General features: G+C 53.6%; 3 protein-coding genes across 3 annotated transcripts; all 3 read left to right on the forward strand.

The window, feature by feature from the left end:
- Positions 1 to 2,373: 2,373 nt before the first annotated feature.
- Positions 2,374 to 17,210, forward strand: LOC128043706 (mucin-3A-like). The gene is made up of 28 exons (XM_052636073.1): positions 2,374 to 2,570; positions 2,670 to 2,949; positions 3,208 to 3,576; positions 3,736 to 4,014; positions 4,249 to 4,617; positions 4,777 to 5,049; positions 5,290 to 5,658; positions 5,818 to 6,072; positions 6,331 to 6,783; positions 6,859 to 7,224; positions 7,372 to 8,265; positions 8,413 to 8,865; positions 9,454 to 9,822; positions 9,982 to 10,236; positions 10,495 to 10,863; positions 10,972 to 11,105; positions 11,462 to 11,688; positions 11,999 to 12,859; positions 12,961 to 13,062; positions 14,000 to 14,115; positions 14,230 to 14,288; positions 14,894 to 15,042; positions 15,432 to 15,497; positions 15,855 to 16,017; positions 16,187 to 16,363; positions 16,450 to 16,538; positions 16,836 to 16,913; positions 17,131 to 17,210. Exons 1-28 carry the CDS (start codon positions 2,374 to 2,376, stop codon positions 17,208 to 17,210), a joined length of 7,851 nt encoding a protein of 2,616 aa, XP_052492033.1.
- A 718-nt stretch (positions 17,211 to 17,928) lies between these two features.
- LOC128043711 (mucin-12-like) lies at positions 17,929 to 89,793 on the forward strand. Its single transcript, XM_052636084.1, has 13 exons — positions 17,929 to 17,944; positions 25,334 to 25,390; positions 25,481 to 25,594; positions 81,598 to 81,699; positions 82,166 to 82,293; positions 82,618 to 82,682; positions 85,403 to 85,554; positions 85,915 to 85,986; positions 86,091 to 86,253; positions 86,983 to 87,144; positions 87,777 to 87,856; positions 89,477 to 89,565; positions 89,752 to 89,793. The coding sequence occupies exons 1-13, from the start codon at positions 17,929 to 17,931 to the stop codon at positions 89,791 to 89,793; spliced, it is 1,242 nt and encodes a 413-aa protein (XP_052492044.1).
- Positions 89,794 to 117,556: 27,763 nt separating this feature from the next.
- On the forward strand, positions 117,557 to 119,821 carry TRIM56 (tripartite motif containing 56). Its single transcript, XM_052636240.1, has one exon. It carries the CDS (start codon positions 117,557 to 117,559, stop codon positions 119,819 to 119,821), a length of 2,265 nt encoding a protein of 754 aa, XP_052492200.1.
- The last annotated feature ends 23,914 nt before the right edge of the window (positions 119,822 to 143,735 follow it).

Consider the following 143,735-nt stretch of genomic DNA (forward strand, 5'->3'; position numbering starts at 1 on the left):
GCCGCCGCCGCCACCATCCCCACCACCGGCATCATCTCCTCCGGCCCCACCACCCACCGCACACACAGCACCTTCCCTGTCCAGGCAACCTCGGCCAGCACGCCGGCCGCCACCTCCATCTTCACCACTCCCCGCAGCACGGCGACTCCCTTCGGCTCCAGCACCATCCCCGCCACATCGCTAGGCGCCTCCTCCCCGGCCTCCGGCAGTACCAGGGCCAGTACCACTCCGGCCGAGGCGGCCAGCCCACCTGCCCCGAGCACCAGTGGGCCGCCCCCGCACCCCACCACCACGGCGACTCCTCCCAGTGACGCCTCTAGCCAGCCTGTCGCCACGGAGGTGCCCTCTCCGCCGTCCGTCACATCCTCCGCCACGCCCAGCAGCACACTCTATGCTCCCGCGTCCACCACCTCCACTCCCGTGGCCACCAACAGCCCGACCTCGTCCACGGGGGTGCCTCGCTCCCCTCCACCTGCCCCCATCACAGAGCCCGCCTCCGCCTCCACCCCGAACACCAGCCCTCTGCCCACCGACATGACCACACTCCCCACCACCCACACCACGGCCGGCCCCTCGCCCCCCGCCAGCACGCCCACCGGGTCCAGCACGCAGGTCGCCACTCCCAGGGACACCGCAGCCCCGGCCACCTCCCTCACGGCCACTCTGGCCTCTGCCGCCGCGGCACACACCACCGGGGCGGCTAGCACCCTCCGGGTGACCACACCCACGCCCACAGCACCGCCCAGCGCTCCGGTCCTCACCTCTTCCACCATCTACTCCAGCGGGAGCACCCTCACTTCCGCCTTCACCTCACCCCTCCCGGCCTCCGCCACGCTGCACACATCCACGACTCTCCCTCCCTCCTCGGTCAGGACGCGAGCCCCCAGCTCCACGCCCGCCACCACCGAGGCCACATCCACCGGGCCCGCGGCTCCATCCACCACCGCCACCTCCGCCGTGGACCTCGGCTCCACACGCGCCCTGGCCAGCCCCTCAGACACACCCACCCCCACCCCCACGGCCTCGGCCACGCCCACGCCCGCCGCCGCCGCCACCATCCCCACCACCGGCATCATCTCCTCCGGCCCCACCACCCACCGCACACACAGCACCTTCCCTGTCCAGGCAACCTCGGCCAGCACGCCGGCCGCCACCTCCATCTTCACCACTCCCCGCAGCACGGCGACTCCCTTCGGCTCCAGCACCATCCCCGCCACATCGCTAGGCGCCTCCTCCCCGGCCTCCGGCAGTACCAGGGCCAGTACCACTCCGGCCGAGGCGGCCAGCCCACCTGCCCCGAGCACCAGTGGGCCGCCCCCGCACCCCACCACCACGGCGACTCCTCCCAGTGACGCCTCTAGCCAGCCTGTCGCCACGGAGGTGCCCTCTCCGCCGTCCGTCACATCCTCCGCCACGCCCAGCAGCACACTCTATGCTCCCGCGTCCACCACCTCCACTCCCGTGGCCACCAACAGCCCGACCTCGTCCACGGGGGTGCCTCGCTCCCCTCCACCTGCCCCCAGCACCGAGCCCGCCTCCGCCTCCACCCCGAACACCAGCCCTCTGCCCACCGACATGACCACACTCCCCACCACCCACACCACGGCCGGCCCCTCGCCCCCCGCCAGCACGCCCACCGGGTCCAGCACGCAGGTCGCCACTCCCAGGGACACCGCAGCCCCGGCCACCTCCCTCACGGCCACTCTGGCCTCTGCCGCCGCGGCACACACCACCGGGGCGGCTAGCACCCTCCGGGTGACCACACCCACGCCCACAGCACCGCCCAGCGCTCCGGTCCTCACCTCTTCCACCATCTACTCCAGCGGGAGCACCCTCACTTCCGCCTTCACCTCACCCCTCCCGGCCTCCGCCACGCTGCACACATCCACGACTCTCCCTCCCTCCTCGGTCAGGACGCGAGCCCCCAGCTCCACGCCCGCCACCACCGAGGCCACATCCACCGGGCCCGCGGCTCCATCCACCACCGCCACCTCCGCCGTGGACCTCGGCTCCACACGCGCCCTGGCCAGCCCCTCAGACACACCCACCCCCACCCCCACGGCCTCGGCCACGCCCACGCCCGCCGCCGCCGCCACCATCCCCACCACCGGCATCATCTCCTCCGGCCCCACCACCCACCGCACACACAGCACCTTCCCTGTCCAGGCAACCTCGGCCAGCACGCCGGCCGCCACCTCCATCTTCACCACTCCCCGCAGCACGGCGACTCCCTTCGGCTCCAGCACCATCCCCGCCACATCGCTAGGCGCCTCCTCCCCGGCCTCCGGCAGTATCAGGGCCAGTACCACTCCGGCCGAGGCGGCCAGCCCACCTGCCCCGAGCACCAGTGGGCCGCCCCCGCACCCCACCACCATGGCGACTCCTCCCAGTGACGCCTCTAGCCAGCCTGTCGCCACGGAGGTGCCCTCTCCGCCGTCCGTCACATCCTCCGCCACGCCCAGCAGCACACTCTATGCTCCCGCGTCCACCACCTCCACTCCCGTGGCCACCAACAGCCCGACCTCGTCCACGGGGGTGCCTCGCTCCCCTACACCTGCCCCCAGCTCCGAGCCCGCCTCCGCCTCCACCCCGAACACCAGCCCTCTGCCCACCGACATGACCACACTCCCCACCACCCACACCACGGCCGGCCCCTCGCCCCCCGCCAGCACGCCCACCGGGTCCAGCACGCAGGTCGCCACTCCCAGGGACACCGCAGCCCCGGCCACCTCCCTCACGGCCACTCTGGCCTCTGCCGCCGCGGCACACACCACCGGGGCGGCTAGCACCCTCCGGGTGACCACACCCACGCCCACAGCACCGCCCAGCGCTCCGGTCCTCACCTCTTCCACCATCTACTCCAGCGGGAGCACCCTCACTTCCGCCTTCACCTCACCCCTCCCGGCCTCCGCCACGCTGCACACATCCACGACTCTCCCTCCCTCCTCGGTCAGGACGCGAGCCCCCAGCTCCACGCCCGCCACCACCGAGGCCACATCCACCGGGCCCGCGGCTCCATCCACCACCGCCACCTCCGCCGTGGACCTCGGCTCCACACGCGCCCTGGCCAGCCCCTCAGACACACCCACCCCCACCCCCACGGCCTCGGCCACGCCCACGCCCGCCGCCGCCGCCACCATCCCCACCACCGGCATCATCTCCTCCGGCCCCACCACCCACCGCACACACAGCACCTTCCCTGTCCAGGCAACCTCGGCCAGCACGCCGGCCACCACCTCCATCTTCACCACTCCCCGCAGCACGGCGACTCCCTTCGGCTCCAGCACCATCCCCGCCACATCGCTAGGCGCCTCCTCCCCGGCCTCCGGCAGTACCAGGGCCAGTACCACTCCGGCCGAGGCGGCCAGCCCACCTGCCCCGAGCACCAGTGGGCCGCCCCCGCACCCCACCACCACGGCGACTCCTCCCAGTGACGCCTCTAGCCAGCCTGTCGCCACGGAGGTGCCCTCTCCGCCGTCCGTCACATCCTCCGCCACGCCCAGCAGCACACTCTATGCTCCCGCGTCCACCACCTCCACTCCCGTGGCCACCAACAGCCCGACCTCGTCCACGGGGGTGCCTCGCTCCCCTCCACCTGCCCCCAGCACAGAGCCCGCCTCCGCCTCCACCCCGAACACCAGCCCTCTGCCCACCGACATGACCACACTCCCCACCACCCACACCACGGCCGGCCCCTCGCCCCCCGCCAGCACGCCCACCGGGTCCAGCACGCAGGTCGCCACTCCCAGGGACACCGCAGCCCCGGCCACCTCCCTCACGGCCACTCTGGCCTCTGCCGCCGCGGCACACACCACCGGGGCGGCTAGCACCCTCCGGGTGACCACACCCACGCCCACAGCACCGCCCAGCGCTCCGGTCCTCACCTCTTCCACCATCTACTCCAGCGGGAGCACCCTCACTTCCGCCTTCACCTCACCCCTCCCGGCCTCCGCCACGCTGCACACATCCACGACTCTCCCTCCCTCCTCGGTCAGGACGCGAGCCCCCAGCTCCACGCCCGCCACCACCGAGGCCACATCCACCGGGCCCGCGGCTCCATCCACCACCGCCACCTCCGCCGTGGACCTCGGCTCCACACGCGCCCTGGCCAGCCCCTCAGACACACCCACCCCCACCCCCACGGCCTCGGCCACGCCCACGCCCGCCGCCGCCGCCACCATCCCCACCACCGGCATCATCTCCTCCGGCCCCACCACCCACCGCACACACAGCACCTTCCCTGTCCAGGCAACCTCGGCCAGCACGCCGGCCGCCACCTCCATCTTCACCACTCCCCGCAGCACGGCGACTCCCTTCGGCTCCAGCACCATCCCCGCCACATCGCTAGGCGCCTCCTCCCCGGCCTCCGGCAGTACCAGGGCCAGTACCACTCCGGCCGAGGCGGCCAGCCCACCTGCCCCGAGCACCAGTGGGCCGCCCCCGCACCCCACCACCACAGCGACTCCTCCCAGTGACGCCTCTAGCCAGCCTGTCGCCACGGAGGTGCCCTCTCCGCTGTCCGTCACATCCTCCGCCACGCCCAGCAGCACACTCTATGCTCCCGCGTCCACCACCTCCACTCCCGTGGCCACCAACAGCCCGACCTCGTCCACGGGGGTGCCTCGCTCCCCTCCACCTGCCCCCAGCACAGAGCCTGCCTCCGCCTCCACCCCGAACACCAGCCCTCTGCCCACCGACATGACCACACCCCCCACCACCCACACCACGGCCGGCCCCTCGCCCCCCGCCAGCACGCCCACCGGGTCCAGCACGCAGGTCGCCACTCCCAGGGACACCGCAGCCCCGGCCACCTCCCTCACGGCCACTCTGGCCTCTGCCGCCGCGGCACACACCACCGGGGTGGCTAGCACCCTCCGGGTGACCACACCCACGCCCACAGCACCGCCCAGCGCTCCGGTCCTCACCTCTTCCACCATCTACTCCAGCGGGAGCACCCTCACTTCCGCCTTCACCTCACCCCTCCCGGCCTCCGCCACGCTGCACACATCCACGACTCTCCCTCCCTCCTCGGTCAGGACGCGAGCCCCCAGCTCCACGCCCGCCACCACCGAGGCCACATCCACCGGGCCCGCGGCTCCATCCACCACCGCCACCTCCGCCGTGGACCTCGGCTCCACACGCGCCCTGGCCAGCCCCTCAGACACACCCACCCCCACCCCCACGGCCTCGGCCACGCCCACGCCCGCCGCCGCCGCCACCATCCCCACCACCGGCATCATCTCCTCCGGCCCCACCACCCACCGCACACACAGCACCTTCCCTGTCCAGGCAACCTCGGCCAGCACGCCGGCCGCCACCTCCATCTTCACCACTCCCCGCAGCACGGCGACTCCCTTCGGCTCCAGCACCATCCCCGCCACATCGCTAGGCGCCTCCTCCCCGGCCTCCGGCAGTACCAGGGCCAGTACCACTCCGGCCGAGGCGGCCAGCCCACCTGCCCCGAGCACCAGTGGGCCGCCCCCGCACCCCACCACCACGGCGACTCCTCCCAGTGACGCCTCTAGCCAGCCTGTCGCCACGGAGGTGCCCTCTCCGCCGTCTGTCACATCCTCCGCCACGCCCAGCAGCACACTCTATGCTCCCGCGTCCACCACCTCCACTCCCGTGGCCACCAACAGCCCGACCTCGTCCATGGGGGTGCCTCGCTCCCCTCCACCTGCCCCCAGCACAGAGCCCGCCTCCGCCTCCACCCCGAACACCAGCCCTCTGCCCACCGACATGACCACACTCCCCACCACCCACACCACGGCCGGCCCCTCGCCCCCCGCCAGCACGCCCACCGGGTCCAGCACACAGGTCGCCACTCCCAGGGACACCGCAGCCCCGGCCACCTCCCTCACGGCCACTCTGGCCTCTGCCGCCGCGGCACACACCACCGGGGCGGCTAGCACCCTCCGGGTGACCACACCCACGCCCACAGCACCGCCCAGCGCTCCGGTCCTCACCTCTTCCACCATCTACTCCAGCGGGAGCACCCTCACTTCCGCCTTCACCTCACCCCTCCCGGCCTCCGCCACGCTGCACACATCCACGACTCTCCCTCCCTCCTCGGTCAGGACGCGAGCCCCCAGCTCCACGCCCGCCACCACCGAGGCCACATCCACCGGGCCCGCGGCTCCATCCACCACCGCCACCTCCGCCGTGGACCTCGGCTCCACACGCGCCCTGGCCAGCCCCTCAGACACACCCACCCCCACCCCCACGGCCTCGGCCACGCCCACGCCCGCCGCCGCCGCCACCATCCCCACCACCGGCATCATCTCCTCCGGCCCCACCACCCACCGCACACACAGAACCTTCCCTGTCCAGGCAACCTCGGCCAGCACGCCGGCCGCCACCTCCATCTTCACCACTCCCTGCAGCACGGCGACTCCCTTCGGCTCCAGCACCATCCCCGCCACATCGCTAGGCGCCTCCTCCCCGGCCTCCGGCAGTACCAGGGCCAGTACCACTCCGGCCGAGGCGGCCAGCCTACCTGCCCCGAGCACCAGTGGGCCGCCCCCGCACCCCACCACCACGGCGACTCCTCCCAGTGACGCCTCTAGCCAGCCTGTCGCCACGGAGGTGCCCTCTCCGCCGTCCGTCACATCCTCCGCCACGCCCAGCAGCACACTCTATGCTCCTGCGTCCACCACCTCCACTCCCGTGGCCACCAACAGCCCGACCTCGTCCACGGGGGTGCCTCGCTCCCCTCCACCTGCCCCCAGCACAGAGCCCGCCTCCGCCTCCACCCCGAACACCAGCCCTCTGCCCACCGACATGACCACACCCCCCACCACCCACACCACGGCCGGCCCCTCGCCCCCCGCCAGCACGCCCACCGGGTCCAGCACGCAGGTCGCCACTCCCAGGGACACCGCAGCCCCGGCCACCTCCCTCACGGCCACTCTGGCCTCTGCCGCCACGGCACACACCACCGGGGCGGCTAGCACCCTCCGGGTGACCACACCCACGCCCACAGCACCGCCCAGCGCTCCGGTCCTCACCTCTTCCACCATCTACTCCAGCGGGAGCACCCTCACTTCCGCCTTCACCTCACCCCTCCCGGCCTCCGCCACGCTGCACACATCCACGACTCTCCCTCCCTCCTCGGTCAGGACGCGAGCCCCCAGCTCCACGCCCGCCACCACCGAGGCCACATCCACCGGGCCCGCGGCCGCATCCACCACCGCCACCTCCGCCGTGGACCTCGGCTCCACACGCGCCCTGGCCAGCCCCTCAGACACACCCACCCCCACCCCCACGGCCTCGGCCACGCCCACGCCCGCCGCCGCCGCCACCATCCCCACCACCGGCATCATCTCCTCCGGCCCCACCACCCACCGCACACACAGCACCTTCCCTGTCCAGGCAACCTCGGCCAGCACGCCGGCCGCCACCTCCATCTTCACCACTCCCCGCAGCACGGCGACTCCCTTCGGCTCCAGCACCATCCCCGCCACATCGCTAGGCGCCTCCTCCCCGGCCTCCGGCAGTACCAGGGCCAGTACCACTCCGGCCGAGGCGGCCAGCCCACCTGCCCCGAGCACCAGTGGGCCGCCCCCGCACCCGACCACCACGGCGACTCCTCCCAGTGACGCCTCTAGCCAGCCTGTCGCCACGGAGGTGCCCTCTCCGTCGTCCGTCACATCCTCCGCCACGCCCAGCAGCACACTCTATGCTCCCGCGTCCACCACCTCCACTCCCGTGGCCACCAACAGCCCGACCTCGTCCACGGGGGTGCCTCGCTCCCCTCCACCTGCCCTCAGCACCGAGCCCGCCTCCGCCTCCACCCCGAACACCAGCCCTCTGCCCACCGACATGACCACACTCCCCACCACCCACACAACGGCCGGCCCCTCGCCCCCCGCCAGCACGCCCACCGGGTCCAGCACGCAGGTCGCCACTCCCAGGGACACCGCAGCCCCGGCCACCTCCCTCACGGCCACTCTGGCCTCTGCCGCCGCGGCACACACCACCGGGGCGGCTAGCACCCTCCGGGTGACCACACCCACGCCCACAGCACCGCCCAGCGCTCCGGTCCTCACCTCTTCCACCATCTACTCCAGCGGGAGCACCCTCACTTCCGCCTTCACCTCACCCCTCCCGGCCTCCGCCACGCTGCACACATCCACGACTCTCCCTCCCTCCTCGGTCAGTACGCGAGCCCCCAGCTCCACTCCCGCCACCACCGAGGCCACATCCACCGGGCCCGCGGCTCCATCCACCACCGCCACCTCCGCCGTGGACCTCGGCTCCACACGCGCCCTGGCCAGCCCCTCAGACACACCCACCCCCACCCCCACGGCCTCGGCCACGCCCACGCCCGCCGCCGCCGCCACCATCCCCACCACCGGCATCATCTCCTCCGGCCCCACCACCCACCGCACACACAGCACCTTCCCTGTCCAGGCAACCTCGGCCAGCACGCCGGCCGCCACCTCCATCTTCACCACTCCCCGCAGCACGGCGACTCCCTTCGGCTCCAGCACCATCCCCGCCACATCCCTAGGCGCCTCCTCCCCGGCCTCCGGCAGTACCAGGGCCAGTACCACTCCGGCCGAGGCGGCCAGCCCACCTGCCCCGAGCACCAGTGGGCCGCCCCCGCACCCCACCACCACGGCGACTCCTCCCAGTGACGCCTCTAGCCAGCCTGTCGCCACGGAGGTGCCCTCTCCGCCGTCCGTCACATCCTCCGCCACGCCCAGCAGCACACTCTATGCTCCCGCGTCCACCACCTCCACTCCCGTGGCCACCAACAGCCCGACCTCGTCCACGGGGGTGCCTCGCTCCCCTCCACCTGCCCCCAGCACCGAGCCCGCCTCCGCCTCCACCCCGAACACCAGCCCTCTGCCCACCGACATGACCACACCCCCCACCACCCACACCACGGCCGGCCCCTCGCCCCCCGCCAGCACGCCCACCGGGTCCAGCACGCAGGTCGCCACTCCCAGGGACACCGCAGCCCCGGCCACCTCCCTCACGGCCACTCTGGCCTCTGCCGCCGCGGCACACACCACCGGGGCGGCTAGCACCCTCCGGGTGACCACACCCACGCCCACAGCACCGCCCAGCGCTCCGGTCCTCACCTCTTCCACCATCTACTCCAGCGGGAGCACCCTCACTTCCGCCTTCACCTCACCCCTCCCGGCCTCCGCCACGCTGCACACATCCACGACTCTCCCTCCCTCCTCGGTCAGGACGCGAGCCCCCAGCTCCACGCCCGCCACCACCGAGGCCACATCCACCGGGCCCGCGGCTCCATCCACCACCGCCACCTCCGCCGTGGACCTCGGCTCCACACGCGCCCTGGCCAGCCCCTCAGACACACCCACCCCCACCCCCACGGCCTCGGCCACGCCCACGCCCGCCGCCGCCGCCACCATCCCCACCACCGGCATCATCTCCTCCGGCCCCACCACCCACCGCACACACAGCACCTTCCCTGTCCAGGCAACCTCGGCCAGCACGCCGGCCGCCACCTCCATCTTCACCACTCCCCGCAGCACGGCGACTCCCTTCGGCTCCAGCACCATCCCCGCCACATCGCTAGGCGCCTCCTCCCCGGCCTCCGGCAGTACCAGGGCCAGTACCACTCCGGCCGAGGCGGCCAGCCCACCTGCCTCGAGCACCAGTGGGCCGCCCCCGCACCCCACCACCACGGCGACTCCTCCCAGTGACGCCTCTAGCCAGCCTGTCGCCACGGAGGTGCCCTCTCCGCCGTCCGTCACATCCTCCGCCACGCCCAGCAGCACACTCTATGCTCCCGCGTCCACCACCTCCACTCCCGTGGCCACCAACAGCCCGACCTCGTCCACGGGGGTGCCTCGCTCCCCTCCACCTGCCCCCAGCACAGAGCCCGCCTCCGCCTCCACCCCGAACACCAGCCCTCTGCCCACCGACATGACCACACTCCCCACCACCCACACCACGGCCGGCCCCTCGCCCCCCGCCAGCACGCCCACCGGGTCCAGCACGCAGGTCGCCACTCCCAGGGACACCGCAGCCCCGGCCACCTCCCTCACGGCCACTCTGGCCTCTGCCGCCGCGGCACACACCACCGGGGCGGCTAGCACCCTCCGGGTGACCACACCCACGCCCACAGCACCGCCCAGCGCTCCGGTCCTCACCTCTTCCACCATCTACTCCAGCGGGAGCACCCTCACTTCCGCCTTCACCTCACCCCTCCCGGCCTCCGCCACGCTGCACACATCCACGACTCTCCCTCCCTCCTCGGTCAGGACGCGAGCCCCCAGCTCCACGCCCGCCACCACCGAGGCCACATCCACCGGGCCCGCGGCTCCATCCACCACCGCCACCTCCGCCGTGGACCTCGGCTCCACACGCGCCCTGGCCAGCCCCTCAGACACACCCACCCCCACCCCCACGGCCTCGGCCACGCCCACGCCCGCCGCCGCCGCCACCATCCCCACCACCGGCATCATCTCCTCCGGCCCCACCACCCACCGCACACACAGCACCTTCCCTGTCCAGGCAACCTCGGCCAGCACGCCGGCCGCCACCTCCTTCTTCACCACTCCCCGCAGCACGGCGACTCCCTTCGGCTCCAGCACCATCCCCGCCACATCGCTAGGCGCCTCCTCCCCGGCCTCCGGCAGTACCAGGGCCAGTACCACTCCGGCCGAGGCGGCCAGCCCACCTGCCCCGAGCACCAGTGGGCCGCCCCCGCACCCCACCACCACGGCGACTCCTCCCAGTGACGCCTCTAGCCAGCCTGTCGCCACGGAGGTGCCCTCTCCGCCGTCCGTCACATCCTCCGCCACGCCCAGCAGCACACTCTATGCTCCCGCGTCCACCACCTCCACTCCCGTGGCCACCAATAGCCCGACCTCGTCCACGGGGGTGCCTCGCTCCCCTCCACCTGCCCCCAGCACAGAGCCCGCCTCCGCCTCCACCCCGAACACCAGCCCTCTGCCCACTGACATGACCCCTAGCTCCAGTATTGTGCAGACATCCATGAATGTGCCTGCATCGTCTGACAGTGCAGAGGTGTCTACCCTGTTCCTAGCCAGCACCCAGTCCACAGTCATGGTTTCTGCTGGTTCCTCCGCCTCCAAGACCGACCTCAGCTTCACACTTTCCCTGTCTGTTACGTCCACCCCCACCAGAGATAATATCCCATCTTTCCCCACTACCCATAATACAGGAAGAACCTCTAATATCGTGACACCCTGGGCCACTAGGCCTAGTGAGATATCTGTGTTCCCTAATATCCAAAGTACAGCAACTCCCTTCCTCTCTACCAGCATTCCAGGTCCATCTTTAGGTCCTTCTTTCATGCGTAGCATCAGTGCCTGGACCCCTCAGGCAGAGAGCTTCACCTCAGATACAATTAGCATGTCTAGTTCAATGCAGGACATGGCTGAAACCACTTTGGCACCCATCACTGCTGATCTATACCTGTATCAGTCCAGTGCCTTGGGACTGTCCTCCACTGCAGCTTCTACACAAACAGCCAAGACGAGGGACACAACCCTGCTTGCTTCATCTGCTTTGAGAACCACAGCTACTCCTATCAGTACCGTTTCTGTAGAGTCTCTGACAACAGATATTCCTTCTATTTCTCCCATCACATCCTCAGCCACTCAAACAAGTACAGTCCATTTTCAGACATCTCCAGTCTCTACGCCAGTGACCAGTGGTACCTTGACAGCACCCAGCTCGCCTGTATCATTTCCATCTTTCACAACCACAGAACCAGTACCCACTGAAACCACAGCCCCCACCCCTCCGTTTACCCTACCCACGATCCCTGCTGCCCAGTCCACGTCCACCCCTCCATCTCTGACTGGGACATTTACCACCAGCAGGACTGAGGTCACCACTCCCACGCATACGTCTCCCCCTGCCACCTTGATCACAGCATCCTCTCGCACTCCCTCAACCCCAGAAGCTGCCAAGACTGGGACCACACAGATGGCAACAGCACCCACCTCCATAACAGCTCTCAGTACTTCAGGCGTCTCTCCCTCTTCAGCTTTCCCTATACTGATTACTTCTACTAATGCAATAAGTACCCCTTTTGGTACCATCATCTCCTCTTCAATACCTGCAATAATGTCGTCTTCCACTATTCCAAGTTCAGAGGTCTCTGTGACAAGTAGTTCTTTTTCTACCTCCTCTCATATGTCCAGTGCAGAAAACACAGGCCCTTCCTCTGTCACTGCTTTTCCCACCTTTTCATCGCCTGAAACGACAAAAACTTCTTCCACCATGACTTCCCTAATGACCTCTCCTACCCAGACGACTGCCATGCTGACTCTGTCTTCCCCCAGCCCGTGTCCAGAGTCCATATCAGTTACAATAGTGTCTGCCTCTCCCACGACACCATGTATCGAATTGGGTCCAAATGCTGAAGTTACCTCGATGCCCACTGTCCCGTTATCAGTTTTCACCTCTACTACTGAGATGGTCACCTCTCCCAATCCCACAACCACGACAACTCTGTTCCCTGATAAACTGGGTGCTTCTCCTCCCATGCTGGACACTAACCCCTCCAACAAGACTGCTGCTCCCAGTTCTATCAACATTGGAAGAATTCCCATCAACACGGTTTTCCCAAGCACACGAAGGCCTAATAGTGGGACCTGGATCAACTCCAACTTTGTAAATACTTGGCCTGTGCCTGGCTTCATTACCTTCCCACACACTGTGAAACGTAGAAGGAGATCTTCATCTTCCATGATGACTACACACAAGTTGACACCTCAAAGCCTACCGATCACCAGAGTTCCACGGATACCGGTGGACACCAGGACTCTCTCTACGCATACATCTCGCAGGACAACTTTGACCACGACTCAGATGGCCACACAGTCTAGGTTCATCAGCAGCCCAGGTTGGATCTCCTGCCTCTTTCTTAGCCCCTCTCATTCCCCTACTGAATTCCATGACCATGGTCAGTCCTGGCCTGAACTTCCCTTTTCACTCGCTACCCAGGCATTTGTGACAATGGTGGCACCTGGACGCAGGGCCACTGCTTCTGTCCCCGAACCTTCTATGGCTCGCACTGCGAGTTGGCTGCCAGAGAGATATATCTGGGTGAGTTGCTTTTTGCACTTTCTCTTGGGAGGTGTCACTTTAATGAGACCAACCATTTTGCCAGATCTCTTTATCCCTGTTTTCTCCCTCATGCTCTCTTCTACCCCATACCATACCTATCCTCCCCTCTTACCTCCAGGAGGTCACTGGGGCCACTCTCTTTCCTAGGATTTCCTCCCAGTGTGTGTTGCTAATTTCTGTTGTATCAAATTACCACAAACTCAGCAGATGAACCATGCAAATTTATTACTGTAGAATTTTGTAGATTAGAAGTCCAACCTGAGTCTTCCAGGGCTAAAATCAAGGTATTGGCTAGGGCTGGGTTCTTTCTGGTAGCCCTAGGGGAGAATCCATTTCTTTGCCCTTTCCACATTCTCCAGCCTCCTACATTTCTTCCTCAAGGCCCCCTGGCTACATCTTTGATGCCAGCCACATTGCATGTCTGTTCCTTTTTTCCATACTTAACATCATCCTCTGAGTGGTTCTCATTTCTTCTGAGTCCCTCTTCCCCTGCTAAGGATTCTTGTGATTACACTAGGCTCAATCAGATATTCCACGTTAATTTTCTCATATTAAAGCCAGCTGATTAGTACCCTTAATTCCTTCTGCCACTTTAGCTCCTCCTTGTCATGTAGCATAATATATTCCCAGGTTCTGGGGATTATACATAGACATCTTTGGGGCCACTATTCTTCTTCCCACTGGGGCAGACTAGAGAGAGACTACAGAACTGACTGTGGGACAACCCAACTTCCAGTATTTCTCACATCTCAGGACAACACATCCCAGAAATCCTACCTTCTCCCTTCTGCTATTCAGTCATTCCTCAGGGAACATGGAGAGGGGCAGTGGGAGCAGCTTCTGGGTTAAGGTGGTGGTGGTGACATCAGACAGGAACAGACATTGAAGTGACCAGAGCAGGGCATGTTGTGTACAGATATGGTGGACAGTGAAGTGGGCATGGAGGTGTCTGTCAACCAGGAGTTTTCCGCGGACCTCAAGGACAACAGTTCTAAGGTCTACAGGGATTTCGTGAACACATTCCGGGATCAGGTGAGGAGGAAGTGGGGGGAATTCAAAACTTAAATGACCTTGGAGTGGAGCTTGGGCCCGGGGGTGTCCTCTGGTTGGAGGTTCAGATGTGAGCCGGGATCCTTTGTATTTCAGATAAAGAAGATTTACCAAAACGTGCAGGGATTCAAGGAGGTGCAGATCCTTTCTCTGAGGTAGGACCCCTTTCTGGGGCTGTGGAGGCAGTGTCAAGTGTGTGTGGTGGTGGGTGGGGAGCACAAAGAAGGGCCAAAGAAGCCATCCCTTGCTTTCGGAATCATTCAATGTCATAAAGAGAGGGATGGACAGAGGAGGCAAGAAAACTACTCCATGAAGGGTGTTTGGGGATCACTTTCAGGATTCATTCCTCTGTAGGAGGGATGTCTCCCCTCTCCCTGAAGCAGCTGGATGCAGGGAGGTGGTGCCTGAGGCCTGGTGCCTGGTGTCGGGACCATGGCTGGTCTCTCTGGTTGGCAACTGGTCTGGTGGACGGGTCAGCAAGAGGGAGGCAGAGAGCCCAGAAGGGCCTGGTTTGATTACGGCTTGAGAGAACACAAAGAGAATGTCAATCATTCCTTGTTCCGCCTACCCAGGCTGCCCAAGGCAGAAGCTAGTAGCCCCTTCTGGACATAATCAGTCTGGAATCCCATCTCATTGCCTCTGCCCCTTCCTGCCAACACTCGCATAGCTGTGGCTGGTCTGGAAATGCCCTTCTACAGTTGTATGGTGGCTTGGGCCTGGGCACCTTTTAAGGCTCTCTGCACCCCACCCCCGCCCCCAGGAATGGCAGCATCGTGGTGGAATATCTAGTCCTGCTGGAGTTACCCTTCAGCCTCCAGGTGGAGGAGGAGTATGAGAAGGTGAAGGTGGCCTTGAAGGAGGAGCTCCAGAATGTCAGCCAGGATGGGAACAGCTGCCAGAATGACCAGGGTGAACAGAGGCTGGGGGCCTGGGGCTGAAGGGAGGGGTCAGGGTCACAGCCACCATCCCAGCCTGCTCCAACTCACACAGGGGCCTACGGGGGGAGGGGGCAGGTGTCAGCCCTGTGGTACCTCAGGCAAGACAGGAGAAGAGAGACAGGTCCACAGAAAGCCGGGTCAAGGGTGAGCCTAAGGAAGGGTTGTCAGAGTCTAGGAGCTGCGGGAGAGAGAGCTGTTCAAGGTCTCCGGGTGGCTGAGGACCCCTGGCTATTCAGGGGACATGAGGGAGGCCCAAGGAGCCTTCCTTCATGGCCCATCCAAACCTCCCCCGTACTGACAGAGCGCTCTCTGTCCCTTCCTGTGCCTCCCCCGGTTCCACCCGTGCCTGTGGCCCCCCAGTCCTGTGTTTCAAGCCTGACTCCATCAAGGTGAACAACAACACCAGGATGGAGCTGTCACCTGAAGGTGAGAGGTGGGGCAAAGGGCTGAGTGGCCCCAGGTGGCCGGGACCCCTCCCACAAGGGACATCTGTCCATTGAAATTCCCAGGGAGGAGGGGAGACCTTTCGGGGAGGCAAGTGGTACTGACCTGGCAGGGCTGCCTCTCAGGTCCATGTTAGTAGCTTCCACGTGGGGAAGGATCACCAGAGAAGGTGAGGAGAGTGTGAGGAGCCTCCCTGCACTCATCTAATTCCACGGTCTACCCGCTGACATGCCACCTGCGGAAATGCAGTCCTCTATCCATTTTGAGAATTACCATAGCCAGGCCCCAGAGTAGAATGGATGAGGTCTTTACGTCTGCAATCCCCTACCTACCCCCCAGCCATCTGTCGCCGCGCTGCTGCCGAAGGTTTTGAGGATTTCTACTTCCCTTTCCTGGAGAAGAACCAGCTCCGCTGTGTCACCAAATGCATAGCGGGTGTGGAAGGCGCCATTGACTGCCATCAGGGCCAATGCGTTCTGCAGAGGAGTGGTCCTTCTTGCCGGTGAGGCCCCGCCCACAGCCAGCTGGGACAATCATCAGGCCCCTCCGGTCCCGCCCACTCATCTCCTGGTGGAGCCCCGCCCACCTGCCAGGACCTGGCTTGTCTAAGGGTACTAATTGTCCTGGCGCGGGAGGTGGTGAGGGTGTTGACCTGGAACCCCCTCCTCCAGCTGCTTCTCCACGGACACGCACTGGTTCTGGGGCCCGCGCTGCGAGGTGGCCATCTCCTGGAAGGCGCTGGCCGGGGGCCTGGCGGGAGCCGGGGCCCTGCTTCTGCTGCTGGTGGTGGTGGCGCTGAGCGTGTTCGTCGTGCGCTCCCGGAGGAGGGATAGGCAAGGCCGAGGCAGGTGAGTGAGCTGGGGGTGGATGGGTGAGGGGAAAGGCTTCCCGGACCAGGTTACCCTGCTCTGACAACACGGTGGCCTTGTGGCAGGTCCAGGGACGATAGGAAGTTGTTCGAGACCTGGGATGAGAGTGCAAAACTGGCTTTTTCTAACTTTGCCTTCCAGCAGGACAGAAGAGGTGAGTCTTGTCTCCTGGAGAAGGTCGGGGCTGGAGGGTGCTTCCCTGGGAACCATTTTCGGCCTGGGCAGACCAGAGGACTTTTCTTGTCCAAGACAGGCGTCTAACTCCTGCCCTAGAGTTTGCTTCGCTGCTTCCATGCCCCACTCTAAGGCCCAGGTCCTCCACAGGCCCTCCCTGCAGGGCAGGCCCAGGGGCCCAGGAATGCCCTGAGGCCCTGCCTTCCTCACGATTTCTTCCCTCCCCCTTTTACTCTCCACCTCTTCCTCTTCTTCCCCGTTCTCTTTTCTTTCTCAGTTAAAGATAAAAATTTCTCTGTGGCCTTGGACACTGTGGACACCAATGCCAGGGTGCGGGGTCAGGGATGGATCGATGGTAAGGAGCTGTCGCAGGTCCAGCTCTCGCTGGCCTCCCTCCCAGGGCAGGGGGCTGGCTGGGACAGGAGGCAGTGACCTCCTAGCCAGGCCCCTGCAGTGTGGTTCCCTGTTCTCACTCCCCGTCTTGTGAATTCTGTGGCAGGTGCATATTCACAGACCTGAGGTGGTCTCGTCCTCACTGTGAGCCCCACTGCCCTTTCCACCTGCCCGGACAGCGGAGAGAACCATGCGCACCGCCTTTGGAGAGATGGCCGCGGGCTCGTGCGGCTCAGTCTCCTGGTTTCCTGGGGCATAACAGACCTCCGCCTACCCTCATCCTTCCCCCATCTTGGGTGAAACCCACCTGGAGACCCAGTTCAAATCCACGCTCTTCCACTGTGGGACGTTGGGCAAGTCAGTAACTTCTCTGAACTTTGGTTTTGTCACCTGTAAAATGCAAGTGGCCCACTGCTCCTGATACCTCCTGTTGGTTATAGTGAAACCAGATGTCTTGGGTCCGACCTCTGTCCTGATGCACCTTCCTGTGTCGGCCTTCATGCTCATATGGCTTCACTCACATCCCCAGTCCCCATGTCCTTCCCCGAGGCTCAGGCCTCTGCCTCTCCTTTTCCTGTGTGCATCCCTACTGCCAGCCAGGTCCCCCCCTCCCCCATACCTGTAAGCAGCCTGCAGCCTGTCCCAGCCTCTTCCCCTGTCCTTCTGTAACTCCCTGCTGTGCCCCTCCACCACTTCTTAACCCTCTCCCCTCTGAACCCACTTCTTCTTAAGTCCCTCCTCCCCCACACTCCTGCCCTGTGTCTCCCTGTTTCCATACTTTCCCCTTCCTCATCTTTTTACCCTCAACCCTAAATCCCCCTGCCCCCCACATCTGCATGCCCCACTCCTAAATCCTCCCATCTCCCCACCCTCCCTCCCTAGGTAGGTACAGATGCCCTCTGCATCTTAGGACCCCCAACTGGGGTTCCCTAGACCAGGTCCCCTGTTCTGAGTCCCCATCCTTCCTGTCACCCCTAATGGCCCTGGATCCCGGTGGGTGGGGGTGGCCAGTAGGTTCCCAGGTCCCTGAAGATGAGGGGACGAGGGGCCCTGAGGTGGGAAAGCTCCCTCTGCCCCTCCTCCCCATTCCCCTAACTCTCCCTCCTCTCCCGTAGTGCCCCCACTTCCTACCCCTCCCCCGCCTCCCCTCCCCCTTCCTCTCCCTGGCTCACCCCCATCTCTGCTGTAACCTGTGAAGCCAGGAGCCCGGCCTCCTTTGCAGGAAGACCTCACCTGGGAACAGGATGTCTGCAAGTCTCCAGTTCACCCAATTGATCATAATATAGCATTGTAGTTTAATATAGCATTTTCAAAGAAACTGCTGTATGTCTTTTTCTTTCTAATGCTGTGGTCTCTTCACTCAGTTGAGGAGCAAGGATATCAGAGGATATGTTTAGGGGCCTCAGAGTGCTGATTTCTCCCACTGGGGAAGGAAGGGGTCCGTGGCTGGCTCTCTGGGTCCATGACCATCCTCAAAGGGAACATCAAGATTGGAGGACCCATTTTTCCTCAAGGAGTGGGTGGGAGCAGGGGCTGGGAGTCTGTTGGGTTTGTTGTCTGTTCCCCCAGACGTTAAGAGCTCAGGGCTGGCTCAAGGAGGTGGGTGACTCTGGCTAGGTCAGTTTCCATTGGTTCTGATGGGTAAGCCTAGCTCCTCCTCCAGAGACCTGGAGACTCCATAAGACCATGGGGTCCGGGTGAGAGCTGCGAGGGTATTGCCCCAGCATTCTGAGGGGCAAGAGCCAGGGCAGGATGAACTCTGGGGGAGAAGGACAGGTAATGCTTGCTCTCTGCAGTTTCCAGGGACCTCACACCTCCACCCAACTCCCACACCCAGAGAACTCTCCGGACGGCAGGACATGACAGCAGGATACTGCCCTCCTCTGCCAGGCCAGGGCCTGAGGGCGTGGGATCCCCAGACCTCGGCTGTGGTCAGAGAAGGTTAGCGTTTCCTGAGCAGCTCACAGGAGCCACAGTCCAGCACAGCCTCAGGCCCCAACTCTCCGACCCCTCCCTGACCACTGATGCAATACTGCCTAGTTCTTTTGGTTTAGAGAGGAATGTGTTCTCTTTCTTTGCTCTGAGTGAGTGAGTGAAGTCGCTCAGTCGTGTCCGACTCTTTGCGACCCCATGGACTGTAGCCTACCAGGCTCCTTTGTCCATGGGATTTTCCAGGCAATAGTACTGGAGTGGATTGCCATCTCCTTCTCCATTCTTTGCTCTAATGCATGGTAATGTTTGTGGATGTTCTGTTGGCAGCTGCTAAAGAGATCTATTCTCTGTTTTCAGGATGCAGTATTCATTATATAAATCAACTGGACTTGGCCTATCATGTTATTTAGGCTCTTTTGATTCTGTCAGACCCTTTCTACATTTATTTCTCTTCTGATCCATTTGATTTTTTCCTGGGCTTAGAGAAATGAATTAGTTTTCTATTGCTCATATGCTTCTGTCTGTTCCTTCTTCTATTCTGTATAAGTATAGCTCTAAAAACATTAATGCTTTGCATATTGGTACATAGATAACTTTCTTATCATCATTGTGAATTGTACACCCTGCTATTAGAATGCATCTTTTGTGGTACCCAAAATGCCATCTGTAGAAGGAAAAAATTGATAAATAGGGCTTTTTCAAAATTAAAACCTTTGCTCTCTGACAGACACTGTTAAGAGAATGAAATAAACTACAAAATGGGAGAAAATATTCACAGATCATGTATCTGACAAGGAGCTTATATTCAGAATACATAAAAGCACTCTCAAAATTCAACCATAAGAAAATAAATAAAAAATGAGTAAGACTTGAACATATACTTCACCAAAGAGGATATATAGGTAATAAGTAAGAATATCAAAAGATGTTCAACATCATTAGTCATTAAGAAGTGCAAATTAAAACTGCAATGAAGCACCATTACACACCTATGAGAATGGCTAAAATCAAAAAGCACTGACAGTTGGTAAAGTGTTGATGGGGATGAGGAACAAAACTCCTATACATCGCTGCCAAGGCGCAAAACGCTACAGCCACACTCTGGAGAAGAGTTTGGCAGTTTCTTACCAAGTGTCATCTTAAAAAATATTCACCATCTAAATATCGAGAGTTATGTTTTATTCGGTGGGAATTTTTAGAGGAGACAGCATCTCAAGTAACCCTGAGAGAACTTCTCCGAGGAGGTTTAAGGGAGGAGCCAGGTTATATAGAAGTTTTGCAACAAAGGGAAGGTGGGTCTCAACAACAAAAGATTATTGTTAATTAAAGGAAGCCAGAGATCCCAAGTTAGGGAAGTTAGTGCTTTTCTAGGTATGGGAAGATGTGAGGGTCTGGGCTCCCTGGAATCATTCCTCTCATATCCATCTCAGCAATCCAGGGCCAGTAGCCTGTTTTTGTTTTGTTTTACATCCTGAGCTCCCTTGGGGCTCACTGGTAGGGATGGCTGCAGCCTGCGATGACTGCTAAGTCTCAGGTAGTTTTCTCCTTTCTGAGTGTCCTTAGGGCTCCAGGTTAGATATTTACAACTGGCCTTCCGTTTGCATTTCATGGGACATGAAGAAGTGAGCTTCAGGCTGGATAGTTACAACTGTTAGAATTTCCTGAGACAAGAGTTAAATGGGCTCCAGTTAAGGTATTTACAATCAGCCTCCTGTTTGCCCTCTGAAAAGGAAGTAACAACAGAAACTGGGTAAATAGCTAGCCGTTTTTTCTTGTAAACATCCTAAGGTAATAGTCATGGCAGGGACAACGAGGGGCAAAACGCTGTTTGAGTAAAGGATTAAGGAATCTCCACTTACCCCTTTTGGGGACAAGGCTCCTTGGAGGTCAAAAGTCAGGGGATATCTCATTACACGCCATTACACGCCTATGAGAATGGCGTAATGAGTCTTGCTCCTCCCAGAAGCTGTCACTTTGAGATCCATCTTGGCTGAGGGGTAGGTGCCCATCCAGGGTAAATCAGATGTGGCAAAATAAACCAGATAACTGACCCGAAGGAAGACAAAGACCCAGAAGAACTGACCTACATGAATGACTTAACTGCCTCTTTAGGGTTTCCTTGATAACTCAGTTGGTGAAGAATCCTCCTGCCATGCAGGAGACCTGGGTTCGATCCCTGGGTTGGGAGGATCCACTGGAGAAGGGATGGGCTACCCACTCTAGTATTCTGGCTTGGAGAAGTCCATGGACTGTATAGAGCCCCCAAACTCACAAAGGGTCGGATACAACTGAGCCGCTTTTACTTTCATACAGCGCTGCCCCTCACTGGGGGTAACGCCCACACCCTTTCTCTCTAGGTGCGCCTCTCTGCCTTTGGCTCCTATTCTAACTGAGCAAACTGTTTTTCCATGTGCTCTCCCACTTGTGCTATGTCTCAGGTAATGAACTTAGTACCTGCATTTACAGTTTCTGCCTCTGTGATAAATGCATTTTTCATTAGGGGCAAAGATTCAGGGAAACACAGCTTCTAGCCTCTGGCCCTTGCTAGTCTGGCGCCTGGGATTCCTGGTTTTCATCCAGGCTGAGAGTGAAAAGCGTAGTAGCTCCGTCATGTCCAACTCTTTGCGATTCCATGGACTGTAGCCCGCCAGGCTCCTCTGTCTGTGGGATTTCCCAGGCAAGAATACTGAAGTGGGTTGCCATTTCCTTCTTCAGGGGATCCTTCCAACCCAGGGACCGAACCCTGGTCTCCTGCGTTGCAAACAGATTCTTTACCATCTGAGCCACCGGGGAAGCCCCACCCAGGTTCAATTCCTGGGCAGGGAATTAAGATCTCGCTTCAGGCCATCACTCACTGCTGCCTCACCAAGATCAATATGGCAGGAAATATTCCATTTCTCACAGGTAATTTAAATATGCACTAACCATATGACCCCATCAATCCATCTCCTGGGTGTTTGCACGAGAGAAGTGAAATCTTCAGTTCTCAAAGAAATGCCACACACTGGAAACAATTCAAATGTCCATCCAGCAGTGAATGAATGAACTGTGGTATATCCATATTGTAGACTACACCAGCGATAAAATGAAAGATCTAATATTGACACAGCTTTCCAGGTGCTCTGTGGTAAAAAAATCTGCCCACCAAGCAAGAGATGTGGGTTCAATCCCTGGGTCAGGAAGATCCCCTGGAGAAGGAAATGGCAATCCACTCCAGTGGATTCTTGCCTGGGAAATTCTATGGACAGAGGAGCCTGGCAGGCTACAGTCCATGGGATCACAAAGAGTCAGACTTGATTAGCGATTAAACAATGAAATTTTAATATAAGAATTATAACCAGAATACATTTCAGTCCTTGGATTTTTTCCCTCTTTTCCTTTGTATTGCAACTATATCTGTGATCGACACACTGGATCTTTGCTTCCTTTCAAAACATTGTGCTCTAACTGCTCACACTCAGATTGCCAAAACTGTTAGCGCTGGGTGCCCTGGCAGATATGCCAAAGAAAAATAATAAACATTTATAGAAAGAAATGAAAGAATAAAAGAAGAAGAAGAAATCGATTAATATTATGACCTTTGCTTTCTTGTTTGCGTTTGTCTAGGAGACGTTTGGGCATCAAAAGTTTCTGAATCGATAGAAGAATCTGAAAAACAATGATATATGTATATGCATAACTGAATCACTTTGCTGTGCACCTGACACTAACACAGCATTGGAAATTGACTAGGCTGCAATCCAATTAAAGTGTTTTTTTTTTTAAGTTTCTGAATCACTTTGTCTGAGATGTTTCTTTTGAATACAATAGAGTTGAATTTTCCTTTGTGTGCCAATATTAAAGTCTTTTAAAAAAGTGTGTGAATGTGTAGTCGCTCAGTAGTGTCTGACTCTTTGCGACCCCACGGACTGTAGCCTGCCAGGCAAGAATACTGGAGTGAGTAGCCATTTCCTTCTCCAGGGGATCTTCCTGACCCAGGGATCGAACCTGGGTCTCCTACCTTGCAGGTGAATTTTTTTTACCATCTGAGCCACCGGGGAAGCAGCTAATCTAAATTCATTTACTTTTATTTATAGGACAGCTGTTTTCTTTCCTCACATTTTCCCCCCTCTATGCTTTATAACTTAAAAACACTTTTATTGTTTAGATTCTGCTTTCTTTTCTGTATGTTTCTTCTGACAATTTGGAATATTAGGCAATTTTATTGTGGTCACTATTGTAGAATATGGAACTTATATGTAATTCTGTTTCTTTAGGATTTAATTCCCCACTATGAGCAATAATGAGATCAATATATTGATACTTTTCTTCTTCTGGGTTCCCATCCTTCACTTCCTTTGCTTGTATATATTATATTCTCATTTTCTAATTTTTTTAATTCTTTTAGTATAGTTGATTTACAATGTTGGTTTAGATTCCAGTGTACTGGAAAATGATTCAGATATATATATATATATATATATTTTTTTTTTTTCTTTCTCACATTCTCTTTCATTATAGGCTATTACAAGGTACTGAATATAGTTCCCTGTGCCATGCAGTAGGACCGTGCTGTTTATCTTGTTACTTTTCTTAATATTTACCTTTGTATTGTTAGATACTTTTGGAAGTTTATTACTCATTAGTTTTAAATGATGTATATAAATCTCTGGCTGTAAAAGGTAAGGAAGTCATGCCTCCTCTTCCCCTCCCAATTAACCAAACATTATTTTTATGCCACTAGGTTTTATAATAAAAGCATTGTCTTTTAACCATAGCCCTCACATTGCTTTTAGTTTTACTTCATCAATTAGAGAGATTCAGTTAGAGTTAGATTCAGATTAGATTCAGTTAGATTCAGATCAGAGTTACTAGTTTATCCACTCATCTCTTGGCTGACTTTTGGTTGACCGATTTTTTTCTTTTAGTATTTTCAAAAAAGGCTCATGAGAAAAGTATTTTCTAATATTTCCCTCACCTCCATCCCCATCCAATATTTACTAGTTTTTAAAAGCATTTATTTATTGAGCTGGACTATATAATTCAGCTTTCTAGTGTGGACAGTTCAGTGGTTTTTAGTTTATTCACATAGCTGTGCAACTGTTGAAAGCTTTAATTGCTCAGTCGTGGCCAACTCTTTGCAACCCCATGGAAGGTAGCTCACCGTGGGATTTTTCAAGGCAAGAATACTGGAGTGGGCTTCCATTTCCTTCTTCAGGGGATCTTCTCTACCCAGGGACAGAACCCAGGTCTCCTGTACTGCAGGCAGATTCTTTACTGTCTGAGCCACCAGGGAAGCCCCATGCAACTATTACCCCAGTCAAATACAAAGAAACGCAAAAGCACAGCTACAGCACCACCAGACAGGGCTGCGGGGTGGGGGGGATGCTCCCAATTCAGGATACTTTCATGGTGACAGAATACACACCTGCTGAGCTTATGGATATAGGTGCTAAATTCTAGCCAAAGACTAGGGAAAGGTAGCAAAGTTAGCAGGCATGGGGTCTGAGGAGCAATGGTTTCACTGATCCAAAGGAGGCAGAGACAAAGTACAGAATCAATCAATATCATCTGACAAGCCCGCACGCTGCTGGCAGTGAGGGTCAAGGTCCTCAGTTCCTCATAGGTCAGATTATTCTACCCTGCAGGAGGCTAGCCCAATAACAGGGACTTTCCTGGGCATGTGGGGCCCTGGAAGTCTATAGGAGAGGTGCAACAAATTCATTAAGAGTTGGAAATGGGACAGGCAGCCTATGCCCCTGTCTTCAGAGGCCCTGATTGGGCCACCTTCACTGCAGGAATGAGAGCTAAGATGCTCCCGTCCGCCCTCACTACCTGGTGTGGGAAGGGTTAGCCATGCTGAGCCCCGTTGTGACTCACGATATTTATGACGTTGGGCCACCCTTTGCTGATCTGGTGGAAACTGACAAATCCCAGGAATGGGTATAGCCTGGGGGAAAGACCAGAGATGGAGAAGCAGCTCAGAAAGCTAAAGGGGCTATGCTAATGGGCTCTGAAGGGTCAGGGGAAAATGACCTGGAAGCACATGTGGTTTGACCTCATAAATGCGGGGACCCTACCTGAATAGCTGGACCAACAATATATTGCCGGGTGGGTCAACCTGTAGAAAGTCTTAAAACCTGAACAGCAGCTGAGATCTGCCCGCTGTGCTCCAACTGTCCCTCCCCCATGGACTGAGAAGGGCAAGAGTGAGGGTGGAGGGAGTGAAGAAGAACAAGTTTCCATTTCGGCACCCCTCCCGGCTGTAGCTGGAAATGAAACTGAGGACAGGCCCCAGACTCCAAAGTCCAAGGTCTTGGCCAAGTGAGTTCTCCATCCAGTCTTGCAAGTTCTTGGTGGGGGGCCAGCAGAGGGAAGGGCAATGTCCTAGGAACTGCGCTGAGTGGCCCAGGCAGCCTGTGGTTGGAGCTCTTCCTTGGTGACACCCCCTGGGCTTGTCTTATCTTCTAGGTAGTCCACCCTCCCTACAGCAACATCAGATCCAGAGAAGGGGTGGAGGGAAAGGGGGTAGGTGGAGTCCTGCAAAGGTGAAGTTATGCTTAGCTACCACACCCAGCAGGGCAGATACCTTCATCTGGTGCCGTCTCCCCGCTGCAGTCCCCTGTGCTGGCGCTGGCCCTGCTCCCAGCCTCCGTGGTGCCTCCGGACCCATGCAGCTGTTCAGGGTGCTGCGTCTCCTCTGGATGCTCAGGGCCTTCCTGGGGTCCACAGGTGAGGAGGCGCGGTGGGGGAGGGCTGTGGAGACCGTCCTGATGTCCCAGGACAGATTGTGTGTGTGTTTGCGGGGGGGACTCTGAGACCTAAGGAACCAGAGGAGGGGTCCCTCAAAGCTCTCTGTGCGGCCAGAACCGAGGCGGGGGAGGGGAGGGAAGCTGGGTTCCAGGGGTGCTGCTCTCCCCCGGGACCGAGCGGGTTTGCAGGAGTCTGCGTGCGTCAGCTGGAAGGGATAACCTCTTTCTGGAAGAGTGCTCTTCCCACTTGGACTCAGTTTTCAGAGCCCCCTTCGCCCTGTTGCTCCTGCTCCCCCAGCTCGGATGCTTCCTCCAGCCTGGATCCTCTCCCTTTGTGCGTGCCTGCTCAGTCGCTTCAGTGTTGTCTGCCTCTTGGCAACCCCATGGACTGTAGCCCATCGGGCTTCTCTGCCCATGGGATTTCCCAGGCAAGAATACTGGAGTGGGTTGCCATTTTCTTCTCTAGGGGATCTTCCCAATGCAGGGATCGAACCCACGCCTCCTGCATCTCCTGCATTGCAGGCAGATTCTTTACCACTGAGTCCCCGGGGAAGCCCCACCCCTCCCTTTACTTCCATCCATTCAGCCCTCCTGAGGGACCTGCATCTGCCCTAGGAACCCCTCCTTTCTCTGGGGCATCTCCACTTTTGGTCACGGTGGCCCCTCTTCCAGCTCTGCCCCTGACTCTCCTACCCCAACCCAGCCTGCGTTTCTGGACACAGCTGTCCTTGGCAGGGTGGTGGGGGCAGATCCTGATGGCTCCCAACGGGTGATTCTGAGACCAGCTGGTATGGGGTCTCTCCCTCTCCTTAGGAACCTTGGAATTCCTCTGCACTTCCCTTCCCTCTGCTCTTGCCCCAGGCTCTACTCCTGAGCCCCAATCCTAGGCCTTCCCAACACAGAGGTCCCCCCAGTCCACCCTCTCACTTATCTCCAGGGTCGGCTCTTGGCGACCAGGGCTCTGGGCCAGGAATCTTCAGAATCCCCTGCCTTACCTCTGCGACACCCCGGGAAAGCTGAGAAGTGAAATCCCAGCTCTCAAAGACGTGATGAGTCTAGTTGAGGACACTAACCCCAAGAGGGCAGGAGGTCTGGGTGTTTCCTGCTTGTAACTGCTGTGTCTGCTGCTCACCCTCAGCGTCGTGAGATCTTTGACCCTCACTCTTACCACCTACAAGGTGGGGTTGACAATATCTGTAGGGAGGGACTCGTGTTTGTAAACTAATTAATCCCTTGGCTTAAATAGAATAAATGATAGAAAATGTATCTGTGTTTATTATCAACACTCAAGGCTGCGACTTAAAGTCTCAAGGACTCATGCCTGCCTGCTGAGGTGTCTCTTTCTGGAAGTTTCCTTTCTGTCCTGACCCTCAGCAGCGTGTGGTCCAGTCTCCTTGCCCCTCAACCTCAATGAAGTCTGAGCTTCAGTCTGTTTTCCCCTTTGGTATTCTCTTTGAGATTGCTGCTCTCTGACCCCTCGTCTCCTGAATCCCATGATGTGTCTCCACCCCAGGTTTGGCTGGGTTCTCTGTCTCTCTCTCCAAAGAGGAGAGTCAGCCTAGACAGCAGTGGGGTCACAGGGAGGGGCAGAGGTGGGCCAGAGGGTGGGGCACAGAACCAGAAGGGACGAGGACTCTGGGCAGCAGGAGAAGGTGAGAGGAGCAGAGTAAGGGGAACGTGGGTGTGTGAGGAGGAAGGGAGGGAGAGGCAATGGGAGGAGGTAGCATGCTGAAGCTGCGTGCTCAGCACCGCCATCCTGATACTGACCAGGGTTCTTGGATTTCTCCAATCCATAGACATTGACAAGAGGCCAGAGCAAAATTTCAGGCAAGACTTTACTGGGGCCTCTGCTGCAGAAGGGGGAAGCGAGAATAAATAGCAGGTTCCCTTGCTTGCTATTGATAACTCCCCGAGGAGGGGGAGGCAAGCTTGTACCTTATGTGGGGTGATGGTACATGTGTGTCCAGGGGGTGGGCCGGAGGGGTGGTTTAGGTGTTTTGCCCACCGCTTAAGTGGCGTTGTGTGAAGGTGGCATGCGCAGGACCCTGCTCTTTGCTCCTGACTCCCTGCTTTTGCTTCTTTGTTCTGGGCTCTTTAAAAATGGCACTTGAGTTTTTGGTCTCTTTGTATCTTTTGTGTGTAATATTGCCCCAACTGCCAATGCATGCAGTTATTTTAATTCCATATAATAGTCCCATATGGGCTTCCCTGGTGGCTCAGACAGTAAAGAATCCGCCTGCAATGTGGGAGACCTGGGTTTGATCCCTGGGTCAGGAAGATCCCCTGGAGGAGGACATGGCAACCCACTCCAGTATTCCTGCTTGGAGAATCCCGTGGACGGAGGAGCCTGGAGGGCTATAGTCCATGGGGTCCACAAAGACTCAGACCCGACTGAGTGAGCAAGCAGAGTAGCACAGTAGTCCCGTATGGTTTCTTTTTTCTTTCTTTTTTTGTCCCGTATGGTTTCTTTTTTCTTTTTTTTGTCCCATATGGTTTCTTTCTTTCTTTTTTTGTCCCATATGGTTTCTTTTTTCTTTTTTTTTGTCCCATATGGTTTCTTTTTTCTTTTTTTTTTTTGTCCCATATGGTTTCTTTTTTCTTTTTTTTTTTTGTCCCGTATGGTTTCTTTTTTTTTTGTCCCATATGGTTTCTCCGTATTTTGTTGCCCAGGGAGAGCTGTCTCTAGGTGAAATCATTGCAGCACTGAGGTGAAGGGTCCCCGGTCCCTGTCTGTCTCAGTCCCAAGGCTGGAAGACACGTGGGCAAAGGACTAAGGTTTCCTTCCCATCCCAATTCCCTCTTGGTGAGGCTGCCCTGGGGAGCAGCCAGATGTTGGCCTTTGGAGCCCGGAAGGACCCCGGCCCCAAAGTGCTCTGCTGGGGGAATAACTGGTGGCACTTCCTACCTTCTGTGGCGCGTACCCGGAACCTGGGGAACTGAGTGACCTATGCGGCATTAAGGTGACAGGCCGACCCGCCACTGAGGCCCTCTGTTCTACCGCCAATACAGGGACTTCAGCCACGGCCACATCCACCTCTAGTGAGCTCTGGCGCGCTGCTCTGAGGAATCCCACACACCCCAAAGGCACAGCAAAGTGGCCACTGAACAGCCCCCAAACTTCTCCCATTCCTGATGCGAGGGAAAACATACCCAAGACTGTCAGCACCTCCCCCAACTCGAAATCCCTGTCTGAAACGGTGCTCAAATCACCCATCAGTTCCAACCCCCCAACAAGCCCCACGTCCAAATTTGTCTTCAAGGTTGAAACCAGCCCCCCTACCATGATCGTCTATATGGGCTCGACAGAGTGCGTCAATCCGACGAGCCTCATAATCACCACCACTTACCCCACCACCACCTGCGTGAGCCAGACCCAGGTGTCCTTCCCCAGCTCTCACACCACCACCCCTGGGACAGAGACACCACGGACAACCATCAGCAGTACTTATCCCGTGTCAACAACCAAGAGAGTCAGCTCCGCTGTGACCAGTCCCCCCACAGTCACCACTGCAGGGAAAACTCCCACAACCATGGCCCCACCCTCCTCCACTGTAGCCACTGCAGAAATAGGCGAGACAAGGGACCCAACATCTCATGCTTCTTCCACCAAGAAAACCACATTTCTTACAACCACTGATGTTTCTACAGAATCTGTAACGACAGAGATTACTTCTGCGGCCCCAGTCATATCCTCAGACACACCTACAAATACAGACAATTATCCAACAACCATTGCTCCCACTTCAGTGACCACCAATACCTTGACGTCACCCATCAGCAAGCCTCAGTCTTCACCTGCTCTGACCACAGAACCAGTCCCCACTACAGCCTCAAACACTTCCCCTCTATCCACTCTGATAATAACGACCACCCAGGCTACGTCCACCCCTCCACTTCCCACTACTACTATGGCCATGACCCCAACAGAAGTCACTACTCCCACCTCTATTTCAAACCCAGTCACCTCAGTTACGGCAACATTGCCAACCACCTCAATTACAGAAATAGATAAGACTGGGACTCCGAACATAGTAACACCCACATCAATAGCATCACAAAGAACCCCAGGTATCACATCTTCAACCAGCTTCTCTACAGGAAGGAAAACCACGCTAGCCACAACTGAATCCACGTCCAGGAGCACAACTGTCTCAGGGGCCTCCACCACCAATCTCAGCTCCACACTAGCTCTCTCTAGCACCTCACCTACAAGCACAGACACAAATATCATTTCATCTTTTGCCACTAACCAAGATACAGACACAACCTTCAGTGTTGAAGCAACTTCAGCCACCTGGTTGACTACAACATCCATATTCATGGGTGTCCACAGCACAGCGACTGCCTTCCCCTCTAGCAGCACTCTAGCACCATCTCTAGGCACTTCTTCTGCGTCTACCAGCACTACCAGGATCGCTCAGGAAACGAGTGCCACCTCACCGGCTACCAGCACCAGTGCACTGCACACACCCACATCGACTCCTCCCAGCGAAATCTCGACAGAGTTTGTTATGACACAGGTGTTCTCGCCTTTCGCAGTCATATCCTCGGACACTCCCACCAGCACACTACATTCTCCCGCACCCACCACCTCGAATCCCATCGCCACCGATACCCTCACCTTGTCTACGGGGACACCTCACTCTTCACCTGCTACCAGCACAGAGCCCACCTCTCCGTCGAGCCCGAGCACCAGCCCTCTGCCCACCAAGACGACCACACTCCCTCCCACCCTCACCACTGCCGGCACCTCGCCTCCCACAAGCACTCCCACTGGGTCGACCACCCAGGTCGCCACTCCCACGGACACCTCGTCCACCTCCATCACAACTGTGCCCACTACTTCTACCGAACAAACCACCAAGGGCTCGAATACTCATTCGGTAGCCACATTCGTCCCAACGACATCACAAACCACCACAGCCCTCACCTCTTCAACCATCTACTCCACCAGCAACACAGCCTCATCTCCATTCACATCATCCCTCCCGGCCGCCACCAGCCTGCAGACATCCACGACTGCACCTCCCTCCTCTGTCAGTACAGAAGCCCCTACCCTGACCCCAGCCACCACTGAGTCCACACCCACGAGCACCACTGGCTCAGTGAGCTCCACAGGTGACCGCACCTCCACACCTGTGCTCTCAAGCACCTCACCCACCACCACAAACAACATCCCATCTTCCCCCACCACCCATATGACAGACACAACCTTCAGTGTGGTCACAAACTCAGTCGCCGTGCCTACTGAGACATCCACCCTCACTATCACCCACAGCACAGTGACTTCCTTCCCCTCTACCACCATTCAAGCTCCATCTCTACGCACTTCTGCTGCGTCTACCAGCACTACCAGGACCGCTCAGGCAACGAGTGCCACCTCACCGGCCACAAGCACCAGTGCCCTGCACCCGACCACAGCGACTCCTCCCAGTGACACCTCCAGCCAGCCTGTCACCACGGAGGTGTCCTCTCCTCCATCAGTCACATCCTCGGCCACTCCCACCAGCACACTACATTCTCCCGCACCCACCACCTCGAATCCCATCGCCACCGATACCCTCACCTTGTCTACGGGGACGCCTCACACTTCACCTGCTACCAGCACAGAGCCCACCTCTCCGTCGAGCCCGAGCACCAGCCCTCTGCCCACCAAGACGACCACACTCCCTCCCACCCTCACCACTGCCGGCACCTCGCCTCCCACAAGCACTCCCACTGGGTCGACCACCCAGGTCGCCACTCCCACGGACACCTCGTCCACCTCCATCACAACTGTGCCCACTACTTCTACCGAACAAACCACCAAGGGCTCGAATACTCATTCGGTAGCCACATTCGTCCCAACGACATCACAAACCACCACAGCCCTCACCTCTTCAACCATCTACTCCACCAGCAACACAGCCTCATCTCCATTCACATCATCCCTCCCGGCCACCACCAGCCTGCAGACATCCACGACTGCACCTCCCTCCTCTGTCAGTACCAAAGCCCCTACCCTGACCCCAGCCACCACTGAGTCCACACCCACGAGCACCACTGGCTCAGTGAGCTCCACAGGTGACCGCACCTCCACACCTGTGCTCTCAAGCACCTCACCCACCACCACAAATAACATCCCATCTTCCCTCACCACCCATATGACAGACACAACCTTCAGTGTGGTCACAAACTCAGTCACCGTGCCTACTGAGACATCCACCCTCACTATCACCCACAGCACAGTGACTCCCTTCCCCTCTACCACCATTCAAGCTCCATCTCTACGCACTTCTGCTGCGTCTACCGGCACTACCAGGACCGCTCAGGCAACGAGTGCCACCTCACCGGCTACAAGCACCAGTGCCCTGCACACGACCACAGCGACTCCTCCCAGTGACACCTCCAGCCAGCCTGTCACCACGGAGGTGTCCTCTCCTCCATCAGTCACATCCTCGGCCACTCCCACCAGCACACTACATTCTCCCGCACCCACCACCTCGAATCCCATCGCCACTGATACCCTCAACTTGTCTACGGGGACGCCTCACACTTCACCTGCTACCAGCACAGAGCCCACCTCTCCGTCGAGCCCGAGCACCAGCCCTCTGCCCACCAAGACGACCACACTCCCTCCCACCCTCACCACTGCCGGCACCTCGCCTCCCACAAGCACTCCCACTGGGTCCACCACCCAGGTCGCCACTCCCACGGACACCTCGTCCACCTCCATCACAACTGTGCCCACTACTTCTACCGAACAAACCACCAAGGGCTCGAATACTCATTCGGTAGCCACATTCGTCCCAACGACATCACAAACCACCACAGCCCTCACCTCTTCAACCATCTACTCCACCAGCAACACAGCCTCATCTCCATTCACATCATCCCTCCCGGCCGCCACCAGCCTGCAGACATCCACGACTGCACCTCCCTCCTCTGTCAGTACCGAAGCCCCTACCCTGACCCCAGCCACCACTGAGTCCACACCCACGAGCACCACTGGCTCAGTGAGCTCCACAGGTGACCGCACCTCCACACCTGTGCTCTCAAGCACCTCACCCACCACCACAAATAACATCCCATCTTCCCTCACCACCCATATGACAGACACAACCTTCAGTGTGGTCACAAACTCAGTCACCGTGCCTACTGAGACATCCACCCTCACTATCACCCACAGCACAGTGACTCCCTTCCCCTCTACCACCATTCAAGCTCCATCTCTACGCACTTCTGCTGCGTCTACCGGCACTACCAGGACCGCTCAGGCAACGAGTGCCACCTCACCGGCTACAAGCACCAGTGCCCTGCACACGACCACAGCGACTCCTCCCAGTGACACCTCCAGCCAGCCTGTCACCACGGAGGTGTCCTCTCCTCCATCAGTCACATCCTCGGCCACTCCCACCAGCACACTACATTCTCCCGCACCCACCACCTCGAATCCCATCGCCACTGATACCCTCAACTTGTCTACGGGGACGCCTCACACTTCACCTGCTACCAGCACAGAGCCCACCTCTCCGTCGAGCCCGAGCACCAGCCCTCTGCCCACCAAGACGACCACACTCCCTCCCACCCTCACCACTGCCGGCACCTCGCCTCCCACAAGCACTCCCACTGGGTCCACCACCCAGGTCGCCACTCCCACGGACACCTCGTCCACCTCCATCACAACTGTGCCCACTACTTCTACCGAACAAACCACCAAGGGCTCGAATACTCATTCGGTAGCCACATTCGTCCCAACGACATCACAAACCACCACAGCCCTCACCTCTTCAACCATCTACTCCACCAGCAACACAGCCTCATCTCCATTCACATCATCCCTCCCGGCCGCCACCAGCCTGCAGACATCCACGACTGCACCTCCCTCCTCTGTCAGTACCGAAGCCCCTACCCTGACCCCAGCCACCACTGAGTCCACACCCACGAGCACCACTGGCTCAGTGAGCTCCACAGGTGACCGCACCTCCACACCTGTGCTCTCAAGCACCTCACCCACCACCACAAACAACATCCCATCTTCCCCCACCACCCATATGACAGACACAACCTTCAGTGTGGTCACAAACTCAGTCGCCGTGCCTACTGAGACATCCACCCTCACTATCACCCACAGCACAGTGACTTCCTTCCCCTCTACCACCATTCAAGCTCCATCTCTACGCACTTCTGCTGCGTCTACCAGCACTACCAGGACCGCTCAGGCAACGAGTGCCACCTCACCGGCCACAAGCACCAGTGCCCTGCACCCGACCACAGCGACTCCTCCCAGTGACACCTCCAGCCAGCCTGTCACCACGGAGGTGTCCTCTCCTCCATCAGTCACATCCTCGGCCACTCCCACCAGCACACTACATTCTCCCGCACCCACCACCTCGAATCCCATCGCCACCGATACCCTCACCTTGTCTACGGGGACGCCTCACACTTCACCTGCTACCAGCACAGAGCCCACCTCTCCGTCGAGCCCGAGCACCAGCCCTCTGCCCACCAAGACGACCACACTCCCTCCCACCCTCACCACTGCCGGCACCTCGCCTCCCACAAGCACTCCCACTGGGTCCACCACCCAGGTCGCCACTCCCACGGACACCTCGTCCACCTCCATCACAACTGTGCCCACTACTTCTACCGAACAAACCACCAAGGGCTCGAATACTCATTCGGTAGCCACATTCGTCCCAACGACATCACAAACCACCACAGCCCTCACCTCTTCAACCATCTACTCCACCAGCAACACAGCCTCATCTCCATTCACATCATCCCTCCAGGCCGCCACCAGCCTGCAGACATCCACGACTGCACCTCCCTCCTCTGTCAGTACCGAAGCCCCTACCCTGACCCCAGCCACCACTGAGTCCACACCCACGAGCACCACTGGCTCAGTGAGCTCCACAGGTGACCGCACCTCCACACCTGTGCTCTCAAGCACCTCACCCACCACCACAAACAACATCCCATCTTCCCCCACCACCCATATGACAGACACAACCTTCAGTGTGGTCACAAACTCAGTCACCGTGCCTACTGAGACATCCACCCTCACTATCACCCACAGCACAGTGACTTCCTTCCCCTCTACCACCATTCAAGCTCCATCTCTACGCACTTCTGCTGCGTCTACCAGCACTACCAGGACCGCTCAGGCAACGAGTGCCACCTCACCGGCCACAAGCACCAGTGCCCTGCACCCGACCACAGCGACTCCTCCCAGTGACACCTCCAGCCAGCCTGTCACCACGGAGGTGTCCTCTCCTCCATCAGTCACATCCTCGGCCACTCCCACCAGCACACTACATTCTCCCGCACCCACCACCTCGAATCCCATCGCCACCGATACCCTCACCTTGTCTACGGGGACGCCTCACACTTCACCTGCTACCAGCACAGAGCCCACCTCTCCGTCGAGCCCGAGCACCAGCCCTCTGCCCACCAAGACGACCACACTCCCTCCCACCCTCACCACTGCCGGCACCTCGCCTCCCACAAGCACTCCCACTGGGTCCACCACCCAGGTCGCCACTCCCACGGACACCTCGTCCACCTCCATCACAACTGTGCCCACTACTTCTACCGAACAAACCACCAAGGGCTCGAATACTCATTCGGTAGCCACATTCGTCCCAACGACATCACAAACCACCACAGCCCTCACCTCTTCAACCATCTACTCCACCAGCAACACAGCCTCATCTCCATTCACATCATCCCTCCAGGCCGCCACCAGCCTGCAGACATCCACGACTGCACCTCCCTCCTCTGTCAGTACAGAAGCCCCTACCCTGACCCCAGTCACCACTGAGTCCACACCCACGAGCTGCACTGGCTCAGTGAGCTCCACAGGTGACCGCACCTCCACACCTGTGCTCTCAACCACCTCACCCACCACCACAAACAACATCCCATCTTCCCCCACCACCCATATGACAGACACAACCTTCAGTGTGGTCACAAACTCAGTCACTGTGCCTACTGAGACATCCACCCTCACTATCACCCACAGCACAGTGACTCCCTTCCCCTCTACCACCATTCAAGCTCCATCTCTACGCACTTCTGCTGCGTCTACCAGCACTACCAGGACCGCTCAGGCAACGAGTGCCACCTCACCGGCTACAAGCACCAGTGCCCTGCACCCGACCACAGCGACTCCTCCCAGTGACACCTCCAGCCAGACTGTCACCACGGAGGTGTCCTCTCCTCCATCAGTCACATCCTCGGCCACTCCCACCAGCACACTACATTCTCCCGCACCCACCACCTCGAATCCCATCGCCACCGATACCCTCACCTTGTCTACGGGGACGCCTCACTCTTCACCTGCTACCAGCACAGAGCCCACCTCTCCGTCGAGCCCGAGCACCAGCCCTCTGCCCACCAAGACGACCACACTCCCTCCCACCCTCACCACTGCCGGCACCTCGCCTCCCACAAGCACTCCCACTGGGTCCACCACCCAGGTCGCCACTCCCACGGACACCTCGTCCACCTCCATCACAACTGTGCCCACTACTTCTACCGAACAAACCACCAAGGGCTCGAATACTCATTCGGTAGCCACATTCGTCCCAACGACATCACAAACCACCACAGCCCTCACCTCTTCAACCATCTACTCCACCAGCAACACAGCCTCATCTCCATTCACATCATCCCTCCCGGCCGCCACCAGCCTGCAGACATCCACGACTGCACCTCCCTCCTCTGTCAGTACCGAAGCCCCTACCCTGACCCCAGCCACCACTGAGTCCACACCCACGAGCACCACTGGCTCAGTGAGCTCCACAGGTGACCGCACCTCCACACCTGTGCTCTCAAGCACCTCACCCACCACCACAAATAACATCCCATCTTCCCCCACCACCCATATGACAGACACAACCTTCAGTGTGGTCACAAACTCAGTCACCGTGCCTACTGAGACATCCACCCTCACTATCACCCACAGCACAGTGACTCCCTTCCCCTCTACCACCATTCAAGCTCCATCTCTACGCACTTCTGCTGCGTCTACCAGCACTACCAGGACCGCTCAGGCAACGAGTGCCACCTCACCGGCCACAAGCACCAGTGCCCTGCACCCGACCACAGCGACTCCTCCCAGTGACACCTCCAGCCAGCCTGTCACCACGGAGGTGTCCTCTCCTCCATCAGTCACATCCTCGGCCACTCCCACCAGCACACTACATTCTCCCGCACCCACCACCTCGAATCCCATCGCCACCGATACCCTCACCTTGTCTACGGGGACGCCTCACTCTTCACCTGCTACCAGCACAGAGCCCACCTCTCCGTCGAGCCCGAGCACCAGCCCTCTGCCCACCAAGACGACCACACTCCCTCCCACCCTCACAACTGCCGGCACCTCGCCTCCCACAAGCACTCCCACTGGGTCCACCACCCAGGTCGCCACTCCCACGGACACCTCGTCCACCTCCATCACAACTGTGCCCACTACTTCTACCGAACAAACCACCAAGGGCTCAAATACTCATTCGGTAGCCACATTCGTCCCAACGACATCACAAACCACCACAGCCCTCACCTCTTCAACCATCTACTCCACCAGCAACACAGCCTCATCTCCATTCACATCATCCCTCCCGGCCGCCACCAGCCTGCAGACATCCACGACTGCACCTCCCTCCTCTGTCAGTACCGAAGCCCCTACCCTGACCCCAGCCACCACTGAGTCCACACCCACGAGCACCACTGGCTCAGTGAGCTCCACAGGTGACCGCACCTCCACACCTGTGCTCTCAAGCACCTCACCCACCACCACAAACAACATCCCATCTTCCCCCACCACCCATATGACAGACACAACCTTCAGTGTGGTCACAAACTCAGTCACCGTGCCTACTGAGACATCCACCCTCACTATCACCCACAGCACAGTGACTTCCTTCCCCTCTACCACCATTCAAGCTCCATCTCTACGCACTTCTGCTGCGTCTACCAGCACTACCAGGACCGCTCAGGCAACGAGTGCCACCTCACCGGCCACAAGCACCAGTGCCCTGCACCCGACCACAGCGACTCCTCCCAGTGACACCTCCAGCCAGACTGTCACCACGGAGGTGTCCTCTCCTCCATCAGTCACATCCTCGGCCACTCCCACCAGCACATTACATTCTCCCCCACCCACCACCTCGAATCCCATCGCCACCGATACCCTCACCTTGTCTACGGGGACGCCTCACTCTTCACCTGCTACCAGCACAGAGCCCACCTCTCCGTCGAGCCCGAGCACCAGCCCTCTGCCCACCAAGACGACCACACTCCCTCCCACCCTCACCACTGCCGGCACCTCGCCTCCCACAAGCACTCCCACTGGGTCCACCACCCAGGTCGCCACTCCCACGGACACCTCGTCCACCTCCATCACAACTGTGCCCACTACTTCTACCGAACAAACCACCAAGGGCTCGAATACTCATTCGGTAGCCACATTCGTCCCAACGACATCACAAACCACCACAGCCCTCACCTCTTCAACCATCTACTCCACCAGCAACACAGCCTCATCTCCATTCACATCATCCCTCCCGGCCGCCACCAGCCTGCAGACATCCACGACTGCACCTCCCTCCTCTGTCAGTACCGAAGCCCCTACCCTGACCCCAGCCACCACTGAGTCCACACCCACGAGCACCACTGGCTCAGTGAGCTCCACAGGTGACCGCACCTCCACACCTGTGCTCTCAAGCACCTCACCCACCACCACAAATAACATCCCATCTTCCCCCACCACCCATATGACAGACACAACCTTCAGTGTGGTCACAAACTCAGTCACCGTGCCTACTGAGACATCCACCCTCACTATCACCCACAGCACAGTGACTCCCTTCCCCTCTACCACCATTCAAGCTCCATCTCTACGCACTTCTGCTGCGTCTACCAGCACTACCAGGACCGCTCAGGCAACGAGTGCCACCTCACCGGCCACAAGCACCAGTGCCCTGCACCCGACCACAGCGACTCCTCCCAGTGACACCTCCAGCCAGCCTGTCACCACGGAGGTGTCCTCTCCTCCATCAGTCACATCCTCGGCCACTCCCACCAGCACACTACATTCTCCCGCACCCACCACCTCGAATCCCATCGCCACCGATACCCTCACCTTGTCTACGGGGACGCCTCACTCTTCACCTGCTACCAGCACAGAGCCCACCTCTCCGTCGAGCCCGAGCACCAGCCCTCTGCCCACCAAGACGACCACACTCCCTCCCACCCTCACCACTGCCGGCACCTCGCCTCCCACAAGCACTCCCACTGGGTCCACCACCCAGGTCGCCACTCCCACGGACACCTCGTCCACCTCCATCACAACTGTGCCCACTACTTCTACCGAACAAACCACCAAGGGCTCAAATACTCATTCGGTAGCCACATTCGTCCCAACGACATCACAAACCACCACAGCCCTCACCTCTTCAACCATCTACTCCACCAGCAACACAGCCTCATCTCCATTCACATCATCCCTCCCGGCCGCCACCAGCCTGCAGACATCCACGACTGCACCTCCCTCCTCTGTCAGTACCGAAGCCCCTACCCTGACCCCAGCCACCACTGAGTCCACACCCACGAGCACCACTGGCTCAGTGAGCTCCACAGGTGACCGCACCTCCACACCTGTGCTCTCAAGCACCTCACCCACCACCACAAACAACATCCCATCTTCCCCCACCACCCATATGACAGACACAACCTTCAGTGTGGTCACAAACTCAGTCACCGTGCCTACTGAGACATCCACCCTCACTATCACCCACAGCACAGTGACTTCCTTCCCCTCTACCACCATTCAAGCTCCATCTCTACGCACTTCTGCTGCGTCTACCAGCACTACCAGGACCGCTCAGGCAACGAGTGCCACCTCACCGGCCACAAGCACCAGTGCCCTGCACCCGACCACAGCGACTCCTCCCAGTGACACCTCCAGCCAGCCTGTCACCACGGAGGTGTCCTCTCCTCCATCAGTCACATCCTCGGCCACTCCCACCAGCACATTACATTCTCCCCCACCCACCACCTCGAATCCCATCGCCACCGATACCCTCACCTTGTCTACGGGGACGCCTCACTCTTCACCTGCTACCAGCACAGAGCCCACCTCTCCGTCGAGCCCGAGCACCAGCCCTCTGCCCACCAAGACGACCACACTCCCTCCCACCCTCACCACTGCCGGCACCTCGCCTCCCACAAGCACTCCCACTGGGTCCACCACCCAGGTCGCCACTCCCACGGACACCTCGTCCACCTCCATCACAACTGTGCCCACTACTTCTACCGAACAAACCACCAAGGGCTCGAATACTCATTCGGTAGCCACATTCGTCCCAACGACATCACAAACCACCACAGCCCTCACCTCTTCAACCATCTACTCCACCAGCAACACAGCCTCATCTCCATTCACATCATCCCTCCCGGCCGCCACCAGCCTGCAGACATCCACGACTGCACCTCCCTCCTCTGTCAGTACCGAAGCCCCTACCCTGACCCCAGCCACCACTGAGTCCACACCCACGAGCACCACTGGCTCAGTGAGCTCCACAGGTGACCGCACCTCCACACCTGTGCTCTCAAGCACCTCACCCACCACCACAAATAACATCCCATCTTCCCCCACCACCCATATGACAGACACAACCTTCAGTGTGGTCACAAACTCAGTCACCGTGCCTACTGAGACATCCACCCTCACTATCACCCACAGCACAGTGACTCCCTTCCCCTCTACCACCATTCAAGCTCCATCTCTACGCACTTCTGCTGCGTCTACCAGCACTACCAGGACCGCTCAGGCAACGAGTGCCACCTCACCGGCCACAAGCACCAGTGCCCTGCACCCGACCACAGCGACTCCTCCCAGTGACACCTCCAGCCAGCCTGTCACCACGGAGGTGTCCTCTCCTCCATCAGTCACATCCTCGGCCACTCCCACCAGCACACTACATTCTCCCGCACCCACCACCTCGAATCCCATCGCCACCGATACCCTCACCTTGTCTACGGGGACGCCTCACTCTTCACCTGCTACCAGCACAGAGCCCACCTCTCCGTCGAGCCCGAGCACCAGCCCTCTGCCCACCAAGACGACCACACTCCCTCCCACCCTCACCACTGCCGGCACCTCGCCTCCCACAAGCACTCCCACTGGGTCCACCACCCAGGTCGCCACTCCCACGGACACCTCGTCCACCTCCATCACAACTGTGCCCACTACTTCTACCGAACAAACCACCAAGGGCTCAAATACTCATTCGGTAGCCACATTCGTCCCAACGACATCACAAACCACCACAGCCCTCACCTCTTCAACCATCTACTCCACCAGCAACACAGCCTCATCTCCATTCACATCATCCCTCCCGGCCGCCACCAGCCTGCAGACATCCACGACTGCACCTCCCTCCTCTGTCAGTACCGAAGCCCCTACCCTGACCCCAGCCACCACTGAGTCCACACCCACGAGCACCACTGGCTCAGTGAGCTCCACAGGTGACCGCACCTCCACACCTGTGCTCTCAAGCACCTCACCCACCACCACAAACAACATCCCATCTTCCCCCACCACCCATATGACAGACACAACCTTCAGTGTGGTCACAAACTCAGTCACCGTGCCTACTGAGACATCCACCCTCACTATCACCCACAGCACAGTGACTTCCTTCCCCTCTACCACCATTCAAGCTCCATCTCTACGCACTTCTGCTGCGTCTACCAGCACTACCAGGACCGCTCAGGCAACGAGTGCCACCTCACCGGCCACAAGCACCAGTGCCCTGCACCCGACCACAGCGACTCCTCCCAGTGACACCTCCAGCCAGCCTGTCACCACGGAGGTGTCCTCTCCTCCATCAGTCACATCCTCGGCCACTCCCACCAGCACATTACATTCTCCCCCACCCACCACCTCGAATCCCATCGCCACCGATACCCTCACCTTGTCTACGGGGACGCCTCACTCTTCACCTGCTACCAGCACAGAGCCCACCTCTCCGTCGAGCCCGAGCACCAGCCCTCTGCCCACCAAGACGACCACACTCCCTCCCACCCTCACCACTGCCGGCACCTCGCCTCCCACAAGCACTCCCACTGGGTCCACCACCCAGGTCGCCACTCCCACGGACACCTCGTCCACCTCCATCACAACTGTGCCCACTACTTCTACCGAACAAACCACCAAGGGCTCGAATACTCATTCGGTAGCCACATTCGTCCCAACGACATCACAAACCACCACAGCCCTCACCTCTTCAACCATCTACTCCACCAGCAACACAGCCTCATCTCCATTCACATCATCCCTCCCGGCCGCCACCAGCCTGCAGACATCCACGACTGCACCTCCCTCCTCTGTCAGTACCGAAGCCCCTACCCTGACCCCAGCCACCACTGAGTCCACACCCACGAGCACCACTGGCTCAGTGAGCTCCACAGGTGACCGCACCTCCACACCTGTGCTCTCAAGCACCTCACCCACCACCACAAATAACATCCCATCTTCCCCCACCACCCATATGACAGACACAACCTTCAGTGTGGTCACAAACTCAGTCACCGTGCCTACTGAGACATCCACCCTCACTATCACCCACAGCACAGTGACTCCCTTCCCCTCTACCACCATTCAAGCTCCATCTCTACGCACTTCTGCTGCGTCTACCAGCACTACCAGGACCGCTCAGGCAACGAGTGCCACCTCACCGGCCACAAGCACCAGTGCCCTGCACCCGACCACAGCGACTCCTCCCAGTGACACCTCCAGCCAGCCTGTCACCACGGAGGTGTCCTCTCCTCCATCAGTCACATCCTCGGCCACTCCCACCAGCACACTACATTCTCCCGCACCCACCACCTCGAATCCCATCGCCACCGATACCCTCACCTTGTCTACGGGGACGCCTCACTCTTCACCTGCTACCAGCACAGAGCCCACCTCTCCGTCGAGCCCGAGCACCAGCCCTCTGCCCACCAAGACGACCACACTCCCTCCCACCCTCACCACTGCCGGCACCTCGCCTCCCACAAGCACTCCCACTGGGTCCACCACCCAGGTCGCCACTCCCACGGACACCTCGTCCACCTCCATCACAACTGTGCCCACTACTTCTACCGAACAAACCACCAAGGGCTCAAATACTCATTCGGTAGCCACATTCGTCCCAACGACATCACAAACCACCACAGCCCTCACCTCTTCAACCATCTACTCCACCAGCAACACAGCCTCATCTCCATTCACATCATCCCTCCCGGCCGCCACCAGCCTGCAGACATCCACGACTGCACCTCCCTCCTCTGTCAGTACCGAAGCCCCTACCCTGACCCCAGCCACCACTGAGTCCACACCCACGAGCACCACTGGCTCAGTGAGCTCCACAGGTGACCGCACCTCCACACCTGTGCTCTCAAGCACCTCACCCACCACCACAAACAACATCCCATCTTCCCCCACCACCCATATGACAGACACAACCTTCAGTGTGGTCACAAACTCAGTCACCGTGCCTACTGAGACATCCACCCTCACTATCACCCACAGCACAGTGACTTCCTTCCCCTCTACCACCATTCAAGCTCCATCTCTACGCACTTCTGCTGCGTCTACCAGCACTACCAGGACCGCTCAGGCAACGAGTGCCACCTCACCGGCCACAAGCACCAGTGCCCTGCACCCGACCACAGCGACTCCTCCCAGTGACACCTCCAGCCAGCCTGTCACCACGGAGGTGTCCTCTCCTCCATCAGTCACATCCTCGGCCACTCCCACCAGCACATTACATTCTCCCGCACCCACCACCTCAAATCCCATCGCCACCGATACCCTCACCTTGTCTACGGGGACGCCTCACTCTTCACCTGCTACCAGCACAGAGCCCACCTCTCCGTCGAGCCCGAGCACCAGCCCTCTGCCCACCAAGACGACCACACTCCCTCCCAGCCTCACCACTGCCGGCACCTCGCCTCCCACAAGCACTCCCACTGGGTCCACGACCCAGGTCGCCACTCCCACGGACACCTCGTCCACCTCCATCACAACTGTGCCCACTACTTCTACCGAACAAACCACCAAGGGCTCGAATACTCATTCGGTAGCCACATTCGTCCCAACGACATCACAAACCACCACAGCCCTCACCTCTTCAACCATCTACTCCACCAGCAACACAGCCTCATCTCCATTCACATCATCCCTCCCGGCCGCCACCAGCCTGCAGACATCCATGACTGCACCTCCCTCCTCTATCAGTACCGAAGCCCCTACCCTGACCCCAGCCACCACTGAGTCCACACCCACGAGCACCACTGGCTCAGTGAGCTCCACAGGTGACCGCACCTCCACACCTGTGCTCTCAAGCACCTCACCCACCACCACAAACAACATCCCATCTTCCCCCACCACCCATATGACAGACACAACCTTCAGTGTGGTCACAAACTCAGTCACCGTGCCTACTGAGACATCCACCCTCACTATCACCCACAGCACAGTGACTCCCTTCCCCTCTACCACCATTCAAGCTCCATCTCTACGCACTTCTGCTGCGTCTACCAGCACTACCAGGACCGCTCAGGCAACGAGTGCCACCTCACCGGCCACAAGCACCAGTGCCCTGCACCCGACCACAGCGACTCCTCCCAGTGACACCTCCAGCCAGCCTGTCACCACGGAGGTGTCCTCTCCTCCATCAGTCACATCCTCGGCCACTCCCACCAGCACACTACATTCTCCCGCACCCACCACCTCGAATCCCATCGCCACCGATACCCTCACCTTGTCTACGGGGACGCCTCACACTTCACCTGCTACCAGCACAGAGCCCACCTCTCCGTCGAGCCCGAGCACCAGCCCTCTGCCCACCAAGACGACCACACTCCCTCCCACCCTCACCACTGCCGGCACCTCGCCTCCCACAAGCACTCCCACTGGGTCCACCACCCAGGTCGCCACTCCCACGGACACCTCGTCCACCTCCATCACAACTGTGCCCACTACTTCTACCGAACAAACCACCAAGGGCTCGAATACTCATTCGGTAGCCACATTCGTCCCAACAACATCACAAACCACCACAGCCCTCACCTCTTCAACCATCTACTCCACCAGCAACACAGCCTCATCTCCATTCACATCATCCCTCCCGGCCACCACCAGCCTGCAGACATCCACGACTGCACATCCCTCCTCTGTCAGTACCAAAGCCCCTACCCTGACCCCAGCCACCACTGAGTCCACACCCACGAGCACCACTGGCTCAGTGAGCTCCACAGGTGACCGCACCTCCACACCTGTGCTCTCAAGCACCTCACCCACCACCACAAATAACATCCCATCTTCCCTCACCACCCATATGACAGACACAACCTTCAGTGTGGTCACAAACTCAGTCACCGTGCCTACTGAGACATCCACCCTCACTATCACCCACAGCACAATGACTCCCTTCCCCTCTACCACCATTCAAGCTCCATCTCTACGCACTTCTGCTGCGTCTACCAGCACTACCAGGACCGCTCAGGCAACGAGTGCCACCTCACCGGCTACAAGCAACAGTGCCCTGCACACGACCACAGCGACTCCTCCCAGTGACACCTCCAGCCTGCCTGTCACCACGGAGGTGTCCTCTCCTCCATCAGTCACATCCTCGGCCACTCCCACCAGCACACTACATTCTCCCGCACCCACCACCTCGAATCCCATCGCCACCGATACCCTCACCTTGTCTACGGGGACGCCTCACACTTCACCTGCTACCAGCACAGAGCCCACCTCTCCGTCGAGCCCGAGCACCAGCCCTCTGCCCACCAAGACGACCACACTCCCTCCCACCCTCACCACTGCCGGCACCTCGCCTCCCACAAGCACTCCCACTGGGTCCACCACCCAGGTCGCCACTCCCACGGACACCTCGTACACCTCCATCACAACTGTGCCCACTACTTCTACCGAACAAACCACCAAGGGCTCGAATACTCATTCGGTAGCCACATTCGTCCCAACGACATCACAAACCACCACAGCCCTCACCTCTTCAACCATCTACTCCACCAGCAACACAGCCTCATCTCCATTCACATCATCCCTCCCGGCCGCCACCAGCCTGCAGACATCCACGACTGCACCTCCCTCCTCTGTCAGTACCGAAGCCCCTACCCTGACCCCAGCCACCACTGAGTCCACACCCACGAGCACCACTGGCTCAGTGAGCTCCACAGGTGACCGCACCTCCACACCTGTGCTCTCAAGCACCTCACCCACCACCACAAACAACATCCCATCTTCCCCCACCACCCATATGACAGACACAACCTTCAGTGTGGTCACAAACTCAGTCACCGTGCCTACTGAGACATCCACCCTCACTATCACCCACAGCACAGTGACTCCCTTCCCCTCTACCACCATTCAAGCTCCATCTCTACGCACTTCTGCTGCGTCTACCAGCACTACCAGGACCGCTCAGGCAACGAGTGCCACCTCACCGGCCACAAGCACCAGTGCCCTGCACCCGACCACAGCGACTCCTCCCAGTGACACCTCCAGCCAGCCTGTCACCACGGAGGTGTCCTCTCCACCATCAGTCACATCCTCGGCCACTCCCACCAGCACACTACATTCTCCCGCACCCACCACCTCGAATCCCATCGCCACCGATACCCTCACCTTGTCTACGGGGACGCCTCACACTTCACCTGCTACCAGCACAGAGCCCACCTCTCCGTCGAGCCCGAGCACCAGCCCTCTGCCCACCAAGACGACCACACTCCCTCCCACCCTCACCACTGCCGGCACCTCGCCTCCCACAAGCACTCCCACTGGGTCCACCACCCAGGTCGCCACTCCCACGGACACCTCGTCCACCTCCATCACAACTGTGCCCACTACTTCTACCGAACAAACCACCAAGGGCTCGAATACTCATTCGGTAGCCACATTCGTCCCAACGACATCACAAACCACCACAGCCCTCACCTCTTCAACCATCTACTCCACCAGCAACACAGCCTCATCTCCATTCACATCATCCCTCCAGGCCGCCACCAGCCTGCAGACATCCACGACTGCACCTCCCTCCTCTGTCAGTACCGAAGCCCCTACCCTGACCCCAGCCACCACTGAGTCCACACCCACGAGCACCACTGGCTCAGTGAGCTCCACAGGTGACCGCACCTCCACACCTGTGCTCTCAAGCACCTCACCCACCACCACAAATAACATCCCATCTTCCCCCACCACCCATATGACAGACACAACCTTCAGTGTGGTCACAAACTCAGTCACCGTGCCTACTGAGACATCCACCCTCACTATCACCCACAGCACAGTGACTCCCTTCCCCTCTACCACCATTCAAGCTCCATCCCTACGCACTTCTGCTGCGTCTACCAGCACTACCAGGACCGCTCAGGCAACGAGTGCCACCTCACCGGCCACAAGCACCAGTACCCTGCACCCGACCACAGCGACTCCTCCCAGTGACCCCTCCAGCCAGCCTGTCACCACGGAGGTGTCCTCTCCTCCATCAGTCACATCCTCGGCCACTCCCACCAGCACACTATATTCTCCCGCATCCACCGCCTCGACTCCCATCAGTACCAGAACCTTCACCTCGTCCATGAGTGTGCCCTCATCCCTTCCTAGCACAACCACAGAGCCCACCTCCACTTCCACCGGAATCACGAGCCCTGCATCCAGCATCCCCACTGCCTACCCCACTTCCGTCCCGTCACCTCCCACCAGTACTTCCACCAGGCCCACGACAGAAACCACCACTCCCATGGTCACTGCTGCGCCCACCTCGATCACAGACCCTCTGCCCTTGCCCTCCACTACAGAAACCACCCAGGCTGCCAGCACACACCTGGTGACCACATTCACCCCCACAACAGTGCAAACCACTGCGATCCTCACCTCTTCAACCACCAACTCCACCGGGAGCATGGCCACCTTTGCAGTCACTTCATCCCTTCCTGGCTCCACCATCCTGCAGACATCCACAACTGCACCTCCCTCCTCTGTCAGTACAGAAGCCCCTACCCTAACACCAGCCACCAGTGAGTCCACATCCGCGAATCCCATTGGTTCCTCAACCTTCACACCCGACCTCAGCTCCACACTTGCACCATCTAGCCCCTCGCCCACTAGCACATATATCTTATCTTCTTCCTCCACCACCCATAATACAGACACAGTCTCTAATATTGTCACAACCTTGGCCAGTAGGCCTAGTGACACATCCGTGTTCCCTTCCACCCAAAGTACAGCAAGTGCCTTCCTCTCTACCAGCATTCCAGCTACATCTTTAGGCCTTTCTCTCATGCCTACCAGCAGTACCAAGACCTCTCAGGCAGACAGTACCACCTCATCTGCCTTGATCACGTCTAGTTCAATGCAGGAAACAGCTGAAACCACGTTGGCACCCACCACCACTGATACAGATACGTATCAGTCTAGTTCCATGGGACTGTCCTCCACTGCAGCTTCTACACAAACAGCCAAGACGAGGGACACAACCCTGCTTGCTTCATCTGCTTTGAGAACCACAGCTACTCCTATCAGTACCGTTTCTGTAGAGTCTCTGACAACAGATATTCCTTCTATTTCTCCCATCACATCCTCAGCCACTCAAACAAGTACAGTCCATTTTCAGACATCTCCAGTCTCTACACCAGTGACCAGTAGTACCTTGACAGCACCCAGCTCGCCTGTATCATTTCCATCTTTCACAACCACAGAACCAGTACCCACTAAAACCACAGCCCCCACCCCTCCGTTTACCCTACCCACGATCCCTGCCGCCCAGTCCATGTCCACCCCTCCATCTCCGACTGGGACGTTTACCACCAGCAGGACTGAGGTCACCACTCCCACGCATACGTCTCCCCCTGCCACCTTGATCACAGCATCCTCTCGCACTCCCTCAACCCCAGAAGCTGCCAAGACTGGGACCACACAGATGGCAACAGCACCCACCTCCATAACAGCTCTCAGTACTTCAGGCGTCTCTCCCTCTTCAGCTTTCCCTATACTGATTACTTCTACTAATGCAATAAGTACCCCTTTTGGTACCATCATCTCCTCTTCAATACCTGCAATAACAATATCATCTCTGTCTTCTACTGGCCCAAGTTCAGGGGTCTCCAGGACAAGCAGCTCTTTTTCTACCTCCTCTCAAATGTCCAGCACAGAAAACACAGGCCCTTCTGTCACTACCTTTCCTACTCTTTCATCGACTGAAACGACCAGAACTTCCCCGACCATGACTTCCCTAATAACCTCTCCTACCCGAACGACCACCGTGCTGACTCTGTCTTCCACCACCCCGTGTCCAGAGTCCATATCAGTTACAATAGTGTCTGCCTCTCCCACGACACCATGTATCGAAGTGGGTCCAAATCCTGAAGTTACCTCGATGCCCACTGTCCCATTATCAGTTTTCACCTCTACTACTGAGATGGCCACCTCTCCCAGTTCCACAACCACGACAACTCTGTTCCCTGTAAAACCGGACACTTCTACTTCCATTCTGGACACTCACCCCACCAACCAGACTGCTGCTCCTAGTTCTATCAGCCCTGGGACCACTCCCATTAGCACGGTTTTCCCGAGCACACAAAGATCCACCACTGGGACCTGGATCAGCACCAACTTTGTAACTACCCCACACGTAACAGGCTTCACTAGCCTCCCACTGACCACGAAACCAAGTAGCAGCTCTTCATCTTCCATGGTGACTATAAGCAAGTTGACAACCCCCAGCCCACCCATCAGCAGTGCTTCAGGGATACCAGCGGGCACCACCACGACGCTCTCCACCGTTACGTCATCCAGGACAACTTCACCCACAACCCAGATGACCACACAGTCCAGAGAGACCACCACCCCAGGTCTGGACCACCTGTTTCCTTGTTGCCTCTCCTCCCTCTCCTGCTAAATTCCCATGACCAAGGAGAGTCCTGGCCTGAACTTCCCCTTTTTGCTCACTACCCAGGCCCTTGTGACAATGGTGGCACCTGGACACAGGGCCGCTGCTCCTGCCCCAGCACTTTCCATGGACCCCAATGCGAGTTTGCTGTGGAAGAGTTAAATATGGGTGAGTTGGTCTCTGCACTTTCTCTCAGGAGGTGCCACCGCCTCAAATGGGCCCAGTCATTTTGCCAAGTCTCTTCTGCTTTCTCCCTCATGCTCTCCTCAACCCCAGACCATGACTACTCTCCACCCTTACCTCCAGGAGGTTCCTGGGGTCACTCTCTTTTCTGACATCTCCTCCCAGTTTGTGTTGCTTGGAGTTGTATTAGGTTCTAATTTCTCCTGTAGCAAATTACCACAAACTTAGCAGATGAACAATACAAATTTATTATTTTGTTATTCTGTTGATTAGAAGCCTGATATGAGTCTTGAAGGGCTAAAATTAAGGTGTTGCCTAGGACTGGTTCTTTCTGGTGGCCCTAGGGGAGAATCCATTCCTTTGCCCTTTCCCAGACTTGAGAGCTGCCCATCTTATTTGTCACAAGGCCCCCTGGCTCCCTTTGATGCCAGCAGCATTACATGTCTGTTCCTTATTTCCATACTTACATCATTCTTTGAGTGATTCTGACCTTTCTGCCTCCCTCCTCCTCTCTCTATGTACCTTATGATTATACTAGGCCCACTGGATATACCTTGTTAATTTTCCAATATTAAATCAGCAGAGCAGTACCCTTAGCTCTATCTGCCACTTTGATTGCTCCCTGTCATGTAGCGTAACATATTCCCAGGTTTTGGGGACTAGACATAGGCACCTTTGTTATTTTGCTTCACACTGGGAGAGCTGAGAGACTACAGAACTGACTGCTGGACACCCCGACTTCCAGTGTTTCTCACATCTTGGAACAACACCTTCCAGAATTCCTACCTCTCTTTCTCCTGCAATTCAGTCAGTCCTCAGGGAACATGGAGAGGGTCCGTGGGAGCAGCTTCTGGGTTAGGGTGGTGGTAGTGATGTTGGACAGGAAGAGATCGTGAAATGACCAGAGCAAGGGATGTTGTGCAGACAAAGTGGACGCTGAAGTGGGCATGGAGGTGTCTGTCAACCAGGAGTTCTCCCCGGACCTCAATGACAACAGTTCTCAGGTCTACAAGGATTTCACGAAAGCCTTCCAGGATCAGGTGAGGAGGAAGGGGGCAAAACTCAGGGGTATGCCCTTGGAGTGTAGCTTGGGCCCGGGGGTGCCCTCTGGTTGGAGGTTCAGACAGGATCCTTGGCATTTCAGATAAAGAAGATTTACCAAAACGTGCAGGGATTCAAGGAGGTGCAGATCCTTTCTCTGAGGTAGGACCCCTTTCCGGGGCTGTGGAGGCAGTGTCAAGTGTGTGTGGTGGTGGGTGGGGAGCACAAAGAAGGGCCAAAGAAGCCATCTCTTCCTTTTGGAATCATTCAATGTCATAAAGAGAGGGATGGACGGAGGAGGCAAGAAAACTATTCCATGAGGGGTGTTTGGGGATCACTATCAGGATTCATTCCTCTGTAGGAGGGATGTCTCCCTCTCTTGAAGCAGCTGGATGCAGGGAGGTGGTGCCTGAGGCCTGGTGCCTGGTGTCGGGACCATGGCTGGTCTCTCTGGTTGGCAACTGGTCTGGTGGACGGGTCAGCAAGAGGGAGGCAAAGAGCCCAGAAGGGCCTGGTTTGATTACGGCTTGAGGGAACACAAAGAGAATGTCAATCATTCCTTGTTCCGCCTACCCAGGCTGCCCAAGGCAGAAGCTAGTAGCCCCTTCTGGACATAATCAGTCTGGAATCCCATCTCATTGCCTCTGCCCCTTCCTGCCAACACTCGCATAGCTGTGGCTGGTCTGGAAATGCCCTTCTACAGTTGTATGGTGGCTTGGGCCTGGGCACCTTTTAAGGCTCTCTGCACCCCACCCCCGCCCCCAGGAATGGCAGCATCGTGGTGGAATATCTAGTCCTGCTGGAGTTACCCTTCAGCCTCCAGGTGGAGGAGGAGTATGAGAAGGTGAAGGTGGCCTTGAAGGAGGAGCTCCAGAATGTCAGCCAGGATGGGAACAGCTGCCAGAATGACCAGGGTGAACAGAGGCTGGGGGCCTGGGGCTGGAGGGAGGGGTCAGGGTCACAGCCACCATCCCAGCCTGCTCCAATACACACAGGGGTCTTCGAGGGGCAGGTGTCAGCCCTGTGGTACCTCAGGCAAGACAGGAGAAGAGAGACAGGTCCACAGAAAGCCGGGTCAAGGGTGAGCCTAAGGAAGGGTTGTCAGAGTCTAGGAGCTGCGGGAGAGAGAGCTGCTCAAGGTCTCCGGGTGGCTGAGGACCCCTGGCTATTCAGGGGACATGAGGGAGGCCCAAGGAGCCTTCCTTCATGGCCCATCCAAACCTCCCCCGTACTGACAGAGCGCTCTCTGTCCCTTCCTGTGCCTCCCCCGGTTCCACCCGTGCCTGTGGCCCCCCAGTCCTGTGTTTCAAGCCTGACTCCATCAAGGTGAACAACAACACCAGGACGGAGCTGTCACCTGAAGGTGAGAAGTGGGGCAAAGGGCTGAGTGGCCCCAGGTGGCCGGGACCCCTCCCACAAGGGACATCTGTCCATTGAAATTCCCAGGGAGGAGGGCAGGCTTTTTGGGGAGGCAAGTGATACTGACCTGGCAGGGCTGCCTCTCAGGTCTATGTTAGTAGCTTCCACGTGGGGAAGGATCACCAGAGAAGGTGAGGAGAGTGTGAGGAGCCTCCCTGCACTCATCTAATTCCACGGTCTACCCGCTGACATGCCACCTGCGGAAATGCAGTCCTCTATCCATTTTGAGAATTACCATAGCCAGGCCCCAGAGTAGAATGGATGAGGTCTTTACGTCTGCAATCCCCTACCTACCCCCCAGCCATCTGTCGCCGCGCTGCTGCCGAAGGTTTTGAGGATTTCTACTTCCCTTTCCTGGAGAAGAACCAGCTCCGCTGTGTCACCAAATGCACAGCGGGTGTGGAAGGCGCCATTGACTGCCATCAGGGCCAATGCGTTCTGCAGAGGAGTGGTCCTTCTTGCCGGTGAGGCCCCGCCCACAGCCAGCTAGGCCAATCCCTGACCCCTAACCGTCGACCATTCCAGAGGCCCCGCCCACTTGCCCAGGATGGCGCCCCGCCCACCTGCCAGGAACAGGATGGTCCAGGGGCGCGATGGATCAGACCTGGGAAGTGGTGAGGTGGTGTTGACCTGGGACCCCCTCCTCCAGCTGCTTCTCTACGGACACGCACTGGTTCTCGGGCCCGCGCTGCGAGGTGGCCATCTCCTGGAAGGCGCTGGTCGGGGGTCTGGCGGGAGCCGGGGCCCTGCTTCTGCTGCTTCTGGTGGTGGCGCTGAGCGTGTTCGTCGTGCGCTCCCGGAGGAGGGATAGGCAAGGCCGAGGCAGGTGAGTGAGCTGCAGATGGATGGGTGAGACGAAAGGCGTCCCGGACCAGGTTACCGTACCCTGACGATGCGGCGCCCTTCTGACAGGTCCGGGGACGACAGGAAGTGGTTTGAGACCTGGGAGGCGAACACTGAGGGGACTTTTTCTAACTCAGGCTTCGAAGATGACAGTGAGTCTTGACTCCTGGCGAAAGTGGGGGGTGCTGCCCAGGGCCATTTCCTCCCGGGGAGACTAGAGAACTTCTCTTGTCCAAGACAGGAGTTTACCTCCTGCCCTTGCTGCTTCCATGCACCCCCCTCTAAGGCCCAGGTCCTGCACAGGCCCTCCCTGCAGGGCAGCCCCAGGGGCACGGAAGCCCCCTGAGGTCCTGCCTTCCTCACTTTCCTTCCCTCCCCCTTTTACTCCCACCTCTTCCTCTTCTTCCCCCTGTTCTCTTTTCTCTCTCTCTAGTTTACGAAGAAAACTTCCCTGTGGCCTTGAACACCGTGGACACCAATGCCAGGGTGAGGAGTCGGGATGGGTTGATGGTAAGGAGCTGTCACAGGTCCAGCTCCTGATGCCCCTCTCCCAGGGGAGGGGGCTGGCTGGGACAGGAGGCAGTGGGCCAGGCCCCTGCAGTGTGGTTCCCTGTTCTCACTCCCCGTCTTGTGAATTCTGTGGCAGGTGCATATTCACAGACCTGAGGTGGTCTCGTCCTCACTGTGAGCCCCACTGCCCTCTCCACCTGCCCGGACAGCGGAGAGAACCATGCGCACCGCCTTTGGAGAGATGGCCGCGGGCTCGTGCGGCTCAGTCTCCTGGTTTCCTGGGGCATAACAGACCTCCGCCTACCCTCATCCTTCCCCCATCTTGGGTGAAACCCACCTGGAGACCCAATTCAAATCCACGCTTTTCCACTGTGGGACGTTGGGCAAGTCAGTAACTTCTCTGAACTTCGGTTTTGTCACCTGTAAAATGCAAGTGGCCCACTGCTCCTGATACCTCCTGTTGGTTATAGTGAAACCAGATGTCTTGGGTCCGACCTCTGTCCTGATGCACCTTCCTGTGTCGGCCTTCATGCTCATATGGCTTCACTCACATCCCCAGTTCCCATGTCCTTCCCCGAGGCTCAGGCCTCTGCCTCTCCTTTTCTTGTGTGCATCCCTACTGCCAGCCAGGTCCTCCCCACCCCCCACCCCCGCCCCCGCCGCCCCCCTCCCCCGTACCTGTAAGCAGCCTGCAGCCTGTCCCAGCCTCTTCCCCTGTCCTTCTGTAACTCCCTGCTGCGCCCCTCCACCACTTCTTAACCCTCTCCCCTCTGAACCCACTTCTTCTTAAGTCCCTCCTCCCCCACACTCCCACCCTGTGTCTCCCTGTTTCCATACTTTCCCCTTCCTCATCTTTTTACCCTCAACCCTAAATCCCCCTGCCCCCCACATCTGCATGCCCCACTCCTAAATCCTCTCATCTCCCCACCCTCCCTCCCTAGGTAGGTACAGATGCCCTCTGCATCTTAGGACCCCCAACTGGGGTTCCCTAGACCAGGTCCCCTGTTCTGAGTCCCCATCCTTCCTGTCACCCCTAATGGCCCTGGATCCCGGTGGGTGGGGGTGGCCAGTAGGTTCCCAGGTCCCTGAAGATGAGGGGACGAGGGGCCCTGAGGTGGGAAAGCTCCCTCTGCCCCTCCTCCCCATTCCCCTAACTCTCCCTCCTCTCCTGTAGTGCCCCCACTTCCTACCCCTCCCCCACCTCCCCTCCCCCTTCCTCTCCCTGGCTCACCCCCATCTCTGCTGTAACCTGTGAAGCCAGGAGCCCGGCCTCCTTTGCAGGAAGACCTCACCTGGGAACAGGAAGTCTGCAAGTCTCCAGTTCAACCAGCTGTACATAATGTAATATTTGTTGTAAACAAAACAAAACAAAACAGAAATCCTGCTCTGTGCCTTTTTTTTCCTCACGCTCCCATCGGTTGAGGAGCAAGTACATTGGAAGAGAGGCTGTGGGGGCCTCTGGGAGTGCTGGTTTCTTCCACTGAGGAAGGAAGGGCTCTTTGGCCAGCTCTCAAGAGCCACGACTGGCTTCAAAGGAGATGTAAAGAGTGGAGGACCCTGTTTTCAGGAAGCGGGTGGGAGCAGGGGGTGGGAGCCTGTGAAGTTTGTCATCTGTGCCCCTTAATGTTAAGAGCTCAGAGCTGGCTTTGGGTGGTGGGTGACTCCGGCAGGGTCACCCACCGGAGTGGTGACTGCCGCCACTGGCCATAATGGTCAGAGCCGCCTTTGGCTCTGATGGGTAAGCCAAGCATCCCCAAAGACCTTGAGACTAGAAGCCTCGGTGGCAGACACACACCTGCCAGAGCCTGCTGTACCTGGGGCCCTCTCATTCCCACTACTGTGGGCAGCCAGGCCTGTCAGACCAGAGCTGAGGGGGGTCAGGGCTGGCACAGCCTGCTTCCTTGGGTGGGGGTGTCAGAAAGCCCCTGGGACTTTTGTTCGGGACAGAAGAGGGTACTGGCAGTGGCCACTGTGAGGGTGGAGACCAGGACCATAAAGCCTCAGGTGTGAGAGGCAGCCCCACCCGGGAGAGGCACTAGTGGTCAGAGGGGGCCTGGGGGAGGAAGCCACTGCCCTTCTTCGGAAGGGGCCAGCATTGGGTGGATGATGGGGAAAGAAGACCAGAAGCGAAGCCTCTCGGGGGCAAAGGTAGAGGGTTCTTCCCTTGGCCTGGCGTGGCCTGCAGCTCCTGCCAGGGCTCTGGCACCCCTCCCTCCACAGTCACCATCTTCCTGGCATTTGTTGGCCCCTGCCTCTTGGCAACCGTCATATACTCTGACACCTCTGACTGCCTGTCCCTCCCTCCTGCCCTGCCCCACCCGTGACTCTGGCTTCCGTTGTCTAGAGACCCTGCGGAGGCTGGTTCTGGTCTCTTAGAGAGGAGGAGGGTGGCCCGGCTGCCCTTTGACCACCTCCCCCTGGTCAGCATGTGTCACCTACTCAGCCCTATACGCTCACCTCCACCCTGGGCCAGACACTGTCCTTCCCAAAGCAAAGGTCTCCAGGGTGCTTTATATAGCTGATCCCTCCCTGGGAAGCACTCATTTCTTAGTCTCTCCTGATGTGGGCAGACCCTACAGCGAGGGCCTCACGCTCAGGGAGATGCTGGTGACCTGGATCCTGCCGATGGTTTTCTGGCTGTGGGTACCCATCGCTGCCTCATCCACGGCCATTACCACCTCTGTATCATTGGGTGAGTGAGACCTGGCCCTGGTCCCGAGTGGTCCTGGTGTGTGCTGGCCTCAGGCAGGGCTTCAGGGGGCTCACCTCTCTTCTTTCTTCCCTCCTTCTCTTTTCAGGGGAGGGGGCTGCTCAAGGGATGGACACCCCCGCCATGACCTCATCCTGTCTTTGGGAGCTAAAGGGGTCACCCTGGAGATCCATGGGTGCGGAGGGAGGGGCCTGGGCTGTGCTATGTTGTTGATGGTTTGCTGGAATCCACCCTCCCCAAGGGGGCTTTTTCTTCATCTGGGCGGTAGTCTCTGCCTGCCTTCATCCTGGGGGTTGCATCGGCCTAAGTGTCAGGTCAGCTCTTTCCAAATTTCATGGAGACACTGCACAGGCTGCTGGCCCTGGCCGGGAGGGCAGGAGCCCAAAGGGTGTCCAGTAGCTTCCCTCCTGGCCTGGGGAGAGCCTCAGGGGTGCCAGGGATAGCCCCTCTAGTTAGAGATCGTGGAAGGGCTTGAGGGGGAGGCAGGCTCTGAGGTCCTCGTTATAGCTTGTCATGGAGGGACTGCCCTGGTAGTCCAGTGGTTAAGACTCTGGGCTTCCAATGTTGGGGGCACAAGTTCAGTCCCTAAGTGGAGAAGCAAGATCCAGAAAGAAGCTCAGGGCAGCCAGAAAGAAAACAGACAAACAAAAAAACCTTGTCACGGCCGTTTGTCTGGGAAGAGACTGGCTATAAGCTGATTCCCATGGGTTCAGACTTTCCGATTCCCTAGCAACAGGGAAGCACCCTGGGGGAAGGGGTGGGGAAAGTGGGTGCTCCCGTGAGGGGCACTGGGGGAGTGAACCCAAGGTGCCAGCCAGTTGAAGGTGGCATCACTTGAGTTGAATGGGCCTGCAGGGTATGTCGTGAGGGGTCACAGTGGGTTGAGGGTAGGGGCTGAAGGTGGGGGTGTCTCTGGAGGTCTTCAAGCGCAGCCGTGAGATAGCCCACATGGGAACTTAGGTCTTTAGAGGCAACCTCAGTCCACCATGCCTTGATCCACTTCCTTCTCCTCTAGCAGGATGTGGTGGGGGTAGCGGCTCTGGCAGGGAGAACCTGAGGGGAGAGGGGGCAGGACTGGGGGTGTAAACTTAGTGGATTTAGGGACATTATGAAAATACATTAATTACAGACATATTAGCTCTAAGGTAATATACAGAGAAAAGGAAGCTACGGCGGGGGTCAGCCATAGGAGGGGTCCGCCCGTCCCAGCTCCCCAGCCAGAAGCTGAGGGCAATGACGATGAGGAAGGATCCAGAAGTCAGCAAGTGTGTTGCCTCTGTGCCTCCTGTCATGCCTTAGAGATCCCACCCACACAAGCAAAGACTCCTGTTGGCAAGATGCTCATAACTGTGAGGAAAAACATCATGTTGGATCCATTAGCACACTAAGGAGTTGAAAAGCATCTGTCCTGATAACTGCAGACAGCTGTCAGGCGTGAAGAGGTCAGGCAAGTAGGGCCATTCCAGGGAACTCCAGGTCTCAGGACACCCCACGACCCACTGCCCCCGACTCAAAGAAGGATCTGCTATTTACAAAGACATTTCACAGCATGCAGTCTGTATGACTTTTTTTAGGAAGATTGTGAAAGGAAAGGAAGGCAGACAGGAAAGCAAGGGTCAGAGAGGGTGAGTGACTTACCTGGGAACAGTGTGACTGGTAATCATATGACGATCACCACGACCTCACTCATCTGACTCTAGGTTTGTGCTGCCCTTGAGTCCACACTGGAGGCCCTCAGTCCTCTGCAATACCTCCACCCCCCTGCATGTATTCTGGGTTCTCAGGGCGGGGTTCAGACATCAGAGCAGACACCAAGGGTGGCATCTGTGGTTTTCTTTGTTTCTCATCTGCTCCCTCCTCTGGGTTCCCCAGTTCCCACCATGAAGACTGATGAGGTCCTGGACAAGTGAACAGTAGGGACAAGGAATGCCAGCTGGAGAAAGTAGAAAAACACTGCAGGGCTATGCAGGGGAGTCAAGGTGTAGGAATGCCCTGAAGGTGAGGGGCATGTGCCCGGTGGGGAAGGCGTGTTGGTGCGAGAGCATCTTCAGGCAACAGGAGCATTAAAACCAGATGGAGACACCAGAGAACGTCCAAGGACAGAGCAGGGGTGGGTCACCCTGGTAAGACAGACATACTGAGAACCCATCTGGTTTGGCAGGAAGGGAGACCCCTTCCAGGGCCTGAGAGTGGGCTCCTGCTTATCACTCAGAATTGAACTGCTTGAGGAGACACACGATCTGACGCAGCAAGAGACTTCATTGGGAAGAGGCGTCTGGGTGCAGAGCAGTAGGGTAAGGGAACCCAGGAGGACTGCTCTGCCACATGGCTCCCTGGCTCGGGGTTTTTGGTGATGAGATTAGTTTCCAGGCTGTCTTTGGCCAACCATTCTGACTCAGGGTCCTTCCTAGTGGCTCAGCCAAGATGGATGCCAGAGAGAAGGATTCTGAGAGATGATTGGACCTGTGGTGTCTCATTTTGACCTTTCCCTAATTCTTCTGGTTGGTGGTGGCTTGTTAGTTCCATGTTCCTTACCAGGACCTCCTGTCATGAAATAACATGCAAATGCTTACTATGGTGTATGGCCAGGTGGGTGGTTTCTGTCAGTGTCCTTCCCCTAACACTGGCAGGAGGCCGTGAGGGTCTGTCTGGGAACCCAACTCCCCTAGAAAAGGAGAGGTGTTTCCTCTCGAGGATGGGCTGTGGAGGCACCAAGATAGATGGTTTTAGAGCCTGCGTGACTCAAGAAGCAAGAGACTTTTTGGTGGTTGACAGTGGGCTCCAGGCAGGCCTGTTGAGCTTGGGGTGAGCATGGAATTTCTGGATGGAGCTTTCCTAGAGGTCTGGGCTCAGGAAGGAGGACAAAGACAGGGACACAGTCTAGTTTCTCCAACAAAGTTGGAGAACAAAGTTCCTACTATGAGGACTGGAGTCGTTCCTGTCCTGCAGACGTGAAGTTCCAAAGTGTTCTTAGGAAGGGTGGGGGAGGGGAGCTGCTCGGAATGGCAGCGGAGAACAGGGACTGAGAGTCTCTCTTGGAAGGGCTGCCTCGGGGCCCCAAGTGGTCCGGGGAGTTCTGGAACCTAGAAAGGCCAAAGTGGAAGCGGAAACGTTCGATGTTATAAAACTGTGGTGAAGACCACAATGGATTTGTTCACAATAGCCAAAGGGGTAATCCAACCTTTGGAATGTAGGTGATGTAAATTTAGAGCAATTAAAAAGACGTGATGTTTTATGCAGAGTAATAAATTTACTCATTGTGCAAACACAGGAGGCTTGGCTCTGCCCAGGCAGGTGCTCTGAGCCAGACAAGATGAATAAGCCAGTTTATAGTCTTGTTGATTAGATGGAAACACGGGAATTAGGCAGAAAGAACCACAGCCTAAGGCTGGTGGGGAGGCTCAGCCTGCAGAGTGGCCTCAAAGAGCTAGACACAACTTAATGACTAAATGACAACTACAGTAATAGATATTCAAACACTATAGACAATTTCAGAACTGACAAAGCCATACATAGCTATGGACGCAACTGGAATATTGACAACTGAATCTTCTGGGTCTAACAATTCGGAAAGTCACAACTCCTTGTAGCCTGTGCTCAGCTGCTTAAGCCTGTCTGACTCTGTGACCCCATGAACTGTAGCCTGCCAGGCTCCTCAGTCCATAGGATTTTCCAGGCAAAAATACTGGAATGGAATGCCGTTTTCTTCTCCACCCTGTAGCCTGAGTATGACCCTAATGCTCAAAATTGCTGGTGTTCATTGAGGGCCTACTATGTGCTAAACAATGTTCTAAATGATATCTGTTATTTAAATTTCCCAGCAACCCCGGAAAGAAGTACTGTTACTGATTTTCCATTTTATGCATGGGGAAACTGAGGCATGGAGACATGAACTAAGTAGTTAAAGGTTTCCATCCATCAGGTGGAGGAGTCGGGATGGAAACCCACAGCGTCAGGCTGCAGAGCCCACTTTCTTTACCACTTGCTCTAAGTGGGGGTGTCTGTGTGTGTGTGTTTCTTGGGGCTGCTGTAACAAATGACCATAAACTTGGTGGTTTCAAACAACAGAAGTGTATTCTCTCATAGTGATGGAGGCCGGAAGTCTGAAACGAGATACCACCAGGGTCCAGTCCCTCCAAAGTTTCTCATTGCCCCCTCTGGATTCCGGTGCTTCGTGGCATTCCTTGGCTGTGTGGCATCACTCTAGTCTCTGCCTATCTTCTCATGGTCTTCTCCCCTGAATTTGTGTCAAATGCCCCTTACCTTTCTCTTATAAGGATGCCAGTCATGGGATTTAAGGCCCAACCTAATTCTAGAAGGATCTGATTTTGAGATTCTTAATTATATCTATACTATATTTCCAAATAAGGTCACACTCAAGCATACAAGTGTTAGGACTTGGACATATCTTTTATTGTTGTTGTCTAGTGGCTAAGTTGTGTCCAACTCTTTGTGACCCAATGGCCTGCAGCCCACCAGGCTCCTCTGTCCATGGGATTTCCCAGGCAAGAATATTGGAGTGGATTGCCATTTCCTTCTCCAGGGGATCTTCCCAACCCAGGGATTGAACCCACATTTCCTGCATTGGCAAAACACAATTCAACCCTCTATACCATGCTTCTGCAGCAATCAGAGCAACTGCTATCTTTTCAGGGAGGCAGTGGGCAGGGGCAGGTGGCACTGGCTGCTGGTGCTAGAAAACCAGGAAGCCCATTCATTCCCCACAGGTGTGTCCAGGGCGGGGGGTGGGGGGCGCGGGGCAGGGACAGAGCCAAGGTGGCTCCCACCCAGTGTCACCTCGGTGGTGACTCTGCCGGGTGGGGATGACTTTACAGAAGAGGAGATGGGCCCAAGTCACTGAGGCTGTGAGTGGCAGGGCTGAAAGTACACCCAGGGCTGAGGGACACAGCCTAGTGGTCGCCGCACTGCTTCTCTTGGAGAATATTCTAGAATGAGCAGAGTGGTGAAGGCAGGCATCAGTCGCCTCCATGTTCTGGAGGAAATGGAAGCTCAGAGAGGTTAACTACATGAGATCCCGGACCTGGGTAGCACCTGCCCTGACAGGTGTGCCCCCCACTCCACACTCCACCCTTCAGGACTGTTCCCATGTGTTTTGAAGATATTATAGTAGGAGGGGACCATCTTCTATCAAGATGGTGGTCTTCAGACTTGTCCCAAGGTGCTTTTGAGGGCTCTTCCTCAAGAATGTTACAGAGTGAAAAACTTGCCTGGCAAACCAGCTGCCTAACTCAAATGATTATCTTTTAAAAAATAATTTAGTTTATTCTTATTTTTTTGACTGAACTGGATCTTCCTTGTGATGAGTGGGCTTAGTTGCCCCACGGCATGTGGGAGTCTTAGTTTGCAACCAAGCATTGAACCTGAGCCCACTGCATTGGAAGATGAACTCTTAACCACTGGACCACCAGAGAAGTCCCTAAAATGATTATGTTTTAAAGAAAGAGGCAATAAGAACTGTACACAGGGCAAGAAATTTTATCAAACCAATTTCATTTGTTTGATAGGAGACCTGGTGTCTTGGATGGCTAGTGTAACACTAAAATGACATTTTCTAGCAACACAAAAATGACATCAAGATCATTTTTGTTAAGCATTTTGACCACAAGAGTGTGGGGAATCCCAGCTTGGGAATTATTAGTGATTTTGCCTGGGTTCTCCAAGGTGCAGGGCGCACCTAAGGTTTTATTTTTATAGCATATACTTTTACTGTGTTTAAACATTATATCAGGAATGCCTCTTTATGGTACAACATTTAGAAAATATAGACAGACCAAAGGAGGAAAATCTCCCTTAACCCTGCCACTCAGATAAACATTGTTAACATTTTGGTCTTTTCCCAAATAACTATTTAGATTTATTCTATGGGCCATTTCTATTCTAATGACTGATCAATATTCAATTTTACGGAATACCCTAGCCATCTAACCAGTCTCCTATTCTTCTATTCTTAGACAGGCTTTCCCCAATTTTTCATTATAATAGATAATGATGTAATAGACATTGCTGTAAAGAAATTTTTTTAACGAAAATCTGCATCAGAGTCCTTTACTTTAGGGTTAGTAACTAGAAGAATAATCATTGAAATGGTATGACTCAGCCCATGATCCCTAAGGTACATTTTCAAATTATCCCTTAGAAATAAGATACTCAGTAAACGCCCATTAGCATCTTATTCCCCAACCAATACCAGCTGCATCGCTTAACATCACAGAGGGGATGTCATGTGATAAGTAAAGATAAATAGTATCTTGCTTTGTTTTGAAAATCTTTGCTTTCTAGTGAAGTTGACCATTTTCTTCTTGTAGGCTTATTGGCCATGTAAATTGTTCCTTTGGAGAACTTCTGTGTTTTTCCTTGGCTCAGCTTCCTAGTGGAACCCTGACCCTGACCCTGGAGGTTGAGTCTGGGAAGGACTTTGCTCAAGTTCTCTGCCACATCCTTTGGAGATGTTGTGGCCACCAGAATTTTGGGCTGGGAGGGTTCTGAAGCACTTCACTAGGGCAGGGCTGTCTAGGGGGCCTACTTCCTTTTTTAAATATTTATATTTATGTATTCATTTTATTTGGCTGGGCTGGGTCTCAGTTGCAGCACTTGGGATCTTTAGTTATGGCATGTGGGATCTAGTTCCCTGACCAGGGATTGAACCCGGGACCCCTGCATTGGGAGCAGGGAATCTTAGCCATTGGACTACCAGAGAAGTTCCCTATGGTGCCTTATCCTTGTCCCTCCCAGAAATGAGTCAAAGCCTTGGGCACAGACAGGATTGCTGCTGGGAAGATGAGGGATATGGCAGAGCCTTTATCTTAAGGGTTTCACTTAGATGTTGTTGTTGTTGTTCAGTTGCTAAGTCACATCCAAGGCTTTGCCACCCCATGGACTGCAGCACACAAGGCTCCTCTGTCCTTCACTATCTCCTGGAGCTTGCTCAAATTCATGTCCACTTAGTCAGTGATGGTATCTAACCATCTCATCCTCTGCTGCTCCCTTCTCCTTTTGGCTTCCATCTTTCCCAGCATCAGAGTCTTTTCTACTCTGCCCACTTAGATACTGAGCAGGAAAGAACAGCACGAGGGAGGAGACAAAGGGTGATTAGGAGGCAGTGGTGCCTTAGAATCTGAAGGAGATGAGAGATTCCAGGAGGAAGGGCAAACTGGTGAAATGGACAGTGATTGGGGTACTCAAGCTGGTCGCAAGTATAGTGGACATGTGTGGCAGCAAACTGGAGTAAACGGTGTGGATTCAGGAATAAAGACAAAAGAAAGCCTGTTCAGAGACTGTACCAACATGTGTCCTGGCCTTCACTGGAGCCCCCAATGAAGGCGCTACCATGGGCTCATTGATCATCCCCTGCCCTCACCACCCCTCCTCTCCAGGTTCTGCTCCTAATGCACAGTTGTGGCCGTGACCTTTTCTGGACACTCTTCACTGTTGCTGAGTCAATCCAGAGCTGGCTTCACACTCACCTTGACAGCCTTCCCTCTGCCTCCTCTGGTCTCTCAACATCCAGCTTCAATCCAAACACGTACTCTGAGCCTCCACACATGCTGTTCCCTAGACTTGAAAACTTTTCCTTGTTCTTCTCCTCTTTGCAAACCCCTTCCTTATGCTGAAAGTAAAAGCTACCTTCAGATTGTGCTTGAATTCTATCTTACCAGTTGGGTGAACTTGAAAGATATTTAACCCTTAGAGCCTCAATTCAGTTGTGAAACAGGAATAGTCACGTCTTCCTCCCGAGATGACATGAAATAACTAACAAAAAGTATCGGACAGACTTTTCAGTGTTCATTAACTCCTTTATCCAAGACCTCCTCATGGAGCATCTGCTCTGGGTCTGGCTGAATATGGCAGAAATGTTTCCTCTGTTATCAGAAAGGAGCAAAGGCAATTACATACACGGTCATTGAATTATAGTGTGATACAACTACTCAGGAATTTGATAGGCAGCCAATAAATGTCACCTCTCCCCACCTCTACTCATTCTTATGATTCAGTTAGGGATCATAAATTGCCTTTATATGCTTTCTCATTCTTGACATGTCACAACAAAAATAGTCTACTTTTATAACTTTAAAAGTCTGGTAAAACTTATAATACCTAAGTCCACAAAACCCTTTCTTTTTAAAGAAGGAAAGGAAAAGATAGCTTGGCTTTTACTTTCATTTTGAAGCCTTCCGGGAAAGGCAGAGGGACAGTTCCTTCCCTTCTCCTCCCCCTCCCTGCCCCTGTTGGCTTCTGTGTTCCTTAAATGGGCCTTGACTGCTCTAGAATTGCACTGTTCGGGGGGAGGGCCAGGAGCATCCTTGAGGGATGGGGGCCCATTTGTCCACCAGCCTGGGTTTACTCTGAGCCATGTTACAGTTTGTTTTGGGTTGACTAAAGCCCTCAATGTATACGCTCTCTCTCTTTCTGATCCTTCCTATACCCAAGACTCGAGGATGCCCCCACCTCCACCCTTGGCAGCCTCTCAGCTCAGCCCCTTCTCTTTCCCTTGGTAGGCAGGCTGTTGTTGTTCAATTGCTCAGTCATGTCGAACTCTTCGCGACCCCATGGAGTGAAGCATGCCAGGCTTCCCTGTCCTTCACTATCTCCCAGAACTTGCTCAAACTCATGTCTATTGAGTTGGTGATGCCATCCAACCATCTCATCCTGTCATCCCCTTCTCCTCCTGCCTTCACTCTTTCCCAGCATCAGGATCTTTGCTAATGAGTCAGCTCTGTGCAAGAGAACTGGACCAAACAAACATATCTACTGACTTAAAAACAACCAAGTAATCTTGTCAAGTTTTTTCCATTAATTTAGAATCCTACAAACCATAGGCATTATGGCACCTTTGACTTGAACTGCCTTAATCAACGATTTGATATCACTTTTCCCCTAAAGTTCTGATGAAAGCTCTGCAAAGCCAGTGATCCAGAACCACTGGTGTGAATGACATGTCTTCACTAGTGGTCCACTCCCATGGCCTCCAGTCCTGGTCCAGCTCCAGGTTTCACCCTGAGACTGTCTGCCTCTTTAAGGACCCTCTGAAAATGGGAGCATCTGGGATGGTAGAGGGTGCTGCTGCCCTGATGGCTTCCACTGTCCCCTCTGCCAGGGGCCAAAGACCACCTTCCTGAGAGATGAGAAACATGCAGCCCCAGGGAGTCTTTGCAGAGGAGTGGGGGACTGGTAGGAGGGACGAGAGGCCGCATTCCCTGACCTCTCTAGGAAGTTTCCTGTACGCTATCCTGTGGAATTCCTAATAAACCCTAGATTTATGGTGTAACTGTCTCAAAGATCCTTTCCATATTTGATCTGACTCGCTTTACAGGCACAGTGAAGAGGAGCCAGGGGTTATAGTTCCACCTTACATAGGAAAATAGAGTTCCACATGTACAGCCACAGGTTCTAAGTGGCCCAGAGAACACAAAAGAAGCCCTCCAGCCCCAGGGTGTAAGCCCAGCTCCCATTATTAGAGAGTTGAAACTCGTTGAGTGGGCTGTGGGACCAGGGTGGGGGAAGAGCTGACCTGGGCAGTTGTGATGAATACAGGACAGCCAGGTAGAGGTGGCAGCATTCCAGTAGAGTGGCTAGACCCTGTGTAAGTGTCTGGAGAGAGAGGACAGGCGGTGAATTGTCCAGAGTAACAGCTCTCCTATTCCTTCAGGGTCAGTAGGAAGTATTGGGGTAGAGGAGGAACCTCAGATGTAAAGGATGGCAAGAGAGACTTGTCTGACTAAGTACTGGCCAGAGGATGGGAGGGGATCGTGTGGCCTGCAGATCACAAAATGTGAGGGGCAAAAGGAATGTGCAGGGGGCATTTGTGTGAGTACAACTATCCGCTAGAATTTATGCCAGATACCCAAGGAGACACACATGTCCCAGGGTGCCCAGGGAGGAATGCACAGGCAATATTGGGCAAAAGTATACATATATACTTGAAGTGGAGGCATTCTCAGTTCAAGTGTTTGCAGATGACACTATGGATTGAGAAAAATGATATATAGGTAGATGTGTGTGTGTGTATTTATGTATGTGTGAGTATATATATATAGGCTTCCCTCATGGCTCAGCAGTAAAGAATCTGCTGCAGTGCAGGAGTTGAAGGAGATGCAGTTTCCATCCCTGGATCAGGAGGAGAACATGGCAACCCACTTCAGTATTCTTGCTGGGAAAATCCCTGGGACAGAGGAGCCTGGCAGGCCATAGTACATAGGGTCACACAGAGTCAAACACGACTGAAGTCATTGAGCATGCACACATGTATATATATGTGCGTATCAGTTCAGTTCAGTTCAGTAGCTCAGTCGTGTCCGACTCTTTGCGACCCCATGAATCGCAGCACGCCAGGCCTCCCTGTCCATCACCAACTCCCGGAGTTCACTCAGACATGTCCATCGAGTCAGTGATGCCATCCAGCCATCTCATCCTCTGTTGTCCCCTTCTCCTCCTGCCCCCAATCCCTCCCAGCATCAGAGTCTTTTCCAATGAGTGTATATATATGTGTATATATGTGTGTGTATATGTATATATATATATATATAATAAATATATGTATATATACAAATCTGCATGTTTATATAATATATATATAAATATACAGATTTGTCAAAATCCACAGCCACAGCCATAACTAACAATTCAAGTCATAAATCACAATCAGCTCCCAGGACATTAAAGAAAGAAAGTGAAGTCACTCAGTCATGTCCGACTCTTTGTGACCCAATGGTCTGTAGCCCACCAGGCTCCTCAGTCCATGGGATTTTCCAGGCAAGAATACCGGAGTGGGTTGCCATTTCCTTCTCCAGGGGATCTTCCTGACCCAGGGATCGAACTCATGTCTCCAGCATTGCAGACAGACGCTTTACCCTCTGAGCCACCAGGGAAGCCCAGAACATTAGCTAGAGATATTAATATCTTGCTCTATAAACATTTCTATATTTAACAGAAGAGACCAAATTTATAGATTACCATTGGTAAATTGTTCAAATCTACAGATGCCCTGACACTTCCTAAACCCTTGGAAAGGAAAGCCATGCTTCAGTGTAACAGACTGACCAGCTATGTCCCAGGCAGCCTGGGACAGACTGCCACTAAATGCAATAACAAAATCATAGACCATAGTAGTGTCATCTCTGAGTTTTCCCAACTCATGATGTTCTCTACAAACATCTCAACCGAAAATGCCCCCACAAGTCCTAGTGACACTCACACGTCTAGGGTGATGGACCATCAGCCATATTGACTAGAAGGCAATTCATTTTTCCTAAAACAATCTAAGAATTATCAAATCTTTCAGTTCTATCTGCCTCCTTAAATACCACTGATAATATAAAAGCTTCAGTATATTCTGGTCCTGGTGAATTGGGCAGCACTCAAGACTCTAGACACACAGTGACAACATTCAATAAAGACACTCTCTACACACATTTCATATTTGTTCAAAATAATAGTCCTTTGAAGCTGAATACATCAAAGATGAAAATAAAACTGCATCCCTTTCAAATCCTGACAAACTGCAACCTCTTTTATTTCAGGGACGACAACAACAGATTACACAAATATTTCTGCTAACAGCACAGTCCCTAAAACTTCCACCACGACTTCCGGTTCATCTGAATCTTCAGTCTCTTCTGCAAGTTCTCTCACCACTTCTGGTTGGTCTGAATCCTCACTCTCCTCTGTGGGTTCGCACACCACAGACCTTGGGACCCTTACTACCACACCTGGTCAGTCTAAATCCACAGTGTCTTCTGAGGGTGCCAAAACAACAATCCAACTGAGCTACACCACAACATTTGATCAATTGGAATCCACAACCTCTTTGGAAAATTTCCATATCACATCTGGTCAGCTTAAATCCACAGTCTCTTCTGATGGTTCACTCACCACAGTCCTTGAAATTACACCCAATACTTCTGGTCAGTCTGAACCCACACTCTCTTCTGAGGGTTCCAACACCACAGTCCATGGGAGTTCCATCACCTCTTCTGGTCAGTCTGAATCGACAGTCTCTTCTGGGGGTTCACATACCACATCTAGTCAGTCTGAACCCACACTCTCTTCTGAGGGTTCCCACACCACAGTCCATGGGAGTTCCATCACCTCATCTGGAGAGTCTGAATCCGTAGTCTCTTCTGGAGGTTCACATACCACATCTAGTCAGTCTGAACCCACACTCTCTTCTGAGGGTTCCCACACCACAGTCCATGGAAGTTCCATCACCTCATCTGGTCAGTCTGAATCCATAGTCTCTCCTGGGGGTTCCCACACCACATCTGGTCAGTCTGAATCCACAGTCTCTTCTGAGGATTCCCCCACTACAGTCCCTGGGAGCTTCACCACCACATCCGGTCTGTCAGAATCCACAGAGTCTTCCGAGGGTTCCCAAACAACAGTCTTACTGAGCTCTACCACCACATTTGATCAACCTGAATCCACAGTACCTTCTGAGAGCTCGCACACTACATCGGGAAACTCTGAATCCACAGACTCTACTGAACAGTCCCCCACCGCAGGGCCTGGGAGCTCCACCACCACATCAGTTCTGTCAGAATCCACAGTGTCTTATGAGAGGTCCCACACCACACCTGGTCAGTCTGAATCAGTCTCTTCTGAGGCTTCTCCCACCACAGTCCCTGGGACTTTTTTCACATCTGGTCAGTCTGAACTCATGGTCTCTTCTGAGGCTTCTCCCACCACAGTTTCTGGAGGCTCCAACACCATATCAGTTCTGTCAGAATCTACAGTCTCTTCTGAGGATTCTCCAACCACAGTCCCTGGTAGCTTCAGCACTTCATCAGTTCTGTCAGAACACACATTGTCTCCTGAGAGTTCTCACACCACATCTGGTCAGTCTGAATCCACAGTCTCTTCTGAGGCTTCTCCCACCACAGTCCCTGGGACTTTTATCACATCTGGTCAGTCTGAAATCATGGTCTCTTCTGAGGCTTCTCCCACCACAGTTTCTGAAAGCTCCACTACCATATCACCTCTGTCTGAAACCACAATCTCTTCTGAGGATTCCCCAACCACAGTCCCTGGGAGCTTCACCACTTCATCAGTACTGTCAGAATACACATTGTCTCCTGGGAATTCCCACACCACATCTGGTCAGTTTGAATCCACAGTCTCTTCTGAGGCTTCTCCCACCACAGTTTCTGGAAGCTCCACCACCATATCAGTTCTGTCAGAATCTACAGTGTCTTCTGAGAGTTCCCACACCACGTCTGATCAGTCTGAATCCACATTCTCTTCTGAGGCTTCTCCCACCACAGTTTCTGGAAGCTCCGCTACCGTATCAGTTCTGTCTGAATCCACAGTCTCTTCTGAGGTTTCTCCCACCACAGTTTCTGGCAGCTCCACCACCATATCAGTTCTGTCAGAATCCACAGTGTCTTCTGAGAGTTCCCACACCACATCTGATCAGTCTGAATCCACAGTCTCTTCTGAGGCTTCTCCCACCACAGTTTCTGGAAGCTCCACTACCGCATCAGTTCTGTCTGAATCCACATTCTCTTCTGGGGCTTCTCCCACCACAGTTTCTGGCAGCTCCACCACCATATCAGTTCTGTCAGAATCCACAGTGTCTTCTGAGAGTTCCCACACCACATCTGATCAGTCTGAATCCACAGTCTCTTCTGAGGCTTCTCCCACCACAGTTTCTGGAAGCTCCACCACTATATCAGTTCTGTCAGAACCCACAGTGTCTTCTGAGAGTTCCCACACCACATCTGATCAGTCTGAATCCACAGTCTCTTCTGAGGCTTCTCCCACCACAGTTTCTGGAAGTTCCACTACTGTAGCAGTTCTGTCTGAATCCACAGCATCTTTTGAGGCTTCTCCCAGTACAGTTTCCGGCAGCTCCACCACCATATATGTTCTGTCAGAATCCACAGTGTCTTCTGAGAGTTCCCACACCACATCTGATCAGTCTGAATCCCCAGTCTCTTCTGAGGCTTCTCCCATCACAGTTTCTGGAAGCTCCACCACCATATCAGCTCTGTCAGAATCCACAGTGTCTTCTCAGAGTTCCCACACCACATCTGATCAGTCTGAATCCACAGTCTCTTCTGAGGCTTCTCCCACCACAGTTTCTGGCAGCTCCACCACCATATCAGTTCTGTCAGAATCCACAGTGTCTTCTGAGAGTTCCCACACCACATCTGATCAGTCTGAATCCACAGTCTCTTCTGAGGCTTCTCCCACCACAGTTTCTGGCAGCTCCACCACCATATCAGTTCTGTCCCAATCCACAGTGTCTTCTGAGAGTTCCCACACCACATCTGATCAGTCTGAATCCACAGTCTCTTCTGAGGCTTCTCCCACCACAGTTTCTGGAAGCTCCACTACCGCATCAGTTCTGTCTGAATCCACATTCTCTTCTGGGGCTTCTCCCACCACAGTTTCTGGCAGCTCCACCACCATATCAGTTCTGTCAGCATCCACAGTGTCTTCTGAGAGTTCCCACACCACATCTGAACAGTCTGAATCCACAGTCTCTTCTGAGGCTTCTCCAACCACAGTTTCTGGAAGCTCCACCACTATATCAGTTCTGTCAGAACCCACAGTGTCTTCTGAGAGTTCCCACACCACATCTGATCAGTCTGAATCCACAGTCTCTTCTGAGGCTTCTCCCACCACAGTTTCTGGAAGTTCCACTACTGTAGCAGTTCTGTCTGAATCCACAGCATCTTTTGAGGCTTCTCCCAGTACAGTTTCCGGCAGCTCCACCACCATATATGTTCTGTCAGAATCCACAGTGTCTTCTGAGAGTTCCCACACCACATCTGATCAGTCTGAATCCCCAGTCTCTTCTGAGGCTTCTCCCACCACAGTTTCTGGAAGCTCCACCACCATATCAGCTCTGTCAGAATCCACAGTGTCTTCTCAGAGTTCCCACACCACATCTGATCAGTCTGAATCCACAGTCTCTTCTGAGGCTTCTCCCACCACAGTTTCTGGCAGCTCCACCACCATATCAGTTGTGTCAGAATCCACAGTGTCTTCTGAGAGTTCCCACACCACATCTGATCAGTCTGAATCCACAGTCTCTTCTGAGGCTTCTCCAACCACAGTTTCTGGTAGCTCCACCACCATATCAGTTCTGTCAGAATCCACAGTGTCTTCTGAGAGTTCCCACACCACATCTGATCAGTATGAATCCACAGTCTCTTCTGAGGCTTCTCCCACCAGAGTTTCTGGAAGTTCCACTACTGTATCAGTTCCGTCTGAATCCACAGCATCTTTTGAGGCTTCTCCCACTACAGTTTCCGGCAGCTCCACCACCATATCAGTTCTGTCAGAATTCACAGTGTCTTCTGAGAGTTCCCACACGACATCTGATCAGTCTGAATCCACAGTCTCTTCTGAGGCTTCTCCCACCACAGTTTCTGGCAGCTCCAGCACCATATCAACTCTGTCAGAATCCACAGTGTCTTCTGAGAGTTCCCACACCACATCTGAACATTCTGAATCCACAGTCTCTTCTGAGGCTTCTCCCACCACAGTTTCTGAAAGCTCCACTACCGCATCAGTTCTGTCTGAATCCACAGTCTCTTCTGAGGCTTCTCCCACCACAGTTTCCGGAAGCTCCACCACCATATCAGTTCTGTCAGAATCAACAGTGTCTTCTGAGAGGTCCCACACCACATCTGATCAGTCTGAAGCCACAGTCTCTTCTGTGGCTTCTCCCACCACAGTTTCTGGCAGCTCCACCACCATATCAGTTCTGCCAGAATCCACAGTGTCTTCTGAGAGTTCCCACACCACATCTGATCAGTCTGAATCCACAGTCTCTTCTGAGGCTTCTCCCACCACAGTTTCCGGCAGCTCCACCACCATATCAGTTCTGTCAGAATCCACAGTGTCTTCTGAGAGTTCCCACACCACATCTGATCAGTCTGAATCCACAGTCTCTTCTGAGGCTTCTCCCACCACAGTTTCTGGCAGCTCCAGCACCATATCAACTCTGTCAGAATCCACAGTGTCTTCTGAGAGTTCCCACACCACATCTGAACAGTCTGAATCCACAGTCTCTTCTGAGGCTTCTCCCACCACAGTTTCTGGAAGCTCCACTACCGCATCAGTTCTGTCTGAATCCACAGTCTCTTCTGAGGCTTCTCCGACCACAGTTTCCGGAAGCTCCACCACCATATCAGTTCTGTCAGAATCAACAGTGTCTTCTGAGAGGTCCCACACCACATCTGATCAGTCTGAAGCCACAGTCTCTTCTGCGGCTTCTCCCACCACAGTTTCTGGCAGCTCCACCACCATATCAGTTCTGCCAGAATCCACAGTGTCTTCTGAGAGTTCCCACACCACATCTGATCAGTCTGAATCCACAGTCTCTTCTGAGGCTTCTCCCACCACAGTTTCTGGCAGCTCCACCACCATATCAGTTCTGTCAGAATCCACAGTGTCTTCTGAGAGTTTCCACACCACGTCTGATCAGTCTGAGTACACAGTCTCTTCAGAGGCTTCTCCCACCACAACTTCTGGAAGTTCCACTACTGTAGCAGTTCTGTCTGAATCCACAGCATCTTTTGAGGCTTCTCCCACTACCGTTTCCGGCAGCTCCACCACCATATCAGTTCTGTCAGAATCCACAGTGTCTTCTGAGAGTTCCCACACCACATCTAATCAGTCTGAATCCACAGTCTCTTCTGAGGCTTCTCCCACCACAGTTTCCGGCAGCTCCACCACCATATCAGTTCTGTCAGAATCCACAGTGTCTTCTGAGAGTTCCCACACGACATCTGATCAGTCTGGATCCACAGTCTCTTCTGAGGCTTCTCCCACCACAGTTTCTGGAAGCTCCACTACCGTATCAGTTCTGTCTGAAACCACAGTCTCTTCTGAGGCTTCTCCCACCACAGTTTCTGGAAGCTCCACTACCGTATCAGTTCTGTCTGAATCCACAGTCTCTTCTGAGGCTTCTCCCACCACAGTTTCTGGAAGTTCCACTACCGTATCACTTCTGTCTGAAACCACAGTCTCTTCTGAGGCTTCTCCCACCACAGTTTCTGGCAGCTTCACCACCATATCAGTTCTGTCAGAATCCACAGTGTCTTCTGAGAGTTCCCACACCACATCTGATCAGTCTGAATCCACAGTCTCTTCTGCGGCTTCTCCCACCACAGTTTCTGGCAGCTCCACCACCATATCAGTTCTGCCAGAATCCACAGTGTCTTCTGAGAGTTCCCACACCACATCTGATCAGTCTGAATCCACAGTCTCTTCTGAGGCTTCTCCCACCACAGTTTCTGGCAGCTCCACCACCATATCAGTTCTGTCAGAATCCACAGTGTCTTCTGAGAGTTTCCACACCACGTCTGATCAGTCTGAGTACACAGTCTCTTCAGAGGCTTCTCCCACCACAACTTCTGGAAGTTCCACTACTGTAGCAGTTCTGTCTGAATCCACAGCATCTTTTGAGGCTTCTCCCACTACCGTTTCCGGCAGCTCCACCACCATATCAGTTCTGTCAGAATCCACAGTGTCTTCTGAGAGTTCCCACACCACATCTAATCAGTCTGAATCCACAGTCTCTTCTGAGGCTTCTCCCACCACAGTTTCCGGCAGCTCCACCACCATATCAGTTCTGTCAGAATCCACAGTGTCTTCTGAGAGTTCCCACACGACATCTGATCAGTCTGGATCCACAGTCTCTTCTGAGGCTTCTCCCACCACAGTTTCTGGAAGCTCCACTACCGTATCAGTTCTGTCTGAAACCACAGTCTCTTCTGAGGCTTCTCCCACCACAGTTTCTGGAAGCTCCACTACCGTATCAGTTCTGTCTGAATCCACAGTCTCTTCTGAGGCTTCTCCCACCACAGTTTCTGGAAGTTCCACTACCGTATCACTTCTGTCTGAAACCACAGTCTCTTCTGAGGCTTCTCCCACCACAGTTTCTGGCAGCTTCACCACCATATCAGTTCTGTCAGAATCCACAGTGTCTTCTGAGAGTTCCCACACCACATCTGATCAGTCTGAATCCACAGTCTCTTCTGAGGCTTCTCCCACCACAGTTTCTGGCAGCTCCACCACCATATCAGTTCTGTCAGAATCCACAGTGCCTTCTGAGAGTTCCCACACGACATCTGATCAGTCTGGATCCACAGTCTCTTCTGAGGCTTCTCCCACCACAGTTTCTGGAAGCTCCACTACCGTATCAGTTCTGTCTGAATCCACAGTCTCTTCTGAGCTTTCTCCCACCACAGTTTCTGGCAGCTCCACCACCATATCAGTTCTGTCAGAATCCACAGTGTCTGCTGAGAGTTCCCACACCACATCTGATCAGTCAGAATCCACAGTCTCTTCTGAGGCTTCTCCCACCACAATTTCTGGAAGTTCCACTACTGTAGCAGTTCTGTCTGAATCCACAGCATCTTTTGAGGCTTCTCCCACTACCGTTTCCGGCAGCTCCACCACCATATCAGTTCTGTCAGAATCCACAGTGTCTTCTGAGAGTTCCCACACCACATCTGATCAGTCTGAATCCACAGTCTCTTCTGAGGCTTCTCCCACCGCAGTTTCTGGAAGCTCCCCCACCACATCAGTTCTGTCAGAATCCACGGTGTCTCCTGAGAGTTCCCACACCACATCTCGTCAGTCTGAATCCACAGTCTCTTCTGAGGCTTCTCCCACCACAGTTTCTGGAAGCTCCACTACCGTATCAGTTCTGTCTGAATCCACAGTCTCTTCTGAGGATTCTCCAACCACAGTCCCTGGGAGCTTCAGCACTTCATCAGTTCTGTCAGGACACACATTGTCTCCTGAGAGTTCCCACACCACATCTGATCAGTCTGAATCCACAGTCTCTTCTGAGGCTTCTCCCACCACAGTTTCTGGAAGCTCCACTACCGTATCAGTTCTGTCTGAAAGCACAGTCTCTTCTGAGGCTTCTCCCACCACAGTTTCTGGCAGCTCCACCACCATATCAGTTCTGTCAGAATCCACAGTGTATTCTGAGAGTTCCCACACCACATCTGATCAGTCTGAATCCACAGTCTCTTCTGAGGCTTCTCCCAGCACAGTTTCTAGCAGCTCCACCACCATATCAGTTCTGTCAGAATCCACAGTGTCTTCTGAGAGTTCCCACACCACATCTGATCAGTCTGAATCCACAGTCTCTTCTGAGGCTTCTCCCACCACAGTTTCTAGCAGCTCCACCACCATATCAGTTCTGTCAGAATCCACAGTGTCTTCTGAGAGTTCCCACACCACATCTGATCAGTCTGAATCCACAGTCTCTTCTGAGGCTTCTCCCACCACAGTTTCCGGCAGCTCCACCACCATATCAGTTCTGTCAGAATCCACAGTGTCTTCTGAGAGTTCCCACACCACATCTGATCAGTCTGAATCCACAGTCTCTTCTGAGGCTTCTGCCACCACAGTTTCTGGCAGCTCCACCACCATATCAGTTCTGTCAGAATCCACAATGCCTTCTGAGAGTTCCCACACAACATCTGGTCAGTCTGGATCCACAGTCTCTTCTGAGGCTTCTCCCACCACAGTTTCTGGAAGCTCCACTACCGTATCAGTTCTGTCTGAATCCACAGTCTCTTCTGAGCTTTCTCCCACCACAGTTTCTGGCAGCTCCACCACCATATCAGTTCTGTCCCAGTCCACAGTGCCTTCTGAGACTTCCCACACCACATCTGATCAGTCTGAATCCACAGTCTCTTCTGAGGCTTCTTCCACCACAGTTTCTGGAAGCTCCACTATCGTATCAGTTCTGCCTGAATCCACAGTCTCTTCTGAGGCTTCTCCCACCACAGTTTCTGGAAGCTCCACTACCATATCAGTTCTGTCTGAATCCACAATATCTTCTGAGGATTCTCCAACCACAGTCCCTGGGAGCTTCAGCACTTCATCAGTTCTGTCAGGACACACATTGTCTCCTGAGAGTTCCCACACCACATCTGATCAGTCTGAATCCACAGTCTCTTCTGAGGCTTCTCCCACCACAGTTTCTGGAAGCTCCACTACCGTATCAGTTCTGTCTGAAAGCACAGTCTCTTCTGAGGCTTCTCCCACCACAGTTTCTGGCAGCTCCACCACCATATCAGTTCTGTCAGAATCCACAGTGTATTCTGAGAGTTCCCACACCACATCTGATCAGTCTGAATCCACAGTCTCTTCTGAGGCTTCTCCCACCACAGTTTCTAGCAGCTCCACCACCATATCAGTTCTGTCAGAATCCACAGTGTCTTCTGAGAGTTCCCACACCACATCTGATCAGTCTGAATCCACAGTCTCTTCTGAGGCTTCTCCCACCACAGTTTCTGGAAGCTCCACTACCATATCAGTTCTGTCTGAATCCACAATATCTTCTGAGGATTCTCCAACCACAGTCCCTGGGAGCTTCAGCACTTCATCAGTTCTGTCAGAACACACATTGTCTCCTGGGAGTTCCCACACCACATCTGGTCAGTCTGAATCCACAGTCTCTTCTGAGGCTTCTCCCACCACAGTTTCCGGCAGCTCCACCACCATATCAGTTCTGCCAGAATCCACAGTGTCTTCTGAGAGTTCCCACACCACATCTGATCAGTCTGAATCCATAGTCTCTTCTGAGGCTTCTCCCACCACAGTTTCTGGCAGCTCCACCACCACATCAGTTCTGTCAGAATCCACGGTGTCTCCTGAGAGTTCCCACACCACATCTGATCAGTCTGAATCCACAGTCTCTTCTGAGGCTTCTGCCACCACAGTTTCTGGCAGCTCCACCACCATATCAGTTCTGTCAGAATCCACAGTGTCTTCTCAGCGTTCCCACACCACGTCTGATCAGTCTGCATCCACAGTCTCTTCTGAGGCTTCTCCCACCACAGTTTCTGGAAGCTCCACTGCTATATCAGTTCTGTCTGAATCCACAGTGTCTTCTGAGGCTTCTCCCACCATAGTTTCTGGAAGCTCCACCACCATATCAGTTCTGTCAGCATCCACAGTGTCTGCTGAGAGTTCCCACACCACATCTGATCAGTCTGAATCCACAGTCTCTTCTGAGGCTTCTGCCACCACAGTTTCTGGCAGCTCCACCACCATATCAGTTCTGTCAGAATCCACAGTGTCTGCTGAGAGTTCCCACACCACATCTGATCAGTCTGAATCCACAGTCTCTTCTGAGGCTTCTCCCACCACAGTTTCTGGCACCTCCACCACCATATCAGTTCTGTCTGAATCCACAGTCTCTTCTGAGGATTCTCCAACCACAGTCCCTGGGAGCTTCACCACTTCATCAGTTCTGTCAGAACACACATTGTCTCCTGAGAGTTCCCACACTACATCTGGTCAGTCTGAATCCACAGTCTATTCTGAGGCTTCTCCCAACACAGTTTCTGGCAGCTCCACCACCATATCAGTGCTGTCAGAATCCACAGTGTTTTCTGAGAGTTCCCACACCACGTCTGATCAGTCTGAATCCACCGTCTCTTCTGAGGCTTCTCCCACCACAGTTTCTGGAAGCTCCACTACCGTATCAGTTCTGCCTGAATCCACATTCTCTTCTGAGGCTTCTCCCACCACAGTTTCTGGAAGCTCCACCACCATATCAGTTCTGTCCCAATCCACAGTGCCTTCTGAGAGTTTCCACACCACATCTGATCAGTCTGAATCCACAGTCTCTTCTGAGGCTTCTCCCACCATAGTTTCTGGAAGCTCCACCACCATGTTAGTTCTGTCAGAATCCACAGTGTCTTCTGAGAATTCCGACACCACCTCTGATCAGTCTGAACCCACAGTCTCTTCGGAGGTTTCTCCCACCACAGTCCCTGGGACTTTTATTACCACCCCTAGTCAGTCTGAACACACGGTCTCTTCTGAGGCTTCTCCCACCACAGTTTCTGGAAGCTCCACCACCGTATCAGTTCTGTCTGAATCCACAGTCTCTTCTGAGGATTCTCCCACCACAGTCCGTGGGAGCTTCACCACTTCATCAGTTCTTTCAGAACACACATTGTCTCCTGAGAGTTCCCACACCACATCTGATCAGTCTGAATCCACAGTCTCTTCGGAGGTTTCCCCCACCTCAGTCCCTGGGAGCTTCTCCACCACATCAGGCTTGTCAGAATCCACAGTGTCTTCTGAGGGTTCCAAAACAACCGTCCCACTGAGCTCAACCACCACATTTCTTCAGTCTGGATCCACCGTCTCTTCTGAGGCTTCTCCGACTACAGTCCCTGGAAGTTTTATCACCACATCTGATCAGTATGAACCCACAGTCTCTTTTGAGAGTTCCCATACCACATCTGGTCAGTCTGAAACCACAGTCTCTTCTGAGGCTTTTCCGACCACAGTCCCTGGAAGTTTTATCACCACATCTGATCAGTCTGATTCCACAGTCTCTTCTGAGGGATCTCCCACCACAGTCACTGGGAGCTTTATCACCACATCTGGTCAGTCTCAATCCACAGTTTCTTCTGAGCGTTCCCCCATCACAGTCCCTGGAAGCTCCACTTCCACAACAATTCTGTCAGAATCCACTGTCTCTTCTGCCAGTTCCCACACCACATCTGTTCAGTCTGGATCCACAGTCTCTTCTGATGCTTCTCCCACCACAGTTCCTGGAAGCACCATCACCACATCAGGTGTGTCAGAATCCACAGTGTCTTCTGCGGGTTCCCTAACCACCATCCTACTGAGTTCCACCACCACATTTCATGAATCTGAATCCACAGTCTCTTCTGAGGGTTTCCACACCTCACCAAGTCAGTCTGAATCCACAGTCTCTGAGGGTTCCCCCACCACAGTTTCTGGAAACTTTGTCACCACATCTGGGCAGTTTGAACCCACAGTGTCTTCTCAGGGTGCCCATCCCACAGTCCCTGGGAGCTCCACTTTTACTTCTGTTCAGTCTGAATCTACAGTTTCTTCTGAGGCTTCCCTCATCACAATTCCTTTGAGCTCTGTCAGCGCATCTGGTCAGTCTGAATCCACAGTCTCTTCTGAGGGTTCTCACACAACATCTGGTCAGTCTGAATCCACAGTCTCTTCTGAAGGCTCCCACACTACAGTCCTTGGGAGCTCTACCACTACTTCTGGTCAGTCTGAGTCTACTGAATCTTCTGAGGGTTCCCTCACCACAGTCTCTTGGAATTCTACCACCACGACTGGTTGGTCTGAATCCATCGTCTCTTCAGAGAGTTCCCATACCACATCTGGTCATTCTGAATCCACAATCTCTTCTGAAGGTTCCCTCACCACAGTCCTTGGGAGTTCCCCCGCTCCTTCTGTTCAGTCAGAATCCACAATCTCTTCTGAGGGTTCCCACACTACAGTTCCTGGGAACTTTATCACCACATCTTCTCAGTCTGAATCCACAATCTCTCTGGATGATTCCCATACCACAGTTTCCATGCCCTACCCAACCACTTCTGGTCTGTCCAAATCCACAGTCTCCTCTGAGGATTCCCACACCACAGTCCCTGGAAGCTCCACCACTTTATCTGGTGGGTCTGACTTCACAGTGTCTTCTGAGGCTTCCCTTACCACAGTCCTTTGGAGTTCCCCCACTACTTCTGGTGGACCTGAATCTACAGTCTCTTCTGAGAGTTCCTACACTGTAGTCCCTGGGAACACCATCACCACATCTGATCAGTCTGAATCCACAGAATCTTCTGAGGGTTCCTACACCACATCTGGTCAGTCTGAATCCTCAGTGTCTTCTGCAGGTTCCCACACCATGGGACCTGGGAGCTCTACCACTACTGGTCTGTCTGAATCCACAGTGTCTTCTGATGGTTCCCATACCACAATTCCCTTATCCTCCCCAACCACTTCTGGTCTGTCTGAATTCACCATGTCTCCTGAGGGTTCCCTCACCACACGCCCTGGGAGTTTTGCCACTACTTCTGGGTGGTCTGCATCTAGCGTTTCTTCTGAGAGTTCCCACACAGGAGTTGCTGAGAGCTCTACAGCCCCATCTAGCACTGGAGAGATATCTTCCAGCTCGTCTGGTTCAGTACAGTCTACCACTTCTGTCACTCAGAAATCCACAGATCACAACACAATATCTGATTTTTCTCAAGTCACGGACTTGCCTACATCGACAACTTCTCAAGAGGATGGAAGTCCTGTGTCCACTTCAAGTCCAGCTGAATCCATTACCTCCTCCTCTGGTGATGAAGAAAGGACCACGTATTCTACTCCTGAAGCCACTGTGTCCACAATAGTCTCAGCACCATCAACAGATACAGTCTCCTCTTACACCTCAACATTTTATATACCTTCAAACTCTGAGGGACTTTCTACCACTACCTCCAGGACTGGACTCAGTACAACAACAATTACTGAGATATCCTCTGTCCTTTCAACCATTTCTGAATCTTCTATGTCAACTTCCTATCCCAGCCATAGTAGTAGCCTAGCTTCCTCTTCAATTCCCAGCCTGCTGTCTACCACCCCCTCTGTCTCCACACAGACAATCACAGGCCTCACAGAGGGACTCACTCTTGCTACTTCCACCTCTGATTCATCAAAACCTACAGGCACCTTGAGCAGCACTGTTACTTCAGGGAATGAAATTTCTGCTTCAACATCAAGGCCTGGAGAATCCTTAACCACTTCCACTGGTGATGGACACATGACCACATCTTCTTCTCTGGGATCCACTCTCTACAGCAGCTCCTCAGATGGGTCCATGCCATCATTCTCTACCCATTCTTTGCACAGTACAAACAGTGCAAGTCCTTCCTTATCAAGCCCCAGTGAGACCTCCACCCACACTGTGGTCTCACAACATACCACCACGACTGCCAAAGAGGAGTCGACTTCTGGTTTTTCTTCTCCTGTGGCCTCCACTTCACCTGGCTCCACTGGAACTCCAGTCCCTGGATTCAGTACCACTTCAACCCTGCATCCCCCATTCACTAGGACACAGACAACTGTGAGGACAACCCACTCTTCAACTACGACACCATGTAAGTCTGCTTGCATATCACTCTACGGGCTCCTCCTGCTCATCTCCCTTATCAGCTAATCCGTTTTGTCCTCCCTGTGGTCTTGTTCCACACTTCCAGTACCATCTTGTTGCCAGTATACATCATCCAAGTGGATGGCGTGCCTGTCTTTTGAGTTGTAGGACTCTTGATTTCTTTGAGTGTCCTCTTTCATCTCGTGCTTCCTTCTATTCTCTTGTTCCTTTTCCTTTCCCCACTATCTCCTGGGGATTGAAATGGTGGCAGAGGGCTCTCAGTTACAGCATGATTATCTAGTTCCATTTCCATCTTTCAGTGCAATGTCTGAATGATGGGACTTGGAATGAGAGTTGGTGCTTTGTGTCTTGGGCTTCCATGGTAACCTCTAGAATGTTCTACCTCTTTGCAGTGCAGTGCTACAATAACGCCACTTGGAATGGAAAAGAATGTGTCTGTGCCCAAGGCTACTCTGGTTACCAGTGTAAACACGTCAAGGAATACTTCTTCATAGGTAAAGACCTTTTTTGAGACTTGTAGATCACTTCCACATCCCTTAACCATTCAAAATAGGAGGGCAACATTGGAAGGTTCATTTGCTATCATTGGCTAATTGTGCAGGTCGAGGAGAAAATGTGACTTTCACCCAGGCCAAAATGCAGGTAGAGCATGGATTTCCTGCATCCCACTTCGGGGAGGATGAGCCCTTTTCACTAGTTAACTTGCCTCTCTCATCTGAATGATCACCTGGTGCCCTCCAGTCAGGTCTCACTGAATCAGGATTCTGACCAGTAGCTCCTCCTGGTATTCAGAGACAAGGGGCAGATGTTTCAGCTACTCCTACCTGCCTTTTGAGTTTCTGTCTGCCTCCCTACACACTTTCTCCTCTCCCACAAAGCCAACAAATGAAGAATTAGCCATTCCTGGAAGGCATTACTGTGAGGTTGCTGTCTCATGCATAATATGTCCTGTTTCCATAGAGACCCCCCCAAAAATTAATGCCACTATAGACCTGAGAGTGAAAGTGACTAACAGGAATTTCACAGATGACCTAAATGACAAATCCTCTGATGCATACAAGAACTTCGTTCAAGTATTCAAGAGTCGGGTAAGAGGAGAGGAAGCCTAGATTCCCTGATGTGAATCCTGGAAGAGGGGACATCCCTGTGCACCCCCTTCCTTCTTTCCTATGGGTGGGTGGCATCACTGAATGGACATGGATTTGGGTGGACTCCAGGAGTTGGTGAGGGACAGGGAGGCCTGGCATGCTGCGGTTCATGGGGTCACAAAGAGTCGGACGTGACTGAGCGACTGAACTGAATACAGGGACTCCTTGGGGAAAGGAGGTTCTGAGGGACTGCCCCCAGCACAGAGAACAAGGGTTGCTGCACACTCCAGGCTTCTATGAACTCAGCTGTCTTGTTTCTTTCAGATGGATAAAGTTTACAGGGGCAACAACTTTCCCCAATACAGAGGCGTGAATGTCATAAGACTGCTGTGAGTATGGGGGTGGGAAGGTTTATAGACTGTGGGAAGCTCTTCTCTCTTGCCTGCTCTCCTGCCTCCTCCTATCGTAAATGGTTAAAGTATCAGTACCTGGCTGGGTTAAAAAAAAAAAAAACACCTGAGGGCTCTGAGACCATGCATTCATTCATTCAGCATTCATCCACTTATCAAGCTAATATTGGAAGTCCACCCTGTGCTAGGTGCTGGGAACATTGGGTTCTGCTCTTCATGGTGCTTAGAAGGGCAGAGCACAGGTAGCTAGCGTTATGGTAGTTATGATAACTCAGTTACTGAGGTTAGAGTTATGATAAGAGACACAAGGTACGGAGGGAGAGGTCCTGAATGCAGGGTCAGTGAGACTGAGGGAAACCTTCCTAGAGGAAGTTACAGCTAAGCTGAGGCTTGAAGGATGAGGAATGGGCCAACTAGAGGCAAGGGAGGGGGAGAGTGTTACAAAAGGAAATCCATGATGTGCCTACAGGTAAGAGAAAGGAGCGCAGACTCTAAGAACATAAAGCACACTTGGCTTCTTAAAGACAAAGGGGCTGTGGTGGGAGAGGAGGTTGGAAAAGTGACACGTGCTCATTTACATGTGAAGCATCGGCAGTTGTGGCCCATGTGGCAGAGTAAATGCTTTGCACTGCAGACCGTGCAATCTGTTTTCAGGGTTGAGAATGGATGGACAGAGGAGGGAGACGATAGTAGCCTGGGCCTGAGAGGTGTTAGTAAAGGAAAGTAGCCCAGTGTGAAAGGTCTTTAAGAGGCAGGACCAGCAGATCATTGGATTTTGATGGGTGTTTGGAGAAAAGGAGGAATGACATCAGATTTCTGGGCTGCTGGGAGTGTGGGTTGCCCTTGGCTGAGATGAGGAACATAAGAAGGAGCAGGACGATAGAAGAAGATAATGAGTTTGACATGGGTCTTGTTAAGCCTCAAGTGTCCGGGGCCCAGCCATGTGGAGTGATGGAGCATCTGGTTGTCAAATGTATGATAGTAAGGGTCTATAGCAGGGACATCGGCATTGATGTCCCTAGATAGGCATCACTGGAAGCTCGGGGAGTAGACCAGATGGCTGGGGCAATTGTCACAGCATGGAAGTGAAGCTGTCCCTGGGCAGAAGCATGGGAAACATCCATATTTAACGGATGGTCAGGAGAAGCAGAGCTCCCAGAGGAGGATGGGAAGAAGCAAACAGAAGGGTGACGAGGGAGCCTGGGGCATGTCAGTTACCAACATATCAAGAACCCATGGTGCTTCATAACCCAGCATCCTCCACCCACACCCAGCCTCAGCCATGGTCTCTGTCTCCATTCTGACTCAGGATTTTGTTGGGTTAGGTCCTCCTGGGTCCTGCTTCTGACTTCTTTGTCACAAGGACTGTGGGTAGTGATGGACCTTGTCTCAGGAGCTCTCTGGTCAGAGCATTGCTGACCATCTAACAAGAAGCTTCTGGGTTGGAATCCAACATTTCTAAAGTGCCCTCATATTTCTTCATACCTAAAAGTTTACTTATTTGGTTTTCAGAATACAGTCCATTAGCTTCTGTCTTAAATTTTTAAATTTAAAACATTTTCATTGTGGCGAAATACCCATAATATAAAATCTGTCATTAGCCACTGAATTCACCCTGTTAAGTATATGGTTTAGCAGCATTAAGTAAATTCACATTGTTGTACAACCACCACCACTGTCCATCTCTAGAACTTTTTAATTCCATTTTTTGGGGGGGTCTTCATTGCTGTGGGGGTCTTTCTCTAGTTGAGGCAAGCAGGGTCTGCTGTCTCATTGTGACCCATGGGCTTCTCATTGCATGACTTCTCCTATTGCTTAGCATGAACTCTTGCACAAGAGAACTTGAGCAGTCTCAGGCTTAGTTGCCCCACAGCATGTGGAATCTTCCCAGGCCAGGAAGGACCACCAGGGAAGTCCTCCAGAACTTTTTCATCTTCCCAAACTGAAACTCTGTACCCATTAAACAGTAACTCCCAATTCCCCCTCATCCCACCTTTGACAATCACCTGCTGCCTTCTGCCTCTGTTCTGAATTTGATTACTTCAGGGATCTCATGTACTCATCCAGTATTCATCCTTTTTTGACTGGCCTATTTCACTTAGCATAATGTCCTCAAGGTTCATGCATGTTGCAGCAGGTCTCAGAATTTCCTTTCTTTCAGAGGCTGAATAATATTCCATTGTATGTAATATTCCATTGCATTTGTTAATCCAGTCATCCACTGACGGGCACTTAGATTGATTGGTTCCACTGTTTAGTTATGAATAACATGGCTATGAACATGGGTGTATAAATATTTCCTCCTGCCCCTGCTCTTAATTCTTTGAGGTGGATACCCAGAGGTGGAATTGCTGGATCACATGATCATCCTATATTTCATTTTTTGAGGAACCATCATACTGTTTTCCACAGTAGCTGTACCAGTTTGCTTTCCCACCAGTGATGCACAAGGGTTCCATTCCTCCATGTCTTTGCCCAACAGCCTCCATTTTTGGGAAAGAATTTCACCCATTGGCGTATATTGTAAACCCAGGCTTATATTGTAGCCTCCCTCTAGGTTGTTAACTGCTGGAGGGAAGAGTCCATATTCTGTCCCGTCCCTGGGTCACATGACTATTTGTTTCTCATCACCCTTCTTGTTTCTTGGGCCCCACTTGCTGGGAGGGCAATAAGGGTTGACTGATGACTCCTGGTTCCAGTCCTGGCAGCATCGTGGTGGAACATGAAGTCATCATGGAGGCCAACTATACTTCGGGGTACCTGGAGCTGTTTGGAAACCTCACTAAGATTGTAAAGGCCAACATTATGAATGAGACCACACAGCTACACGGGAATTCTGAAGACTGCAAAAGTAAGCCCCCCGAAAACCCCTTGATGTTGGTGGTAAAAGGATGGGTAGGGCCCCTTAGGGAGGTCTCAGGCCCGCCCCCGCATCCCGCATCTCTCATCTCTTCTGGAACTCCAGAGACCTCCCTCGAGGAATCCAGAGGTCAAGCCTGGGTACCTTCCCTATAATCTGCGCTGCTCCCGGCAGCCCTTCTCAGTCCCGGGCTGAGGTGGTCAGCAGCCCCAGTGACCCCCTCAGAGCCAGCTCACAGCCTCAGCTGCATCTACTAGTCTTGGCCACAGCAAGGAGAAAAGGGGAGGCTGACTACCCCCAGCAGGCAGTGGGAGGCATATCTGTTTTGCTCTTTCTCACCACCCTGGGCAGACCTCTCACTTCTGTGCTACGATGAGACGGCCACCATCGTGAACCCCGTGAAGGTCGGCTTTGACCCGCAAGGTGAGCAGCTCCATGGAGAGTGGATGGTAAACCTGCGGGGTGGGGGGGCCTAGGGACGGGTTCATCTGGCTGACACTTCCTGCCCACCCCCCACCTGCCCCCAGAGCAATGCACTAAGAATTCTGCGAAGGAATTCGCCCAGTTCTACTACATAGAGGAGCTGGATGGGAAGCTGGCCTGTGTGACCAAGTGCACTCCAGGGACGAAGTCGGAAATGGACTGTCACCACGGCAGGTGCCAGCTGCAGCAAAGCGGCCCCCGTTGTCTGTAAGTGCTTGCTCCCTCTAAGGCCAGCGTCTGCCCTCTCTAGCAGCAGGGTCCCGCTCTCCCCAGAGGTCACCCAAGGGTGCAGGGTGAGGGTGGACAGAGCTCACAAGGCACCTCCAGCCCAGCCTCTACATCCCTCTTTCCTCTACCCAGGTCTCCCACCTCCCGCTCCCATATACCATGGGAGCTGTTTGAAAACCATGGGAGCGGGAGGTGCAGAGTACGTACACAGGCCTCATAGAACAGCAGTCCCCTTTCTGAAAAAGTTCCAGTTATCAATTGCAAATCTGTATCTATGGACCTCTCTCTTCATCTATCATTCATGTCCCTAACAACATCCCAGCCACCATGCCATTATCACCTCCTTGCTGGCGCGCTACGTCTTAAACTAAAGTACAAAATATAAAACATGGTGACAGGCCATCCAAGTCCCAGCTGCTTAGCGATTACGCGCTTAGCGATTACGTGGGTGAACATTACGTGCGTGAGATGAGGTGCGTGGCCCTCTCAGATTCTACTCTGTGGCTCTGCGGTCCCTACACCCACTCACCACCCCGTAGACTTGGGGAGTCAGGGAGGGTGCCCAGCAACTGCCGTCAGTGGGTGAGATGGTTTCCTGTGCTTTGACATTGATCTTTTTTTTTCAGGGGCGGGGGGCGGGGGAGGGGGGCAGAAATTGGGTGGGTGAGGGAAGCTGGCGGAATGGCCTGAGCTTGTGTGTGTCCCCAGATGCCTGAACTCAGACACACACTGGTACTCGGGGGAGACCTGTGAATCCAGCACCAGCAAGAGCATGGTATATGGGATTGTGGGGGCCGTGGGGGCGCTCCTGGTGGCCTTGGTGGTGGTCCTGATCTTCTTACTCGGCCGATCCCAGAGAAAACTGAACAGGTAAGCTTCCGGGGCTGGACCTGGGGGAGAGGGGAACATAGTCAGAATATCCTGAGGCCCTGCTGAAGCCCAACAGGGGTGGGTGAGGCCCTGCCCCCCACCCCCGAGTCCCTTCTAGTTCCTGCTGGCCCCTCCCAGCTCTGTGTCTAGCAGAAGACAGCCTGCAGATATGATAAGACATATCCGCTTGGCAGAGAAGTGGAAACAGAGACTTAAGTACTGGAACTGGATTGTGTAATGCAATTACCTGGTGCTTCTTATCACCTTGGCTGCCACAGAGCAGCACTGTCACTGTAGGGCGCTGGGAATGATCGCTCTCTTCCTGGCTGTGAGAGGCTGAGTCGCGTTCTGTACAGAGCCCGGCAGGCAAAGGAAGCTGCCCTGACTCTAGTCCGATGCCCCCAGCTCACAGATCAGGTCACTGAGGCCCTCTGAGGGGTGGGGGTGGGGGGCAGGCGATGGGGACATCCTCAGGATGTCTATCCTCTTTCTACCCCTGCCACTGGGGCCAGGCCCCTCCCTCCCTGACTCAGGGCTTGGCCAGAGATAACTCTTCTGGAGGCTGAGGGTCAGAGGTCTCTGAGCCCTTCCTCTACCTCTCCGTCATTAGCTGCTCACGTCATTTCTGTTAGCAGGCAAGAGTACGACATGTCTCGAGAGTGGCAAGATGCAGGCTACCCTGGCAGTTTTGAGAACACAAGCGTCTGGGAAGGTAGATCTTATCAGGGGCCAAGGCGGGGCAGGCTGGTGGGGGTGGGGGGGCATGGAGTAGTGCCAGTTAGACTCCCAGTGGTTGTGGGTGACACGCACACACGTCCTGCCAACCAGTCCTGCGTCTGCCGCAACAGCCAGACAGTCTGCAGCCTCCTGACCCCGAGTTCCCATGCGCAGCCCTGCTGACCCTCCAGCCTTTACTTGGCTTCTCCCCATCAAGTTCCCTGCACTCCAGTCTGTGGCCCACCGCTTTGCAGAGACTGTGCTGCTTCCAGTCGTCTGAATCTCTGCACATCCCCATCCCATTGTTTCCAAGATCCAGTTCACATGCGGTCCTTCCACAGAGCTTCCCGTGGGTTCAGCCCTCTCTGGCTGCCAGAGCTGCTCACAATGGCTGAGAGCCGGATCCTACCCGAGAGCCCAGCCCCAGTGTGTCACACACACAGTGGGATGACAGGCCATGGCAAAATAAGGCCTTGTCCCAGGACGGGAAGGGAGAGGGGCTTTCCAGGCAATGGTCCCTGATTAAGAAAGGGTGTGGAGGTGGGGAAGAAGTGGCCTGTAGGGAACCAAGGGCAGGTCAGTGGGACGGGACATGACAGAGCTAGGTCAGGACTGGTCAGTGGACCATGGTCGGGGGGGGACCCACTGGAGGAGCTTGAAGGGAGGGGGACCAGACGTGCATTTTGGGTGGCTCATTCAGGAGGATTTGAGGGGGACGCATGAAAGTGGGGAGTTCAGGGAGCGAACAGCACTCTAATGCAGGCCAGGGACGATGAGGCTGAGTAGGGGGACGGTGGGGACCAGGAGGCATGGACAGCAGTCAGCATAGTTCAGATGCCAGTGAGCTAGCTGGCAGAGCCTGTTGTTTGCAGGCTCTGGGAGGGGATGATGGAGATGGGATGCAGTGGGGGAGAAGCCGCAGGTGGGGCATACTGGGGGGGCAGTTAAGTGCGGAGGGGAAGATACCCCAGATCTGGCCAGTCTGAAGTCTGCAGAGAGGCCTGTGGCCTACGGGCAGTGCTGGGGAGTCAGCTCAGCTCAGCCCACATTGTTGGGGAGAGCGGGTGAGGAGGGCAGACAGCGGGGGAGGATCTTGAGGGAGGGAGCAAAGGAACGATTGGGAAGATGCCAGGTAGACCTGGAACCCGGTTCTGAAGGCTGAGGAGCGAGTTTATCTGCATGACAGAGACAGGGGGTGCTGGACTCATGCCAACTCACACAAGAAGATTCCAGGCACAGTTGCTTCTGTCTGTTGTCGCTACTGTTGCTATGAGGAAGTGTGCCCGTTGACCCCAGGCAGTCTCGCCCTCCTACCCCACCTAAACCAAGTGACTCCTTGGGGACCCACTCACCAGGCCTTGACTTTTGACCGTGGCGCATATCAGAAGGCAGCTCCCGTCCCCTCCTGTCCCTGCGTCACCCGAGGCCACCTCCCCAGCCCCTCTTCCGCATCCCTGATGACCTGGGCTTGGGGGAGGATGGGCAGTGGGAAAGGAGTTTAGTGCAGCTCCGGGGCCGACTCCCCAAGCCCATCCTTTTTACTGCAAACAATCCATCCTGTGTGTCTCTTCTGCTTCCCCCAGGCTCACTCTCACCCCAGTACCTCTCCTTACAGGTGAGGATCTGAAGGGGGACACATTTGGCCTTGAAAACATCTACAGAAACTTCCAGCCCTCCTTGGGGAGTGTGGACCCCACTACAGAGGTGATTCAGGAACCCCCAACTCCCCGCACCCTCCCCCCCACAGCTAGGGGCTTCTCCCCTCTGTCTACTGCCTGGGGCTGCCTGGGGAGGGTGGGCCCCCCTCAGCCCAGAGGCAGCTCACTCCCCCTGGACCGGCCATCACTGGGGCCCCCTTTGGTCTCACCTCCTCTCTCCCACCCGCCCCAGCTCCACATTCAGAAGCCGACAGTGGTGACCACTGCTCCGTGACGGGGACAGGGACTGCCACCCCTCTCTCAGATCTGGGTGATGAGGCTGCGGCCAGCAGAGCCCTCCGCGGCCCCAGGCTGCCAAGAGGAACCTGAAGTCTGAAGTCGTCAGGCCAGAGGATGACCCTCTCAGGGCGAGCGGGCTTGCCCCGTCCTCACTGCTGTGTTCCCTCGCCCTCCAGCCAGGAGCCCGGAGGCATCTCGTTTACTCCACTGGTTTACTCCACTGGTGTTTACTCCACTGGTGTTTACTCCAATGGTTTACTCCACTTGTGTTTACTCCAATGGTTTACTCCACTTGTGACACCCATGCGGGAATTTCCTGCCAATAAAGGACAAGTCTTATAGAGCTGAGCGTGGCCAGAGCAGTCTCCTCCCCTCCCTGCAGGGGGCCTGCAAGTCTGGGAAGGTCTTTCTCCGAAGAGCACTGCAGGGTTGGACACCACATCTGGGCCCCTTCCCATGCCCACGTGTGGAGCCCGGGGCCCCTCATCTGCTCCAAGCCTGGGCCAGATCAGACCCACCTCTGCCTGAGGGTTCTGTGGCAGCTGAGCTTGGGGTCACATCCGGGAGTGGACCTCGGGCCAAGGGAAGGAGGAGCGGGAGTCCCCAGAAGGCAGAAGAGTGAGCATGTTGCCCTGCTGACCTTGAGAGGGGCCAATGTCACTTCAGATGACCCCAGGGGCTGTGCTTACCTGCAAACCCCTCAGACCCAAGAATTCTCAGCCCTCCTGGGGCTGGGCACTGTCCTGCACCCATGACCTGGTGGGGTACACTGAGCAGAAGTAAAGCCAGCTTGAGAAGAGGGGAGGAGGTCTCCACTCCCGAGGTTGGAGTCAAAAGCACCCTCTCCTTGCAAGCTCAGGCCCACCCTCTCCTCCGCCTTCTGCTTCCCTCCAGCGCCCCCTAGTTCTTCCAGGCCGCTTCAGGCCCTGTTCCCAACAGATCAGATGGCCTGTGTGCCTATGTGCTGTGTGGCCAGGGAGGACCTCCCCTTCCCTCTGCCCTTTGGCCTGAAACAGGGCTTCTCGTGCTCCCAGTCATCAGTGAAGCTTCCGAGACTGCCTTAGGTGGGCCCCAGCTCTCCAGTGTCTCCAGGATCAAAGGGCTTGGGGCCCGTTTATTTCTGGGGTTCCTTGACCAATGTTTGTTTCACCAATTCCCTGAAGTGTGAAGGGCAGGTGCGCTGCCCTCCAGGCTCTGAAATCGAGACTGGTGACAATGACGCTCCATCTGCTGCCTCTGTTCCTTTGGCTCCTGCCCCTCTCCATGGTGACCGGCCCCACTCCATTGCTCTCACAACCACAGCCCTGCGGGGTCCTGGACCTGCCCACGCCCAGGGAAGGCTGCATCCTGGGGGCCCAGGCGGGGGTGCTCTCAGCCTCCTACCCTTTGCCCACTCCTCTCTCCTCCCCAGCGAGGTCCGGAGGAAGAGCCAGGGCTTTAGGGTTCATCTGAGTTGGCGTCTTGGAGCCTCAGTTTCCGTTCCAAAAAGGGAGAATAAGAAATCTGACTTGTCAGGGCTGGAGAATCAGACAGAAGCCCCCAGACAAATCCCCAGGCACATGAGATGCTCAGCCAGTGCTGGGACCTGTCCTTACCCCGAGAGTGTGCCCCTCCTCTCCCCTCTCCCCTCCACCCCTGCCCTAGATGCCCAGGGTCTCTCATTGTGGTTGTTCAGTCGCTCAGTCGCATCCAACTCTTGGCGACCCCATGGACTGCAGCAGGCCAGGCTTCCCTGTCCTTCACCATCTCCCAAAGTTTGCTCAAACTCATGCCCCTCAGGCCGGTGATGTTATCTAAACATCTCATCCTCTATTGCCCCCTTCTCCTTTTGCCTTCAATCTTACCCAGCATCAGGGTCTTTTCCAGTGAGTCGGCTCTTCCAATACCTCACACCTCTGCTCTCTCCAACTCTTGCCCTGACCATGTCTGCATCACCCTACCCCTACCTTGTGCCCCAAGGATATCACAGAGCTGTCAGACAACCCTAAACCAGGCAAAAGGCTGCTGCTGGAGCCAAATGGACACAAGATAGGGTTTGGGAACAAACCCTAACCTTACCTAACATAACGCTAACTCTAACCCTGCCTGGAGGCAGCTGTGTGCCATAGGGCAACTCAGGTTGTCTCTGGCCTCAGTTTCTCCCACTGAAGAACGAAGATTGGGACCTCTAGGACTCCTTCCAATTCAGCCTTTCTGGGCTCCATGGCCATGGACCTGGGCTCAACTCAGCTGAAGATGATAGCAGGTCCTAGCTGGACCCTCCAGGATCCCCTCTGCCCCTTGTCTGCTCCCAGAGAAAGAAGGAAGGGGACAAAGGTCAAAATCAAACTGTGGGCTTCAGGACTCCTACCCTACCTTGGGTTGTCATCCTGGGATTGCCTGGGTGGGAGGGAAGGGAGCTTGGGGCAGATGTGGGGGCTCATGCTGGGCCCTGTCAATGTCATTCAAACAGCCACGTCCTCGACTTTGTCCTGCCCTGAGCTCACGGCCCCAGAAGCAGGGGTTGGCGGTGGGGGGCTCCTATCCCCTTGCCCCAGACTGTGGACAGCTCTCCTTTAAGGCGGAAATGTAGTGGGGGAGGGGGAGAAAGTACCCCTGAGCGTAATCAGGGAGACCATGGCCTCCTTGGTCCAAACCTGCCTGCAGGAGGCAAGGCCTTCTTTGGGAGCCAACCTGAGAGCTGATGGATGGAGGTGGGAAGAGGGGGAGGGAGGCTGGGCAGAGTAGGACAGCAGCTTGGCTTGCTCTAAAGGGCAGATTCATCACTGATTTGAATTCTGCTGTTGCTTGGCACAGATGTTCCCAGGATAACATCACCAGAAGCTGATATCTTATCAGTAGTAAGAATGGCACCCTCCCTCCCAGTCCTGGCATTTTCAATGCCTTCCAGACAATGGTGGCATCTGGGGCCCCATGATACACCTTAGGGAAGACCTTTCTGGGTCCCTCTTATCCCTCTGCCCCCTGCCCTTTTCCTTTCTTCCTGCTCCTGCATGCCCTCTTTCTGGCCCTCTCTTCCTTCCCCTCTCCCTTTCTTCTTCTTTTCTTTCCACCTTCCCCCATCACCCTTTAGCCTCTAACCACATTCTGGACTCGGGGACTCATTGCATCTCTGGTTTCAGTTTCCCCGTCTGTGAAATGGAGCCTTTCAGACTCTGCTCCTGGATTCTGTCATCCTCTCTCTGGGCCTGGCATCCACTAGTCCGGAGACCCCTGGCCAGCCTTGAGTGGCATCTGATCCTCCCCTGTTTTTTCTCTGGGGAGCCAGAGCCACACATACTTCCTCAGGCTACATGGCTGAGGCAAGGGCCTTAAGCAACATTCTAGTGGCCTCTGCCCGGCCTTGCCCTGTCCCAGCAGACACACCCGCTCCCGCTGCCTTCCCTTGTAGCACACCCCTGGTTATACTGGACATGAAAGAAACACAATGTCCTTTCAGCCCAGGGCAGGCATGTCCAGGCTTGCCAAGTGCCTTCTCGTTGCCCACACCCGGCATGAATGGGACCCAGGACTGGTTGCTAAGCCACAGTTGGCTTGTGGCCACATCACCTGTTGTCTCCGTTTACCTTCATGTGGCCTTTTGTGTCTGCAAACTTCCCCTTTTTACAAGGGCACCAGTCATTTTGGATTAGGGTCCCACCCTACTCCAGTGTGACCTCATCTGAGCTAATTATATCTGCAATGACCCTATTTCCCAACGTTAACATCTGTGGTACTAGGGGTCAGGACATCACTGTCTGAATCTGGGGAGGGGGGACACCATGCAACCCGTAACAGAGGCCCTGAGGAGTTTGCGGCACAGAAGTCACTTGCCAGATGTGTTTTGAAGCAATCGCTCTAGCTGTGATGTAGAGGACTGTTTGGGGTGGAGGCCCAAATGGGAAGCAAGGAGGTGGGTGGGTGGGGATGATACCAAAAACTCAGCCTCTTTGCCCTGGGGCCGAATTGAAACTCAGAGACAGACTTTGGGTAAATTAAAAAAGAACAGCTTTATTGCTTTGCCAGGCAAACAGGGAAAAGGTGCGCTTCTGCCCTTGGAAACCATGTCCCAACCTGGAGGGATTTGGTGAGAAGCTTTATAGAAATCAAAGTACTAGTTGCTCAGTCATTGTGACTATTTGTGACCCCATGGACTGTAGCCTGCCAGGCTCCTCTGTCCATGGGATTCTCCAGGCAAGAATACTGGAGTGGGTTGCCATTCCTTTCTCCAGGGGATCTTCCCAACCCAAGGATCAAACCTGGGTTCCCTGAGTCTGAGCCTGGTGGGCTACAGTCCATGAGGTCACAAAGAGTCGGACAAGACTTAGCAACTAATACTTAACAGAAATGATTAGGGTGGGGTTGCTGATAAGGTTTAGGGTGTGTGAAGGCCTGCACTCCTTTAATTGGTCTTTATTTATTGATTGACTGCATCGGTTCTTAGTTTCATCACTGGGAATCTACATTGTGGTTTGTGGGCTCTCTAGTTGAGGTGTGCGGTTTCAGTAGTTGTGGCAAGCTGGCTTAGTTGCCCACCCACCACTCTTCCAGCATGTGGGATCTTAGCTCCCCTACCAGGGATGGAAGAGGCAAAAAAAAAAAAAAAAAAAAAAAAAATCAAACTACACAGCAGTCCTGTCTTTAATCCATTTCCTGGCTCTACCAGTTTCCTAGGGCTGCAGCAACAAAGTATCACAAACAGATGACTTAAAACAACAGAAATTTATTGGCTCACAGTTACAGAGGCCAGAAGTCCAAAGCCAAGGTGTCAGCAGGGCCATGTTCCCTCCAGAGGCTGCAGAGAGGGATCTGTTCCAGGCCTCTCCCCCGGCTTTTGGTGATTTGCCAGTGATCATAGGGCTTCCCTTGTGGCTCAGACAGTAAAGAATCTGCATGCAATGCCTGGATCTGGAAGATATCCTGGAGGAAGAAATGGCAACCCACTCCAGTGTTCTTGCCTGGAGAGTCCCATGGACAGAGAAGCCTGAGCCTGGCAGGCTGCAGTCCTGGGGTTGCAAAGAATGAGGCACAACTGAGCAACTGACACTTTCGCTTCTGGTGTTCCTTGGCGTGCAGCCACATCACTTTGACCTCTGTCTCCATCTTCTTGTCCTTCCGCATGTGCATGTGCGTGTCCAAATTTTCCCCTCTGAGAAGGACACCAGTCGTTTTGGGTTATGGTGAGAAGTGGATGAAGCACAAGCTGGAATCAAGATCGCTGAGAGAAATATTAATAACCTCAGATATACAGATGACACCACTCTTATGGCAGAAATCGAAGAGGAACTAAAGGGCTTCTTGGTGAAAGTGAAAGAGGAGACTGAAAAAGCTGGCTTAAAACTCGATGTTCAAAAAATGAAGATCTTGGCATCCAGTCCCATCACTTCATGCCAAATAGATGGAGAAACAATGGAAACAGTGACAGACTTTATTTTCTTGGGCTCCAAAATCACTGCAGATGGTGACTGCAGCCACAAAATTAAAAAACGTTTGCTCCTTGGAAGAAAAGTTATGACCAGCCTAGAAAGCATATTAAAAAGCAAAGACATTACTTTGCTGAGAAAGGTTCATCTAGTCAAAGCTATGGTTTTTCCAGTAGCCAAGTATGGAAGTGAGAATTGGACCATAAGGAAAGCTGAGCACTGAAGAACTGATGCTTTTGAAGTGTGGTGTTGGAGAAGACTCTTGAGAGTCCCTTGGACTGCAAGGAGATCATTTGTCAATCCTAAAGGAAATCAGTTCTGAATATTCATTGGAAGGACTGATGCTGAAGCTGAAGCTCCAATACTTTGGCCACCTGACGCCAAGAGTCGACTTATTAGAAAAGACCCTGATGCTGGGAAAGATTGAAGGCAGGAGGAGAAGGGTGACACAGAGGATAAGATGGTTGGATGGCATCACCAACTTGAGGGACATGAGTTTGAGCATGCTCCAGGAGTTGGTGACGGGCAGGGAAGCCTGGTGTGTGCTATAGTCCATGGGGTTGGAAAAACTGAACTGAGAAATGGAGTATTTCCTGCCGTATCAGTACACAAGGATGTCACAGTCATCAGAGATAGCAGTTCTCAGTTGTGAGCTCCTAAGTCCTCAGGAAAGAGAGGAATACCTGCTATCCAGCAGCCATCAGACGGCAGCCCTCCCCACACCTACAGTAAACCCTGAGAAAGGAAGCATAGGATGTGAAAAACACAGGATACCAGTCCCAATAGCTGAGATGCATATAAAAGGAATGATTTTAGTGAGCCCAGACTCTTGCATATTCCTGTACATGCTCTGTGCCTCAGTCATGTCTGACTCTTTGTGATCCCGTGGACTGTAGCCCGCCAGACCTCTCTCTCCATGGGATTCTCCAGGTGAGAATACTGGAGTGGGTTGCTGTTTTCTTCTCCAGGGAGTTTCCTGACCGAGGGATCCAACCTGTGTCTCCTGTGTCTCCAGCATTGACAGATGGATTCTTTACCACTGAACTACCTGAAAAGCCCTTCCCATACATAGTGAAATTCACTCAGTTGTGTCTGACTCTTTGCGACCCCATGGACTATACAGTCCATGGATTTCTCCAGGCCAGAATACTGGAGTGGGTAGCCTTTCCCTTCTCCAGGGGATCTTCCCAATCCAGGAATTGAACCTGAGTCTTCTGCATTGCAGGTGGATTCTTTACCAACTGAGCTATCAGGGAAGCCATTCCCGTACATAGAAAAGTGCTAAATTCCTTAACTTGGGATATCTGGTTTTCTTTAATTATCAATAATCTTTTGATGTTCAGACTAGCTGCCCTTTGTCGCAAAACTTCTGTACAACCTGGCTCCTCCTCTCGTCTCCTCAGAGCAGTTCTCTCAGGGTTACTGGAGATGCTGCCTCCCAGACTTGAAGTCCTAAAAATTCCCACTGAATAAAACATAACTCTCAATTTTTAGGTTGTGAATATCTTTTTTATGTCGATGGGGTTTATCCTAAGGACCTCGTTTTAACATCATTACTTTTGTTAAGACCTGTCTCCAAAGAAGGTCACATTCTGAGGTACTGAGGGCTAGAATTTCAATGCATCCTTTTTTGAGGCGTGAAGGGACATTTCAATATATAACGGTTGCCAAGAATCAAAAAGCTAGCTAGTGCATTGGGTGTGGGAAACAGGCCCAGCCACAGAGGGGTAGAGGGAGTGCAACTGGTACCGTTTTGCAGAAAGAAGTAACACAACATTACTCATGCTCTTTCACAGGGCAATTCCGATGTTTAGGAATTTACCCCACAAGTACATTCAAAAACCCATCCAAGGTCACTTGGACAAGGAAATTCAGATACCCTTCAACAAAGGACAAGATCTGACTCTATTGGTTTTCTATTGCTATCCTGACCAAGTACCACACATTTAGTTCACCCTTTGATTATCCAATAGTTTTGTGGCTCAGAAGTCTGGGCACAGGGGTGGTTCTGCTGAGTTTTCAGCTTAGACACTCATCAGGCTGAAATTAGGGAGTCAGCCAGGCTGTGTTCATTGCTGGGAGCTCCGTGGAGGAATCCACTTCCAAACTGATTCAGGTTATAGGCAGAAGCGAGTTTGCGAGGAGGTCCCCTCCACCTGAAGAGCCAGCATCGGCGTGCCCTCATGCTTCAGATTTCTCTGATTTCCTTTCTGCTGTTTCCTCTGCTTTTAAGGACTCATGCGATAATACTGGGCTTGCCCTGATAATCCAGGATGATCTCCCTATTTTAACTGACTAGCCAGCTGATTAGCAACAGGAATGCTGTTACTCTATTTTGGCCGGAAGCAGAAGGACAATCACTTTGTTGAGAGCCTTTGATTAGTGTTTATTTTACACTCTTGGGCTTCCCAAGTGGCTAGTGGATAAAGAACCTGCCTTCAATGCAGGAGACAAAAGAGACACAGGGGTGATCCCTGGGTCAGGAAGATCCCCTGGAGAAGGGCATGGCAACCCACTCCAGTATTCTGGCCTGGAGAATCCTGTGTACAGAGGAGCCTGGCGGGCTGGAGTCCATAGGGTTGCAAAGAGTTGGGCACGACTGAAAAGACTGATGCAAATGAGCACATTCCTGGCTAGTCAAATTCCATGAAATGTTTTCAGTTGCATTTATAAAATTAATACATTACATTTCCTATTTAAAGATTTCCATCTTTTTTGATGAATAAACCAAAGCTTTCCAACTACCCAAGAAGCTCCGTAAATCTAATACAATTAAATGTTTTTTTAAAGCTTTCTCCACACTTAATTTTACAAACCCAGTAAATTAAATGCATCTATATGAAGACCCCTGGAGAAGGAAATGGCAACCACTCCCATATCCTTGTCTGGAAAACCTCATGGACAGAGGAGGCTGGCAGGCTACAGTCCATGGGGTCTCCAAGAGTCAGACACGACAGAGCACCTATACAGCACAGAGCAGCAGGATAAACCTCAAGTTCTCTTAAGTGTTCTAACCCTGTTTACAACCTCAGCAAGATTTAATATAAAATCACAAGTCTAAATCAATCACTCAGTTATATACTTTAAACTAAATCAAGGTGGACATTCCAACAGGCCAAATTCTCTTGAGTGTTGCAAACATATTAAATCCCAAATGTAAGGAGATTGTTTGATCTAAAAATATTAATACTAAAAATCTGAACTTCTTTAGGATGACCGATGGCTCAGCGGGTAAAGAATATGCCTACAATGCAGGAGACACAGAAGACATAAGTTAAATCCCTGGGTCAGGAAGATCTCCTGGAGGAGGAAATGGCAACCCACTTCAGTATTCTTGCTTGAAAAATCCCATGGACAGAGGAGCCTGACAAGCTACATTCCAAAGGGTCCCAAAGAGTTGGACATGACTGAGGACAAGACAAGAGTAATTCTGTTAAATATCTGTTCCTCGGATTAAACAATACCCTTCCCTGTAGCAGTTAGGATATTTTAAAATCTGCTGTAACAAATATGCCCCAAATGTATAATGGCTCAACCACAATAGAATATTTTATTTTCTTGCTTGTATAACTGTGCTCCTGATTGGCAGGTAGCTTTCTTCCATGTGGTGATTCAGGGATCTAGGTTCCTTCTTCAAAGCTTTGCTAGTCCCTTGGGTCTCCTCACCATGTGTCTCTACCTGGAAGGGCAATCAGTACCCCCAGGGAAGTTGTATGGATCAGGCCCGGAAGTGGCATCCGTCATTTTGCTCACATTCCAGTGGAAGGAACTTAGTCATGTGTATTTACTAACTTCCCTGAAATCCAGCTCCTGAATTGGGTGTGAGCTCCCTTTCTCATAGCTGCACAATTAGACATTATCCCCACCTCCCTGAACACTTACAAGACCTCATCCCCTACCCCTAGCTTCTTGCTTCACTTCTATGTGTATTAAGTCCTGATGCCAAATTTCTAGGCTGTGAGACAAGCAATGTGGTACCAAGGCCCTTCCAGAGAAAAGTGGGTGAACTCATGGAAGTTGTGAGAGAATGAAGGACCCCCTAGAATGGGAAGGAGAATTATAGTTTCCAGAGACTAACTTCCCTTTCTCTCCTTCAGATCTCAGGGAAGACAGGGTGTCTGGGATGGAGGAGGGTGTGTATCCCAAGAGGACCCCCAGTGCCAGTAGCTATGGAAGAGCTATAAAGTGAGGTACTGGGGCTCTGGGGGTACTGAGAAGGGGGCACCTTCATGCAAAGGGATTGGGACAGTCCCCAGTAAGCTAGCAAAGGAATCAGACTTTATAGTCCAGAACTACTTGTCTTCTGGGGCCTTACAAAGTTTCCTCAAGGGCAGAAGGAACGCAACCTGGGTCTGTGGAAGGGGTTTCAGGCTCATCTCAATTCAGAACAGATTAGAAGAAAAGGCAAGAGAGACCCAAATATGCCTGGAACAATTACTGTCATGGCAAAGGCCACAACTGGTGTTGGTCATCTCTCTGAAGGTGATGGTCCGACCTGTCTTTCTGTTCTCTGCTTGTACTTACCAGCGGGGAAGAGGAGACAGACCACAGTGCTGGGAAACTCTCAAACAGAAACACCATGGAAGCTCCAATAGGTGCAGCCCTCACATTCATTCCAGGAAGCTTGTGCCACCTGCCAGATCAGATTCAGAACCAAGGACAGCGCCCCAATCACTTTCGCTTAGAGCCCAGATCCCTTAAAATACTGGCCTGAACTTGCCATTAAACAAAATGCTCGTGTAAGATTCACTGCATTTCATTGTTATGAAAAACCTATGTTTTTAAGCACAGATAATTGTCTTCTAATATATCAGTTCAGTTCAGTCACTCAGTCGTGTCCGACTCTTTGCGACTCCATGAATTGCAGCACCCCAGGCCTCCCTGTCCATTACCATCTCCCGGAGTTCACCCAGACTCACGTCCATCGAGTCCATGATGCCATCCAGCCATCTCATCTTCGGTCGTCCCCTTCTCCTCCTGCCCCCAGTCCCTCCCAGCATCAGAGTCTTTTCCAATGAGTCAACTCTTCGCATGAGGTGGAATATATAGTATTATGTGTATTTTTAAGTTATTTTTATCTGAAGGTTCTGATTTTTTTGTTAGTCCATATCAAGAGATGGGAATACCAGACCACCTGACCTGCCTCTTGAGAAACCCATATGCAGGTCAGGAAGCAACAGTTAGAACTGGACATGGAACAACAGACTGGTTCCAAATAGGAAAAGGAGTATGTCAAGGCTGTATATTGTCACCCTGCTTATTTAACTTATATGCAGAGTACATCATGTCTTGCCTGGAGAATCCCAGGGACAGGGGAGCCTGGTAGGCTGCCATCTATGGGGTTGCACAGAGTTGGACACGACTGAAGCAACTTAGCAGCAGCAGCAGCAGCAGCAGAGTACATCATGAGAAATGCTGGGCTGGAAGAAGCACAAGCTGGAATCAAGATTGCCAGGAGAAATATCAATAACCTCAGATATGCAGATGATACCACTCTTATAGCAGAAAGTGAAGAGGAACTAAAAAGCCTCTTGATGAAAGTGAAAGAAGAGAGTGAAAAAGTTGGCTTAAAGCTCAACATTCAGAAAACGAAGATAATGGCATCTGGTCCTGTCACTTCATGGGAAATAGATGGGGAAACAGTGGAAACAGTGTGAGATTTTATTTTGGGGGACCCCCAAATCACTGCAGATGAGGATTGCAGCCATGAAATTAAAAGACGCTTACTCCTTGGAAGGAAAGTTATGATCAACCTAGACAGCATATTCAAAAGTAGAGACATTACTTTGCCAACAAAGGTCCGTCTAGTTAAGGCTATGGTTTTTCCTGTGGTCATGTATGGATGTGAGAGTTGGACTGTGAAGAAGGCAGAGTGCTGAAGAATTGATGCTTTTGAACTGTGGTGTTGGAGAAGACTCTTGAGAGTCCCTTGGACTGCAAGGAGATCCAACCAGTCCATCCTAAAGGAGATCAGCCCTGGGTGTTCATTGGAAGGACTGATGCTGAAGCTGAAACTCCAATACTTTGGCCACCTCATGTGAAGAGCTGACTCACTGGAAAAGACCCTGATGCTCAGAGGGATTGGGGGCAGGAGGAGAAGGGGATGACAGAGGATGAGATGGTTGGATGGCATCACCGACCTGATGGACGTGAGTTTAACTGAACTCTGGGAGTTGGTGATGGACAGGGAGGCCTGGCGCGCTGCAATTCATGGGGTCGCAGAGTCGGACACGACTGAGCGACTGAACTGAACTGAACTGAACTGAACCGATCATCATCTCTATCTAATAAATACAAACAAGAAAAACAGCTTCATTAAATTTTTCATGGTTCCCAGGCCTTTCTCCAGTCAGCGCCCTATGCAAGCTTCTGTTTCTCACCCACAGTCTCTCTCCTCATCTCCTCTGGGATATGGATTCTGATAAGTTTGGCCTCCAGATGACAAGAGGGAAGTATGAAGCCAGGAAGCATGCCAGTCCCTGACCTCCCCCTTCATCATTTGCTGAGCCCCAAGGATGCCACGAGTAAGGCAGGACCACATGTGCTCACATGATACAGATACGCACTTCCTCAAGCAAGGAAGCTAAGTTCTCTTTCTGGAAATGGGCTCATGTGTCTTTACATAGATCTGAAAAGATAGAGTCCTGGGTTCTCTTTCCAGCTTTCTGATCAACTCCCTGAGTTACATTTGGGAAAAACTATATTTGACCATTTGGTCACAATTTTGCGTTCTGTTGTATTAAAAACTAGGATTTTATAAAGCATCCCTTATGGATGTCATTTTTCACATTTTTAGGATGTTTTATTACTGTTCTTGCCATGCAGCTCAAGATTCATTTTGTTCTGGAAGGTGTCTCCCACAGGCCGTACCAGTTAGACCTTAACCTAAGAAAGAGGCTAAGCTCTGGTGCCCCCTCATGGACATTTGGAGCATCTGCAGGCATCCTTCAGCTTCTCCCCCGTGAGAAATCTTTAGCCTTCACTTGCTTCTTTCTCCTATTTGCCATCAAACTACCCAGATCCTAAAACTGGGCTGTCTTTGTCCATTCTGACTTCTATAACAGAATGCCGAGAAACTAGGTGACTTAAAAACAACAGATATTTATTTTTCACCATTTTGAAGGCTGGGGAATCCAAGATCAAGGAGCTGACAGGTTCTGTGTCTTGTGAGGGCCCACTTCTTGGTTCAAAGACAGCTGTCTTTTTGCCAACCTTCCCACATCTTCCTCTCTAGGACCTGACTCATCCTGAAACTCCAGTTCCACTTCCTCCAGGAAGCCTTCTTTGATACAACTCTTCACAATTAATAGCTCTCACCTATGTCTTTCTGTCTTAGCTCTGGCTGCTACAACAAAATACCATACCCTGGGTGGCTTAAACAACGAATTTTGATTCTCCCACAATTCTGGAGGCTGGAAGTCCAAGACCAAGGGGCTAACAAGATCTCTTTCTGGTGAAGGCTCTCTTCCTGGCCTGCAGAAGGCCCCTTGCTCGCCATATGCTCACATGACCGCTTTTTCTGTGCATGCCCGCACCAGAGGTGGGGGAGGGGGCAAAAAAGCAAGCTGTCTGGTGTCTCTTCTAAGAGCTCTAATCCCACTGGGCCGAGGCCCTGCCCTCATGACCTCATCTCACTCCACCTCCCAAAGGCCCCATCTCCAAAAACCATCACACTGGGGGCTGGGGCAGGGAGTGCACAAGTTTTCAATCCACAGCACTCCCTAACAGCGGTATATACACTCTTACATCACCTTCATGATTTTCCCTTATGTCTGTCCCCGCAGGGTGAGGTCGTTTCTTTGTTCCCCTCTCTGCTCCCACAATGCCTGACGCAGGGCCATGTGCACAGAGGATGCTACTGATGCTTGTTACATGTAATCGAATCAAGACTCATCTCCACAAAGTCTTTAAAAGCATCCCCTGCCGCATTCATCCATGCTTCTTCAGCCTCCTTCTGGGCTTGTCTCAACGTGACGAACCAGAATTCTGATTTGTTCTCTAATCGCGTCATACATGGGTATCTCCCATCCTTCAGAAAGCACCGTGTTTGAAGCACTAGAACCAATTCAGGCCATGCAAGTACAGGGCACTTGTACTTCCTTCCCTCTCACAGCCAAGACCTGCCCTCACTGGGAAAGAAGGAACCATCAGAAGAGCTTCTTCTTTAATCACAGCGGGGGCTGGGGTTTCGAGATAAGTAAACATCCTCAACTTCTTCCCTCTCCTTCTCTGGATCTTTCCAGATCACTTTCAGATACTCAGAGACCCTGGGAATGGGTCAAGTATAAAATAAAGTTGGAAGTTCAAGGACTATCTCCTGATGATAAACTAAGACTAATGCCACTAGCCCACTCTCAAAATGTGTAGAGACGAGGGAGATTTTCCAAAGCATCCTCTAAAATGCAGCTGTAAAAGATTATAGTATAATCTTTAGACTAATAGCAAGGGTCTGGGCATTTAGAACCCCAGAGATTTTACTAGACCTGGGAAGACGTGACAGTTGTGTTTTGCTGCTGAGGGTGATGTGACTGTCGATGGTGTTTAGATTACACCCCCAGGTTGGGCAAGCCTGATTCATCTGTGATGATACGGCAGGCGGCAGGCAGGGAGCTGGCGGCTTCCTAAGTCGGGCTGCCTGACAAGAGGCAGGGCTCGCAGGGGAGCCTGGCGGCTGAGGAAATTTACTGCGCGTGGTAGCCAAGAAAAGTGAAATTGGACCTGGGCGATAATCAGCCTGATTAGCTCAGGGCCTCCTGGAGAGAGCCAAGGGCAGGGAGGCAGTGCCGGGTGGGGGTAGGGAGGACAGGTCAGCCAGCACCGAGGTGGAGACCCAAGGGCTGGGGTTTGCTAAGGTCAGGAGCATCGGGGGCCCAGAGAAGTGTGTGGAGCGGGAAATTCAGAGAAAACAAGCCCCATGCCCAGTCATGGGAGTGAAGGTGACTCAAGAGCAGCAATCAGGCTGAAGGCGAAGAGTGGGGATGTGTGGGCGTGGTGGGGGGGAGCCAGGATGCAGGAGGACAGTGGGCAGAGCCAGGGTGCCCATACTGTCCTCTCACTGCGCCCTGGCCAAGGGGTTGCTCCTGGCCAAGTTAAAGGCTGACAACCCACCATCAGCAACCCCCCAGCCTCAGACCACCCCCTCGGAGACCCCGGTGTGTGTTCAGAGCAGAGATCAGTAGCACTGATCTTGGGGGCGGTCATGAGGTTCTTGTGCTGTGGCTGCAGGAACCCCAGCAGCTCTGGTTTGCAAGATAAAGCAGCAGGCTGCTGCTGACTCTGCCCTCTCCCTCCCACCCTGCTTCTTGCTGTTGTGGTTCAGTCCCTCAGTCGTGTCTGACTCTGAAATCCCACAGACTGCAGCACGCCAGGCTTCCCTGTCCTTCACCATCTCCTGGAGTTTGCTCAAACTCATGTCCATTGAGTCGGTGATGCCATCCAACCATCTCATCCTCTGTCGCCCCCTTCTCCTCCTGCCCTCAATCTTTCCCAGCATCAGGGTCTTTTCCAATGAGTTAGTTGGCTTTTCACATCAGGTGGCCAAAGTATTGGAGCTTCAGCTTCAGCACCAGTCCTTCCAATGTACATTCAGGGTTGATTCCTTTAGGATGGAATTCTGGTTTGATCTCCTTGCTGTCCAAAGAACTCTCAAGTGTCTTCTTCAGCTGCTGGCTCTCTCATGCCCAAGGCTGAGCTTCTGAGGTGGGGAGGAGGGGGAGGAAGGTTAGATACTCAGCCGTTTTCTCCTCATCTTCCTCCCTTACTGGAATGGGGCTGTCTGCACTGCAGAGACTGATGCTGAGAAGATCCAGGTCTGGGATTTGGTCCAATAAGTCAGGGACGCCTGATTTGATGCTAGAGCAACCAAGCATTTCCTGTACCTTCGTCCCCTCTTAAACTTGGAGAGCAGGCTGAGCCCAGGAAGCCTGATGCTCTTCTTGAGAACAGCCCCTCCCTCAGTCTGGTTAATCCCCCGCAGACTCATCACCAGGCACCAGATCAAGATGCCCCCCCGCCACACACACTCCAAGGAGAGGCTAAATCCCCTGTATTTGTTTCCCAGGGCTGCCATAGCAAAGCACCACAAAGTGAGCAGCTAACACACAGAAACGCATTCTGTAGCAATTCTGGAGTTCAGAAGCGGTGTCAGATCAAGGTGTTGGCAGAGCTGGTTTCTTCTGCGGGCCTTGGGGAAGACTCTGTTCCCTGCCTTTCTCCTGGTTTCTGATGGTTGGCTGGCAATCTTGGCATTTCTAGGCTTGTAGAAGCATCACCCCTTCTGCTTTCGTCTTCAGATAGCGTTCTCCTTGTGTGCATCCAAATTTCCCCTTTGTATAAGGGCACCGGTCCTCTTGCATGAGGGCCCAGTGGATTCCACTGTAACTTCATCTCAGTTTAACTAACTATATCTGCAAGACCCTATTTCCAAATGAGGTCACATGCTGGGGTAGTGGAACTTAGGTTGGAGTCCAAATAGGAATGGGGCGGGGGCACGATCCAATCCACAGCACAACTCTTCTCTTGCAACTGTTCTCACACTTGGGTGAGGATCGAAATCACCATCGGCGGCCTCCCACGCTCACAATCTTTGCTTATTTTTCTTCAGGTTGCTTGTCATTTTAAAACTGATTTGCAAAAAAAAAAAAAAAAACTGATTTGCAGGAGTTTACTGATTATGAATCCTCCATCAATTTGAGATATTGCAGGTGTCTTTTTTCAGCTACAGTGCCCTCTGTTGAACAGAAAAAAATTTTTTTTCCTGTACGTGGTTTGTGTTTTGAAGCTCCAGTTCAAAAAGTCTTCTCCTAAACAAAAATCTCAAAGATACTTTCCTACACAATCTTCTGTTAGTTTTGTAATTTTATTTTTCACATTTAAATTTGGACCTATTGGGAGTTCACTTCTGTATATGGTGAGTCAGAGGTCTGCATTAGCTTCCCATTGCTGTTGTAACAAATTACCATAAATTTAGTGACTTAAAAACCGTGCACATTTATTATTTTACAGTTCTGGTGGTCAAAAGTCCAAAATGAGTTTTTTGGGGGGCTATAACCTAGGTATTAGCAAGGCTGTTGTCGTCTAAAGATTTTAAGGAGAATCTATTTTCTTGCATTTTCCAATTTTTAGAGGCCAGCTGCATTCCTTGGCCTGTGGCCCTTTCCTCGATTCCAAAAAAAAGAAAAACTGATGGTATGCTTCTCTCCCTCTGACCACAGGTAAGGTTTTCCACTTTGAAGGAATCATGTGATTAGACTGGACCCAAGATAAGAAGTGAAGTGAAAGTTGCTCAGTCGTGTCTGACTCTTTGTGACCCCATGGACTATCCAGTCCATGGAATTCTCCAGGGCAGAATACTGGAGAGGGTAGCCTTTCCCTTCTCCAAGACAATCTCCTTTTACAACTTAATCACTTCTACAAAATCCCATCTGCCATGGAAAGTAGCATTGCCGCAGGTTCTGGGAATTAGGATGTGGACATCTCTGACGTGAAAGTGAAGGTGTTAGTTGTTCAGTTGTGTCCGACTCTTCACAACCCCATGGACTGTAGGCCACCAGGCTCCTCTGTCTATGGGATTCTCCAGGCAAGAGTACTGGAGTGGGTTGCCATTCCCTTCTCCAGGGGATCTTCCTGACCCAAGGATCAAACCCAGGTCTGCACTGCAGGATCCAGCTTGACTTTTTTGCTCCATTTGCTGAAACGGTGTTCCCAGTGGCATCTGCCAACAGCCAACTCCCCTATCGATTTGTGGTGTCATACCTTCTAAATGCCAAGTAGCTGCATCCACACAGATCTAATTCTGACTTCTCACCTCTGTTCCATTGCCAGCACAAGTATCAGTGTGTGCTGGTTGTTGTTTTGTTGGGTTTTTTTCAGCTTCGGTTTTATAAAATATTTTTTTTTAAACCAGTAGAGTGAGTCCTCCTTTTCAACATTTCCTTAACCGTATAAGGACTTTATTCTGCCATATAAACTTAGGATTACATTTAATAGATTAACTTGGGGGAGAATTGCCATCTATGCAGTGCTAAGTCATCATATCCATGAGGATATTATATTTTGCCTTTTATTCAAATCTTCTTTAAAGTCCCTCAAGGGAATTTAAGCCTTTTCTCTAAGGAGTAAAGGTTTTGTTCATCAAACTCCTATGTGTGTGTGTTGAGTTTTCCCTATATCAACAAGCAATTATTTGACACCAACTGGGTGTGTCTTACTATTCAATTCAATTCTGACACTGTCTACCTGGAGACAGCATCTGATTCTCCAGGTAAAATGTTCACTCTCACAAGGCTGCCCTCCACTTCGGATGCTAATTCCAAGTCCAGGTTGTCATCTCCGCTTCTCATCAACTAGGTATAAATCAGAGGTTCCCATGACTTCCTCCTTGCTGCTGCTGCTGCTAAGTCACTCAGTCGTGTCCAACTCTGTGCGACCCCATAGACGGCAGCCCACCAGGCTCTTCCATCCCTGGGATTCTCCAGGCAAGAACACGAGTGGGTTGCCATTTCCTTCTCCAGTGCATGAAAGTGAAAAGTGAAAGTGAAGTCACTCAGTCGTGTCCGACTCTTAACGACCCCATGGACTGCAGCCTACCAGGCTCCTCCATCCATGGGATTGGCCAGGCAAGAGTACTGGAGTGGGGTGCCATTGCCTTTTCCTCCTTAGGTTCGTTCAATTAACTTGCTAGAGTAGCTCAAGGAACTCAGGAAACATTTATTCAGTAGATTACCGGTTTATTACTAAGGACAATAAAAGATACGGATCAATAGCCAAATGAAGAGATACGCAGGACAGGTTCCTGAATAAAGGAGCTTCTGTCCCCTTGAAGTCTGGGGCTGGCACAGCAGCATGTGGAAGAGTTCTGGTTCACCAACTTGGAAGCTCTCCAAACCATGTCCTTTGGGGTTTTTATGGAAGTTCCATTACATAGCCGTCATTGATTGAATCACTGCCATTGACAGTTGATTCAACCTCCAGCCCCTTTCCCCTCCCTGGAGGTCAGGGAGGCGAGACTGAAAGTTTCAACCCTTTAACCACCTGGTTGGTGCTTCAGGCAACCAGCCCCCAACATAAGGTGGGGTCCAAAAGTCACCTCTGGAACCTAACAAAAGACACTTGCAAGGCTCTAGTCACTTAGGAAATTTCAAAGATTTTAGGAGCTCTGTCCCTGGAACTGTGGACAAAGATCCAATATATATTTCTCGGTCTAAACCACGTTGCAAGAGGTCACACAGATCTCATTGATGGCAACATTGGGCGGGCATTCCCCAGTTGTTTTCCACTAGGTACTTTTCCTGGATCTTACCACCTTCTCACACTTGGAATGGTGAGTGACAGCTATTTGTCTGGATCTCTTGAATGACCGAGCTAACCATTAAAAGGCTTTGAATACTGAGATTTATGACTCTTCTCCCTTTGTCCTGGGCAGTGTGAGGGAATGGTTGGAAGTGCCTCTGACGTTTAGGGTCAGGAAGATAGGATAATCCAGAGAAGATGTGGGGAAGGGAGTAGGAAGACAGCTAGGGATCCAGGAGGCCGACACGCGAAGAGGAAAGTTTCAAGGAGCGTGGATCTCCTCTGCCAGACGCGGAATAAGAGGAGCACAGACGAGGTGAAGGTCGTTGGTGACCTTGACCAGAGCAGCTTCCCAGGGAGCGTTGAGAACAAAAGCCCAATTGTAGTCAGTTTCAGAGGAAAAGGAAAACAGGACAGAGAGGGGTAGGGCAGGCGAGGTCAGGCGGGGGACTGGTTTTCTTTTGTTTTAAGACAGGAAATATGCTAAAGAAGCATCCAGGGGCGAGAAGAAAGGTGATTCTGCAGGGGAGAGGCGAAAACAGAAGCCATGTCCTTGACTAAGTGGTGGGGGGCGAAACCCAGCTGTGCCTGGCTGAGCCAGATTGAAGCCTGAGACCAAAGGAAAAAAATCAGTAATACTGATTCCGTCTTGACTTAAATTTTTGATAATTTGTTCATGATGTATTTTTGCATTCATAGTAATTATTAAAATATCATATATGTTGATTAATGACATTTAGGGGGTTCTTTTAGATTTTGCACCTGAGAAAGAAATCTTTGAGAGAGACATTCTAGTATAAGAGGGAGTATGCAGGAAGGGAGTGTATAAGAATAAGGGGGCAAGGGCCTCTGATGATTGGCAAGGGCAGCCCGCAGGTTGACAGGCACTAGCAAAGCCCAGAAAGAAACAAGGAGAGGTGGTTTGTACCCTCCGCAAGGCGGTGGACCGTGTTCCAGAATGCAGCTTCAGCAGGGATAGAGCTCCCCCTGGTGGGCCTAGGTGGGAACGACAGCTCAGAATAGATGGGGCGGGGAGCCTAAGGCTCGCCCTGGCTCGCAGAGACCAGAATGAACCAACCCGCTCCCTCCCCGAGAAGGGGCGTGGTCCCAGAAGGAGGGGGAGGAGCAGTCGAGAGCAGAGCAAATTTTGAGAAAGCAGGGATCAACAGTTTGAATAGTCAGAATAGTCTTAGGTGCCTCCTTGAATTTTGGCCTGTTTGCATAGGTGCAGCAAGAGGTGAACATTTAAGCCAGTCAACCTCTTCAGGTATGCGGTATTGCACAAACTAAGATGAAAAGCTTTACCTTTTATGTGCAAATATTCTAAAGGAATCTTGGGGTGGACCTTTAAAAGTCTTGATTATTTGCCCTTTTCTCCTAAGTCTAGGATCAAGGTCAAGAAAGTCCCTTCACACATGTCACCTGCAGCGCCTATGTGTGGAAGTGAAGTTCTATCTCAGAGATGCTGCCGACATTTTACGAGGTTCTGTCAAGGAGCAGTCTTCTTTACCACTGTGAGGCTGGGACATTTTTTTAAAAAATAGATTTTAAAAAGTATTACTGAAGTCGAGGAGTGTGAAAGGTAAAAGGAACCGACTATCAACCTGGGTAGCCAGGCAGGTTTGGCTGTCACTGGGCATCTGATCCCAGGGTCTTTGATGCTGGGCTATGACGGCTGTCTGATCAGAGATCAGATGGAGTTTGAATGACTCAGAGCAACTTTGGTTGCTATAAGACTGAGTGACTCCAAGACTCACATCATCAAGAAAATTGGGACTGCATTGGCAGTTTGACATAAAGAAGGTGAGCAGGCATTTGGAGACTGCGACCTGACTTGCTTGGACAGCGGGAGGTAGGATTCCTTTGGAGCAAGAGATAAGCATCAGTCATGCTTCTCAGAGAAAGTGGACACCTCCAGCCTGATGGGTTCAGGATACAGGCAAACCTAAAGCAGACAGCCAGCCCATGTTGTCACAGGGCCCCAGGTGAGGTCTGCCTCTATAATTTTACTTTTAAGTGACTATTATCCAATAATTCCATTTGAAACTATTTTGGAAGCGTAACTACTTCCAGAATGTAACGGTTCTTTTTAATGATACTTGTCTGGGATGTAATATTGCTAAGTGAGATGAGATGGTTAGATAGCATCACTGACTCAGTGGATCATGAATCTGAGGAAACGCGGGGAGATTGTGAAGGAGGGAAGAGCTCAGGGTCACAAAGGGTAGCACCCGACTTAGCGACTGAGCAACAATGTCTTGTGAGACCTGCACGCCCGTTTCCTCTGCAAAACTGAGGGGAGCTGGCAGAAAGCAAAAACCAGGGGAAACATCTTCATATTTCAAAAGGTTATTAGCTTTTGCTATTCAACAACGACAACAAAATAATTAAACCCTCATAACTTGTTTGGAGAATTTCAGTGTTTTTCATTTGTCGTTATAAAAACCAAGGGCCATTTTGTAACTTTTTCAAGCATGTAGTTGTTACATGTATGGTAATGTGTCTTCAGTGATAAACTCCTTTTAAGGAAAGGTTTTCTCTTTGAGTTAAACATGCTGTTTAAATAAATTTCTCATTTAAAATTTAATAAAAAATAATAAAATAAAAAACATAAACAAAAGAAAAAACAAAAAAGAAAATTAAGAAAAAAAACAAAAAAATTAAATTTAATAAAAAAATAAAGACATTCTCAGATAAATACAAACAGAAGTCGTTGCTAGCCAACCTGTTTTACAGAAGGAAGTCCTTCGAATTGATAAGGAAGGACCCTGGATGGTGGGTTTAAGTCGCAGGAAAGAAGAATACAGGAAATGCTAAACTCATGAGTAAATCAAAACACTGATCTATATCTTTCCTTCCTTTACTGTCTTTTAAAAATGAAGTTGTTTAAATAATTATTATAGGGCTGTATTGTTGGGTTTTTAACACACATAGATATAGGAGATATGACAAAAATAGAATAAAGAAGGGGAAGAAATAGAACTACATTGCTATATATTTATTGGATTTAAGTCATTATAAATCTGACATAGTTTCTCATAAGTTAAAGAAGCATACTGTAGTTCCTAGAGCAATCACTAAGAAATGAGCTTAGAAACATAGAAACAGTGGAATTAAAATAAAACAGTAGAAATGTTTTAAAGAATTTCTCAGTTACACCATATATATATATATATATATTTGGATGATCTGGTTTTCTGCTGCAGCATCCAGGGGCTTCCCTAATTGGATTCTCTAGTTGTAGCCCCTGGGCTTAGTTACCCCACTAAATGTGGGCTCTTAGTTCCCTGACCAGGGATAGAACTTGTGCCCTCTGCATTGGAAGGTGGATTCTTAACCACTGGACCATCAGGAAAGTCCCAATAAAAATATTTTTAACACAAGAGAAGGCAGTACAGAAGGAACAGTTTTTTTGTGTTAATGCAACAGTTCTGTGTCTTGATTATTGTGGTGGTTGCATGGTGGTTATACTTGTGATAAAACTGCATAGAACTGATACCCAGTAACAGGGGGCTACCCAGGTGGTGCAGTGGTAAAGAATTCGCCTGCTAATGCAGGAGATGCAAGAGATGGGGGCTCTATCTCTGGGTTGGGAAGATCCCCTGGAATAAGAAATGGAAACCCAATCCAGTATTCTTGCCTGGAAAATTCCATGGCCAGAGGAGCCTGGCAGGCTACAGTCCCTGAAGTCATAAAGAGTCGGACACGACTGAGCAACTGAGCACACACACGTGCAACATATGCACGCACACTTGAGTACACGTGAAAACTGGTGAAATCTGTATAAGGTCTCAGTCAAGTTCACAGCATCGTGCCAAGGTCAATTTCCTTATTTTTATATTGGACTATTGCATAGTGTAATTGTGTTGGTAATTATTTAACTGTATATGTTGGCGAGACTCATTGAGCTCTATATTTAAATTGATGATTTTCATTGTACATAAATTAGACCTCAGAAAGCTAATTTAAAAATATAAAACAATTTTAAAAATAAACAAAAGAAACTATAAAACCATAAATACTACAGTCACCTAAAAAAGGAGGAAGGAAGGGAAAGAGAGGGGAAGGAAACCACAGCTTGGAAGTAACAGATATTGTGCAAGACGAAGAAAACTCTCTCACACACACGTCACACACACCACCACCAACAACCACAGCAATGACAATAACAATACCGTCATTTACATCCTCAGAGAAGTAAACGATAAAAGGAACTCGTGAATTAGCATCGTGGCAGCAGATTTGAAGGAAAGCACAAGGACTGAAAGTTTAAGTTAGAGGAAACCTCCCAAAAAGTAGTACAAAAAAAAAAAGAAAGAAAGAAAAGAAGATTAGATATAAAATTAGAAGACCATCTGGGAGATGCAAAAACTGAATAATGGAAGTTCCAGATGGGAAAACAGAGAAAGCCAAGAGGAAAGAAGCAACGAAATACTTGAGGAGAATTTCCCAACCCTGAGACGCATGTGTGTTGAGATTGACGAGCAGACAAAAAGTACATGTACGCTATATATACAACTATGTCAAATATGTATAAATATATATACACAGCTGTGTGAAATATGCTCACAAGGACAGAGGCCAGAGGAAATACACATAGCGAAAAAAGAGTTATTTTGTTATAATGATGATGAGTCTTTTAAATTTTATTTTAAATTATGCATATTTGTATAAATTAAGATCAAAAACCTTTGCTTTTAATCTCACCCCCAAGTGCCTGCAGAAAGAGTCCAAACTTGCCTAATAAAAATTCTATAATGGCTCCCCATTACCTTAAGGTCTTTCAGGATTCTCAACAAGAAATGGTGAAGTTCGTTCTGCCTGCATGCTCCCATCTCCTGCCACATCCCTCCACCCACCCGCACTCCCATCTTATCGGAACACCCAGCAGCAGAGGCTTCTTGAGGAAACCCCAGCATCTGGCAGGAACTCCTCCTTCTCCCCAGGTCTCCATGGTAACACTTAACCACTCGGTTGTAAGCGGAGTTATCCCTTGATTTGGATGCCTGATTTCAAGCAGAAGAAACCAATTTCCTGAGGTCTGCTTCACACTGTAGGCATTTTAAACAATTGTTCAATGTTTGGGGTGAGGGAAGGGCAATCATTACAATGCTGCTTCTTTCATGAAGCCTTCCTGATTCCCACACAACCACCACCACCACCTCCGCCATTCCAGGAGAAATCAAACTTTCCCTCTGTGTTGCCACAGCATTTTGTGTGACCTTGGGTGACAATATTCTATTACTCAGTTTCCTCATCTGTAAAATGGGGGCAAGAATGCTACCTACCTTATGAGGTTACTGTGAGGATTAAATCAGGTTATGTTTGGTGCCTTAGGGGTAAAGAACTCACCTGCCAATGAAGGAGGTGTGGGTTTGATCCCTGGGTTGGGAAGATCCCCTGGAGAAGGAAATGGCAACCCACTCCAGGGGTATCTTAGTTACCCAACCAAAGATCTGACCCGTGCCCCCTGCAGTGGAAGCACAGAGTCCTAACCACTGGACCACCAGGGATTATAAACTGCCCCTGGGCTCAGTCATGTCTGACTCTTCTGCAACCCCATGGACTGTAGCCCACCAGGTTCCTCTGTCCATGGGATTTCCCAGGCAAAAATACTGGAGTGTGTTGCCATGCTCTCCTCCAGGGGATCTTCCAGACCCAGGGATCAAACCCACCACATCTCCTACATTGGCAGGTGGATTCTTTACCACTGAGCCACTAGGTAGCCATCCAGAAAATCTTCCTTGACTGTGCAAGGACAAGCACACACGGGGTCTGTACGCATGTGCAGGTGTGTACACACACTTGGGGACACACGTGGTCAGTATGTTTTTCTGTGCTCATCATGGCTGACCGTCCAGTCTGCAGCATTTGGGCCGCAATGACTGCCTCCCCCTTCTGGAGGTGCAGCATCCTCCAGCCGAGGTTTCTGGGACCTTCTCTCTCTTGGATTTCCACCTACGTCTCTGGAAGTACCCCTCAGCCTCTTCTCACCCCAGGCCCTTCCCCCACTTGCCCTTGATGGTGTTTTCTTAGTGCCATCTCAGCCCTGCTCTTCTCACTTTGGACTCTGCTGGGCAAACTTCATCAAAACCACAGATTCATTGGAAAAGTCTGGAAAAGTCACAAGCCCGGGTTATCACCCGCTGAGCCCTCTGTGCTGACCTCCAGGTCTGCAAAACCCGAAGGACTTCCTACTCTCCTTCTGTCATCTCCCTCACAGGGCCAATTACAAGACCTCAGCTGCTGTCACCTGTACCAGCTTGCTCACACCTGAGGCTCCCCTCTTCCACTCCCAACCCTGCCCCTAGTGGTGCTGTGTCAGCTCAGACCCCTCCGCTTTCCACCTGGAAAACAAGCTCCCCTCTGTTCTCTTGGCTGATGCCAGAGTGAGTTCTCACCGGTTGTGTTTCTTCCTGAAATCCTGTCCCTGTGAATAAATGGATGCCTACCTGGGTAGCTGTATGATGAATCAACTATGGCAAGGTGTTAACTGCAGAAACTAGGGGATAGACATGGGGGTGTTTGTTGCAATTCTTTTGACTCCTTTGTGCTTCATTTCCAGAAGGTGTTGGGGGAAATATCCTTCGATGGCTTCTTTTGGCTTTGGGGAGGACTCTGTCTTATCTCAGACTCTGTCATGTAGACCATAAGACTCTCTGTGATCCAGCCGCTGCTTCCTCGGTGACATCATCTGCTACTACTGACATGTCCCTTTCCCACACATTGTTCCTTTTTTATTTTTTAACTTTTTTTTATTTTGTGCTGGGGTACAGCCGATTAGCAATGTTGTGATAACTTCCGGTGGACTGCAAAGGGCCTCAGCCATAAATATACACGTATCTGTGCGTGCGTGCTCAGTCATGTCCAATTCTTTGTGACCCCATGGACTGTGGCCCGCCAGGCTCCTCTGTCCATGGGATTCTCCAAGCAAGAGTGCTGGAGGGGGTTGCCATTTCCTCCTCCGGGGGTCTTCCCCTGGAAGATAGAACCTGCGTCTCCTGCATCTCCAGCATTGGCAGGTGGATTCCTTACCACTGCTCCACCTGGGAAGCCCATGTACATGTATCTAATCCCTCCTAAACTTCCCTCCAATCCAGGCTGCCACATAACATTGAGTTCCCTATGCTATACAGTAGGACCTTGTGGGTTGTCCATTTTAAACATGGCAGTGTATACATGGCAGTGTACACACGCCCGTGCCCAGCCTCCCTATCTCTTCCCCCATCCTTCCCCCTGGCAACCGTAATTTCTCCCACAAACCATCCTGAATTACTTGGGAGCCCCCGCAGAGTATGTGGTGTCTCATTCCTCTGGGCCCACCTTGCTGTTCCCAATTCCTGGAATGCCCTTCCCTGCGTTCTCCTCTGACGATTCCCCGACCCCTCTGCACTCTTCTGACTCATCTCAAGGGACACCTCCTCCAGGACCCCCTCCAGAATCTCAGCAGAGAATTGGGGTAGAAGGGCCTCCCCTAGGGCTGGATGCCGCAGCCCTGGAAGCCTGGCCGAGGCCGGGGCTCTGGTTACTGTGCGTCTCCGAGAATCACCTAAGATCTCTCATTTCTTCCCTCAGAGGATACATCCTCAGGCAGCTGCCCTGCCCTTGCGACAGACACACTTAGCAGGCTGAGCAAATCCCCAGGCTCAAACGGACAGGCCGACCTCGGAGACTCCAGCCGCGACAGCTGACCCAGCCCGCACGAAGCCCGGGAGCCTGCGGGCGGGGACTGCGCCCCGCCGCTGGGGGAAGGCCCCCCGCCCCCTCCCGAGGAAGAGGTCCAGGCTGGGGAGGGAAGAGGGCGGGGCCTGCGGCGGTTCTAGTCCGTGTCCCGGGCCTGGGACGGAAGTTGCAGAAGTACAATTAGTTTCAGTTTTGTTTCTCTCTCGGGAGCCCGGCAACAGCCGCATCAGGGTCTCCGAGGGCTGGGGCGGGGGGTCCCCCAGCTCTGGGTCCTGGAGCCCAAGCTAGGTAAGGAGGGGGCTTGGGGGGCGGCCTGAGGGAGAGGTGGACTGGAGGGGCTGGGGGAAGGGAGACGGCCAGAGGAAGAGGACGGGAGGGGAAGGGGACAGAGACCCAGAGGGCGGGAGCAGAGGGGAGGCGCCTCTCTCCGGGGCCAGAGAGCTGAGGTCTCCCTGGGAAACCCCCTTCCCACTCTCTCAGCGCTGCGCGCCCCGACCCTCGACCCAGCCGCTACTTTCTGGAAGTTTGGGGGAAACGCCCCAAATTTCTTTATCAAGTATTTCACTGGCCACTGTGCCGGATGCTGGGGCATTCGCAGACGGAGCCTCACGTGACTCCGACCCTCCAGAGGCTCCTCGGAAACGAGGAGGCCTCCAGCAGCAAGACGGGCGGAAAGAAAAGGGCTGGGGGAGCCGGGGCTCGGACCCGGAATCCGAGAAGCTGAAAGGAAAGAGCCGGGCAGCCCCTTCCCCTCAGCCGCCCCTCTGACGTCTCCAGAGCCCATTGCGGGGCCGTCGGGGCAGGAAGTTAGGGGGCCCCCAGTTCCTGTGATGCCGCTGCGGAGGGGGAGGGGGGGCGGTCCGGGAGGCAGGTGTACCCGGCCCTGGGACTTGGGGCCCTGGGACTTGGGGCCCCGGCAATTGAAGCCCGTTGTTCCGCCCCACCTGCCAGGAGTCAAGGGGACTCTGCCTCCGTAGACCCTCTGCTGTGTCCTCCCTGCCCGACCCCCACCCCGGCAGCTCACACACAGCAGGGTCCTCAGGGTCTGTTCACACCAGACTCTCACCCCATGTGCCACAAGGCTTGTCAGCGGCAGGGCGGGCGGGCAGGGGAACCCATCATTACCCCATGGGCTCTCTAAGGCCTGGCCCCTTGGTCTCTTCCGATCTCGCAGGGCTTGACACGCGCGAAGGCAGCTTTTACTTTTTCACATTTCTGAACGTGTGTACAGAGGAGGGAGGCGGTTCTTTAGCTCCAGAGACGACAAGAAAATTCCTGGCCATTCAGGTGAGACCCCAGACCTGGTGGGGCTTGAGTATGGGGCAGAGGTGGGAGGGCAGAGGACGGCCACTTCAGGAATGCCCTCAACCTCTTGCTTGCAGGATGGTTTCCCAGGGCTCCTCACCATCCCTCCTGGAGGCCCTGAGCAGCGACTTCCTGGCCTGTAAAATCTGCCTGGAGCAACTGCAGGTGCCCAAAACGCTGCCCTGCCTGCACACCTACTGCCAGGACTGCCTGGCACAGCTGGCCGAGGGCGGCCGCCTCCGATGCCCTGAGTGCCGCGAGTCTGTGCCCCTGCCGCCCGCGGGCGTGGTCGCCTTCAAGACCAACTTCTTTGTCAACGGACTCCTGGATTTGGTGAAGGCCCGGGCCGGTGGCGACCTGCGGGCAGGGAAGCCAGCCTGTGCCCTGTGCCCCCTGATGGGGGGCGCCAGTGCCGGGGGCCCAGCCACTGCCCGCTGCCTGGACTGCGCCGATGACCTGTGCCAGGCCTGTGCCGACGGACACCGGTGCACCCGACAGACCCACAGCCATCGGGTGGTGGACCTGGTGGGCTATAGGGCCGGGTGGTACGATGAGGAGGCCCGGGAGCGCCAGGCAGCCCAGTGTCCCCAGCACCCAGGGGAGGCCCTGCGCTTCCTGTGCCAGCCGTGCTCGCAGCTGTTGTGCCGAGAGTGTCGCCTGGACCCCCACCTGGACCACCCCTGCCTGCCCCTGGCTGAGGCTGTGCGCGCCCGGAGGCCCGGCCTCGAGGAGCTGCTGGCCGGCGTGGACACCAACCTGGCCGAGCTGGAGGCCACCCGGCTGGCCGAAAAGGAAGCCTTGGCCCGGCTGCGGGAGCAGGCGTCCAAGGTGGTCACGCAGGTGGAGGAGGCGGCCGAGCGAGTTCTCAGGGCCCTCCTGGCCCAGAAGCAGGAGGTGCTCGGGCAACTGCGGGCCCACGTGGAGGCTGCCGAGGAGGCTGCTCGGGAGCGCCTGGGGGAGCTGGAGGGCCGGGAGCAAGTGGCCAGGGAGGCCGCCGCCTTTGCCCGTCGGGTGCTTAGCCTGGGGCGCGAGGCTGAGATCCTCTCGCTGGAGGGGGCGATCGCCCAGCGGCTCCGGCAACTGCAGGGCTGTCCCTGGGTGCCTGGGCCCACTCCCTGCCAGCTGCCGCAGCTGGAACTGCATCCTGGGCTCCTGGACAAGAACTGCCACCTGCTGAGGCTCTCCTTTGAGGAGCAGCAGCCACAGGACAGCGAGAAGGATGGAGCCCAAAGCCAGGGAGGTGATGCAACCCAGCCCCAGAGCAGGGATGGAGTTCAGACCCCCGACCAGGACAGAGCGCAGACACCCCAAGAGGACGAAGCCCAGCCCCTCAAGGCGGAGAGAGCCGAGACTCCCGAGGAAGATGGAGCCAAGACCCCGAAAGAGGGCAGAGCCCAGACACCCCAGGAAGATGGAGGAACCCAGGCCCGGGGGGGCGGAAGGTCCAACAAGAAGAGGAAGTTCAAAGGCAGGCTCAAGTCCATCTCCCGGGAGCCCAGCCCTGCCCCCGGGCCAAACCTGGAGGGCTCCGGCCTCCTCCCCAGGCCCATCTTTTTCTGCACCTTCCCCACCCGGATGCCCGGGGACAAGCGTGCCCCCCGCATCACTGGGCTCTGTCCCTTTGGCTCCCGGGAGATCCTGGTGGCGGATGAGCAGAACAGGGCCCTAAAACGCTTCTCTCTGAATGGCGACTACAGGGGCGCGGTGCCTGTGCCCGAGGGCTGCTCCCCATGCAGTGTGGCCGCCCTGCAGGATGCCGTGGCATTCTCAGCGGCCGCGCGGCTCTATCTCATCAACCACAATGGCGAGGTGCAGTGGCGCCGGGCGCTGAGCCTCTGCCAGGCCAGCCACGCTGTGGCTGCCATGCCGAGCGGGGACCGGGTGGCGGTCAGCGTGTCCGGACACGTGGAGGTGTACAACATGGAAGGCAGCTTGGCCACGCGGTTCATCCCTGGGGGCAAGGCCAACCGGGGCCTGCGGGCACTGGTGTTCCTGACCACCAGCCCCCAGGGCCATTTTGTAGGGTCCGATTGGCAGCAGAATAGCTTGGTGGTCTGTGATGGGCTGGGTCAGGTGGTTGGGGAATACCGGGGACCCGGTCTGCATGGCTGCCAGCCGGGCTCCGTGTCCGTGGATAAGAAAGGCTACATCTTTCTGACCCTTCGTGAGGTCAACAAGGTAGTGATCCTTGATCCGAAGGGCTCGCTGCTTGGCGACTTCCTGACGGCCTATCACGGCCTGGAAAAGCCCCGGGTGACCACCATGGTGGACGGCAGGTACCTGGTCGTGTCCCTCAGTAACGGGACCATCCACGTCTTTCGGGTCCGCCCTCTTGACAGTTAAAGGGCTGGGACTGGGGAGGGACTGGGTCGGGGGGTGGGGGGGAGGAAAAGGGTGGGGAGAAGGCAGGCAGGGCCGCCCAGGAGATGTGGCGGCCAAGGGCATTTTCTCAGAGAGCAGGGGTTGACAGCTTTTCACAATGTGAGGTGCCAAACCCCTCATCAGGTGCAGGGATAGGGACCAAGCAGGGTTGGCATGACCATAATTCTCAGAAGCAGAGGAGGAGGGGTTGGAGAGGTGCTGGGCATTAATGCCTCTTGCTTTTGAGTTGGGGTTGGGGGGGTTGGTGAGTGCCACTGCCGCTACTGTAGAGTCTAGGTTTCCAAGATATGTAAACTAGTTGTGATTTGCGTTCTTCAAAACCATTCCTGATGGGGTGGCCCAGGAGGGGCTTGGGGAGGTGGGTAGAGACGGTCCTTGGAGCCAAGAAGGGTTCAGGGTATGTCGATTATGCACTTTGCAGAAGAGAGCTGAGAACCCACTCTTCTCCAGCTGGAAGGGGACAGGCTAGGTTAGCAGGGGCCTGAGATTTTGAACCCGGCAGTCAATGGCATCTTTCGCCGCAGAGATGGAAGGGCTGAGGTCATTCATTGCCTTCAGCCACAGCCGGGAAATTGAGGCTCCTCCTCCGATAGTGGCATCCCCCAGTAAAGAACAGGGTGGGCTTTGTGGGGGACCAAGTACAGATACTACCCCAGGGCAATGCATGTTTACCTCAAAGCCCTGAAGAGAATGTGCTGTTAGAAAACGGAGCCTGGTAGGGCTGGAGTCTAAAACGCAGGGCTTACCGGGGGCTAACCGTCCCAACTTCCCTCACCTCTCACCTCCAAGCCAGCCTGAGGTCGGACCTCTGTAGAATATAAAGTCTCTTCTGTTTTGATGTCTTAATACTTCCTGGAGTTGATATTTAGCCCCTTCTTAGTTTCCCAGCACAATTCCTTTTGAGAAATTCTGGCTGAACTAAGGTGTTAAAGGCATTTGGCTGTATTGCTATTATGGGTGGGGAACACACCTAATCCTAGAGGCTAGGTGTGGAACTCAGGGCCAAACCAGTTGGAAGACCTGAGAAGTCAGTAGTGGGGCTGACATGGGTGGAGAAGTGGACATTGTATGGAGGGGTCGTGTCAGAAGTGAGCCGTAACCACAGGCCCTTTGCATGGGCTGTGGCAGTGGTGGAACTGAGGTGGCCGTGGTTAGCCAAGGGCTGTTGAGAGATGACCAAATGGAATCTTAATGTAAGGATCACGGGCTGTGAGTGGTCATGGGAACCAGAGAGATTTTGGACAAGTCCAGATGGAAAGTACAGGACGTTAGGTGGAGGGAAAAGAAAATCTTTTTCCAGGGAGGCCATTGATTTGTTTCATGAAGTGAAGGGGGAAATAATCAAAGTCGAGTGGATGGATTCAATTATATAAAAATTTGAGATGTGTGCACAGCAAATCATAATGAAGATTAAAGGAAAAATCGATGAGGGGAGGAAATTACAGAGTGTTGATCTGAGAGCTGAGTCTCCAGGGTATACAGTGGCTTAAAGAGATCTACTTGGTTCAAAGGACCAAATAAGTTGTGTCCCCAGAAGGGAATCCACACAGGCCAGGACACATAAATTGAAAAAGAAAATCAACCATTTGCATTCATCCAAAAAATATTTTTGAAGTTATATCATGGGGAAATAGGCTCCTGGCATGCTAAATGCTGCTTCCTGGAGATGGGTTTGGCAGGACTTGACAGGAGTGAAAGAAATGATTGTAAGATGAAGTTACTTCACATTGGGGAATACATTCTGGGGAAAGAATTGAAAAAGAAAAAGGATTTGCAGATAGGTATTTGTGACCATGCTGTATTATAGTCATTGACAGGAAACAGCTCAGCTCTGGAAGGAATAGCCAAGTTGATTGTGGTCTAGCAGGACAGTGAGTTACTGCCTTCATGTATGACAACTATGAGAACTATTTAGACGAGTGTGATGTTCTGTGATGCAATCATAAGCAAAAAAAAAAAGCTTTTGGATTTCTGATCACATCATTATAGCAACAAGGTAAAAGCATGTCTGAATAGTTTACTGAGTGTAAACAGGTTCAAAATGTGTAAATAGTGACAGGGGAGGTTGGGTTCTTTTTGAGTTATTTCATACTGTTATTCATATATGCACATTTCTACTTCAGTTACTATTGTCCATTAAATAACGTATATGCTTAACTGTTTACTGCAGAAAAATACACCTCTATAAATGATATTCAAGAATAACTCCTGGATTTCCAAATGAATGTCAGAATAAATGAGACTGTTCTGGCGGGGGTAGGGGTAGAGCAGGAGTGAGGGGGAGAATCCCAGTGAGTCTGGACCCAGCAGGGAGGAAAGGCCAGCAGATCAGGGGCCTGTTTGGTGGCTGACCATGGAATGTGCCCTGGGAAGGTTTGCAGTGGTCAGGCATTCCCATGGATGATCTGTCATTGTGGAGTGTCCAGAGGCAAGAGACGGTGTTACTGAGTTCACCAGCTCATTCAGACCAACTGGAAACCGAGTTGTGGTTCTATGGAACCAGGTGGTATAGGGTGAGTTGCGCGAGTGGGGAGACTGCGTCTGTCTTCTTCAGAATCAGCACAGTGACGGCTCCTAGTGGGTGCTCAGTAAACATCTGTGGAGTGAATTGGTGTCTAGTAAATGGCACCCCACTCCAGTACTCTTGCCTGAAAAATCCACGGATGGAGGAGTCTGGTAGGCTGCAGTCCATGGGGTCGCTAAGAGTCAGACACGACTGAGCGACTTCACTTTCACTTTTTACTTTCATGCATTGGAGAAGGAAATGGCAACCCACTCCAGTGTTCTTGCCTGGAGAATCCCAGGGACGGGGAAGCCTGGTGGGCTGCTGTCTATGGGGTCGCACAGAGTTGGACACGACTGAAGCGACTGAGCAGCAGCAGCAGCAAACAGTGGGACCCACCAAGGTGTCCAAAACCTTGGCTTGTGGGAAATCTCCAGTAGGGGGCACTGTGGACTCAGCCTATCTTAAGCCTCCAGGAGCGTGACTCAACTCTGAGTCACAAAAGAGATGAAATCGGGGTGTCCTGCTTATGTGTCCTGGGGCGTTCTGGCCTCTAAGGGATAAATACCTTCAGGTTAGAACAACAGTTTTGCAGAGCTGCATGGGAACTGTGTGCAGAGAGCCAGGCTGGTTGGAATGGCTCCAGCCAGGAGGTGGGAATAGAGAACTTCAGAGGGGAAATACCACCTGGATACAGGAAGAGACTCCCACAGATATTGTAAAGACGAAGCAGTTGCAGGGGACACCTGGGAAGTCAGGCTTGGGGCGATTGACAGGTGAAGGGCTTGGTCGAGGTGGCGAGGCACACGGCACTGGGGAAATGTGAAATGGATGGGAAGTATAGCACTTGAGCATCATTTTGAAAGGAAAATCCCCAGCCTCCCAACTGTGACCTGGGAATCCTAACATCCTGGTGCCGAAAGCACCACCCAGCACCGGACAAAGAGTTCTTGCTTCAACTACAGATGTTAAGAAATCAAGAACATCATGAAAGATACAACATCCCCCCATCACACCCCCGCAGTGGACAGTGACAGTTAACATGATCCATCATTCCTTTTCCTGTTTGGGACTTCCCAGATTGTGTACAAAAGGAGGGTGCCATTTAGGTAGAGAAAAGAGGAGTAGAGAACCTCGCTCGTATTTTTGTGCCTCGAAATAAGAGAGGCAGTGGAGATCTGGGTTGAGTGCTGGCTTCCCTGGTGGTTCAGCTGGTGAAGAACCCGCCTGCAATGTGGGAGACCTGGGTTCAATCCCTGGGTTAGGAAGATCCCCTGGAGAAGGGAAAGGCTACCCACTCCAGGATTCCGGCCTGGAGAATTCCATGGCCTGTATAGTCTATGGAGTCGCAGAGAGTCGGACACGACTGAGCGACTTTCACTTTCACCTTCTTCCAGCTAAACAGCTGTGTAATATTAGTCAAGCTCCCTAACCTCTGTGGACCTGTTTCTACATCAGTAAAATACCCATCATAATATCCACTGTGCCAACCTCACAGGGTTAGCGTGAGGACTGGCTGAGAGGCATGGAGAAGAATTTTGTACACCCTAAAGCTCAAACTGGAGGTCTTGGTTAGGAAAAATTTTAACCGACTTGTATTCATAGTACTGAGTTAATGCTTTTTTGTCAGGGTAAGCTTGAAAGGGGATGTGGTATGCATGTATTGTGAGGGAGAGACTCGAGAATGTCTGGGAAGAGCTGTTACCTGCTTCTCTGTTGGAGGAGACTCTTCAGTTCTGCTTTCCAGTGTTTATTTGAAGAAGCCATTTGCTAAGACTCAACAGTGACCGTAGGTGCAGAAGGGACCGATGGCCATCTTGCTAAGGCTCAGTTCTGCTCCTAAAAGCCAGCTGAGAATCAGGCTATACTAAACCTGTATACTAACATGTAGAAGAAATGGCAAGAGTAGCCCAGTTTTTTGTTTTTTGTTTTGGGTAAGAGAAGATAACAATTTGGGAGGGAGTCGCTCTCCGTTTGCCTTAGTCTTATTATTACTGTATCTATAAAGCCATTCATAGGATAATCTACAGAGATAATATTCCAATGGGGCCGATGTCCAAGAGAGAAGTCAGAAATCTTCCAAGGAAGTTGATGAGGTTGGTGACCTGAGCTGGGCAGGATGTGGTAAGTGCGTGCCAATGTCAAGGTATTTTGATCATCTCTCCCGAGCTTCCCTGGTGGCTCAGCGGTGAAGAGTTCACTTCCTGGGTGAGGAAGATTCCCCTGGAGAAGGCAACGGCAACCTACTCCAGTATTCTTGCCCAGGGAATCCCATGGACAGAGGAGCCTGGTGGGCTATAGTCCGTGAAGCCTCAAGAGTCAAGACACAACTTAGCGACTAAACCACCACCCCGGCGGGTTAGCTGAGAACTAGAGCCACCTGGAAGTTAAGTGGGAGGTTGGACGGAGGGACAGAGTTCTTTCGGGGAGAGGGTAGCCTTGGACTAACCGGGGCAGGGAGCTGCGAGAGACACTGCTCAAGAAGTTGCTCCCAACAAGAGAAAGGTCAAGTTCAGATGTAGGCTTCGAGAAATAGGTGACTTGACCAAACCAGCCCAACCGGTTCATGAATGTAGTTCATTTAAACATGCAGATGGGAATAGAGTGACTGGGAGAGTGGAGAAGGCTCAGCAGGGTCTGGCTGACCTCACCCAAAGCCTAGGTGAGGAATCGGACCAGGCAGAGAAGGGCCGTAAAGGCAATTGGGAAGTAGTTTGGGGAGGTTTGGAAGGCAATCTGACTTCTCTTTGGAGGAAGTTTCGAGCTGGTTGGGTTAGCAGCCCACAGAAATGGGATGGAAAATGGAATTGGGGCCTCCGTACCCTTGGTGTCGGCCCAGCAAATATTTCTTAGTTGCCACTGGCCTGAAGAAGCTATGTTGTAAACTCTTTCATTCCTTTAATTGTGTACTTTATATCTTTTTTCCCCCCTGTTTCTTAATAAATTCCTTTGAAAAATGTGAACCTTTTCTCAGATGGTTCATGTGTGTGGGAAACGATCAACACCCAGGTAGGGAAGGGAATCAGATAGTATGTCCCTTCTTGCTATAACTGCGAAGATGCTACCTGGAGTCCTTGGAGACACTTCAGCCGCAGGGTGATCGGCCCTGTCATCGTCTGTGGTTCCCCCATCCTCATCCCAGGCCATGCCTGCCTCTGTGGGACAGAGGGGCCCTCTGGGCAGAGGTCTGCATCTTCCAGGCTCACATTTCGTGGGAGGGAGCCAGCAGGTGATCTGGCCCAGCAGGACCCCCGAAGTTGTGTGTAAAGGAGGTGAGTGAGGGCGCAGGTCAGGGTGGCTGTGCCCATCACTGGTCTCTGCTTGTTTTCTGGTTTGCGGGCTCCACCTGACCTGCTGTGTCTGTGATACCATGGTGGCCCCTGCCGGGCTGGGAGGTATCCACCTATTGGCCAAACCTACCTCCTCTGACCTGCTCTCCAAAGTCCCTCCAGGAGTCCCTGACCCTCCTCTCTCAGTCCTGAGCAGGAAGAAGGAAGATCTCTGGTCCTTCCTTCCAATTCACTCAACCTCTGTCCTCCCCCATCAAATGCAGGGGTCAAACAGCAGTTACCGAATGTTCCCTCCCTGTGCTTCACATCCATCGACCACCAAAATGGAAGTGGCCACCACCAACACTGTGTTAGAGACACGGAACCCTAGACCTGGGAGGTTTGCTCATTAGAAGCAGATTTTGTTTCTGACCCCAAAGCCGCCCTTTCGAGCAGCTCTGAATCCTAAGCCCATGTCTGTTTCCTCGTTCATCGATGAGAGAGCTGAACGAAATGAGATCCCAGGTTCTTCCCTGAGCTAACAGGCCAGGACCCATCCCCAAACAGGTCCAGAATCTAGACACAGAAAGGGAAGCTCGGCAATGCCCCGTGCACCCCGAGACTGCCTTGTGCTCGTTGCCAGGGCACCCCCTCCCCCACTTGTCTCTTATGACAAGTGATAAGAGAATGCTCTAAGTGGCCCGGTGGGGAAGCAGGAGGTGGGGATGAGGGCCCACCACTGCTGCGGTGACAGCCTGAATAAGAATTCTGCAATTCATCATCTAATGACTCAGCCTGGCTCTGGACCGGCGCCTCTGTGAGCCCTGGGGAGGGTGACTCAGCAGCTGAGGGGGCCGGGCGCGGGAGAGCCTGCGGGTCCATGTGAGCGCTGAGTGTTGCGAGGACGACTTGTTCTAGCTCCAAAGCCCCAAGGCGGAGCGTCTGTGCCTGTGGTCAGAAACACGCGGCCTCGGTCCCCAGCCATGCGGCCGAGCCTCCTCCCTCAAGCCTGGGTCTCTCCTCTGCACTAGAGAAGTCACCGGCCTGGAGGCAGCAGGCCGTGGCCTCTGCGCATGGCCGTGGGCCCGTCTGCGAGTGGCCAGGCCACAGACTGCAGGGTGGGGAAGTGGGGCCGTGTCACAGGCCAGGCACACAGCTGGACAGATGGTCTCTTCATCACTGAGGTCGGGGGAGCTGGGCTCTGGGGTCTTGCGTTTGCTTCCGGGTCAACTCAGAAAATGTCTCTTCCCCTTCAGAAAGAGCAGCATCTATTTTCTCTGCCTTGAACCCTACGTTAGGGACAGGCTCATTGGAAGAAGAGAGCCAAAGCAAGGAGCCAGCGAACAGGCCCCAAAACCCAGCGTGGAGGCTGGAGGTCCATGCGCAGGGTGGCTGCATTCAGACGGCTTGCTTCTCCCCTCCAGCGCCCGCTTCCCCTGCCCCATCTCTGGCCGCCCTGACCACTTTCTCACCTCGATTATTCACCCGCGTCCTCACCTGCAAAACCCTTCAGGTCAAGAACTTCTGATTCACACCGGACATTCCATAATCAGGTGTTCTGTAAATACTGGTGAGTGAAAAGAGCAAATGAGGGAATTTGTGCTAAAACCTCATCCCTATCACTCACTCACATGGTTGGATCGAACAAGGGCAGGAGCTGGAAATGTTGCTGGGGCAGGCCTGCAGGCAAAAAGAATTTATCCCTTTTCCTTAGGAGGAAGCATGAGTAACAGTGAAATGATCCAAATTCTGGAGAAAAAAAGATGGTAGTCTCACTCCTCTGTACTCTTTCTTTGTTTCATAGCACTTTGACCTCCCAACACACTGTTTCATAGGATTATTTATTCTGCCTATGGTTGATTGTCTCCTTCCCCAGTTTCTACCCCAGATACAATGCAAGCCCCAGGACGGGGCATTTTGCCTGTTTTGTGCACTAACACATCCCATGCCTGTAGAATAGTGTGTGAGGTGCAGTAAACTCTGAATGAATGAATACACAAATGAATGAAAGTTCTGTGTGGACATTTACCCTGAGAGGCAGTTCTCTCTCCATCCGCTCTGCATTTACCTGTATTAATAAAGCCCAGCAGGTACATTTTATTATCACCCTTGATTTAAAGATGGGGATGGTGAGGTTACATTATGTAAACGGGGTCACCAGGAGCTGGGTGAGGAGCTGGGCAGAGGTCAATGCCAGCCACAGCTGGCTTGGGGCCAACTCGCTACCACTGCCTGGCGAGGTGAGGCACACGACGCCTTCCTGGGAGCCACATCTATTGCTGGCCAAAATCTTGGCTTTCGCTGCCCACCGAAGCCAAATGAAAAATATGGAGACAGGCTTTGGAGGAAATAGAAAGGTGGTTTTAACTCTCAGCCGGCAGAGAGGGGAACCCAGAAGGCTCATGTGCCTCAAGAACCGCGCCCACGTTCCATGAGGAGTCTCTGTGTGTGTGTTAGTCGCTCAGTCATGCCCGACTCTTCAGCTGCACAGACTGTAGCCTGACAGGCTCCTCTGTCCATGTGATTCTCCAGGCAAGAACACTGGAGTGGGTTGCCATGCCCTTCTCCAGGGGATCTTCCCGACCAAGCGATCGAACCCTGGTCTCCTGCATTGCAGGCAGATTCTTTACACATTTGAGCTACAGGGAAGTCCTTTAGGGGAGGAGTCTAGGGGCTTATATAAGATGAGGGCTCGCAGTTGGGGGTCAGTGAAGAGGACCAAAGGTGTTTGGATCTTGTCGAAAAACAGTCACAGGCCGATGTCAGTAACCCAGTAATTGAGTCCGACAGTTCCATGGCTCTGTGGCCTTCTTTCTGATACGTAACTACAAGGGGAAGGGTGTTGTAAGGGCAAACACCAGATACAGGATGCGTTAGGCATAAAGTCAAAGGAAAACAGGTGCGAAGTGAATCTCCTGCAGAGTTAGCGGGGAGAAAAGCAAGCTTAGTTACAGACGTGCTGAGTCAGGAGCAGCTGAAGTATCGACTGCCAGGTTGCTCTGTTCATGGGATTCTCCCAGCAAGAATACTGGACTGGGTTGCCATTTCCTTCTCCAGGGGCTCTTCCTGACTCAGGAATTGAACCCGGGTCTCCTGAGCCACTAGGGAAGTCCAAAGTAAAAAAAAAAAAAAACAAAACAACTAACTAGGAATATTCAGGCTTGCTCATTGTTCTCTTTATCGTCTTTGTTCTCAGGAAAGGGAAAGAAAAAAACAACTCATTTCTCTTTTTTTCCGTGTAACTGCAAAACATCCCAGTCCATCTTTCCTGAGTGAGGCTTTTTTTCTTTCTCTCCATTTCCACCAACTTCCTGCACGACTCCATTCCCACCCAAAGTACAGCTTCTTGTCAGCAGATAGACTTTTCCTGGCAGAACCATGGAGACACGGGAGCAGAAGGGCGGGCCACGGGGGAGACTGGTCCTGGCTCTCCCTGCCTGGGACCTGCAGACCTGGCCCAGGGCTTTACTGTTCCTGCAGCTGGCCCCCACCACCGACACCCCACAGACCACGTGGGAGGCTCCTAGGCCCAAGCCCAGGGCAGCTGGAACTCCCCAGGTCACTTATCTGTGGGAGCTGAGCTAGAACCTAGGGAAGGGCCTATGCAGCCCTAGGCATGAGGGCTCCAGGCACTGTCTCCTTTCCAGGCCGGCCCTGCAGGGCTCAGGCAGGGGGAACCATGCTCCCCAGTTTCCTTCTCAGCTCCTGTGTCTCCGTGGTTCTCTTCCAGAAAAAGCCTTTTACAGCTGAGAAGACGCTGTACTCTGGGGCAAAGGTATCTCTTGGAGGGGTGTGATGGTGTCATGTGGGAAGTTAGTGGAAAGGGAGACAGAAAGTAAAACATCTCCCAGGAGAGGTGGACTGGGGTGTGGTTCCCGGGAAGGCATTGTGAGCATCATCGCCCCCGGGGAAAGTGCTGGGAGCTGGCCCCAGGCCAGCCGCTGGCTCCTGTGTGATCCCAGGAGAAGAGAGTAGAGACTGGAGAACACCAGGCAGCAGGGGCAAGGCTGCAGAGACTTGAGAACACGCATGTCCACGCTCAGGGAGACCCTGTGCCATTGGTCTCCTCCATCCAAGGCCTGGGGGAGGCAGCGGGAGAGGAAGGGAAGGAGACTGGGATGTCTGAGCATCAGCTGGAAGTGGTCCATCGGGGGAGATGGAAGCTGGATTGGGGTTTGTCGGGGAGAATCTGTGCCCAGATGTTGAGAAGCAGTGAGTGCCACGCCCCGTGTGTGGGTTTGTGCCTGTGGCCGGGCCCGCTGGGCATCTGTGCCGGTGTGTTTAGGTGAGGTGTATGCCTGCTCTCTAGCAAAGCCCACGAGTGTGGGGGACTTGCTGTCAGGGTGTTCCTAGGAAGGGCATCATGCCAACTTTTGCCTCATTAGAGAATCAAGCCTGGAATTTCCCTGAAGCTCATTTCCTACCACTTAATCCTTAGCACAGGATCACAGTGGCCAAGTCTGTCCCCCGCCCCGAGGGCAGATGCTGGGCATGAGCAAGCAGCAGAGCCCTCCAGGAGTGCCCCGACCTCCCGTCCGCCTCTCCCCACCGAGGCCCCTCTCCTAACACACAGTCACATGTGCCTTCCGCCCTGGCTTCTTCCTCCCTTTCCAAAATAATGGGAGTCAAGGCAAGGAGATCCCCATTTAACCCCAGCTCCACCGCTGGCTAAGCAGGTGACCTCTGCAGAGGCTCCTTCACCTCTCTGAACCGCCGTCCCTCATCTGTAAAATGGGTGTGGTACAACAGCACGAAGGCTCTCGGATGAATAGGCAAGATGAAGAACGTACAGAAATAAATAAATAAAATAGATGACCAACAAGGACCTACTGTATAGCACAGGGAATGCTGCTGAATAGCCTGTGATAACCTAAACGGGAAAAGAATTTGAAAAAGAAGAGATACATGTATAACTGAATCACTTTGCTGTACACTTGCGACTGCCACAACATTGCCAAACAGCTATGCTCCAATAGAATATATTAATAATTTTTAAAAATAAAAAAGATGAAGGATGTAAACGCACTCAGATAGTGCCTGGCACGTAGAGATGTTTGATCCAAGGCCACCCATTCCCTCCTTCTGTCACCCACCCCTTGGGACCACGGGTCTTCTCTCGATCCTTTGAGAGACAAAACACCCCTTGCACCTATCGCTCAGGCCATTATGCAGCGGGTATTTATTGGGCTCTGCCTCTAAGTAACCAGTGCAAACAGCAAGTGCAAAAATGTCTGGGAATGGGATTTCCCTGAAGGCCCAGTGACTAAGGCTCTACATTTCCAGTGCAGGGGGCCCAGGGTTTGATCCCTGATTGGGGAACTAGACCCCACATGCCGAAACTAGAGATTCCGCATGCCACAGCTAAGACCTGGTGCAGCCAACTAAATTAGTTCCAAAAAAAAAAAAATGTCCAGGGAAGGCATGACCGGGGGGAAGGCTGACCTGTCACCCAGACACAGTGGCTCTAACACAGTGCTTCATCACAGCCCAGCACCTGCTTCTTGGCTACATGTGTGCACCCTGGACCAGCCAATCTCAGGTGCCTGCAATGCAGGAGACCTGGGTTCAATCCCTGGGTCAGGAAGATCCCCTGGAGAAGGAAATGGCAAGCCACCCCAGTATTCAAAACTGGAGAGTCCCATGGACTGTACAGGCTACAGTCCACGGGATCGCAAAGAGTCGGTCCACTTTCAACATAAAGTGGACACACAAAGAATAGCTTACAGACCCCAAATGCTGGCTTGGACATTCCCAGGCACGTGGACTCATCTCTGCCGGGAGCCTCAGAATGTGGCTTTAGCATGGAAGCAGGAGAAAGCCGGGGTGCCGGATGATCTTAATGACTAGCTGACAGTCTGGGGCGTCCTCGCCACCTCTGGACACACCCTTCCTGGGTCCTGGCCACTGCAGTTGTGGGAAAGTGGAAAGTGAAAGTGTTAGTCGCTCAGTCGTGTCCGACTCTTTGCGACCGCATGGACTGTAGCCCGCCAGGTTTCTCTGTCTATGGGGTTTTCCAGGCAGCAACACTGGAGTGGGTTGCCATTCCCTTCTCCAGGGGATCTTCCCGACCCAGGGATCAAACCCAGGTCTCCTGCGCTGCGGGCAGATTCTATACTGTCTGAGCCACCAGGGAAGCAGTTTGTGGGATGCAACACCAATTCTCCTGCAAGGCCTGGAGACCTGGCACCAAGATGGGTCTCTTTGGATCTGCCTTTATGATGAGAAGGAACTTTCCCTTCGTCTTGGCATCTTCCTTTGGGCAGAAGACAATGCAGTTACCTCGTTTAAATGCAATCACAACCTTATCTGCTCCTCTGAGGTTTCACCCAGGTCTCCTTAATTGGATTTGGAATATTCACAGACAGACAGTCTCCTAGGTAATTTCTACAGAGGGCTAATATCCTCTCCTAAACTGAGTTTCCTCCTAATTGAATTCTCAGAAGGCGATGCTAACTTTAAGGTACTTGGCTGTCCCGCCCACGTGCTGCAGTATCACAGGACACAGGCAGAAAGGTTACACCCGGTCCCTACCTCTAAACGATGTACAAGCCGGTAGGGAAAACAAAGCAAACTCGTGTGAATAATCCAGGGCTGAGTGTGTGGTTGTGTGGGTCCTACGAGGGAGCCAGTTCAAAGGAGAGATAGCCCAGGGTGGCCTGGAGGAGGCTGGGAAGGCTTTGGGGAAGAAGCAGAAGGTGAGGCATCTTGGGAGTCTCTGTGGATAGCTGGCTTTCGTAAGAAAAGCAGGGGAGGTGGAACATTCCAGAGGCAAGAAATGGGTGGGGAAAATGGAAATCTTTGGTCTAGATGGAAAGGGGACAGATATGGCCGGTTCAGATCCCGGCCCCTCTCTCACTCCCACCGCTCTGGGTCCTCTTCCCCATCCTTGAGCTGGGCTTGCTGAGAGTGTCAGGGAGGCTGAGGGTGGGGGAGGGCCCTGGGTGAGGCCTATCTCCTCCATCTCCGCCAAATACACAAACACATGTGAGTCCAGACACAGCAGAACTAACGGTCTGCCGGACAGGAAAGCCCTGTCAGAGGGCAGGGAATCTCCACCCCAGGGCCCGAGAGACAGCCCTGGGCCGTCCACCTGCTGCACAGCTCACCACCTGATTCAGCCCGGAAACCAGCCCCCACCCCCTCCCTCACCCCCGGGTGCTAGACACAACACGACCTCTTCGCCTCACCTACCAGCCCCTTGGGATTCTCAGAAGTGGTAACAGGGAGTTCCCGAGTCAGGGGCTTTCCATCTAGCTCCCACCTCCACCCCCATTTCCCTGAGTAAGCTACCAGCACAGGGAAGATGGAGTCTGGCATGCCATTTCTGGAAAGAGGGAAGACTGGAGGAGAAAACCCCTCAGAGCCCCGCTCTGTTGGTTCAGCTTTATATCCAGACATTGACACACCCAGAACAGAATGGTTTCTAAAGCAGGAACTCAGAGGAACTTCCCTAGTGGTCCAGTGGTTAAGAATCCCCCTTCCAATGCAGGAAATGCAGGTTTGATCCCTGGTTGAGGAACTAAGATCCCACATGCCTGGGGGGCAACTAAGCTCATGCTCTGGAAGAGAAGCCAGTGTGCCACAGAGAAGAAGTCAGAAAAAAATTTTTTTTTTTACATGGGAGCTCAGGATGAGAAGGGATGCCGCCTAATTTCCTGGGGTCCCTTCTGAAAGAGCTAGACCCTGAAACAAGACAACGGCTCCTCTGCTTCCCCAGACTGCCTGGTCCTTAGACAGAGCTGGCCCGTGTGGAGCCGAGGACTCAGGAGGAGGGCGAGGTCTCTGCCTGCAGGGCCCCCAAGGTTCCTGCCGACCCTGGCATGCCAGAGGCTGCTGGCTCTGGGGCCAGCCTCACAGCGTGGTGAGCTGGCAGGCCGGGCTGCATCCTGGGAAAGAGGGAATGGGCCCCAGGGAGCCATTGTCAGTCTGGGCTGTGAATAACAGAGGCCTCATCAGCGCCCCAGAGCCTAGGGGCAGAAGCTTCCAGCATAGGGACTGACTAAGAGAGCAGGTCTGGGCAGGTGGGCAGGGATCAATCCGTGAGGCTGTTGGGCCACACACACACACACACACACACACACACACACACACGCGCGCGCGCGCGCACTTGAGCAAATCTCCCAGCCTTCTGTTTGGGGTCCTTCCGCCCAAATGACTCTCTGCTTCTCGAGGCTGTCACACTCCCCTACACCCCTCGGCTGGACTTCTCCTCACCTGCCCCAGGCCTTGGCTGCCTGCCTGGTTTCATGTGTCACTCAGGAGGCATTTGGCCCAACCCTCTTTGGAGCCCCTTAACTTTAGAAATGCCCGTCTTTCTCTAGAACAGGGTCCTGAGTCTCTCCAGGACTAAGCCGTGTCTCCAGCTCCAGCACTTTTATATTCTCCTCGCGAGCAGAAAACATGACGAAAGTATCTCTCCAAGAATGCCAGCAGAGGACAATTATGATAGTGGCCTTCATTCTTTACATTCTAAGCACCTTCTGGCTCCTCCAGCCCTGAACTAGCTTCTCATCTCCTCTCTCACTTCTCCACCCAGATCAGAGTCGAACTGGAAGTTCAAGGTAGCAGAAAACCAGCTCAAACTGCTCATGGAGCAACTGGGTCAAAGTTCAGCACACCTGGCCTCCCCCCACCGCCCACCGCCAGAGGCTGCAGCTCCCTGTCACCAGGTGACCCAGCCTCCAGGCCTTGGGGAACACTGACCAGCTGTCAGGTAGACTCAATCCAGTGCGATAAAAGGAGTCTCTGCCTCCAACAGCCACCCCAGGGCATCAGGGGCCTAACATTTCAGGTCACTGGCTCATTGGGTTTAAAGGTCACAGTCTCAACTTCGGAAGCATCCAAAGAGCTGGAAAAACAAATCAAAGTCCATTATTCCAGGATTCCAGTCCAAGATTCCAATAGTCAGGGTTGAGTCTGGATCTCAGGACTTTTCAGAAGCTCCTGGCTGGGCCTAAGGTGAAGTAGGGCGTGAGAACCGCTGGACCAAGGCACAGAATGTCATAATTCCAAAGCGAGTATGACTCAGTAGGGTTTAAAATGGTGAATCCTTAAGACCTGAGTGGGAATCTGTTCCTTGCTTGGTAGCAGATCTGAGGGGAAACAGGGGATGAGACCAGGATCGGAAGAGTTCTAAAGGAAAGAGTCAAGGGTGATGAATTGGGATTGGCATAGATACACTGTTGATACTGTGTATAAAAGAGATAATGAGACCCTACTGTATAGCACAGGGAATTTTACTCAGTGCTTTGTGGTGACCTAAATGGGAAGGAAATCCAAAAAGAGAAGGGATATATGTATATGTATGGCTGATTCACTTTGCTCTACAGCAGAAACTAACAGAACCGTAAAGCCACCGGACTCCAATGAAATTTTGAATATAAATAACCCCCTCCCCAAAAAAAGAGTTAAGGGCAATGGGAAGGTGGCTGTGTGAAGCGCAGTGAGGGAAGGGCCTGGTCCCATTTTGGGTTGGGAGGTTTGGGGGACAGGCGTGCAGGGGGACAGCTAGGGGGACCTGTGAGGCACTGAAAAATAGGATGGAGGCTAGTTAAGAGCTGAGGGCTCTGGAGCCATCTCCTCTCTTTAGCTGAGTGACCTCAAGCAAGAAATTCAACTCATCTTTGTGTCAGTGTCTTCATCTGTAGGGTGCAGACAGCGTCATCCCCGACTCTGAGCTGTAGGAGAATGAACCAAGGTGATGAGAGTCAGACAGAGCCTGGTGTGGGACTTCCCTGGTGGTCCAGGGGTTAAGACTGTGAGCTTCCAATGCAGAAGGCATGGGCTTGATCCCTGGTCGGGGAACTAAGAACCCACATGCTGCATGGTACGACCAAAACAAAAACCAGAGCCTGGCAGACAGCAACCACTCAGCATACCTTAGCCTGTAGTTTGGGAAAGAGAGCATCTCCTAAAACTCTAACAAAAAGTCACACAGACCCCAATGCTTTAGAAAGGAATTAATTTGCAGATCAGAAGCTGTATCAACACACTAACAAGGCAATCACAAACCCAGGCTGCTGGGCATGAGTCTTCAAAGGCTCAGTATCCATCCTTCATCCAGGCTTGCCCACATGGGACTCTGGGATGCTAGGGGCCTTGCAGTCCTGTTGGGTTGCTCCTTTCTGTCTTTTCCAGATGTAGGCTTCTTCTCTCTCTAGCTCTGGGATTTGCCACATTCTTGCTCTTTCTAAATACCAGTCAGGTCTGGGTCCTGAAATAGGAGGAACTTGACCCTCTGGTATCACATACAGTTGAGGTTTCAGGAAGGGGGTCCCCTTCCAGGGCCCAAGGGGGGCTCTTGTCTAACACTCAGAAATGAATTGTCCAAGGAGACACACGTGTTGACAAAGCAAGAAACTTCACTGGGAAGGGGCACCCACGTGGAGAGCAGCATGGTCAGGGAACCCAAGAGAACTGGTCTGCCATGTGGCTCAGTCTCGGGTTTCATGGTGATGGGATTAGTTTCCAGGCTGCCTCTGGCCAACCATTCTGACTCAGGGCTCTTCCTGGTGGTGCATGTATCACTCAACCAAGATGGATTCCACTGAAGAGGATTCTGGGAGGTGAAGGACACATGACATCTCCCTTTGACCTTTCCTGATCTCTTCTGGTTGGTAGTGGCTGGTTAATTCCATGTTCCTCACCAGGACTTCCTGTCGTAAAATCACTCACACAGATGGTTACTATGGTGTCTGGCCAGGGTGGGTGGTTTCAATCAGCATACTTCCCCGAACAGTGGGGGACTCAGGGCTGGCCTCCACCCTGACCTGGCTATGACCTCGTCCATCCCCAGTGAAGCTCCTGCAGGTTCCAGGTTCTGCAAATCCTGCCTTAGAATCTAGAATTGTCTTACTTCATTTCCAGCAGCCACCTGGCCATTCGGGGGCTGTGGCTGTCCCCGTATAGCTGGGCTTCTCTACCAGACGCTCGTTTGGTTCTCCTGGGATCCTCCTGACCTTGGCAGGCGACCCTGTATCCCCACCCCGGGAGCTCATCTGCCTAAAGCCAGAAAAAGGAACAGGGGCCATTTCTCCCAGTTGCTCCAAAGCAGGACCCAGACCTCTGGGCTTCTACTCCAGTGCCCACACCTGGAAGACAATTCACCGGGTTTTCCCCAGAGTTGTTTGCCTGATTGGGGCAGGAAAGCCCAGGCCCTTTCCTTGCCCCCTTGCCCCTGGAAGGTGACTCCGTCCCCTGTGCATTGTTTCCTTTCCGGTGGAATTTCTGCTCTTGAGGACTCAGTGTTTGCGTCCCTCCTGCTGCCGCCATTCCTCACATCCCGGTTTCCTCCTGTCCAGACAGCTCTGGCTACCGGCCAGGACCTTGGCCATTCATGGAGAGGACAGCGGCCGAGGACGCAAAGGGTGGAGGCAGGAAGTGGGAAGCTCTTTGGTCAGAGCCTCAGGCCTCTTCTGTGGGGCCTGCGGTGTGCATCCCATGGGTGGTGCGTCCACTGTGGGTGGGCAGTGTGTCTATAGTGGGTGGCCAGTCCATGAGAGGACAAGCCCTCCCCACTATAGTGGGCAGTGAAGCCCAAGAAGCAAGCCTGGAGTGTCCACACAGATGGGGACAGACTCTACAGCCCTGGGCTTCTCACTCCCAATTTAGTTCCTCCCTGGATTGAGTACAAGACTCCCCTGGCTCCAAGAAAGGCAGGGAGCCCAGACAGTCAGGCCAAGCTGAGGCTAATCTCTAAGGTGGTCTCAGGATACGGCATAAGGGGTGAGAGTGCGGGGGATGGGGGGCAGGCAGTTGCCGAACTTGTGCCAACTCCTCTGCCCATGGCACTTCCTGTGGGGTTGTGCAAGGTGGGGAGGTGGGGAAGGTGTGTGTAAGGGGGATGCCTCACACCTCCCCTCTCCTGACCTAGGCCCTAGCCCACAGGCCAGTTCCAGGAAAGAGCCCAGGTCTGATTCCTGAATGTTAAATGCAGCCCAGGCCAACCTGGCCTTCCAGCCAAGAAGCAGAAGGGGCCCCAGAGCCTTTGTCAGGTCTGGGCCACCTCATATCTGCCACCTCAGCTCCCCTCACTCCAGCAGCCCAGCCCCTCCCCCCAGGCAGAGCTGCGATGTGAATAACAGTTACTCGTTAGCCTGCATCAGCCTTTACTCACAGGGCCCTGTTAGTTCCTGACACAGATGGGAGTTGGGGGCATAGCAAGCATACCTCCCCACCCCCCACACAACCCCCCACTGCAAGGGACTCAGTAGGAAGCCGTGTTATAATTCTGGGTCCTGGTAATAGGAGAGACAGCAAGCATTGCCAGCTCTGAGCATCTGCTTTAGATCGAATTTCTTAACTCAGTAAAGATGCCTTTTTGGAGCATCTGCGGGAAGCCTGGTCCTACCCTGCCAGCGCCAGACATGGGCCTTCCTTGTCCCAGAGCCCCAGTCCCACCTGCTGAGTTTCAGGGCTTCTTCCCTGAAGACCTAATTAGCTAATCTCTTCTATCACAGGGGTCCTGATCTCTACCCCCAGGAAATCAAGGGGCTCAAGAGAAGACACACACACATTTTTTAAAGTTAGCTGAAGCCTACTGATTGCTTTCTTTCTAAGGATAGATACAGTTGGCCTTTTCATTCACACCATCTTTTGAAACTCTAATAAGATAGTTATGAAAGTGGATCATTTCCCCCTTCTTGCAGAAGAGAAAATAAGACTCTGGAGAGTAAAAGAAGTTGCCCAGCCAGCCTAGATGGGAAGGGCATTTGAAGGGGAGAATGGATACATGTGTGTGTATGGCTGAGTCCCTCTGCTGTCCACTTGGAACTATCACAACATTGTTAATCGGCTATAGGCCCAATACAGAGGCTTCCCAGGTGACAAAAGTGGTAAAGAACTTGCCTGCCAATGCAGGAGATGTAGGAGATGTGGGGTCGATCCCTGCATCAGGAAGATCCCCCTGGAGGAGGGCGTGGCAACCCACTCCAGTATTCTTGCCTGGAGAATCCCATGGACAGAGGAGCCTGAATGGCTACAGTCCATAGGGTCATAAAGAGTCAGACACAACTGAAGTGATTTAGCAAGCACACCCCAATACAAAATAAAAAGTTTAAAAGACAAAGAAAAAGAAGTTGTCCGGAGTCTCCTGCTTTTCCTCAGGCCACATCTGCCTCTTTCTATAAAAAGCATCTTGTTCAGACCCATGGTATCTGTCTAGGGAGATCGAGGCACTCTGGAGGGAAAATGATTTGCTCATGACCACACAGACAGTTAGAGCCTGTCTGGTCACAGTGATGACCACTGGAGAATCCTGAGAGCAAACACTTGGGGCTCATAAGAGTCTGACTGAATATAGTGGTCTCGGCAGGGCATGGGTTTCAAGGGCCCTGTGTTAGCTGTTCAGTCATGCCCGGCTCTTTGCAACCCCATGGACTGCAGCCCACCAGGCTTCTCTCTCTATGGGATTTTCCAGGCAAGAATACTGGAGTGGGTAGTCATTTCCTTCTCCAGGAGATCCTCCAGTCTCAGGGATTGAGCCCAGGTCTCCTGCACTGCAGGCAGGTTCTTTACCCACTGAGCTACCAGGGAAGCCCAAGGGCCCTGCAGATACCCAAATCCGTAGTTACACTGCTGCTAAGTCACTTCAGTCATGTCTGACTCTTTGTGACCCTATGGACTGTAGCCCCCCCACCCAGGGATCGAATCCAGGTCTCCCTAATTGCGGGCAGATTCTTTACCATCTGAGCCACCAAGGAAGCCCAAGAACATTGGAAAAGGTAGCCTATCCCTTCTCCAGGGGATCTTCCTGACCCAGGAACCAAATCCAGGTCTCCTGCATTGTAGGCGGATTCTTTACCAGCTGAGCTACTCAGGAAGTCCTCAGTCTTGCTAGACCCTTATATAAAATGGTGTAGCCTCTTGATGAGGGTGAAGGAGGAGAGTGAAAGAGCCAGCTTAAGACTAAATATTAAAAAAAAAAAAAAAAAAAAAACTAAGATCATGGCATCTGGCCCCAGTACTGCGTGGCAAATAGAAGGGGAAAAGATGACTTCCTATTCTTAGGCTCCAAAATCACTGCAGGTGGTGACTGCAGCCATGAAATCAGGAAAGCAATGGCAAACATAGACAACGTGTTGAAAAACAGGGACATTACTCCGCTGACAAAGATCCATATAGTCAAGGCTGTGGTCTTCCCGGTGGTCACATATGGTTGTGAGAGCTGGGCCGTAGAGAAGGCAGAACGCCAAAGAGTTGATGCCTTCAAACTGGAGAAGACTCCTGAAAGTCCCTTGGATAGCAAGGATATCAAACCAATCTTAAGGAAAACAATCTTGAATATTTGCTGGAAGGACTGATGCTGAAGCTGAAGCTCCGGCATTGTGGTCATCTGATGTGAACAGACAACTCATTGGAAAAGTCCTTGATGCTGGGAAAGATTGAGGGCAGAAGGAGAAGAGGGCATCAGAGGATGAGATGGCTGGATGGCATCACCGATACAATGAATATGAACTTGGGCAGATTCCGGGAGATGAAAGGGACAGGAAGGCCTGGCATGCCGCGGTCCACGGGATCATAAAGAGTAGGACGCGACCGTGTGACTGAACGATAACAGCAACCTCCTGCTCTGCCCTTTGTATGCACAGGTAACGCATCTGCGAATCTTGCATCCGGGGATTCAGTCAACTGTTATGTGATTGGTTGGTTGCAACCGGATATGCAGAACCTACAGATACGGAGCCCTGGTTGTGCTCAGCAGGAGGGGAAGGGGAATCTTCCAGTGATGGATCTCCTTGGGACTCCTTTCCCAATCAGGACAGGCTCTCTGAAGTCAAGAGGAGGCAGCAACCAAGATCAGGGAGAGAAAAAGCAGGACTCCTGAGGGAGATGTGAAGGACAGGAGCGGTGACTACGAGGAGCTGGGTTCTCTGGGGAAAGGAGTGGGTTCAGGAAACAGGGGCTCACAAAGTCGGGGGTGGGCAGAGGCGGGAAGCGTTTCTAGGTGGCCTCCAGCCTGCAAGGGGGTAGAAAGTGTTGCTTAGGACTGTGACTGCCTTGCAAGCTCTTTGAAGGCACCTCTGAATGTCCCATCAAACACGTCCCAGAAGAGATCCAGAGAAGCTCCTGAATGAAGCTGAGCTGGTGGAGGAGAAGGCAGTTGTCCCCTGACCCCCACCCCCCCAACCACGCTAAGGTCCTTCTGTTCCCCTTCCTTCACACTCTGCGTCACTCCCTGCTGGCCCTTTCAGCCGCCAAATGACCCAGAAGGGCATGGGAAGGGTTCTGGGCTCTAACTGATCCAAGCAAGCCAACAGCCCCACTGCCTTCCTGCTCGCCAAGCCAGCTGAGGCCACCCTGGGTGACTCAGATAAAGAGGCACGTAGAGAAGGCCTGCTTTCATATGGTGAGGAAGTAAGAATGGCCAGCAACTTGGGACGTCCCTGGCTCCCCAGTAGCAAATTCCATCTGTGTTGCATCACTGGGCTGCTTCATTCCTGGGACCTCCGCCACCCACAGGTTCCCCACTGACCCAGAGTCACTGTCTCTCTGGGCGTCTGCCCGGCTCAGTAAACTGGTTGTGTCCAGAGCCAGGATGCAGATTCCAGCAGAAGCATCTACTTCAAGAACCTTTGGGGGGAGGCCACAGAAAGAGCAGACTTAGAAGAACATGAAAGCCCATGAAGAGGGCATGACGGAGACAGGATGCCCCAGCAGAAAGGGTTGCTGCCCAGAGAGGAAGACGGGTGGAGAGGCGATGGGAACATTGTCACCCCTTCCCATCCTGGGCTCTGTGGCCTGTCCCCCTCTGACCCGCCCCAGCCATGCTGCCCTCTGCTTCTCCCTCACAACCCAGCATCAGTCCCTCTTCCTCCAGAAAGCCCTCCCTCCACGTTCAGAGCTACCCTGATAGCCCGAGTCTTACCGCTTTGTATACAGATGGTTTGACAGATGGTTCTAATTTAATCATTGCATATATGTTAATCTGTCCCAGGACGTGGGTCTGTGCCTTTGAGGGGAGGAAGAATCCTGTGTTTCTCTGAATCAAAGCATGGAGCGTTGATTGTCAATAACTGGGCATTTCGGGGAAGACTTACATAGCAGACAGGGTAAATTGAAACAGGATGTGTCCAGAGCAAGTGCTAAGGGGAGGCTCAGGAATGCAGGGAATGAGGAATGAGTTCTGGTAAAGAGGAAAGAAGTGGGTCAGAATTAGACCTCAGCACACGTGGAGAGAGAAGTGGGAGGAGGTTGCGATCAGGCTAGGGTGGCCCCTGGTCGGGGTGGGGGGCTCCCAGGCCTGAGCTACCTCATTCTAACTGCCACTGGTGAGCTCTGCTGGGACACCTACCCCAGACATCACTCACACCATCTGCCCCAGACTTCCTTCTGTGACTACACTGGGTCCCATTTACTCTCTCTGCTTCTTTCTCCCAAGAGAACAGGTGCTTTCTTGCCTCTCTCTGGGGGCCAGAGAGGGTCTCTGAGGCTCATTGAACACATTATAAGAGGCCCTTCCAAGAGACTGCTGCCCCCCAGTGACCTTCCCCCAGACAAACGAGGATAAGTGAGATATGGCGATGGCCACAGCAAAGTGAAGGGCAAGCACAGGAAACGACTGTAACGCGAGGGGATTCCTGTAAAAGCGGTTCAGTTGTCATGGGGTGTCAGAGAGGAATCAACAAGACACAGGGGATGTGGGGGGCAGAGAAGGGGCCAAACAACCAAGACTAGAAGAATAGGTCAAACTCAGCCTGGGTTTTACCAGCTGATAAAGTAAGCCCCCCTCCTTCCTGGTATGCTGGAGGGTTCAAGACTTGGGTCACGTATCCGTGGGGTCCACATGTGACCCTGCAGCCCAGAGAGGAAAATCTTCCCAGGATCTAAAGCCTGAGAAAGGGGGCTTTCCCTGACAGCCTAGTGGTTTAGAATCTGCCTGCCTATGCAAGGGACACAGGTTCGATCCCTGGTCCTAGAACTAAGATCTCAGATGTTACGGAGCTGCTAAGCCCGCGCACCACAGCTACTGAAGCCTGAGCTCTAGAGCCTGTGAGCCACAATTACTGAGCGCATGTGTCCTAGAGGCTGTGGTCCACAGCAAGAGAAGCCACCACAACGAGAAGCCTGCGCACCCCAAACAGAGAGTAGCCCCCACTTTGTCACAAGTAGAGCAAAAGAAGCCCACACAGCCGTGAAGACCCAGCACAGCCAAAAATAAATAAACACTTTTAAAAAATAATAAAGCTTGCAAAATCGGCCAGTGGCAAGCATGTCAGGACTCAAGTGAAATCGGGGATCTGGCCTGAAATGGACAGAGGGGCTGGCAGCCTTTCTCTTGGGTAACCAGCCAGTCCACTTCCTAAGAGCCTTCCATCCACTCTGCTTATCACTGAGAGAAGTCAAACTCTGTAACCCAGGCGCCTGCCTAAGGCAAGAATTAACAGCTCAAGTTGTCTGGATTTCTGTCGTGCTTCTGCCCCAACTGGGAGCAGCTGCCACTTAGTGAGAGACTGGGTCGTGCCAGACACAATATTTCATTTCATCTTCACTTCCCTGAAGGGTGGGAATCGGTGTCTGTCTACGAAAAACTTCTGTCTACCTACCTACCTGCACATAAAAACCCTAAGGCCTGTAAAGTTCAGTTCTACCCAAAGACTCATAAGTAGCTAAGCATCAGAGCCCTGGCCAGGCCAGGTCAATGGGCACTACGGCTCTCTCGTTTATGGGAGGTCTCTGTGTGGCCTCACACATATCACCCTGCAGATTCAAAGGACTGGACCAGATGGTTCTTAGAGCCCTCCTGCTCTGAGACTCCGTGACAGAAGTGGAGAAGAAAAGCTTCCCATGGTGGAGGTATGCCGATTTTCCTGTTTCAGGAATGTAAGATAGATGGCGAGAAGTGGGGGCTGGAGAAGGCAGAAACGAGAGGTGCTGTATGGAATCGGACTGGGGAGGCAAGTCAGGCTTGGCGCCACTGTGAGAGGGGACCCTGGATGGACCGAGGCTGTCCCAGGGCCGTGATCTTCAACAAGAAGAGGCTGACACAGAGCCCTGGCCTCTGCTCACTCTTATGAAGTGGGGAGAGGAGGGCTGGCGAGAGCCCAGCCCAAACATAGGCTATTTTGGGCCTTGTGATGTTTGGAGAGCAACCAGGCCAGAAATA

Source organism: Budorcas taxicolor, chromosome 2, assembly GCF_023091745.1.
Source record: "Budorcas taxicolor isolate Tak-1 chromosome 2, Takin1.1, whole genome shotgun sequence".
Lineage (NCBI taxonomy): Eukaryota > Metazoa > Chordata > Mammalia > Artiodactyla > Bovidae > Budorcas > Budorcas taxicolor.

Excerpts from the sequence above, each read along its gene's own strand:
- LOC128043706 (XM_052636073.1), top strand. The coding sequence starts at position 2,374 with ATGGCGACTCCTCCCAGTGACGCCTCTAGCCAGCCTGTCGCCACGGAG. Across the intron at positions 12,860-12,960 it reads TAGGTTCATCAGCAGCCCAG|GCATTTGTGACAATGGTGGC; the intron begins GTTGGATCTCCT and ends CTCGCTACCCAG. Across the intron at positions 13,063-13,999 it reads TGCCAGAGAGATATATCTGG|ATATGGTGGACAGTGAAGTG; the intron begins GTGAGTTGCTTT and ends TGTTGTGTACAG.
- LOC128043711 (XM_052636084.1), top strand. Across the intron at positions 81,700-82,165 it reads CAAGGAATACTTCTTCATAG|AGACCCCCCCAAAAATTAAT; the intron begins GTAAAGACCTTT and ends CTGTTTCCATAG. Across the intron at positions 82,294-82,617 it reads TTCAAGTATTCAAGAGTCGG|ATGGATAAAGTTTACAGGGG; the intron begins GTAAGAGGAGAG and ends TGTTTCTTTCAG.
- TRIM56 (XM_052636240.1), top strand. The coding sequence starts at position 117,557 with ATGGTTTCCCAGGGCTCCTCACCATCCCTCCTGGAGGCCCTGAGCAGC.